Raw genomic sequence first — 111,781 nt, 5'->3', positions numbered from 1 at the left:
CTTGGGCTCAAATCTCTGCTTTCCCTTACTGACTGCAACCTCAGGGATTTTCCTCACCTTCTTTGAGCCTCAGGTTTCCATCTATAAGTTAGTGTCCCATGGTTCACTGGGCAAAGCACTTGCCATGCAAGCCCGACAACCTGGACTCCATTCTTAGAGCCCACATAAAGATGGAAGGAGAGAATGAAGTCCATAAAGTTCTCTGACCTCAGCCAGTGGGGCTGGCACATGCCATTAGTTCCAGCACTTGGGAGGCAGAGGCAGGTGGATCTCTGAGTTTGAGGCCAGTCTGGTCTACAGAGCTCATTCCAGGACAGACGGGTACATAGAGAAACCTTGTCTCAAAAAACCAAAAGAAAAAAAAAAGTCCTTTGACTGCTACAGATGTGCATGCACTCACACACTAATTATAATGACAATAATAAATTTTGTAACTAAAAACTTAAAATTCTTGGAGGCCTACCTTGGGCAGGAGGATTTGCCACCAGAGTGAAGAGCTGGTTGCTGCAGGTGACTGATGGAGATTTACTCACAGGAAATAGGAAACCCTCATTATTTTTTTTTTGCAGATTTTTTTTATTTGAATTAGAAACAAGATTGTTTTACATGACAATCCCAGTTCCCTGCTCCCTTCCGTCCTCCCCTACCACCACCCCCCAACTAAAACCCTACCTATCACAAATCCTTTCTGCTCCCCCTGGATGGGAAACCCTCAATTTTTTGGTTGTTTATTTGAGGTAGGGTCTGGCTAGCATGAAACTATGCAGCCCAGACTGGTCTTGAACTTCCTCAGTCTCCAAGTACCACCACACCCAGATGGTATTTTTATTTTTGATATCTAATTTCCAAACTTAATTAGAAGATTTATATAGAAGTTGAAGAAAATGGGTATTGGAGTCACTGCAGCAGACACTTAAATTTCCTAAAGTCAGAGGGAATCCAGGGATCCTGCCCTCCCAATGGGCTCAGGCTCTGTAGATGTGAGGCTTGCTCTCACAGGTGGTGGCGAGCTTTCTGTACTCAGGTGTGTGCAAGAGGCTCTGGCTCAGTCTAGCACAAAGAGAAGTTAAATTGAGCTCATAAAAAGGCTCCCTGCTGGGAGTGGAGAGCTGCAGTAAACTCTTTGTGATCTGGTCAGGAAGGTCCCAGGAGACCATACTGCTGGGATCCAGAGGTGCTGGGAGCCCTGGAGACCAAGGAAGGGGTGAGGCTGCTGAGGGACCCCAGCTGGGGGCCAGAACTCGGAGTCATTGTCCTCACCAGGCCTAACTTACGGTTGGTGGGGTGTCAGAGGCTTCGGGTCCCCTCCTGGGCTCCCAGTTGAAGGAAGAAGGGAGAAAGAGGCAGCTATTCCATTCCACCCCACACACTCTGGAAAGCCATCCTCAGGAGTCAACCCAGCAGGAAAAGACCCTCTCCTGCCAGGGATCTTTCTTCTTCCTCTCTCAAACAGGAAACGGGCCCAAGGAAGGACTGAGAGTGCTGCCCTTTGACACCCAGGAGCTAAAAGCCAGGCCCTCAATGGCAGCTGCTATTCCCAGACACAGAGCAGAGTCCTGGCTCCCCCAGACTCCCTGGCACCTTCAGAGAGATAGCATGGAGCAGGGGCCTCCTCCCAGTGCCTATCTCCCCACCAGACTGCTTGGAGAGTGGCAGTGGACAGAGGATCAGGTCTGGGAAAGGGAAGCCCAGGAACAAGGCTTGAAGCATCTGGGGAGATGTGGAGTATGGGGGCTGGGCCCTGCTCACAGTCCTTCCATGGGTCACTGCTACTTTCAGCAAAAGTCACCTAGGGGTCATGGCCCACAGAAGCATTAGCTTTGGCTCACACAGTGCCTTAAGAAAAATCTTTAATGCACTGCTAATATTAGCCGTGGGAAGCTTGCCCGTCCAAATGTGGGTTTCCCTCTCCTGGCCATCAGCACCTCTGACCACACAGCTCCTGCTCCCACGTGGCCACAGCTGCTCTCAGAAGGTGAGAGGCAATCTGCACCCCAGTTCCCACCAGCCCCTGCAGCCTTATCTTGTGCCTACTTTGGGAGGCATTTGACGGCAAGGATCCCTTTTGGACAGTGCAGGGATGGGGGTGAAGGTGTGGAGACAAGGCAGCCAGTGTGAGGTACAGCCATGCCAAGTACACATGCCACTTACAGGCTTGGACCCAAGTGACCACTTGAAGGGTGACTGCTGAGTTTCACAGGCAGCTCTTTCCCACCAGCCAGTGAGACAGGTACCACTATCACTGTCCCATTTATGCTGGTATCCAGGAGCTCAGAGGGAGCAAGTGACTATCCCACAACCACACAGCCTAGTGTCATAATCCCATCCCAATCCAGGCAGTCCGAATGCTGAGCCTGCCCGTGCACATCCAGGACAAGGAGCCTATGGTTTTACCCACTTCTTTGCATATCTGGCCTTTCCAAGCCTGGCTGAACCCCTGCCACCACCCAGAATTCCTCCCCCAACAGTCCTCTACCGCCTCAGCCTACTCGTTTCTCTCTTAGTGTGAATGGTTGGTTGTCTGCTACCCCTGCCCCACCAGCCAGCAGCACAGTGTCCTGGAATAATGGGTGAGAGGAATGACTGAGGGATAGAGAAAGCTGAAATAAACTGGGTGTAGTGGTGCTCGCCTTTAATCTCAGCACTCGGAAGCAGAGGCAGGCGAACCTCTGTGAGTTCATGGTCTACATAGTGAGTTCCAAGATAGCCAGAGCTACATAGTGAGACCCTATCTTGAAGGGCACATGGGGGGGGGCTATGATAGAGGAGTGGAGGAATAATGGAGGGCCAGGTGATAGAAGGCTGATGCCAAATCCCAGCCCACCCCAGCTGCTTGTCTGTGGGGGCATCCAAGTCTGGAGAGAGAAGGCAGCCAAGGGATTCAGTGCAGCAGCCTCCCAGACCCTCAATGTCTCTCATCCCAGGCCTTGGAGTTCCCAGACAGGCTGGGCTTGCATCCCAGGTCTGGCTCCTCCCTCTGCATTGTAACTGAGGGCTGGGGACCCCAAGAGTCTGCCCTTGCTCTCTAGCCAAGATCATTAACCCAAGGAGACTTCATCAGGCCTTGTCTCTCCGGGATAGCCATTCTCACTGGAGCCCTCCAGAGTTACATGGCCCATGATAAGCTTTAGTTTCTCTGTACAAAGGGGACCACAACCACGGGCTGGCCATGCCCAGCTCCTATAAGACTACCACTCATGTTCTTTCTGCCTTCCTCCACTGCTCTGCACAGCCACGCAAGACCTAATGCCTTGCCCACCTAGGAGGCTGACAGCCATTCCCGCCAACCCTTCCAAGGCATCAGGTGGAGACTGGAGATAGAGTTAGCACTCAGGAGCCAGCTGCAGCTCAGCCTGCTGCCCCCACTGCCACTATCAGCAGAATACTACTGACTTTATCTACTAATTGCAGGGTTGTGAGATGCCAGCTGCCTCCCTGGCCCCAGGCAGGTGCCTCTCAGGGGAGCAGGGGCTCCCTGGAAAAGCCTTCCAGCCCTCCTCCAGTCCATAGCCCCCTCTGCACTGGATAATCCTTGTGGTGCCTAGTCCTCCAAAAGGAGGGGCCTGGAGGGCTGTAAACAGAAGCCTCTGGTTCCCACATAGAGGTTTCCCTCCCCACCCAAGAACTATCCACTGCTGTCCACCACTGCACAAGCTTCCATCCACACACCGAATCTTTAGCAGCCTGGCACTCAGCCACAGTCAAGACAAGCCTCCTGCTGGGACTCCCTCTTTCCCCCTCCCCTGCTGACTTCCCAAACACCATCTCTGAGCTTGCCTGTGGGCCAGAGCACCCTTGGCCAGGTCAGTCTGGAGACTGGATGCCACAAAGGCTTGGGAGCTACTTGTCTGCCTCTAGCTGGACTGGACTTCAACTTCTGAGGAAGGGGGTATGGACTCCTGGTCACCCCAGCAGAGGAGCGGGAGGCTTTGGGATCATGCTCCTCCTTGCCATCTGTGCTGTTGAATGTTAATCTTCTCAACTGCCTGGGAGGTGGGTAAAATAGGAAAACTGGGACCACATAGGGGAGGGGCCAGCCAGTGATTGGCAGGGTCAGGACTAGGATCTAGGTGATTCTGAAGCCTGATTCTGAGTAGTTGCTGGTTAACTTGTTGGTGAAGGGAGGCAAGGATGGAGGCAGGGACTGAGCTAAGGATGCCACCACTGGGATTTGAGTCCTCTGCAGAGCCCCTTCTCACCCCAAGACTCACTCCATCCTCTCATTTAGGTACATCAAGTTAGGAACTTCATTACCTAGAAACTGGTCTGTCGAGGTTATCCTTGATCCTTCAGCTCCGTCCCGGGAATCACCTCCTGGTCCTATATTCAAGTACCTTGCTTGGCTTGCGCAGGGCCCTGGGTTCTATCCTCAACACTGCAAAGAAGGGAGGAACTGTCTTAGGGTTGCTGTTGTTGTGATGAACCACTGTGACCAAGGCAACTGGGAAGTAAAGGGTTTCTTCAGCTTATACTTCCATATTGCTGTTCATCATCAAAGGAAGTCAGGCAAGAACTCAAGCAGGGCAGGAACCCAGAAGCAGGAGCTGATGCAAAGGCCATGGAAGGGTGCTTCTCACTGGCTTGTTCCTCATGGCTTGCTTGAAGTGAGCTCTTAATTCAGTGAGAGATGCTGTCTCAAAAATAAGATGAGTGATTGGATGATGCCTGATGTTATTGACCTTTGGTCTCCATACACAAACACACACACACACACACACACACACACACACACACACACACACACGTGTGCACACACAGAGACAAGCAGAAGGAGGGAATAAAGTAACTGGGAAGAGAGCAACCAAGCAGATAAAGATTGCCTATGCTGCTAACTAAGCAAGAAGCCTCACTTCTTTGAGCCTCTGTTTCCACACATGTTCCTTGAGGATAACCTATGGGAAATGAGAAGGGACACATGTCAGGCCTCCAGCAGTGCATTATTTCTCCACCTATGTCCTGTTTTGGTAGGAAGCCAGTTGTCCAGAAAGGGATGCATGTGTCCATATTGGGGCTGGAGTTCTGTCCAGAGGCAAAGACAGACCATCCCACCCAGGCCCTCCCACTCTCTCCCACACTGTGCAATCTCAGACTCCCAACCTGATGGTTACTCAGGTGTCTGGTGGTTAGTTCCATGAGGGGATGGAGTGAAGCAGCCACAGAGACAGGGCAATCAGTTGGACTGTTCCTGGCCCCTTTTGGCAGCTGAGGCATTGAAACTGGGTGGGGGGTAGCTATCTGCTTGGGAACTGGGCTGGTGGGAACCCTTCATCAGACAGAGCTTATCTGATCCCGAAGTCCCTGAGGGGTAAACTGAAGAGGCTGCCAGGAGAAAATGGGCAGAAGAGAGGAGGAGGTGCTGGGTGGGGCAGTCTGCCTAGGTCAGCTGCCACACCCGACAGCCCAGGGGGGAACAATCAGGAAAGTTGTTCTCCCACTCAGGTCAAGGCCTTTAGCAGCCTCGAGTGTCTTAGCCACTCAGAAGCACATCCTGAACTGGGGCTGCTCTCCAGAGCAGATGTGTGCACACTACTGTCCCAGAGGCTCAGGGGACACATGCCCCTTCTTGGGACTGCAGAGCTATGATGTTCATGGTATCCCTTTCCAGGTTTCCTGCCCCGCCCCCAACCTCTTGTTCTTTGTTCCAGCCTCGGGCCCCTTTTCCACATCTGTAGGACCCCAAACCCCTTCCTGCCTTGGGGCCACCAGACATGTTATTCTTTCCACCAGGAACTTTCTTCCCTTCCTCACATGCTTCTAGTCTCATTTAGAATGCCACTTCCCAAGGAGAAGGAGGTGCCAGCCATTCCTCCATGGCTCCTCTCTTCTGTTCCTTGATGCTTATTTTTCCAGATGGTTTTACCTTCTGTGACTGCTCACATGGTCACCCGGTGGGGCTGACCTCCGGGTCTCTTGCTCACCTGTGCTTCCTCCTCTTGGCTTACTGGGTTACCCTGGCACAGCTGAACTCACTGCACAGGATGGGTGGGCGGGTGAGGGAGGGGGGAGGGAGCTATTGAACAAGTGAGCCAGCACTGTGTCCTGCTCGGGGCCCAGCTACGGGGAGTGCCCACTCTGTCAAGGCAGCAGGAGTCAAAGTCAGAAGCAAGCAGGCTAATGGCCTGGGCAAAGTTTTTTAGAGGAAACTCAAAGATGCAAGGCTATTAAAAATTGATATTTCAATGAGATAATCTCTCTCCTAGGCTTTTAATTGATTGTCTAAAAAGCCTTCCTCTGCTGTTGTACCTCTTTATTTGCAGGGACCATTAATTTTTTTATGGATGAGCACACCCTGGTAGAGTGGAAAGTCTGCCACACAGTGATTCAGAAGCAGCGGCCAAGGCGCCAAGGATGCACAACTGGGGGCCATGACCATGGTGCCAGCTTTGGCTCTGGATACTAGCTGGGGTTACTCCCTCAAAGAAGGTGGGAAGTTCCTGTAAGCCAGGACACTGCACTCACACACTCTCCCAGACCTAGACAACCCTCATGGAGGCAGGAGGAGCAAAGCAGCCTTGGAATGGATTGACTGGGGCCCTGGGTCCTCCCAGCTACCCTGATGACCAGCCAGGGCCATACCCACTCCAGGCACCTGCTCCCTCCCCCTGCCATCCCTGCCTGGTGGACTGAGGTGAAAGAGGAGAGCGAGTGGGAGTAGACTATCCACTTCTCCCCCTTTCCCGTCTCAGAACCTCTGTTTCTCATAGGTCCAGTGGGTAGCACTGCTCTAGTACCGAGGGTGGACTGAGCTCAGAGCCTGGTGAACAACAAATGGGCAAAGCAGCTTTGGGTTGATCCCAGCATCCTTCTGCCAGCTCCTCAGAAAGTCTCTCTCTCCCTCTCTCCTTCCCTTCCTCCCTCTCTCTCTCTCTCTCTCTCTCTTTTTCTCTCTCTCCTTTCCTCTCTCTCTCCTTTCCTCTCTCTCTCTTCCTCTCTCTCTCCTCTCCTCTCTCTCCCTCTCTCCTTCCCTTCCTCCCTCTCTCTCTCCTCTCTTCTCTCTCTCCCTCTCCCTCTCTCTTCTCTCTCTCTGTCTCTCTCTGTGTCTCTCTCTCTGTCTCTCCCTCTCCCTCTCCTCTCCTCTCTGTCTCTTCCTCTCCCTCTCTCTCCTCTCTCCTCTCTCTCTCTCTCCTCTCTCCTCTCTCTCCCTCTCTCCTCTCTCTGTCTCTCCCTCTCCCTCTCCTCTCTCTCTCTCCCTCTCTCTCCTCTCTCTCTCTCCCTCTCTCTTCTCTCTCTCTGTATCCCTCCCTCTCTCTCTCTCCCTCTCTCTCTCCTCTCCTCTCCTCTCTCTCTTCCTCTCTCTCTCCTCTCTTCTCTCTCTCTCTCTCTCTCTCCTCTCTCTCTCCCTCTCCCTCTCTCTCCTCTCTTCTCTCTCTCCCTCTCCCTCTCTCTTCTCTCTCTCTGTCTCCCTCCCGCTCTCCCTCTCTCTCTCTCTCCTCTCTGTCTCTCTGTCTCTCTCTCTCTCTCTCTCTGTCTCTCTCTCTCTCACACACACACACACACACACACACACACACACACAATGTACTTCCCAGCCCTGTTCTGCACACGCTTGTCTTCCAGGTCTCTAGTCCCACTCTGGTTCCATCTACGTCTACTGTTCCCTACCACCACCACCATATATATATTCACTTCATCATCCTTACTCACAGCCTGGCAGTAGTGGGCCAGGGCCAGACTGGGCCAGCCTGGACCCTGGCTCATTCTTCACTGAATGACCCATGACCCATGGCCACTGGGAGAGAAGGCACATTCCAAGGAAGGCATACAGACAGCCTTGCAGGGACCATCTTGCATTTCTAGAGGCTCTGTTATGTGGCTTAATGCTGTATCCCTGCTACCCCAGAATTACCAATGGTTTGTAATGGGATAGTCTCATAAGTTCATTTTACATAGGGCCCAACAAATTACATAGCCTCATTTGTTGTCAAGGGACAGTGCTGTTTCAGAAAATGGCCACAGGCTAGGTCCCAAAGGAAGTTCTCCGCTTCTTGACCATAGACTGTCCCTACAGAAGGCTGGTTTATGCCCTACCCTCTCCTCATTTGTCTCCAGGTTCCACCATGTTCTGCCAGAGCCCATCAGGATCTCACATACACACTGCACCACAGCCCTCTAAGTCTCCCACCTAACTGCTAACTAGTGGGGACAGATCCTTGCAGGCACCACGGGGTGCTCCTGAATCCCCATGGTCATCAGATTCACACACACACCCCTGGCAGAGCAGTGGGAGTACAAATCAGTTTAAATGACTCAGGGACATCACAGTGGCCTTTGATGAACTTGTGTTTGGGCTTTTTATAATTCAGGAATGTATATTAAAGGTGCAAGGGCTTTGACCTGAGGCCTTGGGAAGGTTTCCTTCACCAGTGGTGCCTATTTTTAAATGGCAATAAGGCAGCCTAGCAAAATGCATCAAGAACAAAGACCTTTCACTTTTGGGCATATCCCCCAGGACACGAGTGAGCACATGCAATCTATAAGCGTGGGTGCAAATATTCAGCCGCACAAGTACTCACTGTAGTGTTGTTTACAAACGTAAAAAGACCACATGGGGGTGGAGAAGTGGGTGTTTGTGTCCCCTGGGGGCCCTCGGACAATCACAAAGCTGCCTTTTAAAGGAGAGGGAAGTCCAGAGAAGCAAGTCAGACTTGCAAAAGCATACAGCAGGGCTCTCTGAGGTGGGGGTGGGGGGTCACTACTGCAATGGAGTCTTGAGGTCATTGCTTTTCTGACCTTTTTTTTTTAAAAATCTCTGGCTTCCAGGAGCTGACCTCTATAGTCAGGGATGCTGGTCTTCCTGAAGCATCTCCGGTCTTCCTGCTGTGCCCGCCCAATACCTCACTTCCAAAGGCTTGCCTTCACTTCCTGACTTACTCTCCAGTTGCATGCAGGCCCCTCTATGTGTTCTCTACAAGCAGCCATAGGCGTTTTTCAAGATGCTAGCAACAGTCTTTTCCTCTTCTCCATGGATTACCTTGGTTAGTGATCTACTACTTTTCCGATGGAGACTGATCCCTAAACAATCCTTTGAGATCCAGCATGGCCAGTCTCATCAAACTCCACGCTCCCCTCTGGTTTCCTCCCATGCTATGAGGCAGGCCATGCTGGCATAGGGCCTTTGCCTGTGCTGTTCCTTCCAAGCCTGAACACTCCCCCTTTTCACCTGGGTCACTAACCGCAAGTCTGGCCTCCCTCTATCACTATCTGCACCATAGTCCCTTGTTCTTTTCCACCCTTCTTAGAGTCCTCCCTGCAAGGTGGGAGCTTAGATCAAGGCTTGTTTCTTGCACTGGACTGCGGACTCTGAAAGAACATGTGCTGTGCTTGTGGACCACTAGTGCCCAGCATCACACCTGGCCTACATCAGTTGCTCAGGTGTTCATTGTATCAGTGAGTCCAGAGGACAAGGAGCCTCTCTTCACTGCTGATGGGCGTGCTTGCCCCAAAACAGCTTGTCTGACCTGCCATTCTGCTCACACATGCTCAAGACAGTGACCTAGGAAACTGGCTGTGAGAGCTGTGGGCTGGAGGAGGGCTGGGCTGTTGTCTTGAGCCTCCTTCCTGAGGACTGCTCTCCTGGCCCATCAGAAATAGGAAGTGGCCCCTCACCAGCATCCCTAGAGGAAGGAAACAGAAGCAGCTAGGGGCCCACCTCTTTCCTCTCCATCCCTCCTGGTCCTTCTCCTTTGATGTAAAGTTTCCTGGGGAGACTGGCTTCTATCACTGTCAGCTGGGGTTGGGAAACACAAGGGGCTTCATCTTAACTGGCCAAGGGACAGGAATCTCAGTGGGCCTGTGCAGAGGAGCCTGGAATCTCAAAGACACTGGCCACCCACCACATCACCAGCTTCACTTAAAAGAATCCATCAGGCCTGTGGCTGTGCTGGGCAGCTGGGAGCTGGAGATTCCCCGAGGCTCCTGGTTTCATCTCTTGGGTGTGGCTCTGCCAAGCCTTCTCTTTGCCCAAGAGTGCAGCTGGGCTGTTGAGAGGGAGCAAGGACCTTGCAAGAGGCCCCATGTGTGGGAGTGATATGGGCAAGGACCCCTATACTTTTAGGTTATGTTAAAACTCCAAGAAACAGTCTCCATGGTCACCAGTTCAGGGGTGTGTGTGTGTGTGTGTGTGTGTGTGTGTGTGTGTGTGTGTGTGTGTGTGTGTTCATGTGCGGGGGTTTAAATGAGTTTGAGCACATCTGTAGGCTTGAGGTCAAACTCAGGTACCTTTCCTCAAGAACACTATCCACCTTGTTTGTTGAGGCAGGATGCCTCATGTGCCTGGAGCTCCATAAGCAGTCTGGCTGGTCATTGAGTCCCAGGGAACTGCCTGTCTTTCCTCCCCAACACCAGGATTACAAGCCTGTGCCACCACACAGCTTGGCCTTTTTTACAAGGGTTCTGGGGATCCCATGCAAGACCTCATGCTTGGACAGTAAGCACTGGCTGAGCTATTTCCCTTTGGATAGTTTCTCTGGGTAAAATGGTACTTGTGCCGCCTATTCTGGATAGAAGCTGGGAGTCCTGGGAAGCCAGGGCCATCTTTCCATGGTGAACTCACAGTACTATGGGAGCCTCAGCATCCATCTCAGGATGCTGAATGGCCCACCAGCACCAGGTCAGAGTACAGGCAAGATATTTGCTGATTTCTTGCTTTATCCCTTCCAGTGCTGGAGTTTGCATTCAGGACAGTGTGCTTGACAAGTGCTGTCACTATGCTGTAAGCCCTAGTCCTTTAAAAATAAAAAGGGGTACAGGGTAGGATGGGGGCTAGGGTGGGGAGTAAGATGTGTTCTGGCCAGGCATGGTGGTACCCACCTTTAATCCCAGTCTTCAGGAGATAGAGGCAGCAGATCTCTGTGAGTTTGAAACCAGTCTGGTCTATATAGTGAAGAAAAAAAAAAAAAAAAAAAGATATGGCCTGGGCTAAGTTCCACAAGCTTGTCTTCAGTTCTTTATGTAGCTTAGAGTAGCCTCAAGTTCATAATCCTCCTGCCTCAGCTTTCCTGTTATCAGAGTTACAGGCCATCATCACCACACCTGGTTTTCCCTCTTCCTTTTCTCCCCATCTCCTGTTTTCAAAGAGAAGGTCCTGGGCAGATGGGGCATAAATTTCACCCTTCTCTAGCCCTTGCTGTAGTCTTTTTATTTTTAATTTTATGTATATGAGTGTTTTGCCTGTATGTATACATTATAGGCATGTCTGGGGCTGACCGAAGGCAGAAGAGGGGGTCAAATCCTCTGAAATTGGAGTTACAGATGGTTGTGACACCATTTGGATGCTCTGTAACTCTAGTTCCCAGAGGTCCAATGCTCTCTTCTGGCCTTCTCAAGTACTGTACACACATGATACACTTACATACAGGCAGGCAAAACACCCAGACACATAAAATTAAAATAAATAAAATCCTTTAACAAAACAAAAAAGACCAAGTAGAACAAACCCAGTGTGGGGCAGGCTCAGTGGGTAAAGGGACTTGTCATCAAGCCTGAACATCCTGGAACCTACATGGAGGAAAAAGAGAACTGTTCTTCTGACCTCCACACATGTGCTGTGACACACTTGAACACACTCACTAAAATAAAATAAAAAGTGAAGAAGCGATAATAGTAACAATAACAACAATCATAAATCTGGTGTGTCTATCGCCCCAGTATTGGGAAGACTATTTCAAGAACTTCTTGGGCTACAGAGTGAGTTCCAGGCCAGCCAGGGCTACACACAGAAACCCTGTCTCATAAACAAAGATAATATTTCCTAAGTACAAGAGGAGGAAGAGAAGAAAGAAAAGAAGAGAGAGAAGAGGAGGTGGAAGGGATAGAGAGAGATTGGTTTTTAGATGGCAAAGAAGGCTGGGGATGTGGCTCAATGACAGAATGCTTGCCTAAGTACTGAAGGAAGAGGAGGAGGGAGGAGGAGGAGCAGGAGGAGGAGGGGTGGAGGAAGCAACAGAGTAAGAAAGAACCTGAGCAAACAATGGGAGCTGCTTGAATGTGGCAAAACTGTACATGGCTGGAGTGTCCAGAGCTTGGCAATACTGCTGAGAGGTGGGCAAAGACTCTTTGGTAGTTGCTGAGAGGTACAAATGTGGAGTGAAGTCAGGGACCTGAAGGGTCATCTTCAGAGAAAGGCTTTGCATTCCTGAGGGGGAAAAAGTGTCAGAAAAGCCCAGAGAGAATTGCAAATGATAAAAATGAAGCTGCCCTCTGCACACCCAGGCACCACACACTCCTGTAACAGCTGCTATTTGTTGACATCAGCACAGCAGGGCAAGAACCCCTCTGAGCTTCCAATGGTTGGGCTTGAACACCTACCCCCCAACACACACCTCCCAGCACAAAGCATGGCTTAGGCCCTGTGTGGGCTGCCTACTGATCAGAATCTAGTATGAAAGCCCTCACCCACCCCCAAATAATCCATGGCAAGAAGCAGGAGGAGTAATTACATTTGTTAGGGAAAAGTAACACATTTTAGCTGGGCTTAGTGGTGTATACATGTAATTCCAGCACTCAGCAAAGGCAAGTAAATCACCCAAGTTGAAGGCCACCCTGGTCTAAATAGCATCTAGACCCACTAGGGCTACATAATGGCACTCTGTTTTAAACAAAACAAAACTAAAAACTCAGTGGGGTGGGGAGATGGGTCAAAGGTTAAGCGTTCTTCCTTCCCCTCCAGAAGAACAGAGTTCAGTTCCCAGCACCAACATCGGGGCCTCACAACACCTGTTACTTCAGCCAGGGGATCCAACACCTACACCTACACACACACACACACACACACACACACACACACACACACACACACACACACACACGATTAAAAAGTAAAATAAATGGGCCTGTCGAGGAGGCCCAGCAGTTAAGAGCCTTGGCTTCTCTTCTAGAGGGCCCAGGTTCAGTTCCCAGCACCCACATGACAGTAACTCCAACATGACAGGGAATCCAACATCCTCAGACATACATGCAGGCTAAATACCAATGCACATAAAATAAAAACTTAAAAAAAATATTTTTCTAAAAAAGTAAAATAAATCCTAAAAAAAAAAAAAAAAAAAAAAAAAAAAGTTAGCACAGGCTGGAGGCATGGCCCAGAGATTACGAACCTTGCTGCTCCTGCAGAGAACACAAGCTCAGGTCCCAAACCCATGTCAGTCAGTACACAGTGCCTGTAACTCTATCGCCAAAGATCTGATACATCACCTGTGGGCCTGTGTGAACACACGTCATTCACTCACACATAAATATAATAAATATTTTGGGGAAGTCCCTCACAGTTACCAGGTCCCATCCCAAGGCCTTTGTGTATATTTTCTCTGCATTCTAAGGGGGAAAAATACTCTTTCTTCATATTTTCATCGTTGTTATGGTCATTATCATCCCTCTGCCTCACAGACAACAAACTGAGGTACAGAGGGGCAAGAGAAGCCTCTCAAGGGTGGAACCATGGCCTGACTTCCCTATTCCATGTGCTGAGCACAACCCATGTCTTCTGGGGGTTCTCCTGGATTCCAAAGCACAGTTTCTCACCAGACCCCAAGAACTCATTCCCCATGGACTCAAAGGGAAGCAGAGGCACAAAGTTGGGTGTACAGTACCCACTGCCTCAGTCCCCCTAGGCACTGCTTTCTAATCACAGGCTCTAGGGTCTCTTTCAGCCAAAGAGGACCAAGGGAGCTAGAGGGGAGAGTGTCCTACGGGCCCTGAAGGGAAATGAGGCAGGAATGAAAATATCTTTTTTTTTTTTTTTTTTTTTTTTTTTTGGTTTTTCAAGACAGGGTTTCTCTGTGGCTTTGGAGGCTGTCCTGGAACTAGCTCTTGTAGACCAGGCTGGTCTCGAACTCACAGAGATCCTCCTGCCTCTGCCTCCCAAGTGCTGGGATTAAAGGCGTGCGCCACCACCGCCCGGCAGGAATGAAAATATCTTACAATAAAGTTGGTCAGTGGGGGCGGGGGCTGATAGACCCTCATAAAGGGCAGTTGGGGATGAGTGGCTCCATGAGCTTCCCAGGACCCAGTCTTTTAGCTCAGCACACTGTTAGCCCCCAGCACAGCACAGACACTGGACAGAAACTAGCAGTGCCTATCCTACCTCCCAGAAGACACCATCCTCCTCTACTCAGAACTGGGGCTGTTAGCAATCTTATCCCTGGAATCAGAGCCAGCCCTGATCTCACCCAAGATTGTAAACCAGAGGACCTGGGGTTCTGAGACAGGAAAAGACTTGCCAATGGCTTTGTAAGCAGAGGACTATCAGGCTGAGGCTGGGACACACCCTCTAGTCTCCTTTGAAGTCTTTCCTTAGTCATCCTCACTACCCTCCATCCTCCAACCCCTTTCCATCCTCAAGACTTGAAAGGCCATTTAGGGCGTGCACCTTCAGAGTTCAGATTCTGGAAGTGGACCTTGGCGAGGTGGTTTTCGTTTCTTTTGAGACAGGGTCTCACTATGTAGCCCTGGCTGGCCTGGAATTCACAGAAATGAACCTGCCTCTGCTTCCCTAGTGCTAGGATTAAAGGCGTGCACTACCACATCTGGATAAGGTTTATTTATTTATTTTCTTGGGGGAGGGGAGCTATGCCACAGCATATATGTACAGGTCGGAGAACTATTTACAGGATCATTTTCTCCTTCTACTGTGTGGGTCCTGGGCAGAGAACTCAGGCCATCAGCCTTGACAAGTGCTTTTACTTCCTAAGCCATCTCACTTGCCCTCTGGGAAGAGTTCTCAGAAGAGTTATTTATGAATACTGAATTTTAGATAGTATAGGAACAAAACAGTTCCTTATGGAGATATGCTATGTACACGTATATACCATATAGGTTATACTGTGACACATATGTATATGTGCCTCTGTGCATGTATGTATGTATGTGTATGGAATTATTTGGTTTATCCTTTTTTTTTTTTTTTTTTTTTTTTTTTTTGGACTGGCTTCTTTCATGTTCACTCCACATAATGATGTGGAGTGATGTTGTTGAATTCACCAGGAACTCAGATCAACCTTGTCATTGCTACACAGTTGGGGCTGGCCTTTAACTCCTGGCTAAAACCATGCATCACCGCTCCAGTTTATCAATATTACAAACTAACATGTGGATGCTGGGGGCTTGGCAAGGCAAGGGTTGTGCTGAAGGAGGGAACTGAGGAAGGGAAGATTTCACTGTGTTGAATGTTGATAGTTTCATGAGTGTGTGTATACCTGTCAAAATTCAACACATTTGAAATGCATGAAGTTTATTACATGTCAGTTATACATCAATGACTGCTGTTGCTCCATGTGTTCATGCACACATACACTCAAACTAGCACCATCAGACTCATGATTTAATAGATACTAATTGCTTGATTCAGGGAACATCAGGAATGGCATTCGTGTTAGACGTGTGAGTGTGTGAGTGTGTGAGTGTGTGTGTGTGTGTGTGTGTGTGTGTGTGTGTGTGTGTGTATGCGCACACTATTTCTGGGAAAGTGAACAGCCCAGTGTTTCCATTACGCCTTCTACTAAGTGCAACTAATAACACCAGAAGTGACCTGTGAACACACCCAAGAAGATGCTGGAGGCAGAGAGAAGGCTCACAGGCTGGGGACCAGCTCAACCAGGAATCCCTGGCTTTTCCTTCTGTCCTCTGTACTGCACGTGGAGCTGAAGATAGCAACAGCCGGCAGTGCTGTGAGCACAGATAAGAGCAACAACAAACAGACAGCAAACACATAAAACCTTTATCTCTAATCTAAGTCCCAGGAAAGAGGCATCCTTACTAGACAAAATGTTTCAGTTAATATCATCTTACTCTGGCCAAAAAGCACAGAAAAACAAACAAACAAACAAAAACTTGTAGTCAAATCTCCACTCTTATTAGTGTGAGACTCTATAGTTTTCCATACTTGTGAGGCATCCTGAAGCACCCCAAACTTTTGCCAGCTAATAAAGAGGTCTTCCTGCTGCAGACCACATGGAGCTGTCCAACCTAGCAGTGGCAGTTATGAACTGTCCCAACCCCTCCCCTCTGGAGCCGTAATCAGAGGAAGTATAGTAATAGTGGAGACTTTCATATGACCCAGGATAAGAAGGCATCCCCCACAGTGGTGTCAGTGGAACTCTGCCACTCCTGCCCTACAGTGAGGAGTAACAAGAATCCGCAGTGTCCGCATAGGCAAGCGAAGAAGCTGTGCTTCTGTTCCCACCTCCACCCATACATGGTTGCCCTGCCAGAGCACAGCAGGGAAGGTCAGCTGACACAGAAGGCTTAAATGAGACCTGGAATCTCATAGGACCAAACATTCAGGCTCCCTATGTAGAACCTATGAAGAGAATCAAAGAGCCCCAAACTGAGTTTTTAAAATGCAATCAATAAACTCCAACGCTGAGATTCCAGAATTGTCAGAATCCTCTAACAGGGAAGGAAGCTGAAGTGGCCATCATAAAATGCTCCAGTGAGCAACTACAAAGGTGCTGGAAACAAATGCAAAAGTAGAGCGTCTCAGCAAAGACCAGGAGGGAGCTGGATGGGTGACTCGGTGGTCAAAGGCACTGTCTGCTCTTTTGGAGGACGTAGGTTCATTTCCCAGCACCCACATGGTGGCTCACAACTGTAACTCTCATTCTAGGGATCTGATATTCACTCTGGCCTCTGGAAGCACCAGGCACACATGTGGTCCACAGACATACATGCAGGTGAAACACCATCCACATAAAAAAATCTTTTAGAGAAATAGAAGAAACTAGGGGCAGGAGAGATGGCTCAGCAGTTAAGAAACAGAAGAAACAAAGAGATCCAAATGGAAATTGCAGAACTGAGAAGACACAATAACTACAATTGATAGCTGGCTCAACAGCAGAAATCAGGAACTCTGGGCTGGAAAGAGAGCAGCGGAACTTGACATAAAATAATAAAAAAATAATAAAGTAAAAAAAAATAAAAGTGAACACAGCTTCAGAGGTCTTTAGGAGAGCAAAGATCTGATATCTGTGTCATCAGAGTCCCCTGAAAAAGGAAAGGAATAAGAACTGGAAAATGCAAAGAGGACAATTGCTGGAATCCCTTGATCCTCTAAAGGACACAAACCTGCAGATTTAGGAGGCTAAGTGAACCTCAAGTGGGACAGCACAAAACCTAACACTCCCCAGAATTAGATGACTGAAAACTAAACAAGAAAATTTTGAAGACTGCTTGGGGGGGTGGGGTGGGGTGGGGTGGGATGGGGGGGGAGATGGACATATTACCTATGGGGAACACGTTGCTGGTGACAGAAGATTTCTTACCAGAAACCACGGTGGCCAGAAAGAAATGGAATAATAGTTCCGACATGCAGGAAGAAAAGAGCTGTCAACCCACAATTCTGTGTCCAGGGGGACTGATACTTTAGAAGAAAGCAAATATAATATTTTTACCATAAAGGCAAACTAACAGTTTCTACCCACTGTTAGCATTCTCCAAACAGAAGCGGGCACCTTAGACAACCAGGGGGCATGGTATAGAGCATAGGGTGAATGGAAAAAGGAATGGCTTTCCTACTCTTACGTAGTATATATTAATATATAACCACATGCAATAATATCAGCATATTAATATAAATATATTAATACACAACTATATGTTATATTAATATGTTAATATAAAATAATATATTAATACTTCCTACTTATTTATTTTATTTTAGAAGGTGTCTCACTATGTAGCCTAGGTGGCATGGAACTCACTCTATAGGCCAGGCTGGCTGAACACTCACAGAGATCCACCTGCCTCCCCCTCTGAAGTGCTGGGATTAAAGGTATGCACCATTATTCCCAGACTACTTATTTATTTATTTGTTTGTTTTTCAACAGGATTTCTCTGTGTAGTCCTGGCTGTCTTAAAACTCACTCTGTAGACCAGGCTGGCTTTGAACTCACAGAGATCCTCCTGCCTTAGCCTCCTGAGTGCTGGGATTAAATGTGTGTGCCACCACTGCCTGGCTTTATTTTTATTTTTTTTTTGTGTGTGTATGTACAGATTCTCATTTGTACAGGTGTGCAGGTGCTGATGGAGGTGTCAAGAGGCCAAAGGGGGACATTGGATCCCCTGGAGCTGGAGTTGTAAGCCACCTGATGTGCATGTCAGGAACTGAACTCTTATCCTTAGGAAAAGCAGCAAGCACTCTTTTTTAATTTCATTTATTTTTATTTCAAGAGCATTAATGTTTCTGCCTGTATGTATGTCTGCATCAGAGTGTCAGATCCCCTGGAACTGAAGTTAAAGACTATTGCGAGCTGTCATGTGGGTGTTAGGATTGAACCTGTGTTCTCTGGAAGAACCGCCAGTGCTCTTAACCACTGAGCCATCTCTGCAACCCCAAATTTCATTACTTCAAACACACACACACACACACACACACACACACACACACACACACACACACACACTTTTTAAAAGATTTATTTTATATGTCTGAGTTCTGGAGGTTTCTTTAAGAGCTACTGATCTTCAGTGTGTATTGGAATCTCTAAGAAGTTGATTTTAATATCAGAGAAAGAATGCCTCAGCAACAGGATATATGAACTTGCCAGTGAGAGTGAGGGCAAGCAGGCAAATAGCAGTGTCCTTCTTCTGTGTCCTTTTATCTGGGATGCTACAAGAAGGTGCTGCCCACATTGAAGGTGGGTCTTCCTGCTCCCAATAATCTGACTGAGAAAATCCTTCACAGGAGTGCAGAGTGACTTGCATTGTAGCTGGTTCCAGATGCAATCGAGTTGACAGAATCGATGTAAAAAGCCTGCTGGGAGTGCCAGCCCTTCCTTCTCTAATCCCATCGTGCAGTAGGCAGAGACAGCATCTGCAGGACAAGCTGGTTAGCAAGACTAGCTGAACAGGAGCTCTGGGTTCAGTGAGAGGCCCTGTCTTAAAACACAAGATAGAAGTAACTGAGAAAGATATCCAGTGTAGACCTCAGGCTTCCATAAGCACATACAAACACACATGAACACACATACACACATACATACACCACACACATAAAATAAGTAAGACTGGGGCTATAACTCTAAACACAGAGTACCTTCCTGGCATCTACAAGGCTCTGGGTTAGATTCCCAGAAAGAAGAAGAAGAAGAAGAAGAAGAAGAAGAAGAAGAAGAAGAAGAAGAAGAAGAAGAAGAAGAAGAAGAAGAAGAAGAAGAAGAAGAAGAAGAAGAAGAAGGGCAAATCAAATAGAAAAGAAAAATTCTAGTAACCCAGAGGGAAGCAATAAAAGGAAGCACAGACATGAAAAACAGAGATAAAAACAAAAATAAACAATATAACAAACAGTAAGCTAAAGCCTTATCACATCAATCATTACATTAAATACAAATGATTTAAACATGTCAATTAAAAGAGACCAATATATTCAGGTTAAAAATATGGTGAAACTATATGCTATCTTCAAGGACTTATTTCCAATATAATCACTTTAAAAGACTTACTTAATTTTATTTTATGTCTGTGTGTGTTTAACCTATATGTGTGTATGTGCACTGTCTTACTTCGGTTTCTATTGCTGTGAAGAGACAGCATGACCACAGCAATTCTTATAAAGGAAAATATTTAATTGGGATGGCTTACAGTTTCAGAGGTTTAGTTCATTATCATATTAACTGCATAACATGTCGTCATGCAGGCAGGTGTGGTGCTAGAGAAAGAGCTACATATTGATCCTGAAGGCAGCGGGAGGTGATCTGTCTCACTGGGCATGGCTTGAGCATGTATGAGCCCTCAAAGCCTGCCTCCAACAAGACTACACCGCTCCAACAAGGCCATATCTCATAATAGTGCCACTTCCTTTGAAGGACATTTTCTTTCAAACCACCACATGCACCATGTGTATAAAGTGCCCTTCAGAGGCCAAAAGAGGGTGTTAGATCCCCTGGAACTGGAGTTATAGTTGTAAGACTCTATGTGGATGGTAAGAATCCCTGGGTTTGGTCCCTAGCACAGAAATGAATGAATGAAGAGAGGAAAGAAGGGAAGGAGGGACTGAAAGGTAGCTCAGTGGTTAAGAGTTCTTGTTGGTCCTCCAGAGGACCTGAATTTGGTTCCCAACATCTTCAATAAGTGACCCACAACCCCTTGTAACTCCAACTCTAAGGGATTCAACACCCCTTTTTTTTTTTGTCTTTGTAGACACCTACACTTGTGCTGTTCACTCATACAGACAATACACATACATGAGAAAAAAATAACAAATTCTTCCAAAAGACAAAAAAGTAAAGAAGAAAGGGAATACGTTAAATAGAAGAAAAGAGAAACTATGGGTGCAGAGAAAATATTTGTAACTACATATTCAAAAGAGGTCCAGTATTTACAATATGTTTTTTAAAAACTTAAAAACCAACAACAAAAAGTAAATAGTCAGATTAGAACTTAGAAAAGACAGCAAGAAATATTTCACTGAAGAAAGAACTCAACTAGCAAGTTATCACATGAAAATGTATTCAGTACCAAAGCCCTGAGGGAAATACAAATTAAAGCCACAATGAAATATCACTTCACATTTAGCAGAAAGCCACCCAAAGTGAAACATAGTGATATATCAAATGCTGGAAAGCATGAGGAATATCATTTCTTCATTGCTATTGGGAAAATTAAAGAACATATCCGTTCTAGAGAAAAGTTTGTCAATTAAAAAGTGGTGATAACATATAACTACACAGTTCAGCGATTATGTCTGCAGCATTTACCCCAGAGGGATGACATGGGTTTACATAGAAACTAATATACAACATCCATAGCAAAAAACCTGGAAACAACCCAGATGTCTTTGAATGGGTACATGAATAAACAGATGGTGGTACATACAACAGAATGCTAGGAATACTATACAACCAGCAAAAGAACAAACTGTTAATTCATGCTATGACTTGGATAAATTGCCAAACATTACTGAGAAGGATGGGCTTTTTGGACACATAGCTGATAAATCCAAGTATTCTGGAGGCTGAGGCTGGATGGTGAATTTAAGGCTGGCCTGAGCTATAACATAAGTTCAAGTCCTGTCTGGTTAACTTTCAAGATCATGTCTTGAAATAAGAAGTAAAAATAGGGCTGAGTTGTAGCTCAGTGATAGGACACTTGCCTACCAGACAGAGACCCTAGTTCAGTCTCCAGTGCCACCTTTTAAAAAGGTACTGAGTGAAAAACTGTCAAGTGTGAAGCCTTCTAACAAGTGTAGAAATGGAGAACATTGAGGCTTCTGCCAGGGGTTACAGAGGAGAGAAAAGAATTGGGTATAGCTAGAAAAGGGATGGGGGCAGGAGGATACTTTTGCAGGGATAGAAACATTCCCCATGGTGACTTCGAGTTGCCAGTATCTTGTACTGTGCTTTGCAAGGGACTCGGATCATTTCTGCATTAAACCATCTACCTGCATGTAAATCTACAAACAGCTAAATAAGTGTAAATTCGAAAGTTTAATAAAAATCTGGGTTTGATAGCACTTGAGCGGTAGAAGAAGGCAGATCTCAGGCTGCTGGTGGTGGTTCATGTGTTTAATCCCAGCACTCGAAAGGCAGAGGCAGGTGGATCTCTACAAGTTCGAGACCAGCCTTGGTCTACAAGAGCTAGTTCCAGGGCAGGCTCCAAAGCTATGCAGAGAAACCCTGTCTCAAACAAACAAAAAAGAAGGTAGGTCTCTCTGAGTTCAAGTCCAGCCTGCTCTGCAGATTGAGTTCCAGGACAAGCAGGGCTACACAAAGAAACCCTGTCTTGAAAACAAGAAAAAAAAAAAAGATAAAAGGCAATTAGATGGTAGCACAGAAGGTAGAGGATAGATTGGGTAAAAATTTTGAGAGTGAGAGAATGAAGTTCAGGAATTCCAGTTAGAGAAGATGTTTCTTAAAATTCATTATATTATTATGAAGATTAATTTTGAAACTGAAGGGATTGAACCTAGGATAAGTCAATTCTCTTTCTTTTCTCCTCCTCCTCCTCCTCCTTTTTCTTCTTCTTCTTTTTTTTTGAGGTAGGGTCTCAAAAAAGTCATCCAGACCGGCCTTGAACGCATCAGCCTCCTGCCTCAGCCTGCGATTATAGGCATGTGCCACCAGCCTAGGCTAAGAGGTCTCTTTATTGTAGAAACTCATTTTTTTCTTTGTGGCTGCACAACTCCAAGTGTCTGGGGATGAAAGAAGTTCACTATGATGACTCGAGTGCCGAGGACTTTATGAGCTGCTGTTTGAAGTAAAGCAGATGGGGTCAAGTTTGGAAGATGCATGGGAAGGTCATGAGGTCATGGGAAGGTCAGGAGGTCCAGCTTAGCAGTGAGGAAGGGGAAAGCCACTTCCTTGTCCTGTAGCCCCATGGCCTACCTTGCACATAATGCATTTCAGTGACAACCCTGGGGCATATTCAGGGTACAGGGCTGAATCTCTGATGTCCTGGAGGCATCCATGCATTGGTGCTGGGTTCCTGGTTCCTTCACAAACTAGGCTAATCCCTCATAGACAAGGGTTAAACTTGGGCATTTTCATTTCTCAGGATTTCAGTCAATTAGGGATAGCCTTTTGTTTTGTCTTGTACTTATGGCTTAAAGTAAGGGTCCTAGCATGTCAGCATTTGACCGAAGCACCTGGAGAGATATTGAACAGATTTTGCAAGCAACTCCCACAAATTCTGATTTCACACATTTGGAGTGGGGTATGGAACTTGTTTCTTGAGAGCATCCAAACTCCTGGTTGAGAGACCATGCTTTTAAATCTACGGATGCAGAAGTGTGCAGATGTAGCCTGGCATGGTGGCAGCAGTAAGCCCAGTATCCAGAGGATGGAGGCAGGAGGACCCTGGGCTGGGGAGAGGGCTCAATATGAGTTAAAGCAAAGTACAGAGGGGTATATGTTTGTAACCCAGCACTGTGGGCCTGAGATAGATCCCAGGGCTTCATGGACAACCAATGCAAACTAAATTGCAAAGCTCCCTATCTCAAAATGCAAGGTGGAGAACTAGCTGTCTGGAAGACGCACACTATCAGACTCTGGCCTCTACTCATGAATACACTGCCCTGCAATACACTACACACACACAGGCACTCACGCCTGCATGCACACACACACAACCTAGTTTCAAAAAATCTAAATAAATAGCCGGGATGTTGGTGGCACACGCCTTTAATCCCAGCACTCGGGAATCAGAGGCTCGGGATCCTTGTGAGTTCAAGGCCAGCCTGGTCTACAGAGCGAGTTCCAGGACAGACTCCAAAACTACACAGAGAAAAACAAATAAAAATCTAATTAAATAGATAAAAGTAAATAATAAAAAGTAAGTAAAAATAAAGTGTGATGATGTAGTCTGCCCGAGCTTGAGGGGGGAACAGGTGAGAGCAGCTGAGTGTGTGGTTGGTGAAGTGGAGCCAGGTCTGGGCAGACCTGGGCAGTGGCAAAGGGTGTCACAGGAAGACAAGGTAACTTGGTATTGACTCTTGAAGTGGGGAGGTGAGGCTCAAAGGCTGGGAGTTGATATGGGGTTCACCTCCAGAAGATACAAGGCAACGTGAGTTTGAGTTTTGGAGCACAAGGAAGAGTTGGTGTGACTGAGTGGGTACTAGCAGTGAGAGGAGGGTTGGGTTGCCAGGTGGAAACTTCTGTCCTACAGTTCGGAGGAATACGGCGTTGGCGGAGCTCCGGGACCGGGCGGATCTCCCTGGTGGGGCGTGTCTCCGGGGAGGGGCGTGACAGCGCCTGCGATGGGTGGGGGCGTGTCGAGGGCGTGGCATGGCGCCAGGGCGGCGCAGGGCGTGGCCTCAAGGGGCGTGGCGTTCAGGGCTCAGCAGAACCGGCTATCTCCCGAGACTCCGCTGGATCCCGACCTGACCGCTGCGCCTCGCTCCAGTCTCCAGCCCGAGCCGTGAGCCGCCACCCCGCCGCCACCTCCAGGCTGCGCCGAGACGCGGGCATGAGCCCGCCCTGTGACTCGCGGAGCCAGCGTCCCCGGCCCGGGCCTCGGCGCTCAGGTAAATAGGGGAGTGTGAGGCGGGGAGGGGGTCCCTAGGCCGCACCAAGCTTTGAGATCCCAGCGACGCTCGCCCTGCGGCGCCCTCGGTCACCTCGGGAACCTGCGGACTCTCCCACCACGAGAGTGTCTTGCTTTAAAGGAGGAGGGCTCAGATGCGCCCCTCGAAGCCAACGGGACCCCGAAACTCCCTGAGCCGTCCCCCACCCAGCTCCTATCTCTAGGAAGCCCAGGTCTGGACCTTAACTCAACTTGCACCTCCACGTATCCCATCAGAGCAACCCAGATCCCCGGTTCCCTTAGCCTCTTTCCGGAAGCAGCCTTCCTCGCCTTCCTGCTCCCCAAATTCCAAGAGACTAACCCTTAAAGCCTACCGGACTTGCAAGTGGTTTTCTTATTCATTGCAGTCTCCCGGGCCAGAACTAAAAATCTTTCTCCTCTGGCTCTGGGATTCTGTCCACCTTCCTCCCTTGGAGACAGCTAACTGGTTTCTGTCACTGCAAAGGGACAGGAGCAGAGCCTTGGGGCTCTGTGCAGCCTGCCTGCCTGGAGCTGTGGGAGCAGAACAGTTGCCAAGCACTTGGATGGAGGGCTGGGGTGGAGGGCTTTGATAAGCCAGGACAGCTAGGGGCCGGGTGTCAGCTCCAGCACATTCCAACAGCCGCCAGGGGCTGTGCTTCCTGCACATTCCTTGCCGGCCCTTTTCGAGGGAAATGTGGCTGCTGTGTAGGCATCCCAGGTGGATCCTGGAAGCCGTGTCCCTCTCACTCTTGCTTTTCTCTGTTCCCCGGGTGCTGGGTATTCCTGGGCAGGGCAACAGGCTGAGCGTGACCTCATCCAACAACCCCAGCTAAGGTGGGGACTCTAGCCAAGCTCAGAGACAGTGTCAATAGCAGCACTAGTTCCCAGAGGCAGCTTTGAACCAAACTGTGGATCGTGGACCCCACTGGTTCTCCAGGTCTCTTGGACTTAGCTGGTCCTGCCAGTTGGCACTGAGATACAGAGAAGTGAGAGCCTGCTGCTGCTTGCACACTCTGGAAGCAGAGCTAGATAGAGGTAGTGAGGGGGGGGGTAAAGGATGGGGACAATCCTAGATAAAATTAGTGTCCCTCCCTAGATTGGGCACCTACTCTGTCCTCTGTCAGTGTCGTCGTCATTGGGATGGAGCTATAGCTAGACTGAAGAGGCTTGGACATCAGGGTCATTGTAGGTGTCTCTTCATGACCAAGTGATAGAACAGGAAAATCTCATTGTGACCGTAACAATGGATGTTGTGAGACAGCTAATTAGCAAGTCCAGGGTGTCAGGAGGGCCTTTAGGAGGAGGCAGACCTTCAGCTGAGATCTGAATGAAGCAGTGGAATATACTTGAGACCATGGGAGGAAATTGTGTTAGAGGCAGAAAAAAGCAAGTGCAGTGAGCTTCCCTGAGGAGGCATTTACATATTGAGAAGTGGCAAGGTAGCAGTGGTGTAGGGCATTGGGCCATATTCCTGGGCACCATGAGTGTTCAGATGTCCTGCCTCCCTGATGCTCCTCTGCCCAGTTTAGTATTTGGCCTGTCTTTGTGGCTCTCGTTGGACAGGACCTTTCTGGGGCATGGGAATCTGTGGGAACACACCCTGCTGGCCCTAGACAGCAACCACAGAAGGATGGGGGCAGCAGGTAAGTAATGGGGAGAGTTCTTCATGCAGGAGACAACCCACCTGCAACCAGATCTGTGCTGTGAGGTGGAAACAGATGAGTGACAGTGAGATGGTCTGATGGCTGATCTGCAGCCCTGATCTGTCAGGTGGGGCAGCATGGCCAGGCAGGCAACACTCAGGCTCTGCCACTGGTGGAGGAAGCCCCCTGTGTTTGTTCTAGAGCCAAAGTCTCCAGGACAGATTCTGGGAGGGAGCACTCAGTGCTGCCCATGGGGCAGGTGGGTAGGAGGGGTCCCAGGAGGCCCCCAGCATCCTCCTTATGGGATGCTGTCCTTCTTGGGGAGGGCAGTAATGTGTTGTCCAGTTTGGCTCTTTTTGGTGGCCTGGCATGGGCAGTTACTGTCCCACCCTTGGGACATTGGTACCAAGATAGAGGAGAGGTGTATGTGTGGGCTTATCCCTAGAACCATGAAAATGTCTACTGGAAACTCCTCTAGCCATCTAGGTAGCCATCCAGTGCTCAAGGGCTTTATGCCCAAAGCTAAGGGTGCTACATCTCAGGTCCTGTCACATTTGGAGGTGTCTGTCCCTTGCAGGCCTATGAGAGGCTGGTGGTGGCCATGGAGGGACAAGGGCTTTCTCACTTCCCCTAGTTCTTGCCTAGTGAACCTTTGAAAGACCTTCTTGGGGCAGGTTGGAGATGGCTATTTAAGACTGTACTCCCTCTTGGCAGGGGGAGGGGTGGACATGGATCCCTTTCTCGGTGCTCCCTTCTCCATCCTCACCTTCCCAACCCTCTTTACACTCCGTTTGGGCCCTGGGTCAGTATTTGCTCCTACAACCTAACTGGAAAGTGAATGAGACCAGAGGCCAGAGCAGGCTGCCAGGTCTTGGGCTCCCCCATAAATGTTGATTTTCAGTGGTCCTAGGGCTGGATATTCTGTGGACAGACACAGCAGGAAGCTCTGAGATCTTGGCAACCCATTGGCCCATGGGTTGCACAGGGGAGATGGCTGATGGAGCCAACAAGGAGTGGCCTGCACTGGGCATATGGAGGCTGTGGGTTTATGCCTGGCAGGAGGGTCTGGAGCATGTACTTACTTCTGGCCTCACTTCCTCGTTTAAAGTAGAAAGATTGGCCTTGAACTTGTGTTTTTCCTCCTCCTCTTTCTCCCTAGTGTTGGGATTACAGGCATATATCACCACATCCTACCCAGGTCTTTTAGCGGGGGTGGGGGGGCACCTAATGTGAAAACTGAGGGATTACACAGTTTCCTAGAGTCATACTGTCTGGGCCACCTTAGATGAACCCTGAGCCTAGTGGCTTCTGGTAGGCAGGTTAGGAAACTGGCCTTCAGTGCTGTGGACTGACTGCCAGGGGTCAACTTGCTAGTCCTTTTAGGAGGGTACTTCATGGAGCCAGTACTTGGTCTTGGGACAAAACAACCCCAGAGGCGGGCAGTGGAGACAGAGATGGGAAAATGACCCCTCTCTGGCTGCCAGAGCCCAGGTGTGACAGGATTGGTGAGGACAAGACCTGGGAGAGGCAGAGCACTTGGCTGCACTTGCTGTGGGGAACATCCTAGACATGGGAGCTGGAAGAGATAATATAAAGGGCCAATGGGACTATCACTGTACACAGGAGAGAGGTAACTGCTCTGCCCCACCTCTTGTTTGCATGTGCCCACTGGGGTGTCCCATCTGTTCCTTGTTAGGGACTCAACAGACAGGCCTCCAAGAGATTAATTAATGCCAAGATGCTGACGTACTGAGATTTGTGCTTGCCCTAGGGCCCCATCCTGGAAACACAGATGTCCAGCTGACTCCAGAAATGCTATTGCATTGCTACCCAATGTTCCTGGAGATGTGGGGAGCCATGTTGCTAGCACAGCCTTGACTCCTGAGTGAGGCTTCATAGCAGAGAAAGCTTAGGTGGTAGTAGGCAGCCAAAGGGGACTACAGGACAACGTTCCACTCAGGAGCTTCTCATTCCTCGTTCTCTGTATCCTGGGCTTGCTGTGTGACCTTAGGCTGGTAACTTACTCTCTCTGGGCAACTTTCTTTTCCAGTGTACTAGAGTATGAAGGTGTAAGATTGGGTCACTGCTGAGATTGCCTGGGTCTGTGTTAACAGATCCCAAATCTCCTCCTGCTATCTCCATTTTTCCTGCATTGCTTAGGCTATATCCCATGCCCTGGGTCATCCTTCCTATAATTAATACCTGACCATGCTCAGGACATGACATTGCTTGCCTTGGCTAAACCAAATGGCCTGTTGGGGCCATGGCCCCACCCTCAGGCTGGGCTACTCCTCCTAGCTCAGGGCCAGGGTAAGTGTCTACTTCCTCAGAGGCCACAGCCTACAGTCCCACACATTCCTCAGACTTATCTAGGGGCCCCACCCCCTGGACTCTGCCCTCCTACCTAGGAAACACTAGCACCCAGAAGAGCTATCCAAGAGTTCAGGGGCCAGGGGCAGGTTCTGAATGGCTTGAGCTGGTGACTCCCAGCCTCTCATCAGGGCTGGAGAGAACCAGGTATAGTGTGGTGGGCAGAGCAGGGCTTGGGGGCTGTGAAACCAAGAGTGCATTGTCTTTAACCTGGAAGTGCTGGCTTCTGTAGATACAGGACCCTGGGCCATTTCAATCCTGGAAGTTCTTCACTGAGATTCCAGTACCCAGGATCTGGTTGCTCTGGCAAGTTGCTTTAAGTCTGCCCCAAAGTTATAACAGGATGGCCAGGCTCTGCCAAGCTGAGGGGCCAGGCTCCTCCAGAGCCAGCTACCTCTGGTCCCCCCCTCCTTTTTTTAAACCATTACCTCCATAGCAAGCAGAACGGAAGCCAGCCAGCCAGCCAGCCCAGGAAGGGGTTAACTGCCAGCCCCAGCCTTGAGGGAGGGGACTGGGCTGGACCATTTTCCTGCTCTGCCTCCACCTCGCTTTTCCTGAATGGTTCTGCCGTCCTGGGGTGGGGAGGAAGGGAAGGAGGAAGGGCGGGCAGGCAGAGGGAGGGAGGAGTGTGGGAAGAGGAAGGAAAAAAGACCGAGACAGCCAGGGGGAGAGAAAGATGTCACTGGCTCTAATCTCCCTGTCATTTGGGTTTCTAGCAGGAGCTGGGCAGAGGAGCTGCTAGAACAATGCTGAGGCGGGGGAGGTGAGGAGTGTCTTGAACAGGTGATCAGGGAAGACCAAGACACCTGGGCTTATCACCTGGGCACCCCTCCCGGCCTCAGCCCAGCCGGCACTCCAAAGACAGAGGGGCAACCATGGCGACCAATTTCAACGACATCGTCAAGCAAGGCTATGTGAAGATGAAGAGCAGGAAGCTCGGGGTGAGCTACCCTGGCGGGGACCCTTGTCAATAAACAGTACTGAGGATGGGTCTGGAGGTGCGGGTGTGTGAGGGCCCGCCAGCACTGGGTACTGTGTGGTTGTGGTTCAAGGCTTCTCAACACTGGCTGGCCGGCATGTGCCCAGCCAGCCTCTGCCTACTGCATCCCTTGCCCCAGCTGGGCTGGCTGGCATCCCAGCCACTGGACCAGTAGTGGTAGCTGACAGTCTGGCAGAGGCATCCCTGCTATTGTTGAAGTTGTGGCCACGGCAGTGGCAGCAGCGGAGGAGGTGCCAGCAACCACTGGGTAGCAGGGTAGCAGGGATGACTGGAGAGTGAGGCTGTCAGAGAGAGAAGCTTTGGCTCCTGGGCCTCCTCCCCTTGCTCCCACCCCTTTTTCCTCCCTTTCTTGCCTTGCTCCCCACCTCTTCTGTCCTCTTTTCTTTGAAGTGACCTCCCTCCTACCCCCCCCCCCCGCCACCACCACCACCACCACCACCGTGCACCCACCTCTCAACATGTTCTGTGCCTGGACTTACATATTTTAGGTGGTTGTTTTGGGTGCTAGAGAAGTGTGTTAGAGGAGGAGAGTAGCTTGTTTGGAGGTAGGGGTAAGGGATGGGGGCGGGGCAGAAGCTGACACTTCCCCTGATGTGTGGGTGAAATGGCCCTTGCTCTGGGATAGGCTGCTTTCTTTGGAGTTGCTGGCATTGTTGCCCTGAGCTGGGGCTTGGAGGGACACATACCCCTACTCAGCCCATACAGGTTTCCAGCTGAGGAAAATCCCCTGGAGGCTGAGTAGGACCCCAGGGTCCCTCTGACACCTATGTTCCCTTGCCCATCCCCTACTTCCAAAGAGAGGCTTTTCCCAGCAGGAAAGCAAGCCCTGGTGACAGGTGACTCAAATCTGTTTTACCCAGGCCTCCTGTCCCTCCCTGCTACCTTGATGGGTTAGGCTCCAGGCTTCCTGGGCTAGCCTGAAGGTGAGGAGATGCCCAGGGATCACCTGGCTTCTTCAGGACCACCTTCGAGGGCGGTGATTCTTGTTCCTCCTGCCTTTCTGGGGATGTCTTGTTTCCAGAAAAGGGCCAGCAGCTCACTGCCATCAGCTGGGCCATCAGTGGATTGAGGTAGGGCTGCTGGGCCTGTTTGGCGTCTCACTGGCCCAAGCCTGGTAGAGACCCTGCTCTATCTGAGACAGAACAAAGAGCAAGGGTGAGGCCAGGCCCAGAGGCTGGGAGAACAAGGACCTTGCTTCTGCCACCATTCCTTATTGCCATGCTTAGATCCAACAAGTCCCCAGGGGCTGGCAGAGCTGAGGCTCTGTCCAGGACAGGGCTTGCCAAGAAAGCACTGGCTATAGGGCAGTCATGTAGGGGACAGTGTCAGTCCTGTTCCCAGGAGATTCCCAGACCCCAAGTGGAGAGTGGACAGACCAGGGGAATGAACTGGCAGGTGGGGTGTGGCCTGGCCCAGACTGGTGTCTACTCTATCCAGGGACTTCTACTCTCCACAGACCTGAGCTTACCCTGCTATCATGAGGGGCTGCAGTTTGCAGCTGCCCCAGGCAGTGTTCTTGTCTGTCTCCAGAGAGCAGGGGTGGGGGTGCTGAAAGGAATGGAAAAGAGATAGAGCCTGCCCTCCCCTTCTACCTGCCAGGGCCTCCCTCCCTCCCTCCCTCAGCAGAGTAGAGCCTGGCAGAGTGCTTAGGAAGAGCTGATCAAAGACCTGTGAGAAGTGAGGAGAGCTCTTGAGTGCATGGCTCCCTGGGGTTGTGTGAGTGTGTATCTTGTAACCAGGCAACCAGAGTGCTGGGGAGGGGGGCAGGCCTCTACTCCCATGTTGCTGCCTGCTGGGGGCTGGGGTGCTTGGGTAGCTCCCTCCCATTCATTTATATATCCATTCATCCATCTGCCCATCTTCCTGTCCACCTTGTCCTTCACATGGCCACTCTCCTGCTCAGCATAGCTGTCAGTAATTGCTAGCAGGTCTAAGCAAAGAGTGTGAGAATATGGTATACATGGTTTCTGCTTAAAAAAGTTCAAGTGGACAGACCAGGGCTGAGCGAGGGACAGGGGTGCAGGGGCAGACACGCTTCCCAGGGTTCCAGATAGGAGCTGGAAGTGGCCCAGCTCTAGCTAGGAGTTCCAGGGAGGGGGACTGTCTATGTCCATTTTGCTCTGTGACTTGCCTGCCAAAAGCTTGGTGTACCTATGGCATAGACAGAGGAGGTAGCTGAGTTGGTGGCCAGCCCTTGGGACTGTGGCCCAGTGGCCTCCTCCCCTCCTCTGCTCAGCCCAGACCCCCTTTAGGACCCTCCTGTTTGCAATGCCTGGGGAATAGGCCTGCCAGGCTTGAAGCCTGCTGGCAGGAGCTGGTAAATCCATCACAGACCGGCTAAAGAAAGCCAGTAGGAGAGAGGAGCCTTACGGTTTATGGAGGAGCCTTTCATGGTGTCTGATAGGCCAGCTTGTCTCTGGAGAATAGTCACCTCCTTAGGAGTTTATGAAGCTCTGGAGAAATCTCAGTGGCCTGGAGCACAGGGCATTGGTTGGGACAGGCAAGAGACTGCTAAGGGAAGGGATTGTGCTGTGTGGTTACAGCTAGTTCTAAGCTCTGCCCCTTTACCCTCTGTAGGCCTCTGGTCCACAGAGGGACCCCCCTGTGGCACACTGTTGGTGAGGGAAAGCCTGGGAGCAAGAGTGATGCCCCTCATGCCAGAGCCATGGTAATGCAAAGCTGGCTGAATGCAAGGGGCCACTTCCTGTCCCTGGGAGACCCTGTGTGGTGGCCAGATCGGTCTGTCCTGGGGTGATGGGTGTGTCTCTGTCTTAACAGGAGCTCCACCTGTTAGGTCCTTCCTCTTTGCCTTTTTCATGGCCCACTTGCCATTGAAATGGAGGCAGCAATAGAACTGGCTTCAGCCCTGACACTGACTTGCTAGGAAGCACTCCACAGATGCTCCTTCCATTACGCATCACGTTCAGCGCACGGAGGATCACAGAACAGCTTAACAGAGGATCATGAACACCTGCCTTGGCCATTTGAGGAAGGCTGCCCCTCTGGTGACTGCTGTAGGGCAGTTACCATCTCCAGCTTTTCTCTAGGCTGGGTTCCAGGGAAGGATGTAGCACTGCTCCCCCAGGAGCCTGGGGTCCAGCAGCAACCTGACCTCTGTTCTTGACCCACAGATATACCGGAGGTGCTGGCTGGTGTTTCGGAAATCTTCCAGCAAGGGGCCCCAGCGGCTGGAGAAGTATCCCGATGAGAAATCAGTGTGCCTCCGAGGCTGCCCGAAGGTTAGGGGCTTGGGCCCTAGCTCCCCCCACCTGTGAGCAAAGATGACTTGCTGAGTTCTGAGGTCTGAGAGTACCTTCCTGGGGGGGCGGGGCATAGCTATGGGAGGTAGGGAGAAGTGCCCCAGCCGGGCTAAGCCTCTTGGGATGTCCTCCCAGGTGACTGAGATCAGCAATGTCAAGTGTGTCACACGGCTTCCCAAGGAAACCAAGAGGCAGGCAGTGGCTATCATATTCACGGACGACTCGGCTCGTACTTTCACCTGTGACTCAGGTGAGGCCCCAGGGCTGCAGGCTCTAACTGGTCTCCTCAGGCTGGTAACAGTCAGTGGTCCAAGCAACGGGGTAACAGCAGGGCCAACCCTGTTAGGAAGGGTGGGAGAGATATGTCCCTGGTGGAATAGGTCCCCAGACTGAGGTGGGCAGGCAGGCAGTAAGGCCTTGCCCTCCCTACAAGGTGCAATGACTTAAGCCAAGGTAGACTGGGTGGGCTGCTGGGGACTCTTGAGTTGGGAGAACTATGAAGTACAATTTCTCTCTAGAACTGGAGGCAGAGGAGTGGTACAAGACACTGTCAGTGGAATGTCTAGGGTCACGGCTCAATGACATCAGTCTGGGAGAGCCTGACCTCCTGGCCCCAGGAGTACAGTGCGAGCAGACAGGTGAGGCTGATGCTGGGTCTCCTGGTGGGGGAGGGGAAGGGGGAGGGGGAGGGGGAGGGGAAGGCAGGGCCCTCAGTTAGCCCTGCTGTCATCCTGTGCTGCTACAGATCGCTTCAACGTCTTCCTGTTGCCCTGCCCCAACCTGGACGTATATGGCGAGTGCAAGCTGCAGATCACCCACGAGAACATCTACCTCTGGGACATACACAACCCCCGCGTGAAGCTCGTCTCGTGGCCTCTCTGCTCCTTGCGCCGTTATGGCCGAGATGCCACACGCTTTACCTTTGAGGCGGGCAGGTAGTACCCTCTTTCCTCCCATCCTATCCCACACGGCCACTATGGAGACTGCTCTCTGCATGGCATTAGGCATACTCACTCATCAGCACTGTAACGGGGGGGGGGGGGGGGAGGATATAATGCGTCAGTTTTACAGAACTCAAGGCCCGAAGAAGTAATTATCTTGTAACAGGCAGGTAGAGTGAAGCACAGCTCCCTGGCTCAGCCACTGCTGCCTTTGTGACGGAGGCCTCAGTACCAATTTCCTATAGGGGATTTAAAAAGCGCCCAGCCTGATAGGGAAGGCCCTTGCTGGGACTCAACTAGCCTGCTTAGACTTCAGCTCTGACCACCCTCTGTGTAACCTTGGCTGAGCTACTCATACTGGATGCTTTAGTTTCCTCTCCTGTAAAATGTGTGAGGAAACTGTTCAGTGTGCAAACCAGAAAAGCTCTTGGTAAACTTGTGCGAAGCTTTCAAACCTCTGCTGGGTATGTAGTAACTACTCAGCCCATGATTACTATGGCCAAGCCTCTGGACCCAGGCCATCTCTGAAGGCCGTGGTACAACCATAGCTGGCATATACAACTTGCATAACCGCACAGTGAAATTTCTGACACCTTGTCCTCCTTGCTACCTGTGTCCTTAGGATGTGTGACGCTGGGGAAGGACTCTACACCTTTCAGACACAGGAGGGGGAGCAGATTTACCAGCGGGTTCACAGTGCCACCCTGGCAATTGCTGAGCAACACAAGCGGGTCCTGCTGGAAATGGAGAAGAACGTGAGGGTGAGGCAGTGGCTGCTGCTCCAGGGCACTGGGAGGTGGGGCAGACATGCCAGCTAAGTCTCCACCAGCATGTTCGCAGGTGAGTCAGGCAGGACCTTGGGCTAGCAGCAGTGTCCCCAGAACTAACACTTGGGACCCTTCTCTGTGCCACAGCTGCTGAACAAGGGCACCGAACACTACTCATATCCTTGCACACCCACCACAATGCTGCCCCGCAGTGCATACTGGCACCATATCACAGGGTCTCAGAACATTGCTGAAGCCTCCAGCTATGGTGAGTTGTTGAGTCCCATCCCTGTGAAGGCCTCTTGGTCAAGGGTCTTTGGTCCTGGATTCAAATTCTGAGCCTGCATCTCTGTCCACAGGTGAAGGGTATGGGGCAGCCCAGGCCAGCTCAGAAACAGACCTCCTGAACAGATTCATCCTACTTAAGCCACAGCCCAGCCAGGAGGACAGCAGTGAGACCAAGACTCCTTCTCAGTGACAGCTGGACTGGTGGGTGCAGATGATTGCTGGGCCACCTGTTGGAAGGCTAACTGCAGCAGCCCATGGACAGCCTTAAGGAGCTGTTGGCCACAAGCCTGAAGAGAGCAAGCTGTCCCTCCTTGCCCTCAAGGGTGAGGCTGGACCTCAGCACATGGCTGGCCACACCACCTGAGCATGAGGGGCTGGAGCCACCGTGGGACTATATACTGTTGATGGTTTTAATATATATTGCTTATGACATTCTGTATTAATGAGGCTTCCCTTTATCCCTCCCTAACACATACCCATTTTTAATTCCATGACCAGGCATGGTCAAGGCTGTTTTTGAGTAAGAGGGCAGCCGTTCCTGTCCTCAGTGATACAACTCTCCTGCTGCCAAGACTGTTTGAGCTGCCAGGGTCAGAGGAGGACAATCAGCCTGGTGCTGTCTGCGGGCTCTTCCTCAGAAGTCTAAGGGCCAAGATAGCAGGTAGCTTCTGTCTTCTGGGCCAACAGAGACACAGGAAGGACCCAAATGTCACTGTACCATTTGGTAGCCTTGCCCTTAGGAGTTTTAAGCAGAGGTGGCAGCTGGTTTTAAAATGCACTTTCTGCACTGGCTCCTTCCTGCTCAATAGGCTGAAGATGTCTTCGGGCGGGGCACCCATTACCTCAGCAGTAGAGGATGGCTGGGCCAGCCCAGAAGGCTGCAGCAGGATTGCTGTGGGGAGCACCTTGCTGCTCCCTTTTACTGAGCGGGGGTACAGTGCTCCATAAGGGGAGTCACTTGCCCTGGGCCAGCCACCCCAGGCCAGATTCTAAAACCAAGACCTTCCCCTCTTCCCACAAGGTGCTGAGGCTCCCTGCTGAAATGCAATTAAAGCAATTGATTTTTTAGTGCTGGTATTTATTGACTACCGTGCAGAAGGGCTATCTTTCTATTCACATCAAACCTTTTGTTTCGTGTTTCTGTTTTTTAATACTTTAGGGTTCTGATTTGTGGGAACAGACCTTGTAAATAACCACTGTTGACATTTGTGGCAGGATGATAAGGAGGCTCCCTCCCAGAGGGGCCCAAGAGCCAGGGAGGTGACTCGGCCAGCCCAGCTCTGACTGACCTAAGCAATGAGCACCCAGAGGTCAGCTAGTCTGTAAAAGAAATGGGCCCAGATCGAGAGGGAGGCAGAGCTGGCTCAGTTAGCAGCACGATGACGCATGAAGGAGATTATGTTGTGCTCTTTATTGCCAAAAATAAAAACTTGTAAAAAGACAACTATTGTTGATCAATAAATATCCCTTCCTTTCTGTGCTGGTGTGTGCTTTTCCCCAGGCTGCCTGAAAACCACTATGGGCAGGTCTGTTCCTACCTGGAGACGTGCTAAGGGAAAGGCCTGAACGTCACTAAAGAGAAAGAAAAGTTGTCTGCCTCCCACCCCCACCCCCAGAGTCAGGCCAGAGTGTCAAACAGCAAGTTTACCCATGGACAGAGTATAGCAAGGGTCTAATACTAGTCCTAAAAAGTGACATTTTAGCTTAGGGTCACCTGAAACTTCAAGTACCAGTAACTTGGCCCTGACCCTGGGAAGGACTTGAAAGGTCACAGGCTGCTTCTATGAAAGTCCTAATACTCAGATCCAACACCAGAAGCCTAAGTTACAGCTGTAAACTCCTTCCTTGGGTAGAGATTTAAAAAGCTGGAGTGACCAGATGTCTAGGTCAAGTGGTTCTCAACTAGGAAGCAATAAGGCTCCCTAAAAGTGAGCTAGGAAACGGGATGGAAGGGGTAACTAGTGTTCTAAGGAATACCATGGTGATCAACAAGGTAGGTTCCAGAATGCTAAATGCCTAGTGAAAAACTGCTCTGTCTAACACCAGTGAACCCCTGGCAATCTCTCCGGTGACGTTCCAGGCAGCTTGAGCAGCTGTAGTCCAGAGCCTAGAAACCAGAAGGGCTCCCAAGACCGTAGACCTTGAACCCAGTCTTCTGCAGCGGGTGAGCTATGGTTAGTTTATAGTAAGCACATCACTCTGGATCTCATGGCTTAACTGAGTCTGTAAATCACTCAGCTTCTTCTTTAACCCAGAGAGGGCAGAGAGGACAATGGTTTCAGGGCGCAGTGAGCCACAGGACTCCACATTGTAGTAAAACCTGAGAGACAAGAGTAGGGTGAGAGCTGTCTCAAGGCAGGCTTCCCTTCTATCCTGTGAGATGTGATTTCATTTCTATGAGGCACTTATCTTGGGACAAGGCTGACTTCCCTTTACCTAAAAGGTCTTATGCAGAGTGGTCCAGATCCACTTTGAAGTTCCTCAAGGAAGCTACAGCTACTTCAAAAGAGCATTGTTAAGCTGAGTGGTGGCGTCGCACGCCTTTAATCCCAGCACTTGGGAGGCAGAGGCAGGCGGATCTCTATGAGTTCAAGGTCAGCCTGGACTACAGAGCGAGTTCAATGATAGCCAGGGTTGTTACCCAGAGGAAATCCTGTCTTGAACCCCTCCCCGCAAAAGAGGGCATTGTTGAAAAACTCTAAAATGACTGTGTATGTGCAATTCTACACCAGAGAGAGACAGCAGGAAAAGAAAAGAAATCACACATGACACTGGCTGCAGCTCTTCAGCTCTCAGTTCTTCAGGGCAGGGCTACGCACAGTCAGTTCTGCTCTGGTGTGAGCCCCAACAGGCAGGCCAGAAACAGCATGAGGCAATAAAAAGGCCCCTTTCTTCATGGTGACCAGAGAGGGATGAAGACCAACTCAGAATGTATATATGAATTTGACAGTTCTCCTGTCACATGGGAGGCAAGGAGGGGGGTTGGATAACAGCTGTGATTGCCTAACAGCTTCCCAGACCTATATTCTTACAATTATAGTCCCAAGCAGGACCGGGTTCTTACCTCTCTGGCTTGCCGTTGGGGTCATAGGGAGCCTGTGACTCGTCCTCATCCAGTTCGGAGTACTCACTCTTTGGCCTGAGGGTAAGCATGGGTGAAGCACAAGTGGTGACTTCTGCTTTTAGCAAGGCCCTCGGAGCACCTCCCTACCCCTCATTACAGCCAGTGCTAGTGCCCCTTCCCCCACAGAGCATACCATTCCTCAGGCTTGGGATACACCGTGTGCCTAAGTGCGTTGTCTGGATCATATTCAAAAGCTACCCCTGCAGTGGGGTTCCACTTGGCATGCTCCTTGCCAAAGCCCTTCTTGGCATAGGCTCGAAGTCTCAGCTCCTGGCCCTTCCTCAGCTTGACAATAAGGATGTCTGCAGGGAAAGGTGAGAATGAGCCAGGAAACAAAAAGCAGCCAGTCCTCCAACTTCTGACCTGCAGTCCTAGATGAAGATAGCCCACATCTGGGTAAACAGTCTAAAGATGAGCGACAGAGACCAGGCAGCTCAAGAGGGTGCATCTGGCCTCTGCACTCTCTGGCCACAAGCATGTTCACCCAACCTCCTTACTACCCTGCCCCATCCTCTTACCATCCTGCTCCACGTAGTCATTGGGGTCATTATCCCGGTTCCGGGATGTCACCTGTAGGAAGTCCAAACAAACCTCTCAGTCCCCTCTGGCAACTGTCTCCCAGTAAATTCTGGCTGTAGTCTGTCAAGCCAGGGAAAGGAAGCCTGAGACGGAGGTGGCAGAGTTGTCCAAACAGCCTGATGGCCTTTAAGAGGGTCTAGAACAACATAGGGCACCTAGCACCAATATGGCTCTGTTCAAGCACTCAGGAACCAGCATTTCCAGGTGGCAGTTAAAGTAGATGGTCACTGGACAGGTGACTTTATGACATCTCATAAAGATCCACTCCAATCTGTCCCACTTGAAGCCAGAAAGGGAGAAGCAAAGGCACTTACCGGAATAACCCGGGGGCTGTTGGAGATGAGATCTCGAGAGGTAACATGACGAGTCTGATCTTCATTGCACCTCACGTCAAGGGTGAATTCCACAGAACATTCAGGGCAGAACTCTTCGCACGTGCAGTCCTGAAGGATGGGCAGTAGGAATAAACAGACCAGACTCCCTGCTTCTACTGACCAGCTCCTTTCAGTTTCTTCTTGGCAATAAGGGGCCGACCACAGTCTCAGGCCTCTTCTGGGCTGTGACATCTGGTACACCATCCTCATGGTTGCTCAAGCTTATGGACATGCCATCTACTCACTGACAACTACACTTCCTTGCCATGGCCATGGCTATAGGCTACCACTAGGGGGCACACTGCCACAGATGACCAAGGTGGTTATGGGACTATAGTTTCTACCTGCAGTGATACTCAGACCAACTTGGGAATTACAACGAGCAAGAACCTTTCAAATTCTAGATTACCCGGAGTGGGGAGTCCTCATGTGGCCCAGGCTGGCCTGGAATACACTACATAGCTGAAGATGAACCTTAAACTACAGATCCCCCCATTACTACTTCCCAAGTGCTAGGGTTATACAGGCATTCAGCTAATCTTTACTTCAAAACCTCTTACAGAAAATTTCACCCATATACAAAAACATAGAGGACTGATTGCCACTTATCACATACCCACCTTCCAGCCTCTTAATTATCAACATCTGCCATTCTTTGGGGTGTTTTGTACATTCCTAGACAGGGTATATCTCACTAGGTAGTCTCCTAAATAGTGGGATACAGGCATATAGGATTACAGCACATTGACATGTGCTCAAGTATTTACAGGAGAAAGCTCAGGATGCTTCTAACTTATTTTCTAAAAGGTTAGGGGAAGATAACACTATATAAGAAATGAGGCAAATGTAATAAAACATTAGCATTTGGTAACTACAGAGGGGAAAAAAGGGGGCATTTTATTAACGTTTCTCAGCCAGACATGGTAGTACATGTCTTTAATCCCAGCACTCAGGAGGCAAAGCAGGCAGATCTCTGGGAGTTCAAGGCCAGCCAGGGCTACATAGTGAGACCCTGTCTTAAAAAAAATAATAAATAAATAAACAGGGTTGGAGAGATGGCTCAGAGGTTAAAGAGCACTGACTGCTTTTCCAGAGGTCCTGAGTTCAATTCCCAGCAACCACATGGTGACTCACAACCATCTGCAATGAGATCTGGTGCCCTCTTCTGGCCTGCAGGGATACATGCAGGTGGAACACTGTAATAAATAAATCTTTAAAAAAGATATAGAAAAACAAAACAAAATAACAACAACAAAAACCCACCCTCCAAAAACAAATGTGTTTGGGGAGGCAGGTCTGGAGCACTTGCTGCTCTTGCAGAGGACCTGAGCTCAGTTCCCTGAATCTACATCTAGCAACTCACAATTGCCTGTAACTCTAGCTCCAGGGGCTCCTCCAGGGGCTCTGCTGGCCTCTTTTGACCTTTTCCAGTACCCTAACCCATCTGCACACACAATACAGAAGCAGACATATACACACATAAAAGTGAAAAAGCTATCTTTAAAACGAGAATTATTGGCATTCCAGGGTGTGTCCCCTTCTGTGAGGCACACTGATAAGATGCCTGGATGTGCTGAAAACACATCAGAACCAAAGATCACAGTATTAAGATATCACTTCCACAATGGCTTTCTAAACTATGCTATAGTCAGAACGTAGGAAGAAAGATTTCTGGGAGAACTAGTCAGTCCCTCCTGAACCCCCCTTCCTGTGCCTCCAATCTACCCATCAACACACATACCCGGGAGTACTGCAGCTTGTCCACAATGTCATCACTAGTGAGGGGGATCAATCCTGCAAGACACAGAAAAGTTGTTTTGTAGTACAGCTAAGCCATCACAAGAACCTACAAGTAAGTCCCTCAGGCTGGGAAAGGAGGTACCCCCCCTTTAATCCCTTCCACTTCTCAATGCCCTGCCCAAACTTACCAAGCCTGTGAGCAATGAATTCATCATGAAGGACTGAGGAATTGGCATCAATCTGAACCCAGTCAATGGCTGGAAAAGGCAATCAAACAGCACAAGTGAGACCAACCACCATCTGAGAATCTGACATCCTCCAGCATCTCCAGACATACAGCCCTGTTCTCAAGACTTAAGTATTACTTAGTGATCAGCACTTGGAAGGCAGAGTCAGGCAGAACTCTGTGAATTCTAGGACAACCAGGGCTACAAGAGAAACCTTGTCCTGAAAAAAAAAAAACCAACTAACCAACCAACCAACCAGCCAACCAACCAAACACCCCACCCCACCCCCCCAAAAAAAACCAACCCAACCAACCAACCAAATTTATAAAAGAAAGAAAAGAATCACTGTTTTTAGGGTTGATGGTATCCAGGCCAGGCTGCCACAGACTGCCTCCACAGGGCTAGCTCGAGGTTCAGGCAGCCAATTTAAACAAACCACACACACATACACACCATACCTAACACCGTGCTGCCTCCAGTGAATTGGGTATAGGGCTTACTGGTACCATAAAAATAAACATTCACTTAGAGAGTATTTTAGGAGTGTAATAATTAGGGAATTGAATATTTCCCCAAAGAGCACTTTAAATCTGCTATATTCTGTTACTATCATATCCAAGAACAAAAGCTATTTGGGCACTTAGAAGTTGGGGGAAACATGGGTTGGAGGGATGGCTCAGTGGTTAAGAGGTTCCCAGCACCCATGGCAGGTGGCTCACAACTGCTTGGAACTCCAGCTCCAGGGGAATCTGAGACCCCCTAGTCTCCTCTAGCACCTGCCTCCACCTGCACAGACCCACACACAGAGACATAATTAAAAATAATTTAAAAATTTAAAGTTAGGGAAAACATCATAGAAGCAACACTGCTGTGATCCACATCTCATTTTATGAAATAACCAGATCACCCCTTAGAATTTCAGTGTTACTCTCATCAGTGGCTGTTCACTGAACATCTTCAATAGGAAGCAAATACTAACAATAAAACCCAATCCCTCCCATTTCATTGCTCGCAGAATAAGACTATGTGCTTACAGAGGCTTCACTTAAATATGTACCTAGTCATTCATAAGCAAACACCTGCATGTAAACAATGAAATTCAGAAACCAAATGGTGTTAGAGCCCAGTTCTCAAATAACCGGCATGGACACATGGAAAAGAGGTCAGAAGACCAGACAATGATAGGCTCAACCTGCTCTGCCCTGCAGTACTTCCTCAACCCAAGCAAGGGCACACATCCAAGCTTTCCCATGCCTTTATTCTACCTCCCCACCCTCCCACACCCTGGCAGGTGAAAACTCCTAGCCTCTAAAAACCTTGTGTGTCTACAGATGCTGCCACTCCCTCCTTTTGAGCTCCCTCCCTCCCTTCCTTCCTTCCTTCCTTCCTTCCTTCCTTCCACTGTCTGTCTGTCTCTCTCAAAAAAAAAAAAAAACAAAAAAAAAAAAAAGAAAAAAGAAAACCTGATGAAAACCCCCCAAGACACCTGTCATTTTTTGCCTTGTGTTTGCCCATGTCTTGTCTCTACACCTAGCTTGGAATGTACATGATCTACACATGCAGAGGAAGTAAGAGATCCATTTTTTAAAAAGAGACTTTTTAAAAAGTGGTATTACAAACACACACAGAGTATTATTCAACCATAAAAAAACAAAAGTATGTCATTTGCAGGAAGAAGTCATAAAAATAAACATGCTTTCTCTCATGCGGAATCTCAACTTTTTTAAATTTTTATTTTTATTTATTTTTTGAATCTCAACTTTTAAGAAGGGAGAATTCGGGGCTGGAGAGATGGCTCATAGGTTAAGAGCACTGGTTGTTCTTCCAGAGATCCTGAGTTCAATTCCTAGCAACTACATGGTGGCTCACAACCATCTATAATGAGATCTGGTGCCCTCTTAAGGCCTGCAGGCAGGACACTGTATACATAATAAATAAGTCTTTTAAATAGAGTTCCAGGCTGCGAGATGGATCAGCAGGGTAAAGGCACTTACTTGTCAAGACTTGAGTTCAATCCCTCCCACAAGCTGTACAACCTCCACACATGCATATATACGTAAATAAATATGTTTTAGAGAAGAGAGAGTCAGAGACAAGAAAATATTGCAGGGTACTATCAAGAAGGCCGGGAGACAACAGTAGTAGGGGAATAAAAGGAAAGGATGGGGAAATGAATACAATTCAAGTACTGGGGGGGGGGGGGTCCGTGAAAATGTCCTAACGAAGCCCGTTATTATGTACAATTAACATACGTTTTCAAAAGACACCCAAATCCAACACTGACTTAAAAGTAAAGGCGCGATATCTACACGACTTCGGTAATCCCGGGTATCATCTGTTAACGAGTCCTAGCGTCTACATCCTATGGATAAGGAGGCCGCAGCTCTCAGCTCTTTGGTAGTGCTTAGTCTTAATTTATCTGTTGCTTTCGGGTAGTCAGAACTGTGCTGGGATCCACACTGCCGAGCAAGGCGCGCACCAAGGCTTGCTGGCCCCGGCGGCCCCAGCCCAGCGTGCAGCACCGCAGTGTTCTCAGCCCCCCGCCTGGGGCCGAGGGGCAGCGGCAGGGGCCCCGGGGGAGGGTCGCATACCTATTATGGGCACCTCGGCGATGAAGACCCTCCGAATGGAATTGGCCACCCTACAGGAGGAAAGCCAGACCGTGTGAGCGGCCCCGAAGCCACAGCCCCGCAGGGGGCCAGAGGACCCGCCCGCCCGCCTCTTTCCCGCCGCCTTACGCCAGGTCCGTGTTCTCGATGATGAATTTGACGTTCTCTTCGGTGAGTTCCGTGATCCGCACGGTTGGCTGGTTGGCGTACGGCATTGCGACCCGCAGCCAGTCTCCCGAGCCAGTCCCGCAGCGCGCCTGCGCCGCCACCAGCAATTTGTCGGCGGGGTCCCTGGCGCTTCCGGCTAGGCGTGCGCGCAGCGCCACCTGCTGACCGGAGGCCGAAACTCTCCTGGTCTGCGTTTTCTAACCACACTCTCCAAAATTTCTGCTTCCAAAAAGCACCAGGCCCTACACTCTTGGAATCCCCAAGATATATAGCACAAAGGTCAAAGGTACATGTACAGGGTTATTCATACCAGTGCTACTTACTTGTAATTGCTAAGAATAACTCATTAGGTAATGATGGATGGAGACTTGGTTAAACATACATACATATGGGGCTCAATGGTTAAGAGCACCGGCTGCTTTTCTGTAAGACTTGGATTGGATTCCCAGCGCCCGAATGGCGACTAATGCCTTTAACCCCAGTTTCTGGGGATCTGATGCCCTCTCCTGGCATGAAGGCACGAGGTATGCACATGGTGCACAGACATACATGCAAGCAAGACACCCGTATACATAAATAATTTAAAAAATATTCTATGCCTGTTATTCTTGGATCTGGATGTAAACAGCTCTCAGCTACTTCTCCAGCACCATGCATGCTGCCATGCTCCATGCTGCCATGATGATAATGAACTAAGCCTCTGAAACTATATGAAGCAAGGAGACATTTGACCAGTAGTAAGAGGGCTTCTCTTACTAATGTGAAAGAGAGATGGCAATTTGACACATTTGTTTGAGGGGGCATCTGCTGGTTTCTGGAAGAAGGATCAAGGTTCTAAAGATTCTCAGGGGAACCATGTGAAGATAATACAGTTCTTACCTCTCATCAAAGAAATTTTTCTTTGCAAAGGATGGAGACCATTACAAAAACAAAACATCAAGAACAACAACAACAAAAAAACCCACAACCAGTTAAAATTGCAGAGAACAAGAGACTGTTGTGTGCTCAGTCTCAACTGATACATCTGCAGCTAATTCAACACCCAAGGCTCAGGGATCCTTGAGGAAGGAGGAGTGGAATGACTGTAAGAACCAGAGGAACGTTACGTTTGCCGTGAGATTGTGTCTCCTAGAAATGTTACAAAGGCTACACACATCAAGTCTCACCAACATTACTGCCTAAATGAGGCTTGAACAACGACGCCAATGGACATGTTAACATGGAAGGGAGAGGGATCTCAACCCTACACAAAGAACCGGGGGATGCTGAAAGTGGTAGAAATAACCTTCCTCAGGGAAGAGCCCTGCAATGGGTTATCCAATATAATATCAAAAGCCCCAGGATCATATAAATACAGGTAACATTACAAGAATTGAACAGGTTGTATTCATGTATTAGGAATGTGTGTGTAACAATAATTAACAAAAAACTGGGACATGGATTTGAGAGGTATAAGGAAGGGGCAGGAGGGAAGAAAGGGAAAGGGGAAATGATGTAGTTATATTATCATTTTAAAAATAAAAAACATAAGAATAATTTAAAAACACAGAATACAACGAAACCTTTTAAAAGAATGAGGTTGTGGCTGGGTGGTGGTGGCGTTGGTGGCGCACACCTTTAGTCCCAGCACTAAGGAGGCAGAGGCAGGCAGATCTCTGTGAGTTCAAGACCAGCCTGGTCTGCAAGAGCTAGTCCCAGGACAGCCTCCAAAGCCACAGAGAAACGCTGTCTCGGAAAAAAAAATTAAAAAAAAAAAAAGGATGAGGTGTGCATCTATAGATGAACAAGAGGGCTGAAGAAAGTGACTAAGTGTGTTAAGATGATTTATATTCTAAAATGAGGGGCCAAGTTCAAATCCTCAGATCTCATGTAAAGCAGGGCATGGCAATGCAGCTCTGTAATCTTAGTGCTCCTTTCAGTTGGAAGGTGGAAGTTCTCAGCCAGTTAGATGATGTACAAAGAAAAGTTCTCAGGCCAGTTAGATAATGTACCTCGACACAAACAACAAAAAACCCACACCTGAGCTAACTTTAGCAAGAGTGCTAACACACACACACACACACTTCAGCAAGTGCTGAAACACGCACACGAAAAACAAAACACATGTCTTTTATTACATGTGTGTATGTACACAATGGTTGTCGACACATGTGTGTGAAGTCAAAGAACAATGTTGGAATCAATTCTCTCCTTCCACCATGTGACCCCCTGGGACTGAACTTAGGATGGCAGGCCTGACTGCAAGTGCTCTTACCACTGAGCTGCCTCAAAGGTCCCCAAAGTATACTTCAACAATGCCCATGTGTTGAATGATACACTTTCAATGTACTTCTGAAGTAAAGATATAATGCTCTCCACTTCTACAGATCTGTGTAGTTGCACCTGAAGCATTTAAATGGGCCTCAAAAAAGTGGCTCACACAGAGAAAAGAGGCCCTTAAACAGAACCCTGAAAGAAATGCACTCAGAAGGCAGAAGTTACCAGAGAATAAAGAGTTTGCTGTAACAGGGGTGACATTTCTTCCTGAGGTAGAGGAAGGCATTGACATGGGGGGGGGGGCTGCTCCAAAGCATACACCATCCCAGTGAATTATAAATCATGCTCGTCTGCAGAGTGACAGGAATGCTACAAAGGATAAAGTGTAATAACCACGGCAGTAACTTTATGGGATGGCAAGAGGCATAAAAAAGTCAGAGTTACAGAAAGAGTCCGATAGAAAACCCAAAGACAAGATCTGATTGAAACAGGAGAGTAGCACAGAAGACAGTGCTCACCATGGGCTTCAAGGGAAGCCCAGCCAGCATATGGTCTGGAGGACCATGAAAGCTGAGGACTGCCTTCAAGTAGTCAGAGACTAAGCAAAGACAAGGGAGCTCATGGCCTCTGGAAAGTTCTTATCGTCATGTGACTGACAGAATACCTGGGCCCAGAATGCAGAGCTGTCATAGTGACCCTGTAGGTATGAGGCAGTGAAAAAGCCAGAACTCAGGCCCCTTCCATGTACTACTGTCTACTACTGCTGGGATCTAGGATACTCGACATTGTCTAGATGGAAACTGTACAACAGGAAATTGTTTCAAACATATTTATTATTTTTACAGATTCTAAATACACTAGTGACCTTGCAATGCATGCTGGTGTCTGTGATGTGAGGACTGGGATCACATTTCTGGCCAGGCTCAGCATGACTGTCCAGAAGGCACCTGTCTCAGGGAAGGCAGCTTTCTGAGGGGACCCAGAGGAACAATGGCCAGTGGCAAATACCTCTGTGCTGGAGAAGGAGCTGCCACTGCGTGGTGGTTTCTGACCTTGGTGTGAGCTCCTAAGATTATTTGGAGATTTTGTTTGAGACAGGGTCATACTATGTAGCTCAAGCAGGCTTGTAATTCTTTACATAGACAAGCCTGGCTTTGAACTGTCAATCCTCCTGTGGCAGTCTTCTGAGAATACAGGTTACCATGCCTAGCTCCCAGAGAGTAGTTCTAAGGTCAAGACATGATCAAGATTCCCGTGAGACCATGGCAGTCATGCCAAGTTCCTGTGGCTTGAAAGCTTGGATGTAAGTCTCATTTTTCAGTCACACAGCTGCAATGCAGAAAGGCATCAGGAGGTCAGGCCTGGTATGAGGAACTGAAGAAGTGGCCCAATTTGAGATCAGAAAAGTAGCAAGTGCATTGTGGTTTCCAGCCTCATGGCTGTCATAGTAACTCCAACTTCTTCTTCACGGTGTTCTCATTAACATGCTGTTCGATGGACGGTGCATGTTGTCAAAGCTCCTTCCAGGTACATGGGCTCCCCCTTTCTCTCACCGGCGCTGGTTTAGACCTGTCAGGTTCTTGAGCTAACACAGGGATAGAAGCAGAGAGAGTGGTGAGGCTTGCCTTACCTCCAAGACTACAATGGGAAACCCTGGATTTTTCAAGGCAACAGGTACAGCTATGACACAGATTCAAGCATACTGGGGGCCCAGAGGCAGAAGTGGTTTTGGTTTTTGAGGTTGTTGGTTTTTTGTTTGTTTGTTTGTTTTGAGAAAGTTTGCCATGTGGCCAGGCTGGCCTGGAACTTTTTATCCTTCTGCCTCAGCATGAATGAGTGATGGAATACAGGTATACATTGCCTCTCCTCCCCAGCTCTAGCAATTGTTTCTTGATGCCAGCAAAGAAAAGGTGGGGTATTCATTTGAGAATAAGCTAGTAAGGCTAAACCAAGATCAACTTTATTCAGTGTGCAGTCCAAAGCTATCTGGGTTGGTGACATGTTACAAACAGCATGGGGCCAGAGTGGAACAGGAGGCAGGCAGTGGTGAACTGGGCAGTACTTACCGTGACTGCTGCTCCCATCAGGCCTTGTACCAGTGCTTCTCCAGTGGACTTCACCTAAGAGGGGTCTGGGTCAGATTCTGCTAAGCCCCCAGAGTGAGCTCAAAGGTGAAACAGGTAGGTCAATTCAGGAAGCCTATGAGCCCCACAGTGGAGTCAAGATGGTTTAATGTACTGGAAAAGAGACTATAGACAACACAGGCACTGACAGACAAAGCAGACTTTTAAGGAAGGTCTAGTATGAGGAAGAAACAGCCAGCCTCCTTGGGAAGGACAACAGGTGATCACACTTGGCTTGAGGCAGACAGGTGTGCCTACTGAAAAGCATTTCCAAATGGTCAGTCCCCAACTACCTGCTTAGCTGTATGGCCCATGTTCATGGCATCATTAATCCGGTTTTCCAGGAAACGCCAAGTATCTTCAAAGTCTGGGGAAGAGTCCTGCATCATCACCAACTCTGTTGTGTTGTAGATGCCAGCCAGCACCGCACGGCGGGTGTACCAATTAAACTGTAGAGAGACCCATTCGGCAGGTGTGGAATCACTGCTCTGTGTATTAGGGAGTCTGGGTTTTTCCCACTCAAGACCTGAGGGACTCCCAGGTTTCCTCCTCATTTCTTCTCTCACTGACACATATGGCCCTCTGGATACCACCACTTTCCTGAACTTGGCTGGGCATCCGAGCTGCCTGTGAGATTAAAACTGTAAGCTCATGGCCCCAACCTCTTAGGTTGAGAGTCAGAGGGTCTGAATTAAGTACTAGGACCAGGGGGTTTAACAAGCAGCTGAGGTGATTTGACTGGTGCGATGCCCTGAGTCCTGGGGAGGTTCTACAATCCAACAGTCATGACTAAGCCATATTGGGAGGGCTGACACAGGAACAGGGACAGGTTATAACATCTGGGTGAAGCTGAGAGTTCAAGTCCCTGGTGACCTCTGCGAGCCCTGGTAATTGCTCTTCAGAGGACCAGCTCAGCTATTCAGTGTTTTATTCCTTTAATTTCTTTGCTCTCTAATTGTGTTTTCCTACCATCTCTGTTGGTGGTACATTCCCACACAGAGAAAGTTTATTAAAACACTTTGTTACAAGTATGGTTTGAGCATGTATCTGTGTAACTTCCCATCCTGGGGACCACAAAGTACTATCACATTTTAATTTCCTTTACAAAGGTGTGTGTGTGTGTGTATTAATATATATATATATATATGTATATATATGTATATTATATATATGTATATTAATATTAATACCCTACAAGAAATATGGTAGCATTTAACAAGTCATATTTTTCCTGGTGCTTATTAATCTCCTAGAAAAATGGGTCAAGATGGGGGAGGAGTTTCTTTTTAAAGCAATGTCTCAAAGTCAGTCTCAGACATAGAGGAATCTGCTTCAGAATCTCTGTCTTAGGAGATTGAGGGGAGATGGTTATGAGCCCTGTCATTAGGCCCCAAGGTCCGTGCCACCTCCACAAGTGGGAGGGGTAGTCACTGACTCATGCTCAAATGCTGGTCCCTGTAAGACAATGATCCATATGCCACTCTGGCTCATCAAGGACCTTTTCCTCTTGAGATGGGAATGACACTGCTGCCCTTTGTGAAAATCAAAGATATTTCACAAACTTCAATAAATTCCTGACCCAAGCCTTTGCTAGTAAGCTATGTGCCTATAGAAAATACTCACATCAGTGGACTGGTCCCCAGCATAATGCCACATGTCATCCACCATGCTGGTGAGCAAGCTCAGGCTGGGCGGGATGTTGTGAGGAAGCAGGAGGATGCTGAGGGCCTGAAGAACAAATGACAAAGGAGGGTACCACATGCAGCTAACAGCAGCACACAGGGCTTACATGGGTGTGGGGGGCAGTTGTCACAGGGATAGCTTAGTTCTTGTTCTTTGAAACCAATCATAGGTGGAGGTAGCAGCAAGAAACCCTGACTAGAAGTGGTAGGATCAGGAGCAAGCATGGTTTTGTCCTAAGATGACCTAATCAGAGTCTCCAGGCCAACATCTGAAATTGGGAATACTGACAGCGTAAGGGGTCACTCCTGTCTAAGAGTCCTGGAAGTAAGGATGGGAAGAGCACCCCACTCTGTCACAATAAATTTCTGTTGCCTTGCTTGACTCAAGATGATTCCTGTTCCCTTCAAAAAAACAAAATTCTCCCAGTTGATACTAGAACCAATCTGAGAGCCTCCTTTAGCAAATACCAGCTTCTCCAGGCCCAACTGAACAAGCTCTTGACACTTTACCAACTCTATAATCCTCTTGGCTGTGGGGCTGGCAGAGAGTTCCTTCACTAGCTGCAAAGTGGCCCAGAAGGCAGCACTGTCCTGACCTAGGCAGGCAGCTGAAACCCAATCCTGCACTGCCCAGGCTTTATGCACCATAGGTGATCAAAGTCCATCAGGTGGCCGACCAAGGCCACACACTCAGGTCTTCCAGCTGGACAGAGGATACTGGGTGCTTGAGTCACTCTCATTTTTGATGTGACATGCTTCAGAAAGGAGAAAAAGAAGCCTCAGAAAATGGAGGCAGTCCTTGTGATGAATACTCTTTCAGCAAGCATTACCCTAGCAATACAACAAGAAACCCAGCCCTCAAGACCTAAAACACAACAGGGAATTCATTGAGTAAAGATGGCTGATACAAGCTTCTGACTATTCTGACCTTTCTCAGGGAGGACTGCTTCTCCTTGAAGGCCTGGAGGCACACCCAAGCTACTGGGTCCACCTGTGATATGAACTAGTATGCAGGACTTGACTCATATGGCTTGGAGTTGTTCCCTATGGCACACCCTAGCAAGAACCTAGCTCTGCCAAGTGTTGGAGGCTTTCTTTCCTGGCCCTACAGTAAAGACTCAGGAGCTAACTTCTCAACAGTGTGCTCCGTCCTCCCCAGTACACAGTGCTGGGGGTGGGATATCACTACTGCTGCTCTGGAGCTTAACATGGATTCTGTACCCGGGGCCAGTGCTCAATGTAGGGGATCAGCATTCTCAGTCTGGTTTCCACTGCATCCCTCAGGAACTGGTCTGTCTTCCTCTTCCTGGAAGAGGGAAAAGAAAACAGTGTGTCTCTAGTTCAAAAGCAGGGACCACACTGCCTACTCAGCCCCAGGAGGAAAATGCTGCCAGCCCCTGAGGAAAACCGTCAGCACAGCCTACTGATTTTAGACCCATCTACGCTGTAGGCTATTAGTACTGTTCTCTTGGCCCTTCTTGTATCAGCTGCCTGAGGGCAGCTGGTAGGGCAAGTGGCCCATCCCTTGCTGCCACCCGAAGCTATAAAGACATGCAACTTACTCTGCCTGGCCCAGTTGTACCAGCTTCTGCTCCTCTTCCAGTACATGGGTGAGGCGAGCATTGCACTGGGTAACAAAGTGCAGAATCAGCTCACTGCCATCATTCCCAAACATGCCGGCTGCTGCGCTGGACAGACCCAAGGACTATAGGAAAGACAGCAGAAAAGTGAGTAAGCACATTGGGGCCAAAAGCCCGATTATCACAAATATGTCTGTCCTAAACAGGGGCTAGATTTTCAGCGGAGACCCCTGACCCTTCACTCTGAGCTCATGTGATTTCAGGGACCACCAATGGTCCATCAAGCCCCTTAGTTTATGCAGAGCATGGCTCCAGGTATGCATGTTGGAGTTCAGTGGCGGGCTTGTCATCACAAGACCAAATATAGAACTCAGGAGTGTACCTTAGGAATTTTGCTTAGTATGGAAAGGTTGTAGTTTCATTTTTGTTGCTGTGGCAATACCCAGCACTTTGGAGGCAGAGGTAGGTGGGTCTCTCATTTCGAGGCCAGACTGGTCTACAGATTGAGTTCCAGGACAGCCAGGGCAACACAGAGAAACTCTGTCTCCAAAAAAAAAACAAAAACAAAAACAAAAACAAAAACCCCAAAAGCAAAAACAAAACCAACAAAACTAAAGCAACATGGGAAAGAAAGAGTTCATTTGGCTTCCAATTCCAGGTTTCATATGCTATCATTTTGGTGAACTCAAGCAGCAGAGAGAAACAGGTTCACCTACCCTAGCTGCTTATCTGTTGCTGCTCAGTGCTCAGATAGCTTTCTCTGCTCATACACTCAAGAAGAACTCATCTCATGAAATAGTGTCACCCACATTCACCTCAATCCAGACAATCCCCCAGAGGCATGCTCACAGGACAGCCTGATTTAGATCAATTTCTCAAGGATTCTCAGGTGACTCTAGGTTGTGGGAAATTGGCAACTAAAAACTAAACATCATGGGAAGGGACAGTCCTCTTTCTGCTGGACTGCTGCTGCATTTCAGCCTAGCATGGGAGCCTGCTGCAAAGGAGCTCAAAGAGGACTGTGCTATGATCCTCCTGGTGAACACATTCTAGCTACACTGACTATGACACTGGACCAGGCTCCTTCCAGACTTCCCATCATTAAAGGGGTGAAAATACCCCTTTCTAACATAGGCCAGTTAGAGCAGAGCTGTAGCACTGAAACCTGGGGCTCTAACCAACACTGCAGGGGCTTGGAGAGAACATGCCCTTTCGGACACGCTCCTTTCACCCAGAGCTCCAGCAAAGGGGGTCTGCCCGGAGTCTGTCTTTCAATCATTCAATTACTTTTGAAGTAAGGGGATCAAACCTAAGCAAGCATTCTATCAATGAGCCACAGCCCAAGTTTCTGTCAGCTGTTTAAACATACTTTTTTTCATTAGAGCCACTCAGGAGTTAAACAAGCCAGAGACAGCCTTCGTTTTCCTAATCTATATCGATTGTTGAGCATCTACTGGAGGCAGAACCTTGATGGTAACAGTAACAGACAGCAGGAAAGGAACAAAAATACATTAATATGACGTCCTACTGCAGGGCAGGAGAACTGCCTCTCTTCTGTGGGAGAGCAAGGCCATTAAGGAGAGCACAGCAGCCCTGAGATGGATGGAAGCTACGCGGTCACTGCAGGCCACTTCGTACATCACAGACACCACCTCACTACGAGCTCACTGCACCACACACTAGCTCTAGTCAGTGGGCACATTGTGGTTATATTTTACAAATCAGGAAACTGAGACTTACAGCTCTCACCCACAAACTGGGTCAGAAGTCTATAGATGTCATGCATCCAGTATGAAAGAAGGTAAGAGGGGCTGGGTGGTGGTGGTGGTGGTGGTGGTGGTGGTGGGTGGTGGTGGTGGTGGTGGTGCGTGGTGGTGGGGTGGGTGTGTGGTGGTGGTGGTGGTGGTGGGGGGAGGGTTGGGGGGGGGTGGTGTGGTAGGTAGCGTGGGGGGGTGGTGGTGGTGTGGTGGTGGGTTGGTGGTGGTGGTGGTGCTGGGTGTGTGTGCGTTGGTGGTGGTGGTGGCGGGGTGGTGGGTGGTGTGGTGGTGGTGGTGGTTGGTTGAGTGGTGGTGGTGGGGGGGGTGGTGGTTGTGGTGGTGGGTGGGTGGTGGTTGGTGGTGGTGGGGGGTGGTGGTGGTGGTGGTGGTGGTGGGGGTGGTGGTGTTGGTGGTGGTTGGTGGGGGGGGGCTGGGTGGGGGGTGGTGGTGGTGGTGGTGGGGAGGCGGTGGTGGTGGTGTTGGGTGGTGGCGTGGTGGTTGGTGGTGGTCGGTGGGGGTGGTGGGTGGTGGGTGGTGGTTGGTGGTGGTTGGTGGTGGTGGGTGGTGTGGGTGTGGGTGGGGTGAGTGGTGGTGGTGTGGTGGTGGTGGTGGGTGGTGGGTTAGGTGCGGGGGGGGTGGTGGTGGTGGTGGGCGGGTGGTGCGTGGGGCGCGTGGTGGTGGTGGTTCGGTGGTGGTTTGGTGGTGGTGGTGGTGGTGCGTGGTGCTGGTGGGTGGTGGGTGGTGTGGTGGTGAGTGGTGGTGGGGGGTGCGTTGGTGGTGGTGGTGGGTGGTGGTGTGGTCGGTGGTGGGATGGGGGGGGTGGTAGTGGTGTGGTGGTGGTGGTGGTGGGTGCGTGGTGGTGGTTGGGGTGGGGGTGGTGCGTGGTGGTGGTGTGGGCGGTGGTGGTGGTTGGTGGTAGGTGGTGGGGTGGTGGGTGGTGTGGTGGTGGCTGGTGGTGGTAGGGGTGGTGGTGGTGGGGTGGTGGGCGCGCGTGGTTGGTGGCTGGTGCGTGGTGGTGGTGGGCCGGGGTGGTGGTTGGTGGTGGGGGGGGGGGGTGGTGGTGGTGGTGGTGGTGGTGGTGGTGGGTGGTGGGTTTTGGTGGCGTGGTGCGTGGTGGTGGTGTGGTGTGGTCGGTGGTGGTGTGTGGTGGTGGTGGTGGTGCACACCTTTAATCCCAGAGCTCAGGAGGCAGAGGCAGGCAGATCTATGTGAGTTCAAGGCCACCTTGGTCTACAGAGCAACTTTGAGGACAGACTCCAAAGCTACACAGAGAAACCATGTCTCGAAAAACAAAACAAAGAGGCTAAGATGAAAGCCAGTTAGCACAGTATTCCATTTCATTTTTCCAAACAATCCTATTAATTTCTCTCATATTTGTGAAATCTCCATCATTTTTTTTCCCTCTCCCACAAATTTCTGTTTCCTCCTCCTTCTTACTAACCTTAGATTCCCCAAACTATTTCATGCACTTAGAAATCAAAAGCCACCCTATGGGAATTCCCTTAATGTTTAGAAACCAAGCCCAGTGAGTTTGAGGCCAGCCTGGTCTACACAGTGAATTCCAGGACAGCCAAGGCTATATAGAGAGACCATGTCCCCCCCAAAAAAAAGAAAGAAAGAAAAGGAAGAAAGAAGAAAGAAAGAAAGAAAGAATCTAAGCCCAAAGTTGTCTTCTCCAATATGTCTAAGGCCAGTCCTTCCACCTGTTTTTCAGATCTTGCAACTCTTACCGTAGGAATCTCATGGTTTTGATCTTTTTATTTTGCCTGCCTTCTTCTATTATCTCCACCTTTACTTGTGTTTTGCTTTTTTCCCCACAAGTATTCAACCATTCAACCTCCATCCCATTTCCCCAGCTTGGCAAAGTCTTCTCAGCCTAATGATTCTTTACTTCTTCCATGCCACAGACCCTCCTCCTGACTTCTGACCAGTACTCCAATAGCTACTGTTACAATAACCAAAAGCTAGCTGTGGAAGACATCTTTTGTTCTCTCTCCAGTATCAAGATGCTCTAACCCCGACCTACTACTAGACTCTTCCTCCTTCCCAGCCCTTCTCTTGATAGGCTCTTGATATACGTAGCCCAGGTTGCTCTTAAATTTACAGCAGTCCTCTTGCTTCAAATTCCCAAGTGCTGGGATTAGAGGTGTGAGCCACCCCATATAACTGGGATTCTCTCCACTTTATACTCTTGCCTTATGCTCACATCCAGACACATGCTAGAATACTCAAATAGCCAGCCATAGTCCTACTAGCTCCTCTCATTCAGACTCACTACACATGCTTGACACCTCCAGCTTGGAGGAGGGCCAGATGTTAACACATCAAAAAGTTCAGAAGACAAAATGCCAGGCCCAGACAGTGTAGCATGTAAAGACAACTAGTATCCCCACCCCTAGTTTCGGGTAGCAGAGAATAGATGAGAACAGCTCTCAAACTTAACAACCTTAAGCCTAAGGTGAGTGGATGGACCAACCTCTGGAGTCTTAAGGTTCACCACTACACAGCCTCATCTGTCCAGCACAGTGAATAATGTTTAGTGGGTATTGAAGACAGACAAAGCACCTCAAGACACAGGCATAGTCAAGGACTTTCCGAAAAGGACTGTTGCACAGGAAACAGGATTATATCAAATTAAAGAGCCTTTGCATAGCAAAGGAAACAATCAGAGTGGGGAGACAGTCTGGGAGAAAACTCTTTTCTAAGTACATATGACAGAAACTAATTTAGTAACCCTAAAGAACTCCAGCTCTCACTCAGAGCAGACAGGAACACTACCACCACAGTTCAGTCAGGGCTAAGATAAAGGACTGTTGCCTTCTTGGCAAAGATGAACTGATGAAATGCTGGGACATCAAAGGTGGAGCTGTCCTAGCTACGTGTTACTAAAGTGACCAACAGCACAAAATCCTGGCTCTTCAAACCCGAAGTTGCCTGCAGATCTGTCACTCATGTTTCCATAGTCATTAACTACAGTCAGGATGTCTGGGTGTGGTCACACAGACATTCAATTGCAGAACTCAAGGAGGTGAAAGAAAACCTCAAGCAACCCTACAAGGGCAAGCCTCTGGAGCTGGGCTCGAGGAGATAGGGGCCATACTCTGTGCTCTAAGGCTTGCACACATAAGAAGCTGGAGCAGAAAGAAAGCACCACGCACCAAGGCTCCCAAGCAAAACAAGCTGGAGACAGATATCAAGTCCACAGAACCTCCAGCAAGGACTGAGTGTAGCTGTGGCAATAAACACAAAGCTGGTACAAACAAGAACAAAATGAAACAAACCTTCAAAAATTAAACAAAAAGCAAATCATGTAATCAACGAATACATTAATGAACTGAATACAAAGTCCTCATGAGAAAAAAATAGACAATGAATATTTGAAAAATATCCTTAACTATCAGAGAAGCATAAATTAAAATTGCTTTGAGGGCTGGAGAGGTGGCCCAGTAGTTCAGAGTACTTATTCTTTTCTCCCAGCACCCACACTGGGTGGCTCACAACCTCCTCTAACTCCAGCTGCAGGGGATCCAAAGCCTCCAAGTAGCATTGGCATACACACACACACACAAACACACACACACTTTCTTTCTCTCTAATAGTAATAATAATTATTATTATTATTTAAAAAAAATTGCTTTGAGGGCAGGGCATGGTGACACAAACCTAGAACCCCAGTTGTTGGAAGGTAAAAGTAGGAGGATCAGTAATTTGGAGTTCAAGGCCAACCTCAGATATATACAAATCTGAGGGCAGTCTAGCTAGTATCAGACTATCTTAAAAAATTGCTTTGGGATTCCACTCCACCCTGGTCAAAATGGCTAGGTTCAAGAAAACAAATGACAAGAAACGATGCCAAGGATATGAGAAAAGAGGAATTTGGGGAGGACTTCATTACGAAGCTCTGGCTGGCCTGGAACTGTGTAGTTCACTGGCCTCAAACTTGTTGTGATATTTCTGCCTATGCCTCTCAAGTACTGGGATTACAGGCATGAGCCACTGTGCCTGTTGATAAAGAAGGTGGTGATTTAGACACTGCTGGTGGCAATGTAAACTAGTATAGGCACTGGGGAAATCAGTATGGAAGTTCTCAAAAAACTAAAAAAAGAACTGCCATGCCATCTAGCTATACCACACCTTGGTGTATACCTCAAGGAGTCTAAGTTAGTGTTTTCAGAGACACTTGTACATTCATGTTTATTGATGCACTACTCTCAATAGTCAAGATATGGATCCTGTCCACTAACAGATGAAAGGATAAAGAAAATGTGTTAAATATACACAAAAGAATTGTATTCAGATGTAAAGAAGGAAATTGTTGTGAAGTATTATTTTAACTGGGCAAAGATATGTTACATTTGCTTATGCTGCAGAACATTACTAACTGTGTGAAGGTGTGCTACATTTGTTTACGCTGCATTGTCTAATTATGTAGAGATGTATTGTATTTGTTTCATCTTGCCTGCCTAAGGCACCTGATTGGTTCCATAAAAAGCTGAATGGCCAATAGCTAGGCAGGAAAGGATGGGGCGCTGGTGGGCAGAGAGAGTAAATAGGAGGAGAAATCTAGGCTCAGGAAGGGTGGGAGAAGAGGAGGAGGAGGAGAGAACGAGGGAGAAAGAGAGGGATGCACCCAGGGCTAGGAGCCAGGCCACCAGTCAGACTCGAGAAGTACAAAAGTAGGATGAAAGAAAGGTAAAAAGCCCAGAGGCAAAACATAGATGAAGAGAAGCAGGTCAAGTTATAAGAGTTAGCAAGAAACGAGCCTCAGCTAAGGCTGAGCATTCATAACTAATAAGAAGTCTCAGTGTCATGATTTGGGAGCTGGTTGGTGGCCCAAAAGAAAAAGCCTGCTACAGGAAATGAAGGTATTCACAGGAAAACTGATTCAGATTCAAAAGGACAAACACTTGACAGTTTTTTCTCATGGGCAAAATTTAGATTAAGTGTGTATGTAACATGTAGAAAGGGGACTTTAAGGGAGGAAGGGATCTAAAATCGGAAGGGAGCGAGGAAGTGCAATTGAATTATGTCATGAAAGCAGATGGGAAAGTATTTGGGGTGCAGGAAGAAAGGAGATCGACAAGAGAGAAAGAGGACAGAAAGCGGGGAGACACATGGAACACAAAGAGTAACACTATATAGGTACGAAAGTCATAATGAAACCCATTTCTTTTTATGCGAGCTCCCAAACGTAATGGATGGTAAACACTCAGAGATGAAACACTTGCTTAGTATTCTTTAGGTGAAGTTCCCATTCTCAACACACAATAAGACTTGCCTGGGCTGGAGTGAGTGTAAGGCAGTCTGGGTAACTTAGCAAGAGAAAACCCCATCTTAAAACAAAGGATAGGAACTGGAGATAGGATTTAGCGGTTAAGAGCACTGGCTGCTCTTTCAGAGGACAGAGGGGTTCAATTCCCAGCACCTACATGGCAGCTTTCAACCATCTATCTGTAACTCCAATTCCAGGAGAAACGACAACTTCTTCCAGCCTCTATAGGCACCAGGCATAAAGACATGGAGTGCAAAGACACAGACTCATAAAACCCATACACATGGAAACAAAAGTAATTTTAAAATTCATTAAAAAATAAAATAAGCTGGGCAGTGGTGGCACACACCTTTAATCCCAGCATTCGGGAGGCAGAGACAGGTGGGTTTCTGTGAGTTCGAGGCCAGCCTGGTCTATAAAGCAAGTTCCAGGACAGGCTCCAAAGCTACACACAGAAACCCTGTCTCAAAAAAGATAGAATAAGCAAACAAACAAACAAACAAAAAAGAAGTAAAAAAGAGACCTGTGGGCAACTGTTCTGTGCAGAGTGCTTAACTAGCAGCATGAGGTGCTAATTTAATCTCAGCAACACAACAGGAGGGTGCTAGATGAGGGCAACTGAGAGGACATTCAGCAGTTTAGAACACCTGCTGCTCTTATACAGAACCTGGACTCAGTTCCTAACACAACAGGCATCTCAGAGCCATCTTCCTATTTGTTCCAAAAGATTCAACACCCCCTTCTGGTTCCTCAGGCACAGGTACACATGGGGTACATACATACATACATACATACGTGAAAAATAAATAAACCCCTAAATACAAGGAAAAATATTGTTAGACAAGTCCAACAAGGAAAGGAACCTTGTCAAAAAACACTGACACTGTCCCAGCACAGTGGCTGGTACATATCACTGCTCAACAAATACTTAAAGAATGACTAACAGTTCTTAAATTAATTTCACATTAGAAGAATAGGTTCTGAGCAGTTTAGGGCACGCCTTCAATACTGAGCAGGAGTCAGAGACATGTGGATCTCTTAATTCAAGGCTAGCCTGGACTACAGAGCAAGTTCCAGGTCAGCCAGGGCTACACAGAGAAACCCTGTTTGGACGTTGAAAGGTGTGGGCAGAGTGGGCATGTGACTGTAAAAGAGTATTTGGGAGGCAGAGTCAGGCAGGGCCACTGCAGTTTGAGGCCAGCCCCATCTACATAGTGAGTTCCAGACTGGCCCAGGCTACATAGTAAGACTCTGTCTAGCATTTAAAAAAAAAGAAAGAGGAGAGTATGATCCTATCAAGGATGGCTTAGAGAGAGAAAGAACCAAGGTTGTGAAGGAAAGCACCTGAATTCAATCCCTGAGGCCCACATGACAGAAGATGAGAGCCTCCTCCTCTAACCTCTAACTCTGTGACTTCTGGCCAGCCAGTCTGCATAGAAGCTTGGGTACAGTGAGGACAACACAGAGAGACTGTTTAATATTAAAAAAAAATAGCTGGGCATGGTGGCACATGCCTTTAGTGCATTGGCGGCAGAGGAGAAGTTCTCTGTGAATTGGACGCTATACTGGTTTACACAGTGAGTTTCAGGACAGCCAGGGCTCTGTAGAGACCAGTCTGAGCGGCAATGAGTAGTCTCTCCAGCCCCCATGGTTCAATTTCTGGTTTGCTCCAGTGGTTTCAGGACATAGAATGTCCCTAGGCTAGTCTTACCTGAAGACTTCTTGTTGCTGAAAATCTTAAGTTGGCTGGAAGAGCCCACTTCAAAGTTAGGCTTCTTGCCGGTGATACGAACTGAGAGCAGGCTGTCACTGTGGTAGCCCAGGTGTTCCTGGACAGATTGCACCTCCTCGGGGCTTAAGGACTCCCGCTGCAACTGCAATTGAAGATATCCAGCGCATCAGTCCACACTTCCCCATTCACTGTTTCACCAAGCCAGCCTGTGGCCAGCCTGTCAAATGCGAACAGCAACTGCTCTCAAAAAAGAATTTAAGGTCTTGAATCACATTAAAAAAAAAAAAAAATCAGAAATATAACAATACAGTTATCACCTGACTGTCTACTCTCCAAAAACAAGAAAATGCTAATATTTTTAAATTTTGTTTCTGGAGAATATGGAACTATAAATGCCTCTGCTTAATTGAACATCTCTACTTATAAATACATAGCCCCCATCCTTAGTCTAGACTCCCACCAAAAGGACTAAGGGACAGTATTCCATCTAGGCCCAAGAGTTGTGTACACTGAGATGGACAAAGCAGAAACTTCCTGTCTCCTGCAGTACAGCCATCACAGGAAGACCAGTATCAGCTACTCAGTCTTCAGAAGGGATCTGCTCCCAAGGGTTTCTTCTTTACGGCATCTTGTATTTATCTCTTGAACAGCAAGTTTCAAATTGCTTCCTAATTCTGTAGAGCACCTCTAACCTCACTTACCCCCAGCTACACAGACATACTCTCTGGGTTTGAGTCACCCAAGGTTTACATACCTAACAAGGAAGGCTATCTCTACGAACCTACCTCTTTTACTTCCACAAGGCCAGAAAGAGTCAGGGCCGAACACAGTTTAGAGGCCGTCTTCATTTTGTCATCATTAACTGTGAAGGAAAACTCTCCAATTAGTGGCTTCATATGGTAAAGCTGGGGAAAACTATAAAGGCTCACTCCTATGTGAGTTAGCAGGCTCTCAAACAGTAAAAACTTACTTTGTTTAATGAGCATATATAGTTTAGTGACAACATCTTTTTTTTTTTTTTTTTTTGAGACAGGGTCACTGTGTATCCCTGACTGTCCTGGAACTCATTCTTGAACACCAGACCAGGCTGGCCTTGAACCACAGAGATCTGCCTGCCTCTGCCTCCTGAGTGCTGGGATTAAATTGTGTGCACCACCACTGGACCACTAGAAAGACTGGGTTAGGCATGGACATACCTACCTTTAATTCAGCACTAGGGAGTCAGAGGTCAGCAAGTCTCTGTGAGTTTTAGGACACCTTCTACATGGAGAGTTCCAGCCCAGCCAGACAGTGAGACCTTGGGTAAATAAGCAAACAAAACTGTGAAAAACATGAAACCTAATCTTCTATTGTGAGAAGTTCAATCTAGTAGACAGAATTCAGAAAAGAAGATCTGCTAAGGTTGGCACACACCTTTTCTCAGCAGAGGGGCAGAGGCAGGAGGATCTCTGTGAGTTTGAGGCCAGCCTGATGGGGAATGTCCTTCCAGTATGCTGTGAATATACCCTGTTTCTCTTATTGGTTGAAAAAAAATGCTGAAAAAAAAATACCCAGGCAGGAGAGAGGCGGGGCTACCAGAGAAAGAATTCTGGGAAGAGGAGGAGGGGGTGGGGACCTGAGTTCAGTTCAGATGCTAGCTTGTCCAGCTCCATGATCTTAGATAAGTTTCCTTCCCTCTCTAAGTCTGTGGTATCCTTCTGTTCAATGTGTCAGGCCATGGTGTGGATGGGATCACTGGGCAAAGGTGAAGGACTGCCAGTGCCCATTCACAGAGCACTCTCATTCTGCTAGCACTATCCCTGGCTCATTCCTCCTTTAACTAAATCCTCCTGGTGCTTGTGGCTAAATGTTTTACACATTTGCAGTGCAGCTTTCCCTTCTCCAGCTGCTCATCTGTTCCCTCTTTTCTTGGTCCTTCTTGGTCCTGAGCTCTGCAGCAACACCTGTAGAAGCAACATCCCCCTGGTTCAAGGATTCTGGCCTCCATCTCCAGACCCTTCACATTGTCAACCTCTCCTTCCACCGACCCTCCCAGACAGAAGTAAATTGTAAATGGATTCTTCTGATGGCCCTGGCCCAATAATCAGGTGGTGTACCCAGGGCAGGGCCCAACAGGCCCACTGACCTCCCACTGAACTCAGACTATTACCCAGTACATGAGCCTACATAGCAAATATTGAAAGTATATACAAAAGGGGAAAGAGAAAGAAAGAGAGAGAGAGACAGAAAAGAGAAGAGATACACACAAAGAAAAAAGGAGAGAGAGAGAAAAAGGAATAGCCACAACAGAAAAGAACAGAGCAGAAATTAACAAACAGACAGACACAAGAGAGAAAGAAAAGTGAGTGGACCAGACAAACAAAACACAAGACAGAGGAAGACAGACAAACAGCACAAAGGAAGACTACACACAGAGAAGAGAATGGAGGTATACACACACAGAACAGAGAGAGAGATGAGAGAGAGAGAATAGACAGACAAAGATGCCAGATAACCCTTGAAGAGAGATCTGCCAGTTTAGCTGGGAGGGAGCAGGAGAGAGGTTGTCAGAACACTCAGACCATGGCCAGACAGAGAGATTAATCTGGTTAATTTCTGCAGTGCTGCCGGACCTAAAAGCTACTGACAAAAGAAATGAAGACAACAGTGAAATTTAATATATGGGTTATCATCAAGTATGATTAGAATCATTACCTACTTCCAACAACCTCCCACTAAGGATGCATTTCAGCTTGGGTAGATCCTAAGAGTCTGACTAATGAATCTACAGCCTTAAGGCTTCATAATCCCAACATTCCCTGACATGAAAGGTAGACCAGACAGATATGGCAAAGTCAATAAAAGGGATTAGAATCAAGAAAAAAGGCTAGAGAGCTTAGGCTGACTATAAAACAAACAGGGCATTCATCAGCAGAAGTGATTCAGAGAGAAAGGCAATAAATTGACAGCTATCCTAACCATAAAAATTCAGTTGCACTGAATCTGCAGTGACCAACACTGTTTTCAACATTTAGCATTAGCCAGCGTCTTTGAAGCACCTTATACATACATTACCTCAATATTGGGTTATTCCCAATGTACAGTTAAAGATCTGGGTCAGCCAGCACTATACAAACCAGTATTATGTGGGTAAAACAAAAGCTGGGACAAGAATCCAAACCTGTGTAACTATGAAAACTTCCCACCTCGGGTTAGTTTTCTCTTCCACTTGATATGCAGGACTGTATACAAGACACTTACTGTGAAGGAGGCCAAGGGATACCTCTGTTCAGCTCCTCCTTCCTTAAACATTAATGCTACCAAGTTTCTAGCTTCAAATATGTGAAACAAAGAAGCAGTGGTAGGAGGTTCATGCCACACACTTCTGACTGGATAGCCAACTCTGTGACAGTGATACCACCACACTCCCAGGCTGAATTGAAGTCACATGCATTACACTTTCCTTCTATAAAAACATTCACTTCTGGGGTCAGCAGATGCATCAGCCAGTAAGGGCACTTGTTGTCAAGCTTGGTGACCTGAGTTTAGTCTTCATGTACCCACATGTGGCAAGAGAACTCACTTGTATAGATGGCCTATGACCTCAATTTGTGCAGCTGTGGCACAGGTGGGCATACACACACACAAATAAATAAAATGTAACTTATTTCATTCTTCTGTCACTTTTTTGGGGGAGGAATCAGGGTCTCATATAGCCCAGGCTAGCCTTGAACTTCTGATCCTGCCTCCTCTAATTCACAAGTACTGGGATTACAGGTATGCAATATCATGCTTGGCTTGAAAAATGTTAACCTCAAATAACTTTCCTTTGTGTCTAAAAACTATGACCTTTAGCCAGAGTCACCCTTGATTACACAGTGCTTTGTCATTTTAGAAATAAGTTACTAATGGTTTTAATTTCTACAGCAAAACTGAAGTCCTTGGCTGGCTAGCTTCAAAATCTGACTTCCATTCCAAAGGGACTCTCTCCTTATTGCATTTTCTCTCAACCACATCTTTTTGCCTAATTTCTCCATGTGAACACCAGCTCTCTGCTATCCTGACTCAGCAAAAAGCCCAAGAGGCTCCCACGTGGTTATCGGGCAGGCAGGAGTCTATGGCTGTTGAGTTTGGGATTTTAAATCCCTAAAAAGCATACCCTCAAGAAAGAGAACTTCCAAGCTTTTAATTGTCACATGATTTTGAGAAAGAATCCTTGTAAATCTTGGGTAACTTGGGATCAATCTCACATTTAAGAGCCTGCCAGAGGAAGACAAGTGTGGACAGAAGTACTTACTGCTGGGTAGTAAGTTATTAAAAAGGAGTAGCCTGTAGATCTACTACTTTGTTTCATCAGGTTCAGGACTATGGCAACTCAGCTTTTCTGAGTCTCCTTGTCAACAAACAAGAGCAGTAAATAACCTATTTTTAAGACCAATAAACCCTGGAACAGTAAGTTATGTAAAGTGTTCAGCAGATGTTGGTACATAGAGTTCAATCCAATAATGTTCAGTTTGTCTTTGTTTCCAACAGTCCTGGCAAAACCTCTCTCCTTACAGATGCCTTGGAACCTCACAGGAGAGCCTCACCTTTGACATCCAGTACCAGTGGGATTGTGTCAGGAAATCAAGAGTGTAAACAAACCATTCTTCTTCCCAAACAAGATGGACCTCATGAGTAGATTAAACTGTAAACCTCCTCCTCCACCAACACATACAGTCAGGAGTTCCTGAATAGACAATGTTCTTCTAAGCTCTAAGAGCCAAAGTGTAACAATTTTCATCGGCCTTTTTGTTACTGTGGCAAATCTGTTTAAAAACAACAAGACCAAAACTGAAAAAATGCAGTGCCTAAGCCAGCATACTCAGAGCTGTGACTCAGGGCTGCTTCACAGCTTCAAAGAGGTAAAGTGGAAGTCAATGTCACATAACTGACCTTGTTTGTTAGACACTTCTCCAACGGACAATAACAGCTTTTCAAAAATGTCACCAGCAGCCATGGGTGGCATTTGCTTTTAAAACCACAATTTCCAAGACAAAGGCAGGCAGATCTGGTCTACACATCAAGTTCCAAGGAAGTAGGGGCAAAAGCAAACATCTGAGAACAACTTCTGGAGATGGGTTTATTTATGGTTAAACACCTAACAAGCAGATTCTTAGGCTTGTGGTCCCATTCGAGGTGGCTGAGGGTCTGGAGATGACTGGCTGCATTATTGCAGGTGTTGCTGATTAGGGATAAGGGGCACAGTTCTGTGATGTGTGCTTAGCTAGCATGTATAATAAGGTCCTGGATTCAGACTTCCAACACCACAAAACCAAACACCAATTTAATAGCCAAGAATGATGGAGCTTGCCTGTAAATCTAGCTCTCTTAGGAAACTGAAGAAAACTCATGAGTTCTGAGGACAGTTTGGGCCCCTCAAACTCTTGTCTCAAAACCATTATCAGGGTTCTGGGGCTGGGGGTAAAGCCCAGGCTTTTCAAGCACAAGGCCTGGAGTTTGAGCCCCAGAACCCCCCAGGAAAAAAGCAGGACGTGTGGGCCATCGAGGTGATTCAATGGGTACAGGTGCTTTCTACACAAGCCTGACAACCTGAGTTCAATCCTCAGAACCCCAAGTGGAAGTCGACAATCGACTCCTGAAAGTTGTCCTCGGACTTCCACTCTGCACATGCCATACCCCCACAAAATAATACAAAATAGAATGTATGGATTTTTTAAAAAGCTTATGTGGCCGGGTATGTAATCCTGCACTGGGGAGCTGGAGGAGGGCAGACTGGCCAGTCAGTTCAGCCTTAACTGGTGAGCTTCAGGCCACCAGGGACCCTGTCACAAGGGAGGTGGACACAGTCTGATGAAAAACAAAGTTGTCCTCTGGCATCCACACACATACATGCTCCCTCCATGATCTTAACAAGTACACTTTACTTCTTCCCTGGTGGAGGAGCAGCGAGGCGCTCCGCTCCACTCTGAAGATCGCAGCTGGGACTCAGGCTCGACAGACGCTAAGAAGCAAGCCTCTTCCTAACTTACAAATGGCTTGTTAATGCTAGATCCCTGGACCACACTCTGGCACAGGGTCAACTCTCAGGACATAAGCCTGGGTTCGTTATTTATAAGCAAGCATCCTAGGTAAGGCGGAAATAAGTGCCAGGCTCAAATGGACAACCTGTGACTCCAGGATCTCCCCAGCTTTCGTGCTTTCCGCCAGGTGCCCTGAAGGAGACCCAAGGTCACCACAGATGGCTAAGAGTAAACTAGCGATCCCGATGCCAGCTCCGGGTTTCACGAGGAAAGAGGCGGCAGACGAGCCCCGGCATCAGGAATGCCGCCGCATGCAGGGCCCTGGCCGCCGTGATCCCTCATACCGGCTTCCCTTTAGGGTCCAGCCATTATAAAGTAGCTGTAAATACACTTCAACTTTTTATGGACACGATTTCTTGATTAAATACCTAACAGTGGATTTGTTGGGCCCTGGTATTATTTTTAATACACATATCTTGTCTGAAACTTTAGATAAAATGTACAAAAAGGAAACACAGAACACCATGTGTAAAAACATCAGCATTTTGGTATATGCACAGAAAATGGAACAAATACCCAAAAACTTGCAGTGAAGGGGTCCCCAAAGTATGTATGGCTGTGAAATCTCTGCAGCTCAGAAATTTTAGTTGCATATTTATGTCAAAGTGTCAATGCAGAAATATTCTATTTATGGACTGTAATTTTTTGCTTTTCCACTTAATGGCACTGTACAACTTTTTTTTTTTCTTTAAGTAAATGTCTGTCTTAATGTGGAAATAAAAATACTGAGCATATGGCAGCAATGACGGTAAGAGAATGGGTGTGGTAATGACTGACTCTGGGGAAACACCGGCTCTCTGGCGGTTCCCTCTGTCCCTCCAGCAAGGCTGGCCCAGCGCCCATGGCAACGGAGTAGAGAACGCTTCTGCAGCGGACGAGCTCTGTGACCTTGGGCACACTGTGCCCTCTCTGAAGCTCCACTACCTCTGGGGAGCCGGGGTGACAGGCCTGCCCCGCTGCTTTTGCCCCTCACAGCTCTAGTCTTGAAATCGAATCCCACCAAGTGATTTTTTTTTTTTTTTCCAGCTCGCGACTTCAGCGAGCTCCACGCCGATGCCCTTCATCTGTACCTTGCTATCCCCCACCACAGCCTTTCTCGCCCTACGCCAAGCCCGGGCCCGCGCCGTTCCTCCTTCCCCCGCTCTCCCCCGCGCCCGGCCTCGGCCGTCACCTCACCGGGCAGGCACCGCAGCTGCAGGAGCCTCCAGCCCACCCGGCCGAGGACGCCAGACACTGCTGCCGTCGCCGCCATCTTGGAAGTGGGCACGCACGCTGACGGCGGCGTCGCGCCGGGCAGCGTCGCGCCGTCACTGGGGCGGCGTGTACCTTGTAGGACTAGGTGCTGCGCCGCCTCTTATCGCGAGAGACCGGAGACGAGAAACCGGCGTCTGCGGAGCGGGTATTCAGGCTAGAAGGAAGGTGAGCTCGTTCAGGGGAGTCTCGAGCACCCGACCGAGGGCCTAACGGCCCTCCTCGCGCCCACTCTCATCCTCCGTCCTCTGGTTTCGGCTCCCGGCGCCGTCATTGGCTTGCCGGGGGAAGCCGGTATGAGGGATCACGGCGGCCAGGGCCCTGCATGCGGCGGCATTCCTGATGCCGGGGCTCGTCTGCCGCCTCTTTCCTCGTGAAACCCGGAGCTGGCATCGGGATCGCTAGTTTACTCTTAGCCATCTGTGGTGACCTTGGGTCTCCTTCAGGGCACCTGGCGGAAAGCACGAAAGCTGGGGAGATCCTGGAGTCACAGGTTGTCCATTTGAGCCTGGCACTTATTTCCGCCTTACCTAGGATGCTTGCTTATAAATAACGAACCCAGGCTTATGTCCTGAGAGTTGACCCTGTGCCAGAGTGTGGTCCAGGGATCTAGCATTAACAAGCCATTTGTAAGTTAGGAAGAGGCTTGCTTCTTAGCGTCTGTCGAGCCTGAGTCCCAGCTGCGATCTTCAGAGTGGAGCGGAGCGCCTCGCTGCTCCTCCACCAGGGAAGAAGTAAAGTGTACTTGTTAAGATCATGGAGGGAGCATGTATGTGTGTGGATGCCAGAGGACAACTTTGTTTTTCATCAGACTGTGTCCACCTCCCTTGTGACAGGGTCCCTGGTGGCCTGAAGCTCACCAGTTAAGGCTGAACTGACTGGCCAGTCTGCCCTCCTCCAGCTCCCCAGTGCAGGATTACATACCCGGCCACATAAGCTTTTTAAAAAATCCATACATTCTATTTTGTATTATTTTGTGGGGGTATGGCATGTGCAGAGTGGAAGTCCGAGGACAACTTTCAGGAGTCGATTGTCGACTTCCACTTGGGGTTCTGAGGATTGAACTCAGGTTGTCAGGCTTGTGTAGAAAGCACCTGTACCCATTGAATCACCTCGATGGCCCACACGTCCTGCTTTTTTCCTGGGGGGTTCTGGGGCTCAAACTCCAGGCCTTGTGCTTGAAAAGCCTGGGCTTTACCCCCAGCCCCAGAACCCTGATAATGGTTTTGAGACAAGAGTTTGAGGGGCCCAAACTGTCCTCAGAACTCATGAGTTTTCTTCAGTTTCCTAAGAGAGCTAGATTTACAGGCAAGCTCCATCATTCTTGGCTATTAAATTGGTGTTTGGTTTTGTGGTGTTGGAAGTCTGAATCCAGGACCTTATTATACATGCTAGCTAAGCACACATCACAGAACTGTGCCCCTTATCCCTAATCAGCAACACCTGCAATAATGCAGCCAGTCATCTCCAGACCCTCAGCCACCTCGAATGGGACCACAAGCCTAAGAATCTGCTTGTTAGGTGTTTAACCATAAATAAACCCATCTCCAGAAGTTGTTCTCAGATGTTTGCTTTTGCCCCTACTTCCTTGGAACTTGATGTGTAGACCAGATCTGCCTGCCTTTGTCTTGGAAATTGTGGTTTTAAAAGCAAATGCCACCCATGGCTGCTGGTGACATTTTTGAAAAGCTGTTATTGTCCGTTGGAGAAGTGTCTAACAAACAAGGTCAGTTATGTGACATTGACTTCCACTTTACCTCTTTGAAGCTGTGAAGCAGCCCTGAGTCACAGCTCTGAGTATGCTGGCTTAGGCACTGCATTTTTTCAGTTTTGGTCTTGTTGTTTTTAAACAGATTTGCCACAGTAACAAAAAGGCCGATGAAAATTGTTACACTTTGGCTCTTAGAGCTTAGAAGAACATTGTCTATTCAGGAACTCCTGACTGTATGTGTTGGTGGAGGAGGAGGTTTACAGTTTAATCTACTCATGAGGTCCATCTTGTTTGGGAAGAAGAATGGTTTGTTTACACTCTTGATTTCCTGACACAATCCCACTGGTACTGGATGTCAAAGGTGAGGCTCTCCTGTGAGGTTCCAAGGCATCTGTAAGGAGAGAGGTTTTGCCAGGACTGTTGGAAACAAAGACAAACTGAACATTATTGGATTGAACTCTATGTACCAACATCTGCTGAACACTTTACATAACTTACTGTTCCAGGGTTTATTGGTCTTAAAAATAGGTTATTTACTGCTCTTGTTTGTTGACAAGGAGACTCAGAAAAGCTGAGTTGCCATAGTCCTGAACCTGATGAAACAAAGTAGTAGATCTACAGGCTACTCCTTTTTAATAACTTACTACCCAGCAGTAAGTACTTCTGTCCACACTTGTCTTCCTCTGGCAGGCTCTTAAATGTGAGATTGATCCCAAGTTACCCAAGATTTACAAGGATTCTTTCTCAAAATCATGTGACAATTAAAAGCTTGGAAGTTCTCTTTCTTGAGGGTATGCTTTTTAGGGATTTAAAATCCCAAACTCAACAGCCATAGACTCCTGCCTGCCCGATAACCACGTGGGAGCCTCTTGGGCTTTTTGCTGAGTCAGGATAGCAGAGAGCTGGTGTTCACATGGAGAAATTAGGCAAAAAGATGTGGTTGAGAGAAAATGCAATAAGGAGAGAGTCCCTTTGGAATGGAAGTCAGATTTTGAAGCTAGCCAGCCAAGGACTTCAGTTTTGCTGTAGAAATTAAAACCATTAGTAACTTATTTCTAAAATGACAAAGCACTGTGTAATCAAGGGTGACTCTGGCTAAAGGTCATAGTTTTTAGACACAAAGGAAAGTTATTTGAGGTTAACATTTTTCAAGCCAAGCATGATATTGCATACCTGTAATCCCAGTACTTGTGAATTAGAGGAGGCAGGATCAGAAGTTCAAGGCTAGCCTGGGCTATATGAGACCCTGATTCCTCCCCCAAAAAAGTGACAGAAGAATGAAATAAGTTACATTTTATTTATTTGTGTGTGTGTATGCCCACCTGTGCCACAGCTGCACAAATTGAGGTCATAGGCCATCTATACAAGTGAGTTCTCTTGCCACATGTGGGTACATGAAGACTAAACTCAGGTCACCAAGCTTGACAACAAGTGCCCTTACTGGCTGATGCATCTGCTGACCCCAGAAGTGAATGTTTTTATAGAAGGAAAGTGTAATGCATGTGACTTCAATTCAGCCTGGGAGTGTGGTGGTATCACTGTCACAGAGTTGGCTATCCAGTCAGAAGTGTGTGGCATGAACCTCCTACCACTGCTTCTTTGTTTCACATATTTGAAGCTAGAAACTTGGTAGCATTAATGTTTAAGGAAGGAGGAGCTGAACAGAGGTATCCCTTGGCCTCCTTCACAGTAAGTGTCTTGTATACAGTCCTGCATATCAAGTGGAAGAGAAAACTAACCCGAGGTGGGAAGTTTTCATAGTTACACAGGTTTGGATTCTTGTCCCAGCTTTTGTTTTACCCACATAATACTGGTTTGTATAGTGCTGGCTGACCCAGATCTTTAACTGTACATTGGGAATAACCCAATATTGAGGTAATGTATGTATAAGGTGCTTCAAAGACGCTGGCTAATGCTAAATGTTGAAAACAGTGTTGGTCACTGCAGATTCAGTGCAACTGAATTTTTATGGTTAGGATAGCTGTCAATTTATTGCCTTTCTCTCTGAATCACTTCTGCTGATGAATGCCCTGTTTGTTTTATAGTCAGCCTAAGCTCTCTAGCCTTTTTTCTTGATTCTAATCCCTTTTATTGACTTTGCCATATCTGTCTGGTCTACCTTTCATGTCAGGGAATGTTGGGATTATGAAGCCTTAAGGCTGTAGATTCATTAGTCAGACTCTTAGGATCTACCCAAGCTGAAATGCATCCTTAGTGGGAGGTTGTTGGAAGTAGGTAATGATTCTAATCATACTTGATGATAACCCATGGATTAAATTTCACTGTTGTCTTCATTTCTTTTGTCAGTAGCTTTTAGGTCCGGCAGCACTGCAGAAATGGCAGAGTTTGGGATCTCTCCTGGCCAGCTTGTGGCAGTGTTCTGGGACAAGTCATCTCCTGAGGAGGCCCTAAAAAAACTGGTAGATAGTCTTCAAGGGTTAACTGGCAGTGAGGGCCAAATATTCACGGAAAACATCAGCCAACTGTTGCAGTGTAAGTGCCTACCTACCATTCTCTTCTCAGGGTGAGAAGAGTTTTCCATGGAGGTGCTGTTTGTCTGTAGTTCCTGATACTTGAGTTTTGTTTGGGGCCACCACATTTTCTTCACACACTTGGTCATGTTGTTGTTAATTTCTGCATGTTCTTTTCTTTGGTGGCTATTCCTTTTTCTAAAAGGGTCCTTTTTTACTTTGTTTCCAGTCTTACTAAGGTTAGTGAGATACGGAACAGAGCAGAATCTTAACACCCTTTTGCTAGTATCGGGAGCTTCATATTTGCTATGTAGGCTCATCCCCTGGGGTAATACTGTATCCTCTGTGGGAGGTCTGTGGGAAGGTTGGGAGATGATCCCTGGGTAAACAATTGTTGATTATTCCTTTCAGCTGCCCATAAAGAATCCAGCTTCGATGTTATTCTGTCGGGTGTAGTCCCAGGAAGCGCCTCTCTGCACAATGCTGAGGTTCTGGCTGAGATGGCCAGAATCCTTCGGCCAGGGGGATGTCTTTTTCTGAAGGAACCAGTGGAGACAGCTGTAGGTAAGTAAGGATATCTTTGCTCAGAAGATGAACATTTTACATAGCTGAGTCTTTGCACGTGCATGCTGTCTCTCCTGAGCCAGAAGTACCACTTGGAGATTAGTATTCCTGTGTAGTACCTTTTCAGGGATAGTTATTACCCCAAGATCTTACTCTGTGGCTAAGTGGAATTCACTATGTAGTCCAGGTTGGCCTTGAACTCTTGTTAGTCCTTCTGTCTGCATATGAACATGAGTACAGGAGACCAGAGGTATTGGACCCTCTGGAGCTAGAGTTAAGGTTGTTGTGAGCCTTGCAGTGTGAGTCTGGAAACCAAATTCCCATCCTCTGCAAGAGCAGTATGTGCTTGGAACCACTGAACCATCTCTCCAGCCTTTTTTTTTTTTTTTTTTCTTTCTTTTTTTTCCCCAGTTTTTCAAGACAGGGTTTTTCTGTAGCTTTGGAGCCTATCCTGGAATTTGTTGTGTAGATCAGGCTGGCCTCAAACTCACAGAGATCTGCCCTCCAGCCCCTTGCTGGAAATTTAAACCTTAGGTCACTGAATGCTGTCTATGATAGAGCTTTACAGAGACAAACAGGTTTCTATGTACTTCACAGTTTATAACTTTATTAATTACCCAACATTCTCTGGGTTTCCGAGAAGCAGAATAATACATAATAATGTAATTATGACCTGTACTAGCCTAAGAAAGAATGGTTAAGATGCTGTCACTAGCTGGGCAGTGGTGGTGCACGCCTTTAGTCCCAGCACTCAGGAGGCAGAGGCAGGCGGATCTCTGTGAGTTCAAGGCCAGCCTGGTCTACAAGAGCTAGTTCCAGGACAGTCTCCAAAGCCACAGAGAAACCCTGTCTTGAAAAACCAAAAAAAAAAAAAAAAAAAGATGTTGTCACTAAACTATATATGCTCATTAAACAAAGTAAGTTTTTACTGTTTGAGAGCCTGCTAACTCACATAGGAGTGAGCCTTTATAGTTTTCCCCAGCTTTACCATATGAAGCCACTAATTGGAGAGTTTTCCTTCACAGTTAATGATGACAAAATGAAGACGGCCTCTAAACTGTGTTCGGCCCTGACTCTTTCTGGCCTTGTGGAAGTAAAAGAGGTAGGTTCGTAGAGATAGCCTTCCTTGTTAGGTATGTAAACCTTGGGTGACTCAAACCCAGAGAGTATGTCTGTGTAGCTGGGGGTAAGTGAGGTTAGAGGTGCTCTACAGAATTAGGAAGCAATTTGAAACTTGCTGTTCAAGAGATAAATACAAGATGCCGTAAAGAAGAAACCCTTGGGAGCAGATCCCTTCTGAAGACTGAGTAGCTGATACTGGTCTTCCTGTGATGGCTGTACTGCAGGAGACAGGAAGTTTCTGCTTTGTCCATCTCAGTGTACACAACTCTTGGGCCTAGATGGAATACTGTCCCTTAGTCCTTTTGGTGGGAGTCTAGACTAAGGATGGGGGCTATGTATTTATAAGTAGAGATGTTCAATTAAGCAGAGGCATTTATAGTTCCATATTCTCCAGAAACAAAATTTAAAAATATTAGCATTTTCTTGTTTTTGGAGAGGTGTTATTCCATGATAACTGTATTGTTATATTTCTGATTTTTTTTTTTTTTTAATGTGATTCAAGACCTTAAATTCTTTTTTGAGACAGAGACTCTGTTGGATGTTGTCCAGGCTGGCCACAGGCTGGCTTGGTGAAACAGTGAATGGGGAAGTGTGGACTGATGCGCTGGATATCTTCAATTGCAGTTGCAGCGGGAGTCCTTAAGCCCCGAGGAGGTGCAATCTGTCCAGGAACACCTGGGCTACCACAGTGACAGCCTGCTCTCAGTTCGTATCACCGGCAAGAAGCCTAACTTTGAAGTGGGCTCTTCCAGCCAACTTAAGATTTTCAGCAACAAGAAGTCTTCAGGTAAGACTAGCCTAGGGACATTCTATGTGGGTGGGCCTGAGGAGCATGTTAGAAATTGAACCATGGGGGCTGGAGAGATAGCTCATTGGTTAAGAGCACTGGCTGCTCTTCCAGAGGACCTGGGTTCTATTCCCAGCAACCACATGGCAGCTCACAACTGTCTGTAACTCCAGTTCCAGGGAATCTAGTATCCTTACACCAATGCACATAAAATAAAGTTAAATAAAGTATTTTTTTTTTAAAAAGAAATTGAACCATGATCTAAATATTCTTAAACTAGTCCCTTAATTTCTGTCATTTGCAAATTGCAGAGTGCTTACATATTAGTATCCAAACCTGAAACAATATGTAGATATTTCCTAGTGCACTGAGGTTTTGGATGCCTGAGTCACTTGTTTAGTTGATGAAGTCTCTTCAGGCCCTGAGAGGATGGGTTTATCCTCAGAAGACCTTTCAATGGTGGTAATGGTGCACAGGTTCCCTTGTTCAGTTTCCAGAGGGTAGGGGTGGGTTGGTGGGTCTGTCTGTCTGTCTGTCTATCTTCTCCCTCTCCCCTTCCCGCCTTCCCTCTTTCCCTCTCTCTCTCCCACTCTCTCTCCTCTCCTTTTTTTGAGATAGGGTTTCTCTGTGTAGCCCTGGCTGCCCAGGAACTTACTTTGTAGACCAGGCTGGGCTTGAAGTCACTCAAAGAGATCTGCCCACCTCTGCCTCCCGAGTGCTAGGATTAAAGGCATGTGCCACCCCTGCCAGGCTCTATGCTTATAAAGTCACAAAACTTATTTCTAATGATTGCTTGCTAGTTTGATTTGTGCATGTTTTGTATATTTCAGAATTTTAAAAATGTAATTAGTGTTTAATTTTTTATATGTGCTATGGCCATTTTAGCATACCTTTTTAAATTAACATTTTCATACACAACTTATTGATACAGAAAAGTGGTTTTTGTCATGACACTTTCATAAGCATCATTGTACCTTGCTGCTACAATCCGCTGCAGATGCTATTTTAATGTTTCTGTCAAAGCTGTAATTACAGCTTTGTTGGATTGATTTTGATGGACATCCTCCAGAATACGTCCTGTTGAAATGCTTAAAAACAAAACCTGTGTTTCTTCTGCTCAAAAAATTGTGTGCATGTTTGTGTGCACGCACACGTTACTCATCTCTCATCCTTCCTATTAAAGTTTTCTCTTGTCCCAATTGTTTCTTGGCTGTGAGGAATGCATAGATTCAACGGATGTTTGCTGGCATATCTATACTGCATTCTTTTGCTGTCTAGCCTCAGTCTTTTTCTTCTGATTTCTCAAGACAGGGTTTCTCTGTTTAGTCCTGGCTGTCCTGGAACTAATTCTATAGACCAGTCTGGCCTCGAACTCACAGAGATCCTCCTTCCTCTGCCTCTCAGGTGCTGGGATTAAAGGTGTGTGCCACCACTACCACCTGGCTAGCCTCAATCTTGAAGTACTTTGACTTCAATTTCTGGTCCTCACTTCTCTGCCCTCTGAGTGGCAGTAATTAGAAGCCCATGTTCTCAACCCTGGCCTCAGAAAATACTTGGACCTTGGTTTTCACAGTTCCTGGAGGGTTGGGACAGCTTAGATCAGCAGTTGACCTTGTGGACATTCTGAGCATCAGCTGTGGCAGTGATGATCCTGGTTGTGAGCTTACCTAAAAGGCCTTACTGAGGATTTGCCCCTCTAAATCCCCAGCCCTGAGGCTCATAGATTTCTTTCTGGTGTCCTGACCCAGATGGAAAATGTTCTGTCACTGACTTACCTGGCCACCAACAGCATTGGAGTCTGTTTTCTTACATTACAGGCTTAAGTGAGGCTAAATCTTTGTTGTTTTTTTTGAAGTTGTTGTTACTTCTCTCATTTAATTCTTAAAATACCTGCAGTAGGCAGAGGGAGTGCTATAACCCATGTTACAGAGGTGTAAACTCAGGTAGCAAGGAAAAGGCGGCAAGGAATGGAGGTTGTAGCCTCATATACCCACAGCTATAAAACTAGAATGGCAGGCACCTCACAGGGTTCTTAGCAGGGCTAGGTGAGATGATGGAAGCGCTGGTGGAGGCCTAGCACAAAGCAAACATGTGATGCATGCAGACTATTTTACTGTGTGGAGCTATGCCTTTTGTTCATAGTGGAGCTGAGTGTTGAGCCTACCCTCTCAGTCTGTCCAGTCATTCTCTTCTAGTCTCCACACTTGCTGGGACTTGCTTGTGGTTTGCTTCCGACTGCTTAAAGAGTTCTTTTTCTTTTATGGTTGGACTCAGTGAAGCCTGTTGTGGATCCTGCTGCTGCCAAGCTCTGGACCCTCTCAGCCAATGACATGGAGGATGACAGCATGGTGAGTTGGCTGTGTAGTCACTTGACTGTTCCTCTCAGACCTAGAATTAAGTGTAAACAGCTATAGTGAGAAATGGCCTTAAAGTTTTTGTTTTGTTTTGTTTTGTTTAATTTTATGTGTATGAGTGTCTGTCTGTTTGTGCTCTATATGCATGTCTGGTGCCTTCGGAGCCCAGAAGAGGGTGTTGGATCCCTAGGAACTGGAGTCTAGTTGCAGGTAGTTATCAGCAGCTGAGTGGGTACTAGAAACCAATCCCATATCCTCTGCAAGAGCAGAAAGTACTTTTAACACTGAGCCATGTCTCCAGCTCCCTGACAGTGGCCTTTTAGGTTTGTAGGTGTGAGTGAGTTTAAGGCCCAGCATGTAGCAGTGCCTGACTTTGGTGTCTTTTATTAGGACATTCCATATTAGTAGCATTTTGCATTTTTTAAAAAGTATCTTTCTTCCCCTCTACAGATTTTCTTGTCTTCCCCTTACATGAAATAGTAGATTCTTGTAGACATAAACCAGAAAAGAATTTGTCAGCTGAGATAAGGCCTCTGTCTAGGCACTTGAATGTTCACTGAATGAAATTCAGTGCAAGTCATTGAATGCTCACTGTCTTAAACTCAGTGTTTGCACCTTTGATCTGCTATATCTATAAGAAAATTAAACTGGGCTGTGGCAAACACCTTTAGTTGTAGCACTCAGGAGTCAGAAGCAGAGTCACTTGCTCTCAGAATTTATAGGTATAGCTGCTTTCACATTTGCCAAAAAGTTCAAATATATGTATACTTATTTTATATTTATAATTATTTACTTTTATTCCTCTAGAATTTTATGGAAAATATTTTACTTCCTTTGACTTTATTCCCATGATTATTCACATGTTGAAATAAATACAGCACTTTTCTTCATTTCACGTGCTGCCACCCTCACCATGAACACACATGAGCACACACACGCACAGAGTCTTCCATGGACCATTGCTCTCTTCAGCCTATGGCAGAGTTGCACAGCGGGTGTAGCTTTGCCATTGCCTTGTGTATGCATGCTCTTAACCTGTGATTACTTCATCAAAAACCATGGCTGTGGTGTTAATTGTTTTGATCACTCTCCAGGATCTCATTGACTCAGATGAACTGCTAGATCCAGAAGATTTGAAGAAGCCCGATCCAGCCTCCCTGAAGGCTCCTTCATGTGGGGAAGGGAAAAAGAGGAAGGCCTGTAAGAACTGGTGAGTGCTGAGGGAGCAGGTCTGGACTGCAGCTTCTTCTCCAGACTCATCTCTGTATCTCCTCCCCCACCCCCACCCACACTGGTGAGAATGGTTTTTTCTGTGAGGTGTATAGATCGGTAAACCAAACAAGTAAACCTTAAAGAAAATGGCCAGGCATTGGTGGTGCACGCCTTTAATCCCAGCACTTGGGAGGTAGAGGCAGAGGCAGGCGGATCTCTGTGAGTTCAAGGCCAGCCTGGTCTCCAGAGATAGGCTCCAAAGCTACACGGAGAAACCCTGTCTTGAAAAACCAAAAAAAAAAAAAAAAAAAAAAAAGACCCACATACCATGGTCTAAAGTAAGAAATGGAAGTATTGTGGTTGGGTATTCCAGCACTCAGGAGGCAGAAGTAGGCAGTTAACCTGGTTTACTTAGAGTGTTCCAGGACAGCAAGTGTTCCAGGACAGTGAGACCCCCACCTCAGAACAACCAAAGAAAAAAGAAAGGAAATGAAAGTATCATAGTAGTCATAGTTCCGAGGTCAGAAGTCATTTTTCTGTATGGTTTAAGCTCTCAGACAGTCCTGCTATCTTCTGTCTCCGGTGACCCTGATAATAAGCCTGAAGCCAGCTGGCTTTAACTCTTCCCTAAAGCCTTGATCTTTCCCCATTTTGGAAAGAAATCCTTGGGGCCCTTGTTCCTTGGTATCATTTTTTTCCCCTTTGTCCCTTTCTGGGAGATTATCAATTTTCTAAAACTTTTGTTATTACTTTATTCCTCCTATCTTGATTGTAGTTTATAGTTTCCTCTTTGCTAGTCCCCCCCCCATATGTTGGGTACCCTTTTTCAAGTGGATATAAAGAAACTAATACCCTCCCCAGACTTTCTGAGGCAGAGTCTCTATATCCCTGGCTGGCCTGGAGCTCACTGTGTAGACCAGACTGGCCTCTGAACTGACTGAGCTCCTTTTGCTACTGCCTCTCCAGTCCTAGGATTAAAGATATGCCACCATGCCCTACCCTGCTTTTATGTTACTTTTTTTTCTTTGTTTGTTTATTAATTTTATTTTTTGGTTTTTCAAAACAGGGTTTCACTGTGTAGCCTTGGCTGTCCTGGAACTAGCTCTGTAGACTGGCCTCAAACTCAGAGATTGACTTGCCTCTGCTCCCAAGTACTGAGATTAAAGGCATGCACTACCACCAACCGACTGTTTTTTATAGGGAACCAAACCCAAGCACTCTGCAAGAGCAATATGCACTGTTAACTGCTGATTGGTCTCTTCAGCCCTTTTTATCCTTAGTCTGTTTCTTCCAAGCTGCCATTTTCTTTTAGTTGGCCTCTGATTCCTTGGTTAGAGGATTTATTAGGATCCTTGGTGGTCATGGTCTTCCTAATTTAAAAGTGGAGGGACAGAGTCAGGTGTGGTGGTGCATACTTAAATCCCAGCGTGCAGGTGGTTGAGGCAGGATTGCAAATTCATAGCTAGCTTGGACTGTATAGCAAGACTGACTCAAAAAACTTCTTAAAATAAGTGAAAACAAGCTGATTATGTTAACCGAGCATCTAGGTGAATTGATCTGTTCACTTTTATTGAAGGGAACTTAGGTGGATGTTGGGGATGGGGAGGCTCCAAATCCCAGAGCCCTGTATACTCAGACTGGCTGGATTGCTCAGGAGAAGTCTTCCAATGTATGCTACCAGCCCTTTGGCATCTTAAGGTTTCAGACTGTGGCAGGAGTGCTAGTTTATCTGTTAAGCTAAGATTCCCTAACAGTACATTACTCTTTCTATAGTTCTGGTGGGGGTTTGAGAGGTGAAATTTCACCTGTGTCAGTCTGTCCTAACATGGAAGCCTTGCATTGGTGCTTGTACTAGTGTCAGGCAGGCTTGGCTTACTTATTCACCCACTGTTTGGTTTTTTTTTTATTGTTGTTGTTTTTGTTTTTTTGGGTTTTTTGTTGTTGTTATTGTTGGTTTTGGTTTTGGTTTTCCGAGACAGGGTCTCTCTGTATGGCTTTGGAGGCTGTCCTGCAACTAGCTCTTGTAGACCAGGCTGGTCTCGAATTCACAGAGATCCATCTGCCTCTGCCTCCCAAGTGCTGGGATTAAAGGCATGCACCACCACCACCCAGCCTGGTTGTTTTTATTATATTTATTTATTATTTATTTTGAGAAAATCTCACAATATAGTTCAGGCTGACCTTGAACTTGGAGTTGTTCTTTAACTCCCTGGCTCTGGGATTTCAGGCCTGACTGCCACGTGCAGCCCTTGTCAGGCTTTAGGTGTTCCAATTTCTAACATTTACAAATGAGAGGATTCCAAGTAACATTCCAGATTTTTATTTATTTATTATTTTTATTTTTGTATGTTCATGGTGTTGGGGAGTAAGCCCAGGGTCCTGCACATGCTAGGCAAGTGCTCTACCACTGAGCTGCATCTCGGTCCTTCTGTTCTTGAATTTGGAAACTATGGTGACTCTGCTGTCTTCCCCAGCAGCCTCACCCCTAGCCTAATGGTTCCGTAGCATTGACTTGATGCTTGGTAAAAAGAGAAAAGTCTTCAAATGTCTATTAGCACTGTTAGAGATTTGAAGTTTCTGGGTTTGAAGTCTGATTCATCAGCTGTTGGTTTCTCCCTAGCACTTGTGGCCTTGCAGAAGAACTGGAAAGAGAGAAGTCAAAGGAGCAGGGTACTCAGCCCAAGTCTGCCTGTGGAAATGTATGTACCTGCACCACACCATGTGTGCCCACTCCTGGTGACATCGGGACATAAGCTAGCTGAACCTAAGGGATTTGTCATTAGGTTTTCTCATAGTAGGCCAGCATGATGAGAAGAGGTTATCCTGAGGGGTGGGGGTGGGTGAGGTGTCAGCATTCTTGTGTCCGTGCTGAGGTGCCTATCGTTTCGTTTTGTTTTGTTTTAAATTTTGTTAGCCTTTTTGTCTCTTCCTTGTGTGGGATGTGGTTTACTTAGCCATTTGGCTGACCTTGCTGTGATCCTATAGTAGACACTGCCTGAGATACCAGCCCTCTTGTCTCCTTCTGACGGGGCTTGCTGTGTAGTTCAGTCAGGTTGTAAACTTGCCTCAGCCTCCCAAGCACAGCAGTTCCAAGTATGTATCGCCTCACCTGGCTGGAACTCTTACTGGCTGACTTCATAAAACAAGAAAGAACTGTGGTCTTTCTAAGATGTCCTTTCCTTTGGTTGTTGGCCTCTCTATGTGACTCCTGTTCTCTCCGCAGTGCTACCTGGGGGATGCTTTCCGCTGCGCCAACTGCCCCTACCTTGGGATGCCAGCCTTCAAGCCTGGAGAACAGGTGCTCCTGAGCAATAGCAATCTTCAGGATGCCTAGGAGGAACCTCAAGCACACACACCTGCTCCTCCAGCCAACTCCTTCCCTCAGCCCACCACTGCCTCCTCCCACCTCTGGATTGTAGCAGAGGGAAGCTGCTGTGGTGCAGTGGTGTGTGGTGCTGCTGTGTCTTGAAAGACCAAGGTGTGAAGGGGCCTTCCTCTTATAGTGTTAGGAGAAGGGGTTGTACATAAGGGTCCCCTTCTGATGTGACAGTGCTGACCTTTCCACCCTTGAGTCTAGACCTGGAATATTAATGCTGTACAAGCTCCAGGCTCTGCTCAGTGATGCTGCCACCTACTGGTCTTCCTCAGTGTGTAATTCTTGGAGCCGTGGTCAGCTGTGAAAGGGCCTCGGGCACCAAAGAAGTCACTCCCCAGTTGCTGTGATCCATCTTGTGTCCCTCTGCCCTTCCCACCTCATCCCATTTTGCTGTAGTGTTGTATCTGTGTCCTGTTGTCATTTCTGTTAAACAATAGATATTAAACTTTCATGTTTCTATGTATCCCTTGTCATGTGTGTATATGTGTGGCAGTCTGTCACAGTCATCCACATTCAACTTGGACTATGAAACTTGTTTTTGAAGAAGTCAGTGTCACTGATGTCACAGTGACTTCTTACAGATTAGGACCTGTCTCCATCTCCTGTAGGAGAGTCCAGGTTGAGAATGGGGGGAGGGGCAAGGAAGGCTGGGCCAGCAGCAGCAGTGTCAGTACAGGGGACTCTCATTCTCCCTGTTGCCTGTCCACCCGCCTATAATCAATCCATCGTGCCTGATCTTTTGTTTCAAATAAAAGTATCCACTGTTACCTGTCCTTGAAACCTGATTCTCCTGGCTTGCTTCCCGCTTGTCCCCGCTGCTGAAGTTAGGCTGTGGGTGTAGTGAAAAGCCATTGAGAAGCAGAATTCCCAGTGACCCTCACCTTGTGTCACCTCACCTCCAATTACAGCAAGACCTGAATGACATTGGGGTTTCTCTTCTGGGCCTGAGTGGAGAAGCTCCAATAAAGGGAAAGGATTTGCAGATGGACTCAGTTAATTACAAGGGAGATTATCCTGAGTGAGCCTGGCCCACTCTGTTGATCCTTTAAAAGAGCTAGAAAAAAACAAAGCATTTGTCTTGCTGCCCATGCAGAAGTTAGTTGTGAAGGTTTTGCTTGCTGTCAATTTTATTGGCATAAGTGTTTCAGATTCCCTGAAACTGGAGTTATGGACAGCTGTGAGCTGCCATGTGGGTGCTGGGAATTGAACTGGGGTCCTCTGAAAGAGCAGCCAGTGCTCTTAACTGCTAAACCATCTCTTCAGCCTCTAGCAGTGAAGTTTTGAGAAGTATACAATGTAGCATGAAAAATAAAAGACCCAGAGACTGATGTTGGGGTTCAAGCTTTAAGTTGAAGATCAGAAAAGCAAAGCAGCCAGTCACTAGCTCTTCCTCTACCTCAGAATGAAAGGTGATCCTGACTCCACCAAACCTCGGACTGTAACCTCTCCTCAGCGTGACTGGAAAATACTGAAAATTCAGTGTCTTCCTATACTCAATGTGGCTTGGGAATCCCTGATACTGAGTGCCCTGTATTGACTACTGAAGACCTTGTTCCTATCTTTTATATGTATCCCTCTAGTGCTGGGATTAAAGGCATGTGATTTCAGGTGCTGAGATCATCTTTGTGTGAGCTGTTTCTCTTTAGGACTGGATCACTCTTTCAATTATGTGTAGATCTGAGCGGCCTTGAACTTGCAGAAATACGTATACCTCTTGATCCTGAGTCCTAGGATTAAAGGTGTGTGCCACCACCTCCTAGCTTCCAGCTACTGGGATTAAAGGAGTGTATCATCACTGCCTGACCTCTATAGCTTGATGTTGACTGCTTTCTGTATCCTCCGGCAGGCTTTAATAAGTCATAAATAATATATCGCCACAATACAGCATGCCCCAATGCACAGCCACCAAGAAAGTGGGGCTACAGCCCCACAACTACAAGGAGCTGGGTTCTGCTAGCTCTGTCATCTTGGAAAAGGACTTACAGTTTCAAATGAGAACACAGCCTGTGCCTGAGGTAACAGCTGCAATCTGTGGATAGAGTACCTGCCTATGCACAAGGCCTTGTTTTTGATTTCCCGTACCAAAACCAAAAAAGGTTTTCTCAAGCCAGAGCAAATAACTGAGAAGCCAAGATAATAAATGGGTGTGTAGCTGACTGCTTTGTCACAGCAACAAAAACTAACAGTTCCCAGATGTGTTTAGGTTTAACTCTGACCAACTGGCCCAGCCACAGACCTATTAACACTTTCTGCAGTTGCCAAGGTGAGAGACAAACATTTTGGCCTCTGGGTTGAGGAGCAGCTCCTGGGCCAGAGCTTCCTGTGGGTTTAGTAAATGCCACAAGTCCCCCAGACCTGCCTGCTGATTTCCAGCTATGGCTGGCACAAAGGATGATAGTGCAGTTGACATGATTAATGGGGTCCTGGTGGCAGTCGCTCTATTTTTCCAGAGGCAAGGCAGTCGGCTCAGTCAGGGTCCTGGGATGGTGGAGAGAGCCCTTGCCCAAAGCATAGCTGTACATTGAGGAAGGATGGTCCTATTTCTCTGAGCAGAGGAAGTTTTAGCTGTAAGCTTACAGTATGGAACCCAGGAACAGTGTCAGCTATTACTCAATTCAGCCCAAGTTTACATGAATACAGGTGTGGGCCTGGGAGCCTTTGTAATGATTTCTTTGTGTTTATGTGTGTGAGGGCATGCATGTCATGGGGCACACGTGGGGGTCACAGGGGCTGGTTCTCCTTCCACCATGTGGGTCCCCGGGATCAAACTCAGGTCATCAGACTTGACAGTCATTACCTTTACCCACTGAGCCATCTCACTGGCCTTTTTTTTTTTTTTTAGACTAGGTTGCATGTAGGCCAAGCTGTCCTCCATCTTTCTCCCCTCCTCTTTTCCCCCTGTGTGAAACAAGATTTGACTGCCCTAGCCTGAATCTCACTGTGTAGCCCAAACTAGCCTAGAACTCAGTGATCCTCAGCCTCCCAAATATTGGTATTATAAGAATGTGCCATCATGCCAAACTTGGCTTTAATTTTTTAATTTTATTTTATGTATGGCTGTGCACCATGTTAGTGTAGTACTCATTGACACCAGACTTAACTCTCTACAGTCTTTGCCTTGGAATCTGGTAGTGTGGCATCAAGTCTCCCCTTGTTCTGAAATCACTTACTTGGTATAGGCAGCAAAGACAAGCCACATCTTCCCTGGGCTTTGGAGACAGCTGGGACTTAGGGAGCTAAAGGGGGCTTGGAGCTGAAGTGTGAGGGGGAGTAAGTGAGGCAGGCTGCAAAGGTAAAGGAACTCGAGCACTGCAGATGCTAAGGGTGGGGGTGTGGCTAGATGGAACGCAGCAGGATTCGTTTAGACAGTTCAACACCAGCAGCTCCCCAAAATAAAAAGCAACCTCCTGTGCCTGAGTTTTATTTACAAAGACCAGTTAAATCAGAGTCTTCTAGAGTGGGCCTGGGGCAGCCATGCTTTGCCAAGCTTTCCCCCATGATTCTAAAGTGTATTCTGTGCTAGAGAAAATTTTTCGCACAGCAGAAAACAAGCTAAAAAATACCCCAGTCGGGCATTGCAGTGCATACCTGCAATCCCAGCACTCCGGAGGCTGAGGCACAAAAATTGGAAGTTTGAAGCTAGCCTAGGCAAAAGTTCTAGATCAGGCTAGGCTACATGATAAGACTATGTCAAAAAAGGAGCCCTGTGCCAGTGGTGGCGCATGCCTTTAATCCCAGCACTTGGGAGGCAGAGACAGGTGGATCTCTGTGAGTTCAAGGCCATCCTGGTCTACAAACTGAGTTCCAAGATAGCCAGGGATACACAGAGAAACCCTGTCTCGAAAAAACAACCAGCCAACCAACCAGCCCAAACAAACAAAATCCAAAATCCCAAGCAGCTGTATTTGAAAAGCAAGAACCTCGGATGGATTCAGGTAACCATTAAGAGAATGAAGGAGCAAGGTATGGGCCACAGCAGTAGGGGTAAGCTATAGCTGTGGAAGAACAACAGAACAGGGGAGAGAGAAAGAGGGAATGGAGTGAGAGGAAAATTTAAAATATCTAAAGGATATACACATGTGACAAAGAAGTTCTAGAAAACTGATGAGCACACTCAGGACCAGGGCACATTCTGGAGTGGAGATGAGATGGGAAGCAGGCTTCCAGGCAGCAGGAAAATTTGGTTGGAGGGAGACTGGGTCTCTTTTTTGTTTGTTTGTTTTGTTTTTGAGACAGGGTTTTCTTTGAAGGTTTGGAGAGAGACTGGGTCTCATACAGTAGCCTAGGATGGCCTAGAACTCGCCTTATAGCCCAGGCTAACCTAAAAGGTAGTGCTTCTGTCTCAGCCTCCTGAGTATTAGGCACGAGGCACCCCGTCCACCAGCAAGGTTGTTTACTTTTGCAGTGGTGGGATTCAACCAAAGTTCTCTCACACATGCTCAGCATGCTTAATCACTGAGCTACTTCTCCAGCCCACAGATGCTTCTCTCTCTGGAGCTGGGTGGGAGGGATGAGGAATTTTATTATGATTTATGTACCTTACACATGCAAGTGTTTTGGGGATACTTCACTTATAAAACTAAGGAAATGTAAATGCTGGGCCTTAAGAAAAGATCCACTAGGCCTGGACAAAGTCCTGAACCTCCTGTCACAGACCTTCAGGGACTATTCCATATATGGAATAACACAGCAGATACATAGAGTCCACATAGCCTGTAAACCCTAGCATTCAGGAAGCAAAAGCAGGAGGCAGAGGGGTCAAGGCCTGTCTGGACTACATAGCAAGATTCTATCTGAAAGATGAAAGTTTAAGAAATAAAGGTAGCACGTAATAGCAATCATATGAAGAATGTCACCACAGAGCAGATGAATACTGACAAAAACCTTGCATTTTTTCACTTGTTTGTGTGTGAGTGCATGTGAGAGGAGGTGTTGGATCCCCTGGAACTGGAGTTATGGATGATCATTAGTGGCCTTGTGAGTGCTGGGAATTGAAACTAGGTCTGTGGAAGAGCTGCTAGTGCTCTTAACCACTGAGCCATCTCTCCAACCTAAAATTTTAAAACTAAAGGGGCTTAGGAAATCAATAAGAGCTATGCAGAAATAGGCAATAAAAGCCCAAAATGAAATGGAAAGAAAAAACCCATAAAATATCAAAATAGTTACTTAGAGATGCAATTCAAGAATTATCCAGATATTAAGAGTTGATCTATAGGTCTGGAGAGATAGCTCAGAAGCTAAGAACTTACTGCTTTCCCAGAGGACTGAGTTCAGTTCCCAGCACCCACGTCAGATGGCTCACAACTGCCTGTAAATCCAGCTCAGGGGACCTGACACCTTCTGGCCTCTTGGGCCCAAACAAACTGACACACACACATACAAAAAAAAAATCTTCAAAGAAAACTGTCATCTATGAGGAGAGAGAGAGAGAGAGAGAGAGAGAGAGAGAGAGAGAGAGAGAGCAGTCATGGTGGTATATGACTTTAATCTCAGCACTCAGGAGGCAGAGAGGCCTGTGAATCTCTGAGCTCTAGGCAAATACGGTCTGTATAGTGAGTTCTGGGACAGCCAAGAATACATAGAGAAACTCTGTCTCAAAAAAAAAAAAAAAAGAAAAAAAAAGAAAGAAAGAAAAGAAAATAGAAAAAAAAAGGTCAATCTATAGGTTTTTATTTTTTTTAAAGGTGGTGATGTTTCACATGGAAAATTATAGTTTTATTCAAAACCATCTATAGTTCCTGGGAACCCTGCACACAGTGTGCTGTGCATTGCCTACGAGGCCTTGTCAATTCTCGACTGGTGTAGACAAAAATGGTGACCACTGCCAGTTGACAAAATTCCAGCATTTCAACATTGTGGCTAACAATTCTGCACCATCATTTTACTTTCATTTTTATGTGTTATGGGAGTTCCTTATATGGCTTCCTTTGGGAAATTTTGTGGGTGTTGGCGAAGGATGAGAACATATACAATGGCAGTCTCTTTAAGAAAAAAATAATTCTTTACAAAAAGTCCCTGCCACAATGGAACCATATAGCGTGGTGACTCTGCCTACTCCACACACAGGACTCCCCACTGTGCTCCCGTGATTAGACCAAGAATAGGAAGTTAAAGATTTATTAACTGGGTATGCCTGGTCCCAGAAATGAAAAACACAATCAAGAGAAACAATGGGCCCATATTCAGAGCTTGAGCCATTAAGCACAAGAGTCCAGCTAATAAGTATTGAATACTACCCAGGACTGGTGGCTTACTGGATGAACTGCAAGATCTTATCTGCCCCACGGGGAGCAGATTCTGTTAAGAAGTTAGACTGGCTTGATCCCCCTCTGGCATTAACAGGAGCACACACTGAAGAAACCAGGATGGTATAGTATAATGGAAAAAGAGTAAGGTGTCAGGACCTTCCCTCTTGGGAGCTTCTGAGGGGAACAGGCCAACGTGACAAGACTGAGGCACAAAGGAATGCAATTAGGACACAGCTCAAAGCTTGTGCTACACAGTACAAACACTGCATCATGCCCCTCAAGGAATAAAAACTGTTCTTATGGGTTTGCTTCAAGGTCTGACACCTCCTGACCACAAGGGCTGAGACCATGCAGGAGGAAGTGTAAGAGGGCACCTGGCGAGACTACTGAACCTCAGAGACAAGAGGCACTTATTGCTTTTTGCTTCAAGAAAAATGCTACAATGACATTGATGACCACTTTCACCCCAGAATCATTAAGTCTGCTTTCAGTATTGCTTGTGGTTAAACTATGATGCAATTACAGAGTGAGGTGTAGCCTATTTCCAATAAACAGGCAGCCATCCTGATTCACCCTCAGATTGTGTCAGTCTCCTTCCCTCACTGACTCCACACCTCCTCTTTGGGACTCGAACCCTGCTGGAGCTGGGCTTGGGCACTCAACCCTTAAAGGAGTAACGTGGCTGGGCGTTCATGTATCAGCAGGCTGATGCAGGACTGAGTTTAGAGTGAGCCTGGACTGCATAGGAGACTCTACTACCTCAAAAAACCACCCCCACCAAACCCACAATGGGACACAATGAGTGAGATAAAACTGAATCTAGAGAAGTCTAGGTTGTGCTTACAGCCTTACCCTCTCTGCTTCCTTTGCTGTCTTGCCACAGTGGCTGGCATATGTAGGCAGGAGACAGTGCTGCTCTCTTGGCAGGGATTCCTTCACTCCAGGCAGGGAAGCTGCCCCTTGGCCTTCAGGGACTTCAGGCTTTATGTTGTGTGTTCCTTTCTAGTGGCCTGACAGCTGGTGGCCTGAAGCCCACCATCCAGCATGAGTCCTTTACTTCCGTAGATCCTGTGACATTCAGAAACCACACTGAGGGTCAGTCAGCCTCCAAAGCGCTCAGAAAGTCCCTCCCTCCCATACACCTGTGGATGGATGAACAGGTGTGCACACAAATGCCAACGGAGCCCATTGGATCTCAGGGTGTAGTCTAGGCTGCCCTTGAGCTTGCAATCTTTCTAACTTCAGCATGCCAGCATGTCTCACATCTAGACAAAGTCCCGATGCCTCTGCTTTCCTGAGTATTTCATCCCTGCAGTGGCTGTGTGGGCTTTGAAGAAAGGCATTGCTGCTGTCCTAATTCCTATTGCTGTGATAGATGCCGTGACTGTATCAACTTGGAAAGTAAAGGGTTTATTGGCTTACATATCTCAAGCCATAGTCCACCATGGAGAGAAACCAAGGCAGGAAGGAACCTGGAGGCAGAAAATGAAAGAGGCCATAGAGAAACACTGCTCACTGGCTTGCAACTGATGGCTTGCTCAGCCTTATACAGCCTAGGAACACCTGCCCAAGGGGGTAGTGCCCACAATGGGCTGGGCTCTCCCACATCAATCACTCATCACAACACCCTATAGAGCTGCCTGCAGGCTAATCTGACGGGGGCATTTCCTCAACTGAGCTTCCTTTTCTCAAATAAATCTAGCTTGTGTCAAGCTGACAAAACAATCAACAGGCATGGAATGCCCACATCATGACAAGGGGACCACAAGGTCCCGTTGTAAGGGCAGTGTGAGAGGCAGAAAGGCAGGGACTTAACTAGGTCCACCCTCAACAGGTCATCCAGGTCCAAGTTCACTGTTGCTGGAGAGGTGTGAGGGAAGGAAAGCAAGTAAGTGAGAGCCCACAGCTGGGTCATGGCAGAGACCAGCGACAGGAGAGAGGGGTGGGGCATGCTGAGGGGATGTATCAAAGAAAAGGAGCCCCTCACTTGAGTCTGGTTGAAGACTTTGCCCAACTGAGAGTCCAGAATTTCAACAGGGCTAACAAAACTTGCCACAAAATTTGCCTGCACAGAGACATTTTTCCTTTGAAACAGCAGTGAGTCATGCTGAAGGCCTGAGTGTATGTGACTTTTAATTCGAAGGTCCTTACAGGTTTACAACTGAGAAAGGAATATCTTCTTTGAGAATCTCACAAACATGATTGTGATTTTTCTTTTTTGTAGTCAAAACATGTCTTAACTCCCTTGTGCCCTGGGATAGTAAGGATTTCTTTAATCCTTGGGAATCTATGGCTTTGGCTTTGTCTCCTCAGCCTGGACTATGCTCCAGTGCACCCTAGAAACCACCCTATGAGCTCATTTTGAAAATTTCCTAGCTGAACGTGGTGGCGCATGCCTTTAATCCCAGTACCCCAAAGACATAGGCAAGTAGATCTCTGAGTTCTAGGACAGCAGGGCTACAGAGTAACACCCAGTCTAAAAGGAGGAAGGGATGGAAAAGGAGGAGAGGGAGAACCCTAGAAACCCCTTGAGGGTTTGACTTCAGAAGTCTAACGCTGAACCTGCATGGCTCTTGCTAACTCTGGAGACATCACACCACATCTCGAATGTGTCCTGCCCATTCCCTAAGTGCCCTCCCTCCCGCTCCTTCCCCCCCAATTCCCATGCTTAAATCTATGTTAAAATACATTTTGAAAATGTGTTTTATCTGTATGGATGTTTTGTCTACATGTATGTCTGTGTACCATGTGCGTGCCTGGTACCTTTGGAGGCCAGAAGTCATCCAATCCCCTGGGACTAGAGTTACAGACAGCTGTGGGCTGCTCTATGGGTGCTGGGAATCAAACTGGAGTCCTTTGGAAGAACAACTAGTGCTCTTAACCACCAAGCCACTTCTTAATAAGTACCAAATCTGCTTCATACTGACTTGTACTGAAAAGCTTTTTTGATAGAAAAGTTAACCCTGATGGAGGTCTTTGGAAAGATCTCAGAGCCTAGTGGTGGTGGCACATGCCTTTAATCCTTGCCCTTGGGAGGCAGAGGCAGAGGCAGAGGCAGGCAGATCTCTGAGTTAGAGGGCAACTTGGTCTACAGAGCGAGTTTCAGAGGAGCCAGGACTAGTCAGAGAAACCCTGTCTGGAAAAACAAAACAAAAAGATGTAAGCTCTTGTAAGTTGCATTAGTCATCGTGTTTTTATCACAGCAACAGAGAAAAATAACTAAGACAAAGGTGATGTGGGAAGATTGTTCACTGTAAAGATTTGTCACTAGTATTGGTTTAATAAGATGCTGATAATTATACTAATAATAAGTAGCCAGGCAGGATGTATAGGCAGGGCTACCAGACTAGGAGAATTCTAGGAAGAGGAAAAGAAAGAGGAGTCACCAGCCAGATGCATAGGAAGCAAGAGGAGAATGCCTTACTGAAAAAAGGTACCAAGTCACATGGCTAAACATAGATAAGAATTATGGGTTGGTTGAAGTTGTAAGAGTTAGTTAGTAATAAGCCTGAGCTAACAGCCAAACATTTTATAATTAATATAAGCCTCTATATGTTTATTTGGAACTGAACGGCTACAGGACCAGGCAGGACAGAAATGTTCCAACTACACAAAGGGGTTCTCAATATATTTCCCGGGCTGCTCTTGAGTGCAAGCAATCCTCCTGCCTCAGTCTGCTATGCTCCACTGCCCCTGGCCCTTTTTCTTTTGTTTTTGGAGATAGGCTCTCATACACTCCAGGCTACCCTAAGACTTACTATGTCACAGAAGCTGGCCTTGAATTCCCAATCCTCTTGCCTCTACCTCCAAGGTACTGGGATTACAAACTTAAGCCAATATGCTTAGTTTATAATGATTTTTAAAAACTCACAAAAGTTGGATCACAGATATCCAATTCCTACCAGGATATGTGCTTACCTCCCCAAGCTCAGCTCTCTATTACTGTGCTGGCACGCCCCCTACTGGGAAATTAAAGAACTGCCCAATTTCAATTTCCTCATTTTAGTGGTACTTCAAATCCCAGAGTAAGTGATTCTCTAGAAATTTCTTTCCCCATAGGTCTCCCTTTAGGAATCCATAAAGCCACTGTTAACAAAATATATTATTGGATGTCCACTATATAAATCGTTCATTTACTGAGTTAGATGACCCAAGTTACCAGAGACTATAAACAGGTGACATTTGGCCAAGATTGGGCATGTGTATGCTAGTATGGGAGTGTCCTACAAAACTAAGAAGACCTTGGAAGGTCCCATGGGGGGGGTGGTATTGGCAGTAAGGACCAAAAGGAAACTGTTATTTCAGAAATGGAGGGTTTTCAAGACAGAAGGAACAAAATACGCCCTGCATCCCTCCTCACTGTCCACCCACTGAAAGGTTCAGGCATTATGCTGGCCTGTCCCTGTTACCTGGTGGAACAGGCAGTACCCTGGTCAGTCCAGGGTTCCATGGGAACTAAGTCTGCATGCAGGTGCAGAGGACGCTTTTAAAAGACAGACCCTGCCCATTTATGCTCTCTCTTTACTCTCTCTCTCCCCTCTTCTCTCTGTTGCTCTTCTCTTCTTTCTGTCTCTTTACGCTCTCTCTGCCTCTCTATGGCAACTGGCCATGGCGGTCAGCCATTAACCATGTTCCTCTTTTCTCTTAGTCTCTCTGCTCTGCCGGGCCTATAATACACTGGTTAATATGTCTCATCTTGAGCTCCTTCTTCTTCTTTATTTCTAATTTAAGCAAAAGTTTTAACACCCACCCTTCCCATCCCCATCTAGCTCTCATTAGTCTCGAGAGTCTCCAAGCCACAGTTCCTCAAAATGCCCCAGGAATTCGGTGGCACATTACCACACCCCCACACACACTCCTGCTTCTGACTACTGAGTTCAGAACCCTGCCTTTTGTTGTCAGTTGTGACCCCACACATTCCCTGCCCATAGCCTTGAGACAACTCTTTGACTCCTCCAGGGCCCATGGGAAACCTGCCATCTCTCACGGGTCTCTGTGGTCTGCTCTGCCCATCTGAGTTTACCTAAGGGGAGTCTCTGGAAGACTTCAATAGTAAAGAGAAGCCAAGCTAGCAGGACCAGGCATACTCAGAAGGCACCCTGGCTCTGGAATACAGGACACAGGTCTTCAGGCCCAAGTCCTCACTCTTTCTCTTTCAATAAGGGCTCCTCTTTGCCTTCTCCGGCCCCTCTGGTCACCCTTTCTTGAGCCCCTGGATCCAGAGGCTATACTTTCACAAAGACTAAGCTGAGGCTGCCTCAGGACTGAGGGATGCTCCTGGTCCTCAAGGAAGAGAAGCCCACTGCGGTGGAAGGAACATTGAGTTCACAGAGAAGCCATTTCATGGCCACCAGCCTCCTGATTGTTCCTGTGTTTGTTGGTTTTATTCCCACTCCTTCTAGGACACTTGGCATTTGTTCTGCAAGGCCAAAACTGGCCACTGGGTGTCAGCAACAGGCTAAAAACCTTCCCCCAGGTGACTCACTATTGCTGCCCAGACAGACAGGCTACCTACAGCTTGGCACAGTCCAGGGAAGAGAAGACCCTTGCTTGTGCTACAACCTGACCCAGAAAGAAAGGCACGCTGGATAGGCAAAGTTGACTTGAAATACCAAAACCCTAATTCTCCAGCTCTGAGCTAGGCTTGGACAGAGGGGTCTCATAGACTCCTATGCCAATCCTTCAGTGGCTCAGGGTGGTCCAAGAGAGTTCAGAGAGACCCCAATGGAATAACTGAACCAGGTCTACAAACACACACAGGCATAGTTTGGAGAACCCCAGCAGCAGAGGCCAGTGGCAAGACAGTCCCTAAGAGCTTGAGAGGAAATCCCAGGGACTGTGAGGCTCGCATCAGAGCAATGCTCCACATGTACAGAGGGGAACTCAAGAGAGAACAGGGGCCAGCTGGACCTGGGGGCAAAGAAGATTAAGTGGGCTGGGGGTGGGGCTTAGGTGATCGGGCTGCTGAAAATCCACAGAGGACCCATGAAGCCAGCTCAGCTGTAGAACTAAGTTCCAGGTAGAGAGGAAGCCAAGGCATGGGAAGGGAAAAGTTGACAATTTCCCAGAGCCAGACAGGCTGCAGGGAGGGGACTCAGAAATGAAGAAGGGACAGGGACTGCAGGAAGACAAACACACATAGAAGGGTACAATTGTGTTTGCAACTGAGTCCAGTACAGGAAGGATAGCTTCAGTTTCATTTGGGGCAATAATAGGGCCTAATCTTGGGTGATTGGGAGACCTTGGGTGCAGAGAAGACAGGCTCTCCTTGGGACTCCTTTGGACACTTTCCACAGAATACAGAGGGAGGAGGAGCACTTCTGAGGATCCTAATGTCTACCCTTCTTCTGCCCCATAACTCCACAGTTCCATCTCTCACTTGTATGGGACAGTGTCTCTCCCTCAGCCTCAATTAACCCTTCTGACCTGGGCAGAGCAGGACCAGCTGTCCTATGAAGACTTTTCTAGTGTGACCAGCCAAAGTGGAAGGGGTTCTGCAATGTGGGGACAGAACACACTGACCCAGACTAAAGGAGGAGGACTTTAATCCGAGTTTTTTTGCCTGTAGCTTGAGTCCATAAAAGGGGACAGGGACTCCCACTCTGTGGCTTCTCTTGGGCTCTAAAGGCCTCTGCTGGATGCAGGCAGCTTTGGGTTGAGGTCATGGACACCAACGCTGGAGTCTCCAAATGCTCCTGGGGGACGATCACAGGCTAATGCCTTAGCCTTTGGAGGTGTTTGATGGCCTTCTTCACATGCTTGTCTTTGGGATCTGAACAGATGGACCTGCCCTGGATAGTCACAAACCTACACGGGAGAAGCCAGTGAGTATGAAAACAGCAAAGCCTTCCAGAGCTCTGCAACCAGCCATACCTGCATTGACCTGAACTTGGAGGTCCCTGGGAAAGAACTAGATGAAGTCACATATGCCATTAGCAATTCTTTACTACTGGGGTCCTGACCCCATTCCAGCCTCCCTAGGGCCAGGGCTGCAGGACTTCATGCCTGGCCCCCCAGGGGCTGAGCCTGACAAGCAGAAGTGACACAAAGAGGCTTGGACTGTGTGCCATCCTCTTTTCAGCTCAGACACAGAGTAGAAGGTGACTGCATTGCTGCCTACTGGCTCTGTTACCTGGAATATCTATCCATCTTGGGGCCTCAATTTTACCATAAATAAATGAAGAGATTGAACCCCTCTCAACTGTGTGGTGTGTAAGAGCTCCCCCCGAGTGCCCAGAGCTGCTGGCCTAGGGGAGAAGGCTCTGATCTCTTTCCCTCTTTCTCAGTGGCCTTCCTGGACACTCCAAGACCCACCCATTTAACACTCTGGGTCAGAGGTATAAGAATGGGACAGAGGGGAACTCACACGATGGCATCCCTGTGACAGTCAACTGAGGTCCTGTACCACGTCACCAGCTTCCTGATGGGAATGGCCCCCTTGAAGTACTCCAGGCAGCACTCTCGGCCTACATTGGTGGCTCGAGCTAGAAGAGCAATAGGAAGCAGGTGTCCTAAAGGTCTGCTCATGTGCCCGAGGACCCATGGAGTGTCCCCATGTGTGCCTGTGTGAACCTATGGATGATAACTGCATGTCTATATTCTCTTTGTCTATATTCTGTTTTTTTCCTGGTGTGTTTGTGTGTGTTACCAGGGGCGGGTGTCTGCGCATGCTTTGGCTCTTTGTGTTTGCATGTTTGCACATTCATCTGTGTGTGATTACGTGCACAGCTGTCTGTGTCTAGGAACCTTATTTCAACTTCCCTTTCTAAACTAAATATAAAAATCTCTTTTCAAACATTCTTGGAACCAATTCTCTTCTGTCTTTATGTTGTTCCCTGATGATATGTGAAGCCCATTAGTGACACTAATGATAGCAATTCTTAGAATTGTTCATTCTGCATCATAAGTCCACACCATCAAGGCCACTATGTCCCAACATCTCAGGATAAGATGTGCTGCCCGTGGCTTTTCACAGGAGGGTATCCACCTAACACCACCAACGTCATCCCCACCACTATCAGTACCATTATTCACCCCCCAGTGCTCATGCTGCCAGCCCTTGTGACTTGTTAAGAACAGACGGGATATAAATTGCACAGATTGTGTTTCTGCTGTGGTCTGTGTGGCAGAGGGGTCCCTTCCCTGCCCTCTCCTATCTGTGCCCAGCTCTCACCAGTGCTGGCATACTGCAGAGCAGTCCCCAGAAGCAGGGCAGCCAGGAACAGAGTCCGAAGTGTCAGCATGGTGCCAGAAACGCAGGTGAAGATCTTCATGGGTCCCTCTGCTTGTCTTGGTGCCCAGCATTGAGGTGACCTATTTAAACTCTTGGAGGTCCATTTCCCGCCTTCTTGTCCCCTCCTTCAAACCTTCCAGACTAGAGAAATTCAAAGAATTTGAGATAATTCAGTAGAAGTCCAGCTTGGGAATGTTTGTGGCTTTCCAGAGAATGGGCACTCCACTCAGGACAGAGGTGGGAGTCTGTGTCTGGGGCCACAACAACGACATACTTCTCTTTTCAAAGGGAACATTTCTTGGTTCCTCTATTAGAATCCAGGGCCTCAGCTTCAACTCATTGCCCTAGTACTGGTGACCTTCCTTTTTGCCTGGTGCCCTGGAGGCAGGATGGAGCGCCAAACAGAGCTCTTAGGGACTATGCCAATCAGGGCTGTGAGGTCCAGAAGGTCCACAGAGGGTGAGCAGTTACAGTGCTGATCTGTAGATAAGACCTAACTCCATCCTGTCCCGAGGAAGCCAGAGCTCAGGTGGGGCTGAGAGACTGTGTCCTCTCCTCCTTGCCTGACCCTGACCCCAGGAGTGGGACTTTATTCACTGTGGATCCACATGTGTGCTTCAGTGGATTAGAGAGCCCAGTTCCCTCAGTGGGGCACCTTGCCTCTGCTATGAGTGGAATGAAGAGGCTGGGAGATGGTGATGCTCACCCCTACAGGAGCCTCACACCATAGCCTGTCCTGGGATGGTGACCAGTATTCTCAGGCCCCAAACACGCTTTTTAGAAAGTTCTGTGGAACTTTCAGCATAGCCCGAGGCTGTCACATTAGTGCTCAGGAAAGAGTTTCAGGACAAGTCATTATGAAGCAAAGTCAGGGTTTATTGAGAAAAATAATCAGGCCTAGTGGCTTAGGCCTGGCACCCTGGCTACTTGAGAGGTTGGTTTCAATTCTGAGGTCAGCCTGTACTACCAGAGTCTATGGGTGTTAGCAAGAACCTATCACAAATGCACTGCTTTGATGGGTATCCCACAATGCTGTGTAACCTAGGATATCCCACAATACCACAGATAAGATGTGAGCCACCATGGCTGGTTTGGGTGTTTGCTTTTTAATATTTAAATTTTACTTATTTTTAAAATATTATTCATTGTAATTTTTATGTGTGTTGCTGTTTTGTCTGCATGTGTATGCCTGTATAAGGGTGTCAGGGACTTGAGTTACAGACAGTTGTGAGCTGCCATGTGGTTGCTGGGAACTGAACTCAGGACCTCTGGAAGAGCAGTCAGTGCTCTTAGCCTCTGAGCCATCTCTCCAGCCCCAAATTTTACTTATTTTTATGTGTACAGGTATTTTGCATGTAGGACACTGTAGCAGGCACTCTGCTAACTGAGCCACAACCCAGCTCCACCCACAATTTATGCTGGAACTCATGGCTCTCAACCAGTAAGAAACAAACCAGGGTGAGGAGTCCTTTTCCTTTGCCGTGTTGCTTTCATTTTCTTTCTCTTCTGCCTCAACACCACAGTATCGATGAATCTGGTCAGTCTCCCAGACTAAGGCCTTCCTAGGCCAAAGCCTCCCATCCTATTCTGGTGGGGCAGGGTGGCGGAGGCCTGCAGGTGCCTCGGCTTTGATTCCTTCATGAGTTTTGGGCCTGCAAGTGACCAGAGGGTGTTTGCAATAACACCCCATGCTCCCTCATCTCCTCTCATGCTGTCAGGCATGGCCTCATATTAATCACTGAACTGCCATTACATTTTCATTAGAAGTGATGGTAGGAACAGCAGACTCCTCGGAACAGTGTGCAGTAACGCATCTGAGGTCAAGAGGAGAAAGTCTAGGTGTTCTTTCCTCATTGCAGGAAGCTGTGTTGCTTCAGGTCTGAACCCTGGGCTTTCCCCTACTTTGGCCAAACTTCCCTGGGGACAGGGTCCTCCTCCACTGCTTCATTGTGTGACCTGGGGCATCTCATAAATGCTCTCTGGGCCTCAATTTTATTCTCTGTAGAGGGAAGAATAGACCATTTCCAGGAGCCTACTTAAGATGGTAGAATTGGCAAAGATGTGGTCTTCCTTTGGCAGGACTCATCCTGGCAGTTCTCTGCTTGCAATAGCTGAGTGGTGGTTTTGCCTTTAGCTTGTCTGGTTGGGCCCTTGCTCCCCAGGCCAGGTTTCCCATGTTTCAGAGAGAGCGGCGGGGGAGGGGTGCACACCCTTATGGCCACAGAGAGGAGTGTCCATACCTAGCGGTGTCTCAGTTAAGGCTGGGCTGGTCTGAGAACCAGGGGGCAGGAGGCTGTGACCTGGAGACAGGAGCCCTGCTTGAGGAGAAGGTGGGAGAGAGCTGTCTGCTGATCTCCCCCTTTTGGGTTTCTCGAAGCCACACTAAACACCCCTTCCAGGCCCTCTGCACCCTTCCCAGTGGCTCCTACCCAGCCTCTTGTTGCAGAGGCCAGCACATGCTGCTCTGTGCTAGGGCACAAGAAGGGATGATTCTGCTGCAATCAACAATTCTGTTACCAGGGACACAGCCTGAGCTCCACTTCGGAAACTCCCCGCCCCTGTGGGTTTCAAGACCTCTGTTCTACTGTACACTCAGACCGTTTCTCCAGAAAGACCCAAATTCCCTATCCTTCTAGGGAAGCAGCCATGGTAGCAGGAACCAAAGGCTCTGCACTGTCACCTCCTGACAAGAGGTGGGCGGAGCAGTCACTTGGGTGTGCCCTCAGGGCCCTGCAGCCCATTCCCCACTCTTGGGGAGGTTCCCCAGGAAGTGGGAGGGGGCTGCAGGTGAGATAGGTACTTGGAGGAGGGGCAATTCTCAGGTCTTTGCAGGTAGAATTCCTAGCGACTGGAAGGGACATTTATACCCAGGGCATAGAATAGGCAGAGATACAGAGGGGGAGCAAATGCAGAGGTAAGCTGGGGAGACTAGGATGGACCTGGGTTGGGGGAGCAGCCCAGCCACTAGGTCAGAAATGCACAGCGTGGCACTCTGCAAGGAAGAAGAGGTAAATACAGGGCCAGGCTCATTTCAACACTGCTGGGGAAGCCATGTGAAGGGACAATTGTGAGGGGGCTTTCCTCACCAGGGATTAGCCACACCATACCTGCCCCATTATCCCTGCAATGAAGTGAATTCCCTGGGGACCTTCCTAACGGGATGCCCTAGCATCTTTGGGCATGTCATATTGAGACCCCTCCACCTAAAGGCAGCCAGACTCATGACCTGTGCTTTGACTCCCTCTCCTGCCTCCACCTCTGAGCTCCCGCCTCAAGAGAGTCCTTGGAGCAAAACCAGCTAGACTCTAGCTGCTAAATGCATTGGGAACCCTCCTCCCTATTTGATCCGGAAGGAGCTGGGCTGGTGGAATTCTCGGTCTTTTATCCTGAAAGGTAGGAAATGTCCCTGTTCCTGTCTCAGATGCTTACTAGGCTTGGAGAAAGCCTATTCCTAAGGTTTGAGTCAAAATTAGGAAGTCCTAGGTTGCAGAGCAGGTAGCTGGGCCAGAAGCTCTTCATTGTCTTCAATAGTTTGGGGCAGAAGTGTCACCCCAGGCCTTGTCCAGTAAATCCTCAATTCTAACACCCAAGAATCTTTTCCCAACATCATCTGAGGAAGGCTACTACTCCCCACATCCCCACGGCCCTCATGCAGTCACCTCTTTCTTTCCTTTCCTGGCCTCAGCCCTTCCTACAGCCCACCACCTCCAGTTGCTCAGCTTAGTTGTCTGACACCCAAGACTGTTCCTCGTGTCCAAAGCATTCGTGTTCCCCCAACCACCACCTTCCTTCCACTCTGGTCTTCTTCAGATCACTCCTGGGACTCCTTCTTGTGCCTTTGACCCTACAACCTACTGTGTGCTCAAAGGTCATCAATCTCCTATCATGCCCATCTTCACATTGTATTTTATGCTGTCTTACACGCAAAAGGCGGTGGAATACACACACACACACACACACACACACACACACACACACACACACACACACACACACACACAAGAAGCAAGGATCCCTTAGCACCTAGAGAATCTAGCAGGTACTCAGTAAAATGCATCTGCTAATGAATGGAAGAGGTGTGTGGTTGGATGGATGGGTGAATGAATGGCAGATGGGACAATGACTGGATTGGTGGCTTTGCAGATGAATGGGTGTGCGGGTGGACTGAGAGATGAACACACACATGGATGCATCTACATATGCTCGGCCACTTACTAGTTTCTGAACTGCAGAATTGAGAATAATTTGTTTATTTTGCTTTAATATCTATTTTCCTGTGTTGTGCAGGCTGTCTTGAATTCATAATCCTCTATCTAGCCTTAGCTTCCTGAATACTAGCATTAGAGGGATGTAGCACCATGTCCAATTTAACAAATTTTATTAATGTTATTATTAAAATAGACGAGTTTCACTAATGTAGTCCTGATAGCCTTGAAATCGTATTTCTCCTGCCTTAGCTTCCCAAGTCTTGGGATCCTAGGTGTGAGCCACCCTATGGGGTTTAACTTACTGCCTCGCTGTGTGTCCCAGTCCTTATGAGTCTCTCTGTCTTGGATGAGGCAGAGAATTGAGCTAAATGCCTCTTACATCAGGAGGTCAGGCATATTCAGGGTAGTTAGGGTGGAGACATGACCCTTTATCTGGTTCACCACTTCCTGAGGATTGTGGCCATGCCTGACAAGATGAATTGCTTCTATGGTAACTGGGACCACACAACCTTCCTTCATCCCAGAGGGGCCTCCTTCTCACCCACAGCTCAACTTCTGCCAGAAGAACCTTCCAGGAGTAGGTGAGGGGAAACCAACAATGGCACAATAATTTCTGATAATAATAGCAACAGTTACTACCTATGAGGATCTACACATGCCGACCATGGTAGGACACCAGGAGCTCTCTCCACCTGCCCCTCTGCCTCATAAAGAACTCTGCGTGACCCACGCCCTTCTGGATGCCTTTTTACTTCTTCTTTCACTGACAGCACCACCTTCTCCTTCGTGTGGTCTACCCTTCCCACTAATACTTCCTCTCCACCCAGCTGTGAGGTGATTGCTCCTTGAAGTATAGTTGGAGGGAAGCTGCTCTATGTGGGCCTGATTCCTCCAAGGCTACTCCTCCCAGGATGCGTGGCCACCCAGCAGACATCCTGGGATCAGCATCCGCCATTCCTGGGTCCTGTCTCTCTTCCATCTGTCCACCTTGGTATAGCCAAGGATATTTTTGTGACCCTCACCTTTCTGTCTGCACAAGGCATGATGCTGGACACTCCAACACAGTGCTGTAGGTGAATGAGATGAGGTGAGTGTGTGTCAAGTTTCTTGTTCCAGCTCCCACTGAGCACCCACTCCTTTCCCGACACTCCACCCCTCTGGGATGTTGGACAGGATTCTTCCCCTGGGCTTCCTGGGGCTCCTTCCTCCAGAGCATCCCTGTGTTCCCACAATGGGCCATTGGCACTCAGCAATGATAGCTTGTGGTTAAGCAGTCCTCAGGACAGCCTCGGGATCCTCTGCATTTTCAGATGAGAAAATGGGACCCTTCGGAGAGATTTAGAAACTTATCCCAGGGCACAGGGACAGCAAGTGGCAGGTGCATGCCCAGGCCTGTTCTTTGCTTTCACCTAAAGCACCCCACTGCCCCTCCTTATGTCACCTTCTCCAAGCTTCTATCCTCTGGACATACACTCCCTTAATCTACACCTACAGCTGACTACTGAGTCCCTGCTTCTTCTGGCTCATTCACTTGTCTGTCTGAATTCCCTGAACCCTTTGCCTTGCAGTCTGCCAGCTCTGTGAAGTCTGTCCCAATAACAGATATGCTCCTGGAAGGTAGAACATCATCCTCTCTGGATTCACTCAGCCTCAGGACCAGCTTCCCTTTTTCTGCTCAAACCAGCATCATTCTCACCTCCCTGTCGTCATCTCCCAGTCTGAAGCTATGCCCTTGACTCATTCCTGGCCTCCAGCCCCCACACCTCATCAGACAGAAGCTCTGCTCTGTCAGCCTTCCTCACCTCCTCCTCATTCCGCCACCTCACTCTCTTCCCTGCCACCCACACAATACAGCCCACGGGGCCCACTTCCTCCTGGGAAGTTTCTTCTACTGCTGCCGAGCCTGCATACCTGCCCCGGGTGACTTTTGCACAAACCCACTTTAACCATGGAATGTCTCCATCAGTGGAACAGGTACTGTGATGCATGCTTATAATCCCAGTATCCAGGAGGCTGAGGAAGGAGGATTGAAAACTCGGGATTAGCTTAGGCTACAGAGCGAGATGCTGCTCCTCTCAAAAAGTAACCACTGTTCAGGGTAGTGGCACATGCCTCTAATCTCAGCAGCCAGACAGTAAAAGCAAGAGAGTCTCTGAGTTTGAGGTTAGACTGGTCTACATAGTGAATTCCAGAACAGCCAGGACTAAATAGAGACCCCCCAAAAGTAACCATAAATGGTTCTGCATGGTTTGAATATATGAAGTGTCTCCCAAAAGGCTTATATGTTCATGCTAGAGGAATGGCTCAGCAGTTGAAGGCATTTACTGCTCTTCCAGAAGACCCATGTTTGGTTCCCAGTACCCACATGTTAGTTCACAACAACCTCCTGTAACTCCAGTTCCAGGAGACCAGGCATCTCCTTCTGGGCACCAGGCAGGCATACACACATACAGGAGAAACATTCATACACATAAAATAAAATAAGTAAACATGGCAAATTGGCTCAGTGGCTAAAGACCCTTGCTGCCAAGCCTGCCAAGAGTTTGATTCTAGGAACCCATGTGTTAGAAGGTGAGAACCAACTCCAGCAAGGTGTCCTCTGACCTATACAGGCACATGGTGGCCCATGTCACACACACACAAACACATACATACAATACTTTTTTAAAAAAATAATTAAAAAATAAAACAGAGAAATGCAATTAGCTCACAAGGGTGCTAACGTCATTCTTTGGTTTATCCACTGATGAATTTGTACTAAATGGGCTGTGAGAAAATGGGATGTGCATAAAGGAAGTAGATTACTGTGGGTGTCGGGGGGGGGGGCTGTGCCTTATAAAAATATCTTAGATCATTTCCTCTGTATCCTGGCCTCCTTGAGACAAGCAACCTTGCTCCACCATGTCCCTCCCTGTCATGCTTTTCTGACTCAACACAGACCTGAGTGAACACACTAAAAACACACGACACACTAAGTCCTTCCTCCTTTAACCTGCTTCCCCTAGGCATTCGTCACAGGGTTAGAAAAGCTGACAACACAGGCTCCCTATGCCCTTCCAGCTCTATGTGGCTGGGGCTGTCCCTTTCAGTCCTGGAGTATGTCTCCAAATCTGTCTACTCCTTGAGCACGATATCCTGGAAGATGCACAGCCAGAGTTCCTCGCAGCAGTGGAGTTGGGAGCAAATGGTAAGCTGGGTGCCAGGCTGGGACTCCAGTCTACCATTAATGGGTGGTGGCACTTGGGGTTCAAAGTCACCTCCCTTTGAGCCTTTGTTTCTACATCTGCAAGATGAAAATAATAATAGCAATGACATCAGAAGTCGACGGTGCCTTTTGTGACTATAGCTGGCAAATTGAGCGTGTCCCTGTTTTAAATGCCATCTCTACTTTCACAAACTGCAGAATCAAACATCCAGCTTCCTACTCAACACACCAAATAGGCATCTTCAAACCCCACGTCCAAAGCTGATTCCCGATTCCCTCGCCCCCACTCCTGTTCCACTGCCACCCCCATTCTCCACCAGCCCCTTCCTTCCGGTTGAACAGGCCAGAAGCCTGCGTGCTGTCTTACTGCCTCTTCCTCTCTCTCTACATTCCATCTGCTGGAGAACTCCCAGTGGAGCCTTCAGAGCCTCACCATCCATCCTCTCTCCTCCAGATCTCTCCTTCCACCTCCTGGCCACTCTGCCACACTCGCTCTGCACTCTGTCCCCAGCATAGTAGCCCAAAAGTCACAGATCTGCTGTGCTTAGGAATTCCCAGAGGCTCTATGTCCACTAAGGGAGCAAGTCCATCGTCCCCCTGCGACACTCCCAGCCTTCTCGAGTCTTCCCTACTCTGGCCTCCACACTGACCTCATATGCCAACACTCTCTCTCCTGGAAGAACTGTCTGAAGACATCTTCACAACATCAAGATCCTTGTTTGGATGTCCCACGAGGTGCCCTGTTTCAGCTGGCATCCCACACCTCCTTGGCACCGCTTTGCCCTTTTTCTGCTGGCATTCTGCAGCACACTCCTTCTCAGGTCTGCTGCTTGTCACTTGTTTCCCAGCTGTACCCCAACCACATTCCCACTGGGTCAAATGTGTCTTTTGTCCAGTGCAGTTTATCCTATGGCCCAAAGTCAGATGACAGAGAGAGAGAGAGAGAGAGAGAGAGAGAGAGAGAGAGAGAGAGAGAGAGCGCACCAGCTTGGTGCCATTCCTGAGGCAGAGTGCTTAAGCTTTTGCCCAAGCTCTCACTCATGATAATGAACCTGTCTGCCCATCTCTAATGTCTAGGCCTCAGGACAATGAACTCCCCTCCAGCATATAAGTCAGTTCCTTTTGCCCATTTCTCAGGGCCAGCTCTTCCCCAAAAGCACTTATTCCAGCTGCCAGGTTATATCAAAGGCAGGTCCTTGGTCCTTGAACTGGAGCAGTTCAAGGCCCGATTGGTGGGTGCAATGGAAGAAACCATTAAGAAGTCAGATGTTGGGCTGGAGAGATGGCTCAGAGGTTAAGAACACTGGCTGCTATTCCAGAGGTCCTGAGTTCAATTCCCAGCAACCACATGGTGGCTCACAACCATCCGTTATGAGACCTGGTGCCCTCTTCTGGTGTGCAGATATATACATGGAAGCAGAATGATGTATACATAATAAATTAAAAAAACAAAGACGTCAGCTGTCTGCTGTTCACAGGGTGACAACTTGTTTGGGCTGCTAGGGGCTCTTCCTGCCCATTCAGACCCTTTTGGTTCAGCACCAGGGCCAGCGCTAGGCACCCAGGTCTAAGAGGTGAAGTCTAGATTCTAAGGAACCTACTGGATCCAGCCTGTTTGAAAGGTTTGTGTTGAAGGATCCCCCTATAACTATATCCAATCCCAGTCAGAGCCAAAGGCCATCAGGGAGAGGTCAAGCCCCATCAGCACGTGGTGATTTGACCTCCCAGCCACTTTAGACCTTTCCCTAGCAGGTAGGATTGGGAAGGGGTGTGGCTCCGTCTGAGCAGGGCCCAGACCCTGGAGATCCCAGAGAGAAGCTGACACTCCACAGCCTCTGCTCCAGCCAGAAGGGGCAGCAGCTTCCTCCCTGTCTTGCTTGCTGCACATCCCCGCCTCCCTGCCTCACTGGATTCCTTCCAGCTCTCAGCTGAGTGCTGCTGCTTCTATTTTTAAATGATACCAGCAGAGCCCAATCCACCTCCACAGACAACTGGAGTTGCATTGACTTTACGGATTACTTAGGGAGGATGGACATGTGTCCCATTCATCGTCTCTACTCCCCTTGTCCTCCTCACCCGATATTCTACCTTTTCTCTCCCCCGGAGCAGGCGGAGGGGCTCCTTCCTCTCTGTGTAACCCTGGCCATCCTGGAACTCGCTCTGTAGACCAGGCTGGCCTTGAAGTCAGAGATTTGCCTGCCTTTGCTTCCTGAGTGTTGGGATTAAAGGTGTGCACCACCACCACCACCCGGCTCTTAGGTGGGTCTTTAAGGATGTGTAGGCAAATCCTGGTGGCACAGGCCTGTCATCCAGCTATTTGGGTGGCTGAAGAAGAAGAATCACAAGTTTAAGGCCAGCCAGAGCTACTTAGTGAAACCCTGTCTCAAAATACAAAAATACAAATAAGACTGGAGTGCTGCTGCTGGCGTGATGGCTCAGGGGTTAAGAACACTGGCTGTCCTTTCAGAGGACCTGAGTTCAAGTGCCTGTACCCATGTTACAGCTGTCTGTAACTCCAGTTCCAAGGGATCTGACGCCCTCTTCTGGATGCTGCAGGCACACTAGTGGTACACAGACATACATGCAGGCAAAGTATCCATATCCATAAAATAAATAATTGAAATATTTGTAAAAGAGAGGTGGGAATGGGAATGAGTAGAATAAACTTTGTCTGGATACATATGAGGCTTTGGGCTCAACCTCAAGTACAAAACAAAAACCAGCATTTGGTGGGGAAGGGGGTGGTGAGGGAGTAAGAAGGAAGTGGTGGAGTGACTTAACAAACAGAAGACTAACTTCAGCATGCTGCCCCAGGTTGCTCAGGGGTGGGAGAAGTCAGACCAATCAAAGGGAGCCCCCAGTCAGGTACCAGCACCGTGAGCCATGGCCATGCGTCCCCCCCCACCCCCAGGCACTCAGATGTGTTAGCTATGTCCCCAAAGGCTCATGTTCTCCGGTCACAGCCTCCTGTACTAGGGAGAGCCGAGCAGGGCACCTGCTGGTCCCACATGTTCCTCTGTATTTTCTAAGCAATGTGTACACCCTTAATATACAGTTGTTTCTCAGTACCTCAGGGGGATGGGTCCAGGCCTCACTGAGGAGACCAACCTCTAAGGATGCTTGAGTCCCTACTGTGAAATGACATAGTATTTGCCTAGCCTCTCTGCTCATCCTCCTACACACTCATCTCTAGGTGACCACTTGCACTGTCTGCTGTTATGTAAGCATTACATGAATGATGTCTACGCAGGACCGCTGGGGGATAATAAATGATAATGAAAGAAGTCCTACGTGCTCAACAGAGATATAATTCTTCATGGAGACAGAACTCAGGGCCTTGTGCATAAAAGGTGGCTTTGTCCCTTTCTCTTGTCATTACTTCCCGTATCCATGAAGGCACTGTCACAGAGAGGGGAGCAGGGACCCCTCCCCCAGGAAGCTTATAAGAATCACAGTGTGTTAGGTTTCAAACCTAAGACAAATGGCTGAGGGGCCTATTTAACATACCAAAGTGGACCTGGCTGCCAGGTTTTCCCTGCATCCTTCAGTCCCTAGCAGTTACAGGGCCCTCCTGGTTGGCATTCTACCCCATCCCCTTCCCCTAAACTTCTCCAGTCCAGGGGCTGGACTGCCCTTCCCTATATAATACAAATCATTTCGGTTACCTGGCCCTTTCATCTCCTCTCTTTTGGGCCTTCTGGTTGTTGTTCTTGGTTCCCCTCTTTCTCCTCTTCCTTCCCATGCCCCCCTTCTCACACTCCTCATATGGCACAGCTCAGCCTAGTCATGCTAGGACTCCCCGGATATCTCTGCTTCTGGCTATGCTCTCCCACACATCTATAATAAACTCTCTCCTCCTCCCTACACAGGACCAGTCATGTTCCTTTCCTTTACTTTTTATTTATTTTTTCCTTCACAGGGAAGCAGCAGCTACAGCTGGAAACACAGAGGAAGACTATCATTAAACTAAGAAAAGGCCTTTGATGAGGTGGATTGGGAGAGGGCTCACTCCTCACCCCTCATCCCTTGCCTCCTCTGCAGGCTGGCTTGGGGGGCTGGAAAGATGGCTCAGAGGTTAAGAGCACTGATGCTCTTCCAGAGGCCCTGAGTTCAATTCCCAGCAACCACATGGTGGCTTGCAAACACCTGTAATGAGATCTGGTGCCCTCTTCTGTAGTGCAGGCAGACATGCAGGCAGAACACTGTATACATAATAAATAAATAAATAAATAAATAAATAAATAAATAAATAAATAAATACTAAAAAAGAAGGCTTACAAAGAAAACTTACAGCCAGGCAGTAGTGGTGCATACCTTTAATCGGAAGGCAGAAGCAGGTTGATCTCTGTGAGTTCCAGGCCAGCCTGGTCTACAGAGTGAGTTCCAAGATAGCCAGGACTGTTTCACAGAGAAACCCTGTCTTGAAGGAAAAAAAGACTTACAGGCTGTGGTCCAGCTGGTCCAACAATGGTTGTCTCTCCACAGAAGGTCCAAGCATCCAGTAGTTTTTCAAGTCACAAGGCTAGAAGTCTCAGTTGGTCTTCAGTATATGTTGCAATCCCCAAGAAGTAAGTTCTAATGTCAGTGAAGGAATGGACTTGCTAGTGATAGCAAGGGCAAGCAGGCAAAGAGAAGTGCTTCTTTCTTCTATGTCCTATATATTGGGTGCCACGAGGAGCTGTGGCCCAGATTTAGGGTGAGTCTTCCTATCTCAAATGATCCAACCAAGAAAAATCCCTCACTGGCATGCCCAGCTGTGTGGGTTTCTGGTTAGTTCAAGATGTAGTCAAATTGACAACCATGAATAGCCATCACAAGTCCACCCCTTGACCCACACACTCCTATCTCCTTATGTCATGCCTAATTTCCAAATGAAAACAATAGCTAGGCCATAATTATGCCTGACAGAATATAACTATCCCACGTACAACTTCAAACACTTTATGCATCTTAGAACAGGTGGCAATATTGCTTGAGGGTCATTCTTGTAGTGTCTCATAAGTCAAATATGATAAACACTGATAGAGCCTCAATTGATGTTACATCACATGATAAAGAAATCCAGGAAAGAAAACAGACATCACACAAACACATTCTTAACAAAATTCAACAGAAACATTCATGTCAATTATACTCCTCATTTCTGCAACTGGTCACGTGGCCTTAGCTGGTGTTTGTAACTACCTTCCTCTACTACCCATTCTGTATGTCTTGGCCCTTTTCCTAGAGGAGCGATCCATACCTTCATTTCTGAAGAGCCCATGCCCTCTGTCATCCTGACTGTATTGGGTTGTTGTAGTTTTAATCATAGGGTGTAATAACTTCAAGAGATACCCTAAAGCATCCCCTGCACTCCAGATGAAATTTTCCTTATCCCCATTGAGAACCAATTTCCCCATGGTAATTTGGATCAATCGCCCTTCCTAACACTGTTGGCTTAAGGGCATTAGAACCCCAAAGTGGCCATATGAAAGTCTGAGCTTCCAGTTCAGTGGAATGCTTCTTGTGTCTCTAGGCAGAAGCATTCCCCACTCTGGAACCAAAACTTAGCAGAATTTGAGATCTCTGGAACAGGAAGCCAAACTTTTCCTAGTGGGTCACTAGGCGTGATAGTGAGTGGAACCCCTTCCCAGCCTTGAGTAAAATTTGCGATAGTCAGCTGTCATCTTTCATCTTCTGTTTGTCTTCTCTCAGGTAAAATAGGAAAGTTAGAGGGAGATGTTGTCCATCTTTCACCCTTGAACCTTTCAAGTCTTGAATGTGGCACTAATTTCTGCAATTCCTCCAGGATGCCATACTGATTTTGGTTTGCTATTTTCCCTGGTAAAGATAACTCCAAAAGCTTCCATTTAGCCTTTCTAACCACAATAACCCTCACTCCACAGGTCAGGAAACCAGAGTGGAAATTCTGCTAATTTCTAAATATATCCATCCCAATTATACATTCTGTGATGGGGAAACAATCACAGGATGAGTGACCCACTGGACCTACTGTTCGTCAGACTTTAGCCAAAACTCAGTTAATCACCTGACCTCCATAAGCTCCTACTTTAACTGAAGGGTCAAAATGTTTCTTGGGATTTCCTGGAATTAGAATATATTCAGCACCAGGATCTAATAGACCAGAAAGTCTGATTGTTTCCTTTTCAACAAGTACAGTTACCTGACTGTGTAAAAGGCCATCAGTCAGGTAACTGTACACTTTGGGAAAGGAATCAACAGTCGATGGGCAATGGTGGCACACTCCTTTAATCCCAGCACTTGGGAGGCAGATGCAGGAGGATTTCTGTGAGTTGGAGGCCAACCTGGTCTACAGAGGGAGGTCCAGGACAGGCTCCAAAGCTATAGAAAAACCCTGTCTTAAAAAAACCAAAACCAAAACCAAACAAACAAACAAACAAAAACAAACAAAAGGCCATCAGTCCTGAATGTCTGGGGAAAGGCTGACAGTAAATCTCTTAGGTATTTTATCAAGGTCCTTCCTCAAGGGAATCCGGCTTTCCTTCATTCAAAGGTCTGAATAACTGGCTCAAATCTGAAAATCAATTCCAGGGCCAAGATTCCCTTTTGCCATGATCCAATGTAGCCTTTCTCTCATTTGTTTAAGTTTTTTTTTTCAAGCAAAAATGCAGTAAGCTTCTTATCTATTTCATGCTTGGAAACACCATGGCTAATTATCTGCTACCAAAGGTCTATAAAGGTCACATATCACTTTGCCTGTGCTACTTAGTACAGGTCAGGCCATCGTGGACATTGTTTTGCCTATACTGCCCATTACAATAACTACAATCACCTTGCCTTTGGCATTCAGTGCTGCCACTGGCCTCTGCTACTTTGGGCTCAATTAAACCCATTGAATTCAATCAACCAATAGGAAAGGGCAACTACAAAGCTCTTCAGATATTACCCTATTACCATTTTGCATCTTATAGGATTAATGAGGGGCATGTCTTCTGGGCCTTCCCATTGTGGAGGATTAGGTTTTACACAGAGCCTTAAAATCCCTTCATCAATGTTGTGGGTATTCACCACAAAGACTGCTTGGACATGGGTTTAAGCCAATAGAAAGCATTTATTAGCTGGGTGTTTTGGATCTCAGTGTAGCTCCCAGGCTTTCTCAGGGTGAGCTTGTAAGCACAAAAATCATGTTCTGGGTTCACACTTCGTTAACAAGAACAATTAGCCTGTCTTTCAAAAGTTTGTCTGCCATGCCTGGTGTGGCCCAGATTGAGGGCAGGCCTTCCGACCTCAGATGATCCAGTCAAGAAAAATCCCTCCCAGGTGTCCCATTTTGGATTTTTAGTAAATCCCAGATGTAGTCAGGTTGACAACTAAGAATAGCCATCATGGTAGGGGACAAAGATTCAGTAACCACAACAGGTGAACAAAGCTGGGGCTCAGCCTACCAGTGGGAATCTTTGTAGGACACTGATACAGAAAGTTTCTTTGTCAGTCCTTTGTCATAACTGTGACAATGCACCCTGAGATCCAGCGAGCCCACTTCTGGACTTAGAGAATATACTTGAAAAGCATTAGATTGACCAGGGAACTTGGCAGAGCTATGCCTGATGGTGTTAGCATTCTCTCTGTTTACTCCCTTGTGTGCTCATCCAGGTCATTAGAACCCATTTGATGAGAGTCAATGGCAGCCAAAGGCCCATGCAGTTGCCTGTGCCCTCTTCATCGAGTGTGAGTAATGAGGAAAGAGTCAGCATGTGGGCAGCACATTTATGTCCATTAAGAGACAGTGTTTACCTGGGTATGGTGGTGCATGCTTGTAATCCTGGCACTTGGAACCTGGAGATAGGAAGATCAGGAGTTAAAAGTCATCCTCTGCTACATAGAAAATTCAAGGCCAGCCTGGGATGCTTTCCATACAAGACCTGTGTCCAAATCAGAAGATGCCGTAGAATGGCATCCTGCCTAGTCACCCTTCAAGCAGAGCCTGTCTTTTCTTGATGGTGTCAGAGCCAATGGGATGTGCTGGTAATGCTGACTCATAAGTAACCTCCAACCCTCCCAGATTAAAACCACAAAGGCTTATTTGTTCTAACCCTGCATGTTTATGTTGAACAGTTGGGCTCTCTCCACAGCCAGAAGCTCCAAGTCACATGTGTCCTGGGACCCAGGCACTTCCTGGAACGTAGTAGAGGCTGAGCCAGTAGTACCATGCCTCTTTCTGCCAGCCTCAGTCCCAGAACCCTAACTAGAGCTGATGAAGAAATGGTACAAACATCTGATGGAGAACCCCAGCACCCCAGAAACTGGGTTTCTTATATATACTGTTGAGCGGGGAGGTTGTTACATACAGATAAATGAAGAAGCAGGGTGAGTGCTCACAGATGAGCAAGGAGGCAGGTTTCTCTAATCTCGGTGGGAGCATGCTCTGCAGAGAAGCAGTCCTTAGACCACAAACATGGGAGTGGGGGGAGAGGAAGCTTTGGGGGACATTTTCTGCACACGCTGCCAATACTTTCACTTGGCAGTCCATGGGGCTGAGGCATTTGGGTCCTTGACAAGGCCACAGACGTGTCAACAGCATGAATTCACTTCAGACTCCACTTACTCCCTGCAGTACCGAGGTTCTGATGGGGGTCCATCTAATCAGCCACTACAAACTCTGCCAAGTTGAGGTCTACACACTTCCCATTTCACTCACCAGAGCTGCTGGCTCAACCCCCACAAGCTCAACAGAAGTGCCAGGTCATGTGCCTGAGAGGCAACAAGCCAGGAACATCAATAACAATCCCAGTCTCTAAGGACTTGAAAATTTAAAAACTTCCCTTTCCTTCCAAGCTTCTTGATTGTCTGGTTTGAGTCATTTGTGATTCAATAATTTTACTTTAAAGTCCAAAACAATAGATAGGAAAAAATCCCTATCAACTTAAATAGCAAGAAACAGCTTAGGGGGAAATAGTGCATTTTTTTTTATATGTTATGTATTTTTGTTTTATGTTTATGGATGTGTCCATGTGTCTGTAGTGCCTGAGGAGGCCAGAAGATGGCATCAGATTCCTTGAGAATCTGGGTTGGAGTTGGAGATGCTTAGGAAGCACCATGTGAGTGCTGGTAACTGAACCTGGGTCCTCTGGGGGAGCAGCCAGCGCTCTTAACCACTGAGCCATCTCTCCAGTACCAAATTACAGATTATTCTTATTTGTTTAATGCCCTTTTCCTCCTGTCTCCCTCCCTCTCTCACCTCTCCTTTTCCTCCTCCTCTGCCTTGGTTTTTGAAATAGGTCTTACACTATAGCCCTGACTGGCCTTGACTGTCAGCAATCCTCCTGCCTCTGCCGCTCTAGTGATGGGATTTCAAGCACAAGCGAACTCTGACGCCAGATATGATATTTCTTTACTTCACTGAAGACTGGGAAGACGATATTTATTTATGGTCACCTATGATTCGATGCTCTTATTAGAATGCCCAGAAACACCATTTATTCCCAGATACCTGGGAGGCTGAGGTTGAGAGGATCCTGTGCCCAATAGTTTGAGGTCAGCCTGGGCAGCATGTG

The 111,781-nt window shown here is 47.7% G+C and overlaps 5 protein-coding genes and 1 long non-coding RNA gene across 16 annotated transcripts; 2 read left to right on the top strand and 4 right to left on the bottom strand.

The window, feature by feature from the left end:
• The first annotated feature begins 23,760 nt into the window (after window positions 1-23,760).
• On the top strand, window positions 23,761-35,715 carry LOC100766625 (docking protein 4). Its single transcript, XM_027405665.2, has 9 exons — window positions 23,761-23,950; window positions 28,700-28,924; window positions 32,115-32,222; window positions 32,379-32,493; window positions 32,762-32,881; window positions 32,989-33,178; window positions 33,807-33,945; window positions 34,099-34,219; window positions 34,311-35,715. Exons 2-9 carry the CDS (start codon window positions 28,859-28,861, stop codon window positions 34,427-34,429), a joined length of 978 nt encoding a protein of 325 aa, XP_027261466.1. The 5' UTR covers window positions 23,761-23,950; window positions 28,700-28,858; the 3' UTR covers window positions 34,430-35,715.
• Polr2c (RNA polymerase II subunit C) lies at window positions 35,632-43,180 on the bottom strand. Of its 2 annotated transcripts, none has more exons than XM_027405667.2 (9): window positions 43,022-43,179; window positions 42,875-42,924; window positions 40,245-40,313; window positions 40,058-40,110; window positions 38,257-38,385; window positions 37,882-37,933; window positions 37,497-37,665; window positions 37,304-37,378; window positions 35,632-36,559 (listed from the first exon to the last, which is right to left on the bottom strand). In XM_027405667.2, exons 1-9 carry the CDS (start codon window positions 43,105-43,107, stop codon window positions 36,415-36,417), a joined length of 828 nt encoding a protein of 275 aa, XP_027261468.1. In that variant the 5' UTR covers window positions 43,108-43,179; the 3' UTR covers window positions 35,632-36,414. The 2 variants fall into 2 exon arrangements, with proteins under 2 accessions (XP_027261468.1, XP_027261469.1); XM_027405668.2 differs by lacking the exon at window positions 35,632-36,559 and adding an exon at window positions 37,016-37,194 and having other exon boundaries at window positions 43,022-43,180.
• A 2,950-nt stretch (window positions 43,181-46,130) lies between these two features.
• Window positions 46,131-66,791, bottom strand: Coq9 (coenzyme Q9). Its single transcript, XM_035441688.1, has 10 exons — window positions 66,595-66,791; window positions 66,302-66,389; window positions 59,442-59,604; window positions 52,230-52,255; window positions 50,684-50,826; window positions 50,343-50,427; window positions 49,063-49,167; window positions 47,733-47,888; window positions 47,383-47,436; window positions 46,131-46,901 (listed from the first exon to the last, which is right to left on the bottom strand). Exons 1-10 carry the CDS (start codon window positions 66,774-66,776, stop codon window positions 46,866-46,868), a joined length of 1,038 nt encoding a protein of 345 aa, XP_035297579.1. The 5' UTR covers window positions 66,777-66,791; the 3' UTR covers window positions 46,131-46,865.
• LOC113834666 lies at window positions 62,054-65,810 on the bottom strand. Its single transcript, XR_003483404.1, has 3 exons — window positions 64,377-65,810; window positions 64,031-64,249; window positions 62,054-62,084 (listed from the first exon to the last, which is right to left on the bottom strand). It is a non-coding gene; the product is annotated as an uncharacterized LOC113834666 (long non-coding RNA).
• A 14-nt stretch (window positions 66,792-66,805) lies between the features above and the next one.
• Window positions 66,806-80,835, top strand: Ciapin1 (cytokine induced apoptosis inhibitor 1). 5 transcript variants are annotated; one of them, XM_027405663.2, is made up of 10 exons: window positions 66,807-66,943; window positions 68,629-68,847; window positions 70,797-70,979; window positions 71,369-71,521; window positions 72,547-72,623; window positions 73,268-73,430; window positions 75,705-75,778; window positions 76,879-76,994; window positions 79,617-79,695; window positions 80,220-80,835. In XM_027405663.2, exons 3-10 carry the CDS (start codon window positions 70,823-70,825, stop codon window positions 80,328-80,330), a joined length of 930 nt encoding a protein of 309 aa, XP_027261464.1. In that variant the 5' UTR covers window positions 66,807-66,943; window positions 68,629-68,847; window positions 70,797-70,822; the 3' UTR covers window positions 80,331-80,835. The 5 variants fall into 5 exon arrangements, with proteins under 5 accessions (XP_027261462.1, XP_027261464.1, XP_027261463.1 ...); XM_027405662.2 differs by having other exon boundaries at window positions 70,794-70,979; XM_027405664.2 differs by lacking the exon at window positions 66,807-66,943 and adding an exon at window positions 67,762-68,501 and having other exon boundaries at window positions 70,794-70,979.
• A 12,313-nt stretch (window positions 80,836-93,148) lies between these two features.
• On the bottom strand, window positions 93,149-110,234 carry Ccl17 (C-C motif chemokine ligand 17). 6 transcript variants are annotated; one of them, XM_035442593.1, is made up of 6 exons: window positions 110,150-110,209; window positions 110,022-110,063; window positions 106,709-106,841; window positions 94,794-94,994; window positions 93,987-94,104; window positions 93,149-93,427 (listed from the first exon to the last, which is right to left on the bottom strand). In XM_035442593.1, exons 4-6 carry the CDS (start codon window positions 94,891-94,893, stop codon window positions 93,334-93,336), a joined length of 312 nt encoding a protein of 103 aa, XP_035298484.1. In that variant the 5' UTR covers window positions 94,894-94,994; window positions 106,709-106,841; window positions 110,022-110,063; window positions 110,150-110,209; the 3' UTR covers window positions 93,149-93,333. The 6 variants fall into 6 exon arrangements, with proteins under 6 accessions (XP_035298484.1, XP_027261455.1, XP_027261458.1 ...); XM_027405654.2 differs by having other exon boundaries at window positions 106,709-106,944; window positions 110,150-110,207; XM_027405657.2 differs by having other exon boundaries at window positions 106,709-106,806; window positions 110,150-110,167.
• Between the last annotated feature and the right edge of the window lie 1,547 nt (window positions 110,235-111,781).

The sequence above is a fragment of the Cricetulus griseus genome, chromosome 3 (genome assembly GCF_003668045.3).
Source record: "Cricetulus griseus strain 17A/GY chromosome 3, alternate assembly CriGri-PICRH-1.0, whole genome shotgun sequence".
In the NCBI taxonomy this organism is placed as follows: Eukaryota; Metazoa; Chordata; class Mammalia; order Rodentia; family Cricetidae; genus Cricetulus; species Cricetulus griseus.
The sequence above is the reverse complement of the archived record's forward strand: the minus strand, read 5'-3'. Positions and strand labels throughout refer to the sequence as shown.

Excerpts from the sequence above, each read along its gene's own strand:
- LOC100766625 (XM_027405665.2), top strand. The coding sequence starts at position 28,859 with ATGGCGACCAATTTCAACGACATCGTCAAGCAAGGCTATGTGAAGATG. Across the intron at positions 28,925-32,114 it reads TGAAGAGCAGGAAGCTCGGG|ATATACCGGAGGTGCTGGCT; the intron begins GTGAGCTACCCT and ends CTTGACCCACAG. Across the intron at positions 32,494-32,761 it reads TACTTTCACCTGTGACTCAG|AACTGGAGGCAGAGGAGTGG; the intron begins GTGAGGCCCCAG and ends ATTTCTCTCTAG.
- Polr2c (XM_027405667.2), bottom strand. The coding sequence starts at position 43,107 with ATGCCGTACGCCAACCAGCCAACCGTGCGGATCACGGAACTCACCGAA. Across the intron at positions 38,386-40,057 it reads ACAAGCTGCAGTACTCCCGG|GACTGCACGTGCGAAGAGTT; the intron begins GTATGTGTGTTG and ends CCCATCCTTCAG. Across the intron at positions 37,934-38,256 it reads ACAGCCCCCGGGTTATTCCG|GTGACATCCCGGAACCGGGA; the intron begins GTAAGTGCCTTT and ends GACTTCCTACAG.
- Coq9 (XM_035441688.1), bottom strand. The coding sequence starts at position 66,776 with ATGGCGGCGACGGCAGCAGTGTCTGGCGTCCTCGGCCGGGTGGGCTGG. Across the intron at positions 59,605-66,301 it reads AGAGCCGGTGTTTCCCCAGA|TTGCAGCGGGAGTCCTTAAG; the intron begins GTCAGTCATTAC and ends CTTCAATTGCAG. Across the intron at positions 50,428-50,683 it reads GTACAACTGGGCCAGGCAGA|GAAGAGGAAGACAGACCAGT; the intron begins GTAAGTTGCATG and ends TCCCTCTTCCAG.
- Ciapin1 (XM_027405661.2), top strand. The coding sequence starts at position 70,823 with ATGGCAGAGTTTGGGATCTCTCCTGGCCAGCTTGTGGCAGTGTTCTGG. Across the intron at positions 70,980-71,368 it reads CATCAGCCAACTGTTGCAGT|CTGCCCATAAAGAATCCAGC; the intron begins GTAAGTGCCTAC and ends TATTCCTTTCAG. Across the intron at positions 72,624-73,267 it reads GCCTTGTGGAAGTAAAAGAG|TTGCAGCGGGAGTCCTTAAG; the intron begins GTAGGTTCGTAG and ends CTTCAATTGCAG.
- Ccl17 (XM_027405656.1), bottom strand. The coding sequence starts at position 94,893 with ATGAAGATCTTCACCTGCGTTTCTGGCACCATGCTGACACTTCGGACT. Across the intron at positions 94,105-94,793 it reads TCTGCAGTATGCCAGCACTG|CTCGAGCCACCAATGTAGGC; the intron begins GTGAGAGCTGGG and ends TTGCTCTTCTAG. Across the intron at positions 93,428-93,986 it reads TGTCACAGGGATGCCATCGT|GTTTGTGACTATCCAGGGCA; the intron begins GTGAGTTCCCCT and ends TCTCCCGTGTAG.